The 144,179-nt window shown below is 42.4% G+C and overlaps 3 protein-coding genes across 4 annotated transcripts in view; 1 reads left to right on the plus strand and 2 right to left on the minus strand.

Moving 5' to 3' along the window:
- Nucleotides 1–17,335: 17,335 nt before the first annotated feature.
- On the minus strand, nucleotides 17,336–87,341 carry FAM124A (family with sequence similarity 124 member A). Of its 2 annotated transcripts, XM_074960391.1 has the most exons (5): nucleotides 87,265–87,341; nucleotides 77,596–77,627; nucleotides 54,073–54,111; nucleotides 33,084–33,823; nucleotides 17,336–22,139 (listed from the first exon to the last, which is right to left on the minus strand). In XM_074960391.1, exons 1-5 carry the CDS (start codon nucleotides 87,321–87,323, stop codon nucleotides 21,303–21,305), a joined length of 1,707 nt encoding a protein of 568 aa, XP_074816492.1. In that variant the 5' UTR covers nucleotides 87,324–87,341; the 3' UTR covers nucleotides 17,336–21,302. The 2 variants fall into 2 exon arrangements, with proteins under 2 accessions (XP_074816492.1, XP_074816501.1); XM_074960400.1 differs by lacking the exon at nucleotides 54,073–54,111 and having other exon boundaries at nucleotides 87,265–87,340.
- Nucleotides 87,342–91,186: 3,845 nt separating this feature from the next.
- On the minus strand, nucleotides 91,187–96,241 carry LOC141989135 (uncharacterized). Its single transcript, XM_074955906.1, has 3 exons — nucleotides 95,314–96,241; nucleotides 94,533–94,799; nucleotides 91,187–91,236 (listed from the first exon to the last, which is right to left on the minus strand). The coding sequence occupies exons 1-3, from the start codon at nucleotides 95,873–95,875 to the stop codon at nucleotides 91,187–91,189; spliced, it is 879 nt and encodes a 292-aa protein (XP_074812007.1). The 5' UTR covers nucleotides 95,876–96,241.
- A 43,814-nt stretch (nucleotides 96,242–140,055) lies between these two features.
- C1H13orf42 (chromosome 1 C13orf42 homolog) overlaps nucleotides 140,056–144,179 on the plus strand; it is a 6,390-nt gene continuing 2,266 nt past the window's right edge. The window contains exon 1 of the mRNA XM_074943655.1: nucleotides 140,056–140,641. Coding sequence (XP_074799756.1) covers nucleotides 140,219–140,641 — 423 coding nt within the window. The 5' untranslated portion in view covers nucleotides 140,056–140,218. The remainder of the gene's footprint in view (nucleotides 140,642–144,179) is intronic.

Here is a 144,179-nt window from a genome sequence, read left to right on the forward strand (position 1 = left end):
TTTGCCTCTTGTATGCCACACTTGAGGCCATAACACACTTCTGATATTTTAAAGTAGCATTCATCACTGATATTGCTGAGGTATCAGGTATCATGGTGATGGACAGAGCTGGGCATAAATACTTGATCTATTACACAGCTTAAAAAACGATGGTTGATCTGGCCCTCTGTGTTGTCTCCTGGTAGAGTATTTCCTCTCATTCTGTTTTCAGAATGCTGTCTTTTGTACACATTTCTTTAGAACTTCAGCGTCAGTTTGATTTCCACTGTTAATACTTCATTTTTCGTCTGCAATGAGTTCTGGAAACTAATGTTTATTTCTGGGTTGCTGCTGAAAGGGAATAGGACAGCCAGCCTACAATAAGCCATTTAAACATCAAAGTGTGTAGATTCTGATGCAATCTCCATCTGTCTGAATTGTGTGCTATGATAAATTGCAGGAACGAAACTCAATGGACAGTCCTATCTTTCAGTACCTCTTCTCATTTGTTAAAGACACTTATAATGCTAGTATTTAAAATCAAGGTCCCATAGAGTCACACATGGATATAATAACTGAGTGAGCCATAAAAAATGTTTTATGCTCCAACTCCCTTCTGTCCCTTCCTTCATCTCCATCTCACTCCACACTTTCCCTCTCACCCTCCTCTTTCTTCCCCTCCTGTTCTCGCCCCTTCTTCCTTTGTCTTCCTGGTTAGCTTATCCCCTCCTAACTAAATCAAAGCAAAAAACAAGGTGGGACAAACACACCATTTGCTGCCATTCGGTAGATCACTCTGCATGTATGTTATGCTCCTTTTCTCTATCTTGCTGCGATTGTCTTGTCTATTCAGAGTATAATCTCTCTGGGCTAGGGACTTTTTCACAGTTTGTTACAGTGCCTCACACAATGGGGCACAACATTGGTTGGTCCCTCAGTATTACTATAATACACATGGCAATAATAAATAATGTTAAACTGTTACTGTTGTAGATTATAGTTATGTATCTTTCCATTTGTTGTATACCCAAGTTGGCCTTGCAAATCTTATCACTTTTCATTCAGTGTAGTGTAAAGACCAGACGGTAATCTGCTTTGGGATGTGAAGTATGTCCGTTGTGAAAACCATGGTTTAATGTCATCACAACTGCATCTCTGTAGAGGCCTGATCCAAACCCACCAGAATCAATGGAATGATTCCCATTAACTTCAACAGACTTTAGAGCAGACCTTTTCCTCCATATTTGTACAATTTTGTACTAATAGTTCTTATACTGCAAGGTCTCAGTTCTGCAAACGCTCGAATACAGTCTGTAATCAGACTACCTGTGAGAGTAAGGATTACTCTTGTGAGTAAAGACATGCAGGATTAGATCCTGAAGCTGTAGTTCCATCCAGATGTTGTAGTACCATAACAAACAACAAGAAAGAGGGCTTCAATTGTTCGTGCTTATCACCAAAATTCCACGAAGGGTTACATTTAATGTATTCAGATGTGTTCAGATTTGTATTGATACATTAACAGGTAATTCGGTGAAAAATCTTCACTCCTGCACCAGTTCTTGTGCTTCCCCTTTACATCACCCCCTTAAGCATCTCAGAGCTTCCTTCTCTCATTCTCAACTTTAGCACATTCCATTGGATTTTTAAAATTATTTACACTTCCAAATGTAAGGGGACTATTGTCCCCTTACTAAAACTCAGTGGGCGTGTTTTGGTTGGCTAGCTCCCACTACCAAAAGAAAGAGGAAGGGTCGATGGGAAATCAGGACCCTGAGACAGACAGTCCCCAGGAACAATGGGGAGAGGCCAATGCTTCAGGTCAGCCTGAATGACAGGGCGGGCAGGCTAATCAGGGAGTCAGGAAGCCAGGGTGGGTCCCATCCTCCATGTGAGCTGGAATTGCCTGGGTCAGACAGAGTGGAGCCAAGCTAAGGAGAAAGCAGGGGCCCAAGCTGAGGTGGGGAGCAGAGCCGTGCCAGTTCCAGAGGGGCCAGAAAAGCAGCCCAGGAAGCAGGTCAGTGCTGGGAACAGAGTCACAGAAGCAGTCTGCAGAGCAGACCTGTCCTGGGAGCAGAGCTGTAGCAACCAGAGCCAGAGGGGCCAGAGAAGCAGCCCAGGGAGCTGGAGGCAGAGCGGCAGCAGCAGCGCTGAGGCAGAGTGGAGCTGGAGCTGAAGCTGGAGCAGTCCAGAGCCGGGTGCGGTGAGCAGCTGAGGAGCGCGAGGGGGACCCTGGGCAGTGTGCCCAGCGCAGGGAGATGCCCCCAGCTGAGAGGCCCTGCAGGCCAGACTTGGAGGGGGATCGTAACCCTGACGGGGTGGTGGTGACGCTGGGAAGAAGGGTCCTGCCACCTAAAGCCTGAGAGCGTGTGGCCACCACTAGAGCGAGTGTCCGACCTGCAGCATCCCTGCAGCACAGCCCGGGCCTGAGAAGGGGCCTGGGACTTGTGAGGAACAGACTGAATTTCCCTTACATCCCATAGATCAGGGGTCGGCAACCTTTCAGAAGTGGTGTGCCAAGTCTTCATTTATTCACTCTAATTTAAGGTTTTGCGTGCCGGTAATACATTTTAACGTTTTTAGAAGGTCTCTTTCTATAAGTCTATAATATATAACTACACTATTGTTGTATGTAAAGTAAATAAGGTTTTTAAAATGTTTAAGAAGCTTCATTTAAAATTAAATTAAAATGCAGATCTTATCAGTTTAGTGTGATCCTTGCCCTTGCTTTTCCTTGCTGAGTTTTCCAGTGCTGGCACGTATTTAGATACTTTAAGTTGCACACAGGCTTCTGAGTGATCAGTTGTTAACCGGCTCCAAGAGGGACAGAGGACAGCTTTCATGTGTGAAAATACCTGTTCACACAGGTATGTGGATCCAAATGCTGAAAGCATTGCAAACGCAATTTTCTTCAAACAGTTAAATTTCACTGGCAGGGACGTCCAGCAGGTCAGAACAGAGGTCCCATGATCTCTCTCGGTAGCTTCAAGTGCTCTCCGCAGATCTCCAAACTTTGATGCCCACAATTCTGAGCTTTTTAATTGAATGAGCTGCATTTCGAAATCTTCAACACTCATCCACTGAAATACAGACAAATCCAAGTCGCTTTCGTTGAACTTTTCAGGTTTCATTAGAAAAGAAAGCATTGGGCCAAATTGCTGGAAATCTTGAAATCTGTCGGAAAACTCTGATTCCAGTTCTTGCATGTACATTCTAATCTCAACGTCAAACGCAGTGCGCTGTTCCATGTGGCGTGATAGTGATGTAAGCAGCAAATCAGGACTTAAAAATATCCCAGTACAGTGGCGCTGGAACAATTTTTAAGGTGGGGGTGCTGACCTGTGCCCCCTCCTGCCCCTGTCTGCACCCCTCACTGCCCCAGGCTGGGGCCAGTGGGCCACAGCTGGGGGTGGCTGCAGAGTCCCGGGCCAGTGGCCGGGACCCCAGGCTGGCAGCAGAGCCCCCCAGACCGGTGCCTGGGACCCTGGGCTGGCAGCGGGGTGAGTGGGGCTGGCGGATAGAGCCCCAGCTGGCAGAGGGCTGGTGGCCGGTACCTGAGGCCAGCAGCGGAGCCCCTGTGACTGGTAGCCAGGACCCAGGCAGTGTGAGTGCCACTGAAAATCAGCTCGTGTGCTGCCTTTGGCATTCGTGCCATAGGTTGCCTACCCTTGCCATAGATGCTGGTTGTGATGTCCCCATGCCACAGAGCAGGGTAATGTGTTTTCCTTTAACCTTTCCCATTTTCCTTAAACTGATTGCTGTTTAATAAATTGTATTTGCTTTGAACTGTATGTAATGATCAGTGGGTCAGGGAAGCAGCCAGTGCAGAGAGCACCCTGCAGTGGGGACACCCTAGCCCCTGCCCTAAGTGACCATGACAAGGTTGGGGGTCGAGTCCCCAAGGAATCCTGGGCCCAGCCTTGTTGGGGTTATGAGGACTCTCACACAGGAGAGTGGAAGGGGAACTCTTGAGGTCAGGCAGGCCTCTGAGTAAAGGAAGTGGAAGGAAGGACTCAGATCCTTTCGCTAGCCCACTTCACTGGGGTAGTATATAAGCCAGGAAAGTTCCCCACAATAGCGGGACCATTCCCCCACTTACACAAAGGTACATCTGTTGGTTATTATGTCCATTTCTGATGCCATTTCCTTTTCACTTCAAATAATAAATATGGATTCACACACCCATTCCTGTGGGCCTCCTTATATAATATGATCAATTCCGTTTTTTTCACCAAACGATGCTGCTGGACTTCCTGATAAACATACCAGCGGAGATGGCCTTGGGCAACAATCTGTCACAGTTCTGCCACACTATTCAGTTTTGTCAAGCTGAAGGCTAGCAGGCATTACAGAGTATATCTATGCTTCCTGTTTGCTATCCAGCAATGAGTTTGTAGTGTTCAGTCAGGCAATTGTCCTAGAAATAACACAGGTGCACAGCAAAACAGAAGGTTTAAGTATTGTTTTCTATTTAACGGACAACAAACAGTCAAGAAAGTCAATAGAGTAGCACATGCAACGGGGAATTTTCAAAAGTGATGAGCTAGGATGTCACTGCGTGATGCTTGTTGTTAAAATGCAAAGTCTTGTGTATTGCACAGCATGTTAAATCTAAGTTATGTGGCAAGCGCCCTCATGTTTATTTTAGTGGTGCTTAGGGACTAACCAAGGATGGGGCCTCAGTGTGCTAGGTGCTCTACAAACACATAGTAAGAGACCGATCCTGCCCCAAAAGGCTTGCAATCTAAATAGACACCGGGCAGGAAAAGGGGCAGAACGTGCAAATGGAGTGATCAGTGTGATGGTGGCAAATTGTATTTTGGGGGGGTTGGGTTTGTTGAAAGAGGAACAGGTAACTGGGAAGACATGGGAAGGGAGATGGGACATTAAAGGAAGGAGTGCAGGGGGACAGGAAAGGGGAGAAGAGAGGAGGGGGGGAAGGAAGAGGGTAGGAAGGGCAGGTAGAGACTCTGAGGTGAAGAGACTCTGAGGGAGGAGGCGGAAGTAGCGAACGGCCAATCAGTACAGGCCAGCGAATGTCCAGTCAAAACTGCAGAGGATGCTTTATGGACATCATCCATGTCCAGCAACCCTTGTTACAAATCCAGCATAAGTTCCTGCTGACTTCAGTTTCTTTGCCCCCTGGGCTAGCGCCTTCTTGCTAATTTCTTCTTTCCCCGGCCCACATGGCTTGGGGATAGAGGGCCCAGCCTGGGTCCTAGTGTGTCCGGAAGGGGAAGGAGGGGTATCTCCCCTGCACAATTCTGGGTGCAGGAGTCTTGAGATTGAGGGGTGGTCCAGGCTGGACCCTGTCTCTGGACCCTGTGGAACAAAATCTGCCAAAGCTGTGCTTGTGCCTGCTCCTGCTGGCTTCAGATGATTTCAGTGTCAAAGCTGCACTGAATTATGTGTCATCTGGGGAGAAGGGGAGAGTTTAGGAGGCACCTCTTTCTGCAAGACTCCCCCATGCCCATAAGAGCTGTAGCACCTTCAGCTGTTGGCTACCCATTACAAAGCTGCAGGAGAAGAGTAGCTTGCTGCGTGCTTCACACCTTCCCTGGCCTCAGGGATGACAAACCCCATCCTGCCACCTACGTGCCATTGGAGAGAAAATCTGGCTAAGCTCCTGAGCGTACCTGTCCTTGTTGCTGCTTTTACTGTGGAAGGATCTTCCTCTTGTTGACTTCCATTTTATAAGTAGAGCAGCCTGGGAGCTAGCACATGCAATTCATCCTCATCCCCCTTGTGGAGAAGCCACAGAACAACAACAATAAAAAGATGGGAAAGAGGCAGAGAGATAAAATGGCAGATAGAGAATGATTTATGGGGCACCAGCAGGGAATTGTGGCAATTGGACAAAAACGTAACGTATGCAACCATTTGCTCAGCCACAAAATCATTAATTTAAGCTGGGTTTTGTCCTGTCTAAACAAAACAAAACCAGCCCTAGAAAAGTCACAATTATGTTATGGAGAACAATGGGGTGAGGGGGGAAAACCCACCAAACCCTCCCCCAGAATTTTAGCAGAAAACACGCCCAAGTCAGAGAGTCAGAGCAGATATTAGTTGCAAATATATTGTGCAGTTCTGATTTTATTTTTGAGACAAGTTGAAACCAAATGAAATTCATCCAATTCACCTGTAAGACACAAAATAACAAATACGTGCTTATAAAACGGATACTAGAACTTGTTTTCTTTCCTAAATTACTTGTTTTTAGATTTCCTCTCATCTCAAAACACATCTTTATATAAAGCAAGGGACACCTTGTACAAGTACTGTTTGTTGGTAGGACATAGGAAGACAGCACTCCATCAGTTACACTTGGGTCACATTTGGGAGATTATCTTTGTACAAGGAGGGCTAAAATTTCCATTAAAACTGACAGTTAAAGGTGTTCAGCAAAGGGTTACTGAGCTGCCGGGACTTTTATTTTTTAATTGCAAAAATTGTGGAATTTGTGACAACCTGCCAGCCTTATGCATTATACGCAAGGCTCTGTTCATAGCAGATGTGCAGTTAAATCCCAAGGCATAGCTTTGAAAATGGACCTCACTTAACGTAATCTTATACACATAGTAGCATAATATGGTACGTTAGCAAGATAAATCATGTTTCAAGTTCTGTTGTAAAAACTATGATGCAGACCAGCTTGGTTTGAAAACCAATCTGGTTGCCCTGTCCATGTTTTGGTAGTTAAAGGGTGACCAGTAAAACGTAACGACAGCATGTGCGCTTGTCTCCAAATCTGCCAGCAAACAATAATGAAAGGCAGAACTAATACAGCATCAGGGCAGACAGATCTGTTTTGTAAAGCAGTGAAATGCTATCCATTGCTCTTTTGAGAGAATATCACCTCACAGCACTTATTTTGAATAGGTCAGCAATTTTTTGTGACAATAGGGAGCGTGCTGGGCTTCCAAAGGAGAAAAGGATGATCATCAAATGAAGCTACTAAGGAAAGGTAGGACCTTGTCTTCATTCAGGAGCAGGTAAATCAAAAGAACCTACTAGTGGATAGTTTGGAGGGAGGTCACTATTTTTTTTTCTATTACAGCTTCACATTGTAGTGCCACTTGTTATATTCTTTACAACCGCCACGAGATGGCACTAGCAGCTTTCACAGACCCTATTCAGTTGCTTCCTGCTCAAGTTTGCTAAGGCAGAGTAGCACAGTCTGCAGAAACCCTTATATCATCACAGAACAGGACTGAAACATTCGGCAGACTTTGAGATACCTGGACTCCCAGAGCTAGTTCCTAAGCTACAATAAGACTGGGAATTTTCCTAGTTGTTACCACTGAGTGATCAGTCAGTTCTAATAGATTGTTTTCCTTTGGCAAACCTATTCCAATTCTAACTGCACTTAGTATTAATGGACAGTGATTTTCATTTATGACAACCATATTAGATTTTAAATGCCTCCATTGAGCAAGATATTTCGTATTTCATGCATCAGGAGAAATTTTATTTAAATGGACAATTAACTCTAATTTCAGTCATATATAATTCAAGAGACTCAAAAGAAGAGAAGGACGGAGCCAGTATAATTTTGGAACCGTCTAGGACTCCAGCTGTCCTCTCTGTGGCCTGATCTGCAAACGACAAGTGCATGGGCGGCATGTAATGGAGGTGAGGGAAGAGAGGGAAAAGGGGATTTGGGTCTCCCAGAAAAATCTCCCCCCGCCATGGCCCCGGGGCTGGAGGAGCTGTTGCTCCCTGCTGTGGCCTTGCGGGGGGAAGGGGTAGGAGTGAGTGGGGGGCCAGGCCTCAGGGGAAGAGGCAGAGTTGGGGAGGAATGGGGGAAGGGCCACGGGCAGGGCTGTGTGTGGAAGGAGGCGGAATGGGGGGAGGAGCTCCAGCCAAGGCAGAGAGCTCTACTGCTGACCCTGCCCAGGGCGAGAGCTCGACCTCAGCTGAGGCCAAGCTCTCAACCTCCCCACCCCTCGTGCCCCAACTGAGCTCTCTGCTTTCCCCCCTGCCCCAGCTGGGGCCTTGGGGGGTGGGGGGAAGGCTAAGCTCTCAGTCCCTGCTGCCTGGCATGGGGGGCGGCTGAGAGCAGCGAGCGGGGGCAGGGTCTCGGCCAGAAGAGGCCAGGCAGGGGGCTAGCCTCCCCAAGGGGAAGCTTCACCCACTGCCCATGGACAAGTGCATATTTCAAATCATGAGGCTGACATTGTGTAAAAGCAGTCAAATACCTCACCACCCTGTGCACATGAAGGATGCTGCTTTCTAGGTGTCTCTTGAGCCATTCTTTCCTGACAGAATGACAGAAATTTTACAAGAGCCTGAGATAATGCACTACAGCATACTATATTCATTGCAGAGGTGAATATTCATCTAGTGTTTAATTTATTATAGTAATTTCTGCCTCCAGCACATCTTGTTTTATCACAGCAGACACGCCACAATGCAGTAATTCTAATTAGGGCTGTCAAGTGATTAAAAAAAGTAATAGTGATTAATCATGCTGTTAAACAATAACAGAATACCATTTATGTAAATATTTTTGGATGTTTTCCACATTTTCAAATATATTGATTTCAATTAAAACACAAAATACAAAGTGTATGGTGCTCACTTTATATTTATTTTTATTATAAATATTTGTACTGTAAAAATAGTATTTTTCAATTCACTTAATACAAGTACTGCAATGCCATCTCTTTATCATGAAAGTGAACTTGCAAATGTAGAATTATGTACAAAAAAACCTGCATTCAAAAATAAAACAGTGTAAAACTTTAGATCCTTCAAGTCCACTCAGTCCTACTTCTTGTTCAGCCAATCACTCAGACAAACAAGTTTGTTTACATTTAGGGGAGACAGTGCTGCCCGTTTATTATTTATAATTCCACCTGAAAGTGAGAACAGGCATTCACATGGCAATGTTGTAGCCAGTGTTGCAAGATATTTACGTGCCAGATGCGCTAAAGTTTCATATGTCCCTTCATGTTTCAACCACCATTCCAGAGGACATGTGTTCATGCTGATGACATGTTCTACTCGATAACAATCCAAAGCAGTGCGGACTGACACATGTTCATTTTCATTATCTGCGTCACATGCCACCAGTAGAAAGTTGATTTTCTTTTTTGGTGGTTTGGGTTCTGTAGTTTCTGCATTGGAGTGTTGCTCTTTTAAGACTTCTGAAAGCATGCTCCACACCCCATCCTGATCAGATTTTGGAAGGCACTTCAGATTCTTAAACCTTGGGTCAAGTGCTGTAGCTATCTTTAGAACTCTCACATTGGTACCTTCTTTGAGTTTTGTCAAATCTGCAGTGAAAGTGTTTTTAAAACAAACAACATGCTGGGTTATCATACGAGACTGCTATAACATGAAATATACGGCAGAATGCAGGTAAAATAGAGCAGGAGACATACAATTCTCCCCCAAGGAGTTAAGTCACAAATTTAATTAACACATTATTTTTTTAACGAGCATCATCAGCATGGAAGCATGTCCTCTGGAATGGTAGCCAAAGCATGAAGGGGCATACGAATGTTTAGCATATCTGCCACGTAAATACTTTGCCATGCTGGCTACAAACGTACCATCTGTTCTTTCAGATGACATTGTAAATAAGAAGCGGCCAGCATTATCTCCCGTAAATGTAAACAAATTTGTTTCTCTTAGGGATTGGCTGAACAAGTAGTAGGACTGAGTGGACTTGTAGGCGCTAAAGTTTTACATTGTTTTGTTTTTGAGTGCAGTTATGTAACAAAAAAAATCTACATTTTTAAGTTGCCCTTTCACGATAAAGAGATTGCACTACAGTACTTGTAAGAGGTGAATTGAAAAATACTATATCTTTTGTTTATCATGTTTACAGTGCAAGTACTTGTAATAAAAATAATATAAAGTGAATACTGTACACTTTGTATTCTGTGTTGTAATTGAAATCAATAAATGTAGAAAAACATCCAAAATATTTAATACATTTTATTGGTATTCTATTGTTTAACAGTGCGATTAATCATGATTAATTTTTTTAATTGTGGTTAATTTTTTTTGAGTTAATCGCATGAGTTAACTGCAATTAATTCACAGCCCTAATGCTAATCTAACAAAGTTACTAACATAGTGTAAATAGTATTGTAAAAAGTGATAGTAACATACAATATTATAAAAAGAAAAGGAGTACTTGTGGCACCTTAGAGACTGACCAATTTATTTGAGCATAAGCTTTCGTGAGCTACAGCTCACTTCATCGGATGCATACCGTGGAAAATACAGAAAACATCAGAAAATACAGAGCTGATCCAGAGAATACAAGGGTGTGCTGTCTTCCAGGTGCTAAGATATGGGATGTGGACCTGAGGTTGAAGAGGATCCTAAAGGGAGAGGGAAAGAATCCTCTGATCGTCCTTCATGTGGGAACAAATGATACCGGTAGATTCTCGCTGGAACGTATCAAGGGAGACTGTGCCAGGCTGGGGAAGACACTTAAGGAAATCGAGGCTCAGGTGATCTTTAGTGGGATTCTGCCTGTTCCTAGAGAAGGGCAACAAAGGTGTGACAAGATTATGACTATCAATAGATGGCTTAGGCAGTGGTGCTATGAGGAGGGCTTTGGGATGTATGGCCACTGGGAGGCATTCATGGACAGAGGACAGTTCTCTCGGGATGGACTTCATCTGAGCAGGGAAGGATATAGACTTCTAGGATGGAGGCTGGCACAACTGATTAAGAGAGCTTTAAACTAGGAATTTGGGGGAGATGGTTGGGAGATGTCCGGGTAATCTCCAAAGCATTGAGAGGGAAGAAAACAAAGTAAGAAAGGATACAGCCGTGGGTAGGAGAATGGACATAAGGAGGAAGGGCAGGGTGGATACCAGTCTAATAGGTCATACTGGCTGTAGAATGTCCATGCCTAATTGGGTAAAGAATGTGAGTGAGGCCAAACAGCAAAAATTAAGATGTTTGTACACCAATGCGAGGAGTCTAGGTAACAAAATGGAGGAACTAGAGCTACTGGTGCAGGAAGTGAAACCAGATATTATAGGGATAACAGAAACATGGTGGAATAGTAGTCATGACTGGACTACAGGTATTGAAGGGTATGTGCTGTTTAGGAAAGACAGAAATAAAGGTAAAGGTGGTGGAGTAGCATTGTATATCAATGATGAGGTAGAATGTAAAGAAATAAGAGGCGATGGAATGGATAAGACCGAGTCCGTCTGGGCAAAAATCACATTGGGGAAGAAAACTACTAGAGCCTCCCCTGGGATAGTGCTTGGGGTGTGCTATAGACCGCCGGGATCTAATTTGGATATGGATAGAGCCCTCTTTAATGTTTTAATGAAGTAAATACTAATGGAAACTGTGTGATCATGGGAGACTTTAACTTCCCAGATATAGACAAGGAGGACAAGTGCGAGTAATAATAATAGGGCTCAGATTTTCCTAGATGCGATAGCTGATGGATTCTTTCATCAAGTAGTTGCTGAATCGACAAGAGGGGATGCCATTTTAGATTTGGTTTTGGTGAGTAGTGAGGACCTCATAGAAGAAATGGTTGTAGGGGACAACCTTGGTTCAAGTGATCATGAGCTAATTCTGTTCAAACTGAATGGAAGGATAAATACAAATAAATCTGCAACTAGGGTTTTTGATTTCAAAAGGGCTGACTTTCAAAACTTAAGGAAATTAGTTAAGGAAGTGGATTGGACTGAAGAATTTATGGATATAAAGGCGGAGGAGGCCTGGGATTACTTCAAGTCAAAGCTGCAGAAACTATCGGAAGCCTGCATCCCAAGAAAGGGGAAAAAATTCATAGGCAGGAGTTGTAGACCAAGCTGGATGAGCAAACATCTCAGAGAGGTGATTAAGAAAAAGCAGAAAGCATACAGGGAGTGGAAGATGGGAGGGATCAGCAAGGAAAGCTACCTTATTGAGGTCAGAACATGTAGGGATAAAGTGGGACAGGCTAAAAGTCAAGTAGAGTTGGACCTTACAAAGGGAATTAAAACCAATAGTAAAAGGTTCTATAGCCATATAAATAAGAAGAAAACAAAGAAAGAAGAAGTGGGCCTGCTAAACACTGAGGATGGAGTGGAGGTTAAGGATAATCTAGGCATGACCCAATATCTAAACAAATACTTTGCCTCAGTCCTTAATGAGGCTAATGAGGATCTTAGGGATAATGGTAGCATGACAAATGGGAATGAGGATATGGAGGTAGATATTACCATATCTGAGGTAGAAGCAAAACTCGAACAGCTTAATGGGACTAAATCGGGGGGCCCAGATAATCTTTATCCAAGAATATTAAAGGAATTGGCACATGAAATTGCAAGTCCATTAGCAAGAATTTTCAATGAATCTGTAAACTCAGGGGTTGTACCCTATGACTGGAGAATTGCTAACATAGTTCCTATTTTTAAGAAAGGAAAAAAAAGGTTATCCGGGTAACTACAGGCCTATTAGTTTGACATCTGTAGTACACAAGGTCTTGGAAAAAATTTTGAAGGAGAAAGTAGTTAAGGACATTGAGGTCAATGGTAAATGGGACAAAATACAACATGGTTTTACAAAAGGTAGATTGTGCCAAACCAACCTGATCTCCTTCTTTGAGAAACTAACAGATTTTTTAGACAAAGGAAACGCAGTGGATCTAATTTACCTAGATTTCAGTAAGGCGTTTGATACGGTGCCACATGGGGAATTATTAGTTAAATTGGAAAAGATGGGGATCAATATGAAAATTGAAAGGTGGATAAAGAATTGGTTAAAGGGGAGACTACAGCGGGTCATATTGAAAGGTGAACTGTCAGGCTGGAGGGAGGTTACCAGTGGAGTTCCTCAGGGATCAGTTTTGGGACCAATCTTATTTAATCTTTTTATTACTGACCTAGGCACAAAAAGTGGGAGTGTGCTAATAAAGTTTGCGGATGATACAAAGCTGGGAGGTATAGCCAATTTAGAGAAGGACCGGGATATCATACAGGAGGATCTGGATGACCTTGTAAACTGGAGTAATAGTAATAGGTGAAATTTAATAGTGAGAAGTGTAAGGTTATGCATTTAGGGATTAATAACAAGAATTTTAGTTATAAGCTGGGGATGCATCAATTAGAAGTAACGGAAGAGGAGAAGGACCTTGGAGTATTGGTTGACCACAGGATGACTATGAGCCGCCAATGTGATATGGCCGTGAAAAAAGCTAATGCGATCTTGGGATGCATCAGGCGAGGTATTTCCAGTAGAGATAAGAAGGTGTTAGTACCGTTATACAAGGCACTGGTGAGACCTCATCTGGAATACTGTGTGCAGTTCTGGTCTCCCACGTTTAAGAAGGATGAATTCATAGATTCATAGGTATTAAGGTCAGAAGGGACCATTATGATCATCTAGTCCGACCTCCTGCACAACGCAGGCCACAGGTCTCACCCACCCACTCCTGCAAAAAACCTCTCACCTATGTCTGAGCTATTGAAGTCCTCAAATCGTGGTTTAAAGACTTCAAGGAGCAGAGAATCCTCCAGCAAGTGACCTGTGCCCCATGCTACAGAGGAAGGCGAAAAACCTCCAGGCCCTCTTCCAATCTGCCCTGGAGGAAAATTCCTTCCTGATCCCAAATATGGCGATCAGCTAAACCCTGAGCATATGGGCAAGATTCACCAGCCAGATACTACAGAAAATTCTTTCCTGGGTAACTCAGATCCCACCCCATCTAACATCCCATCACAGGCCATTAGGCCTATTTACCCTGAATAGTTAAAGATCAATTAATTACCAAAATCATGTTATCCCATCATACCATCTCCTCCATAAACTTATCGAGTTTAATCTTAAAGCCAGATAGATCTTTTGCCCCCACTGCTTCCCTTGGAAGGCTATTCCAAAACTTCACTCTTCTGATAGTTAGAAACCTTTGTCTAAATTTCAAGTCTAAACTTCCTGATGGCCAGTTTATATCCATTTGTTCTTGTGTCCACATTGGTACTGAGCTTAAATAATTCCTCTCCCTCTCCTGTATTTATTCCTCTGATATATTTATAGAGAGCAATCATATCTCCCCTCAACCTTCTTTTGGTTAGGCTAAACAAGCCAAGCTCCTTGAGTCTCCTTTCATAAGACAAGTTTTCCATTCCTCGGATCATCCTAGTAGCCCTTCTCTGTACCTGTTCCAGTTTGAATTCATCCTTCTTAAACATGGGAACTCAAACTGGAACAGGTACAGAGAAGGGCTACTAGGATGTATCATCCGCAAACTTTATTAGCACACTCCCACTTTTTGTGCCGAGGTCAGTAATAAAAAGATTAAATAAGATTGGTCCCAAAACCAAAAGAAGGCTGAGGGGAGATATGATTGCTCTCTATAAATATCAGAGGGATAAATACGGGAGAGGGAGAGGAATTATTTAAGCTCAGTACCGATGTGGACACAAGAACAAATGGATATAAACTGGCCATCGGGAAGTTTAGACTTGAAATTAGATGAAGGTTTCTAACCATCAGAGAGTGAAGTTCTGGAACAGCCTTCCAAGGGAAGCAGTGGGGGCAAAAGACCTATCTGGCTTCAAGATTAAACTCGATAAGTTTATAGAGGAGATAGTATGATGGGATAACATGATTTTGGCAATTAATTGATCTTTAACTATTCATGGTAAATAGGCCCAATGGCCTGTGATGGGATGTTAGATGGGGTGGGATCTGAGTTACTACAGAGAATTGTTTCCTGGGTATCTGGCTGGTGAATCATGCTCAGGGTTCAGCTGATCACCATATTTGGGATTGGGAAGGAATTTTCCTCCAGGGCAGATTGGAAGAGGCCCTGGGGGTTTTTCGCCTTCCTCTGTAGCATGGGCACGGGTCACTTGCTGGAGGATTCTCTGCACCTTGAAGTCTTGAAACCATGACTTCAATAGCTCAGACATAGGTGAGAGGTTTATCGCAGGAGTGGGTGGGTGAGATTCTGTGGCCTGCATTGTGCAGGAGGTCAGACTAGAAGGGACCAATATGATCATCTATCTATGAGTCTATGAGCTATTGCAATTATTTACAGTGCTGCACACATCCTGTGAAACCCCCATAATTATGGCCCATCCCCAGAAACTCATGGACCTATTCAGATTACAAAATATTTGTGCAGGTAAATTTGCCCTACCAAAGGTCATGGAATAGAAAACCCAGTTAGAGTCTGATCCTGCTCCCATTGAGGTCAATGGCAAAACTCCCACTGTCTGCAATGGAGCTGGATGAAGCACTTATTCACCATATCCTCTCACTAACCACAGCCATCAGCACAGAAGCAAAGAAATCCTATCTTTTCTCCACCATAGCAGCAGCCACTAATTATACCCCAGTGAACTATTCAAAACCATGAGTGCAGGGGACTGGACTAGATGACCTCTCGAGCTTCCTTCCAGTCCTATGATTCTATGACCACAACAGCTGCATTCCGCTGGGCCAATGTCAGGTTCAAGAGCGCAGGACACTGGATCTGAAAATCACTCCCAAGAGATGACAATGAACCTCAGCACCTTCGAAGCAGAATGCAAAACGTACTTCTAAAGTGGCACAATGTTAAACTATAAAATACAATAAAACTCCCGACATATCTTTGTGTATACTGTGGAATTCTGGGATGCACTCAGATCCCATGATGATGAGTGGCTATAGACAGATAGAAAGAGAATGTCATAGTGTAAATGTGGGACAAAGACCAAAAAATGAAGGCCATATAAAAGAAAGTGTTATCACTCTGACCACCAGGGAGGAATTGGTTGCAAATCTGAAGGTTGAAGTGAATTTAGGTGAAAGTGATCATGAAACGATAGATTTCATGATTCTAAGGAAAGGAAGGAGTGAGAGCAGCTAAATAAGAACCACGGACTTAAAAAAAGATTAGCTGAAATTACTGTAAAGTGGGTGCAAAACCAGCTGAAAGACTGTACTGAAAGAGTAGTTTTATGAATGGTTCATTGTCAAACTGGAGGTACGCATCTAGTGTGGGGCCTGCAGGGCGTCTATTCTAGGGCCAGTTAGGATGACCAGATGTCCCAATTTTATAGGGACAGTCCCAATTTTTGAGTCTTTTTCTTATATAGGCTCCTATTACCCCTCCACTCCCGTCCCGATTTTTCACATTTGCTGTCTGGTCACCCTAGGTCTAATGAAAATATTGAATAGTACTAATGAGCTAGACAATGGAGTAGAGATTATGCTTATAAAATCTGCAGATAACATCAAGCTCAGAGGAGCTACAAGCACTCTTGCAGACAGAATTAGAATTTACGATGACTTTGACAAATTTGAGAATTGGTCTGAAAACAATAAGATGAAATTCAATATAGACAAGTGCAAAGTACTACACTTAGGAAGGAAAAATCGAACACGTAGCTACAAAATGTGGAATAACTGCCTAGGTAGTAGTACTGCTGGAAAGGCTCTGGGAGTTATGGTGGCGCACAAACTGAATATGAGTGAACAATGTGATGCAGCTGCAAAAAAAAGGCTAATATCACTCTGGTGTGCATTAACAGGAGTGTCATATGTAAGACATGGCAGGTAATTGTCCCGCTCTACTCAGCCATGGTGAGGCCTCAGCTAAGGTATTGTGTCCAGTTCTGGACACCACACTTTAGGACAAACTGGTGAGCATTCAGAAGAGAGCGACAAAAATGAAAAAAATATTTAGAAAACCTGACCTATGAGGAAAGGTTAAAAAACCTTTGGGTTGGACTAGATGACCTCCTGAGGTCCCTTCCAACCCTGATATTCTGTGATTCATATTCTATGAACCTGGGCATGCTCAGTCTTGAGAAAAGAAACTGGGGGGTTGGGGGGGGCGAACCACTGCAGTCTTCAAGTATGTTAATGGCTGTTATAAAGGGGACAGTGATCAATTATTCTCCAAATCCACTGAAAGCAGGACAAGAAATAATGGGGTTAATTTACAGAAAGTGTGATTTAGTTTAGATAGGAAAAAATTCTAACTGTAAGGATAGGTAACCACTGGAATAGGCTTGTAAGGGAGTTTGTGGAATCCCCATCATTGGGGGTTTTTCAGAACAGGTTAGACAAACACCTGTCAGGGATGGTCTAGGTTTACTTGGGCCTGTCTCAACATAGGGGCTGGACTAGATGACCTTTCAAGGTCCCTTCCAGCCCTACATTTCTATGATTCTAATACAGGAGACAAACTGAAGCGGGATTCACGTATGTAAAATTTTTCATAACCTCTGTTAGTCATTTAGCTTTACTAGGATAAATAATTTGCAATAAGAAAAGAGAAATAAGACCTGTTTGTAGAGGTAAATCTGAGTCTAAAATAAGAGACATCTCTTGTATTTAAGGCTGTGTTTATTTTATATTTGCTCTATTGATCAACATTGCCCAGAAGTGATGTGCTTATGTCTGATACAGTGATCTTTTGAAATCTGAGGAAGGCCTCGCTAAAGTGACCAACATGACTCCACTGTTTAATAAATGAACACACAGAAGTTTAAATACAATTAACTTTCTGACTATTTTATTTGATAAAAGCAACACATGCTGGCATGGGAGAAGAGAAGTAGTTAAGGGGAAATCTGCAATGTTCATAACATAACAACAGTGATATGATACATAAGCAAAATGCCATAGCACGAACCTTGTGCATCTCCAGTCATCTGGATAAGTTCAACTCCCTTTTAAATTATAGAAAAGGGAACTAATGACACTTATTTTAATTGAAACACTCTTCAAAAGCTGGCTTTTATTATTATAACATAAAAGGTTCCAGTACAATGTTATTATTCCGTTTCCTCTCAGTGGAGCAGTCTGTGATTCCAAAATTTTGTTACACACCCCATGAATTATTCATACAGAACTTAAAAAAATAGAACATTATTTTCTAGTTAAATATCAGTAAACAGTGTAGAAGTACTTGGAAGAACAGAACCATCTGAGACAATATAAATTCTCTCTTCTGAGTCTGTTGAAATTTATTTGGCTTCCTTCCTATATTGGTTTACGTGATACAGTCTGGAGTTTAGCTGTTCCCATTCCTGTATATTTACACCATATTAGTTGCTACTTGGTAATTTGCTATCTTGTGCTAATTTGCAGCCTTTCAACATCATCAGTATTTCTGATAAAGCCAGGCTATTGCTTTCAGCTACGCTGAAGTCCAGTCATAAGGCACACTCTTGGTTGACAGATATTTCCAAGTCTTCTCTCCAATAGCAGAACAAGCCAGCTTCCGTCAGGAGTCTGAATACTGACATGGATCCAGGAACAAATAGACATGTCAACTGAAGTCAGTTCTCTGAAGATCTTTTGATTCCATGTTCTTATGACTTTTTATAAGTATTATAAATATTGTGAATATGCTTTTTCCCCCAACAATGAATGATAAAACACATTTTTTGACAAGGTTGAGCCAATTCTTTCCTGTTTATTGTCATATCTGAAAGTGGCTAATGTTGGTAAAATGGCTTCATAATGTTATTTCATCATTTATCTTTGTGCCACCACAAATTTTAGAGAAGAATATTGTGCCATTAGTCTAAACCAGGGGTGGGAAAACTTTTTGGCCTGAGGGCCACATTGGGGAATAGAAGTCGTATGGCGGCCCATGAATGCTCACAAAATTGGGGTTGGGGTGCGGGCTCTGGTTGGCGGTGCAGGCTCTGGGGTGGGGTTGTGGATGAGGAGTTTGGGGTGTAGGAGTGTGCTCTGGGCTGGGACTGAGGGATTTGGAGGGCAGGAGGGGCATCAGGGCTGGGGCATAGGGAGAAGCTCGGGGTGCAGGCTCTGAGTGGCCCTTCTCTGGCTCCAACACGGAGGCGCGGCCAGGCGGCTCTGCATGCTGCCCCATCTGCAGGCACCACCCCTGCAGCTCCCATTGGAGCACTTAGGAGCTGGAGTGGGGCCATGCTGCAGCTTCCGGGAGCCGTGTGGAGCGGCCCCCAACCCAGCACCCCAGCTGGAGTGGGGCAAGTCCCAGTGGGAGCTCGCAGTCCAGCTTAAAACGGCTCACGAGCCGGATCCGGACTGCGGGCCTTAGTTTGACCACCCCTGGTCTAAACCTTTTGGGCCCGATTCTTCACTGCCTTGCACCTTGCATAGTCATTTGCCAAGTGAGTGCAAAATGCTACCATTCTGATCTGGTAGTGTTCTACACATATTTTGCCCAGCTGTAAATAATTACTTATAGCCCATGACAGTGGAGAATCAGGCCTACTGTGCTCTAAGAGTTCTGAGACCCTGCAAAGGAGAAAGGTCTCAGAGCCTGGGCTCCAGCTGAAGTCTGAATGTTTACACTGCAATTTTTAGCTCCACAGCCCGAGCCCCACAAGCCCAAGTCAGCAGACCCAGCCTCAGACGTGATGCTGCAGGTTTTTTAGGACATACCCTAAAGTCTCACCTAAACCCCAAGACTCCCACTGACTTTGATGGGCTTTGGAGCAGGCCGATAGTTGGTAAACATTCAAACACCATGTTAAATCCCTCATTCATGCTGTTTCTGCTTCCAAGCATCTCTAGACAGGGTTGTTTATCAAAAGTTGGAGTGAACCCAAACAGCTCTGGGTGGTAGTGGTGGGGAAAGTGCTAATATTCAGCTGGGTGTCCAGATCTGAAATACAATCCAATTTTTATAGTTAATAAGGAAGACCAAGGTTTCCACGCAGTTCATGTTGTCTCAGTAGCTGACAACAGGCAGGAAACTCATAGATGAGGCAGAAGCACCATTCTCTATCACAGTGAGGGGAAAAAAAGGCAAAAAATTCTGAACAGCATAAAGGAGGGCCAGTGAATTGACTGCCAATTCCTGCAAGCCTTTACTGTCAATTTCCTGCCTTTTGTGGATTTGGGTTACAACTTTAATGGTGTTTAAACAGAATGATTTTATATTTATTTCTTCCAGACTTCATGTTTTTTAAGGATGGTTTGTGAAATGGTATAAACTGTATATTTAGTTGGGGGTTAGAATGGAGGTTTTTGGAGCTGTTCCACTCTCTTATGTAACTATTTATTTAGGCTGTTTTAAAACGAATAGTATTGTTGTGAGTAAGGCTGCTGAGTAATACACACAAGATCATTTTTCCTCCCTTGGCTTATTTACTGACTGCTCAGAGTGGATCTTCCGCAACTGTACCTGTCTACTGATTAAATACAGATTTGTATTCACTACTTTAAACCAGGTAATGTTCTTAGTGCCTAGACCAGAGCAGCAGTCAGCGTCAGTACTGTTTGACACAGAGATATATTGTCAGAACAGTTTGAAATAGATGGTAAAAATCCTCGTAAAGGTACTTAGCCATTTCTCAGACTAATGGCTTCTCCATTTAAACATTTTTCCAAAATACCAAAAGTAATTACACCAGGACAGCTTGCCACTGTAACAACTTGCCAAAAATGTAACTTGATAAAAAGGTACAATTCTACATGTTTTTCCCTTCAGATAAATTAAAAATTCTGACGAAAGTCTGGCAAGAAATTTGTTTTACACAGAAATTGGGCTGCGACCACCAATATTAAGTTTATGTACGAGGTGAATTTTTTACAACCAAAATAACAAACCCCTAAAAATAGGGAGCCTGCAGTACATTTCTAACAGTGGGTCACCCTGCTCCCTTCCCATATGAGGTGGGGAGAAAAGCTGGTCCCCTCATCGCATTTTCCCCAAACCAGTCCCTCAGATTGGGGATGTGGTGCGGGTTCCTTCTTCCACATGAAACAAACAAGACGTTCTCTCCCCAAATCTGCAGATTCTCAAAGATCAGCTGGAGGCCTGTGCCTCTACACTGGTTCTGCGGCCCTCAGCCTCCTTGTCTGGCTCCACTGGAGCCATGCTACTAGGGTCTGCCCTTTTCATAGCTGCCTCTGGAACCTCATAAAGGAGGTGGGGAAGGGTTTGCCAGCGTGGAGAGAGCTCTTCAGAAAAGTTAGTGCAGCTTGAGGTTATATTTTCCTTTCCGTATCTTTACAGCTACTTGTCAGGGGAAGGTGGGTTACCATGTGCATCCCTAGGCACTTCCTGCTCTACATGCTAAGGGTCAGTCTCCCAAACCCCTTTCGCCAGAGCTAAAGGACACGGAGCACAAACCCCCTATCTGCACAGCTATAGACAGATCTACACATCGAGGATCCTCTCCACATGAATCCAGTGGACACAATCTCACCTGATATTATAATACACATTTATGAGGCACCCATTACAATGGTGTGGGGGAACCTTTTACAACATTTAGCACACAGTGGTGTAACACCTTCCCCTCAAGAAGGAGCAAGGAACTTGCCAGCCCAGATGGCTCAGATAGTGGAAATGCACTGCTGTAATTCACATATGCACAAATTTACATTAAAAGGTTCAGCATGGAGAAAGCTCAGATGTAGAATTCCTCCTCGTTGGTTGAAGAGCCTGGCTGAATGCTGCCAGGTGTTTTCCTAGCATTCAGAGAACAAGGGTTTGCTCTTGGTGACTGTCCGAGTTGGCAGTGAGATGCTAAGGGGGATGCTGAAGATGACAAGAAAGAACTGGAAGACCACTCCGAGAGAGACGGAAGTGAACTACTAGGGAGCTCAACAGTACTGCACATGGCTGACAACGGCCTTCTCCTGGAGTCAACCTGTTTAGATCTACTGACACTTTGCCTTTGTGAGGGAAGAGAAGCTTCCAAATCACTGCAAAATCCATTAAAGGTAGAGTAGGCTGAGACCACGGACAGATCTGAGAAGGACAGCTTCATCCCTGTGTCGACATCAGTCTCCTGTGAACCCTCCAAGTCCTCAATGTTAAGCTTGGGGCTGCATCTCCATGTTTTTAACCTGTTCACAGGTGACCCAGTACTTAAAATCTGGAATGGTTCACTAAAGTGAAAGGAGTCAGAGCCTGGAGAGGAGCTTGTTGTGGGCAAGCAGAACAGAGACTTGCTTCGCTGAAATGACCATGAAATGCTGGAGGCACTACTGGATCTTCGGGTGAAGTCTCCTCGGTCACCATTTCTCAAGTCCTGCTGGGAGACACCAACGTACTGACCAAGGCCATTTGCCCGATGCAGTTTGATTTGACCAGCTGACTTCAGATGCTCACTAATTTGATCAGGGGCAGGTCTGTGACTGTGAGGAATGTAGCTTGGTGAAGGCGTGAAACAGGAATCCCTTGAAGATGGGAAATGAAGCTCGTTCTGCTTAGCAGACTTCCTATACCAAATACGTGCCTGCTGCGGGGGGGAGGGGGAGGAGAGAAAAGAGGAAAGACCACATTAACACAGACTTGGCAATTTTACAACTGTAAGTCTTCATTGTTGAACTGTTACTGCATGTAACTATAAAGCAGACTGTCACTCAGTACACTCACAGTAAATATTTCACTTTAATAATAAAGAGAAAGCACTGTGCCAAAATCCAAATATTTATATAAGGGTCCTTGGAGGAAAACAAAAGTGAAGCCTGGAGCCTTAAAACTGTCCTGCCTCACAGGGTGAACTCCATGAAACAACAGTGAGATCCTGAGAAAGACACACATCTCCTGGAAGACAGGTGACATTTTAAGACTCTAGGACTGTAGCAAAATTTTCAGATGTGCTCTGAGAATTCTCTATGTAAGATTTTTAAGAACTATAGTATTCTATATGAGATTTCAAAACGCTGAGCTCAGAAAGACCCTTTTGAAAGGCATCTAATTCTATTCCAATTTAAAACAACCTGGCTCTTTACTTGTTTTTTATGTCTCATCTGACATTCAGTAAATCCTGCATTGATTGATTACACACTTAGATAGTATGTGAAAAAACAAAACTACAGGAAATTAACATAAAAAGTCTCTGGAGCTTGTGTGTTGAAGCTCAGGGCACAATTGGATGGGTGAGAAGAGCTAGTTACTCCAGCTCACCAGGTTTTCCTTTTTAATCACAAAATCCCCAAGTTTTTCTCATTCTGAATTTTAATATATTGATTTATTTATTTAACCTTTTATGTAAAACCCAAAGAGAAACTGTTTATTGGTATTCTACAAGTTTAACAAGCATGGACTTTTTAACTAATATAGATTATTATACAACTTCATTCATACTCTACTTCCAGCATTTCTTCTTTTAGTAAAGGAAGTTGAAGATGAATAGTTCTTTCTCCATTCATTTCTTCACTAAGGATAGTGAGAAGTTTGCTACATTCTTCCTTTTGATTTTGACCGCTGCCATAAACCCAGAAATCTCATTCTCCCTCTTTTTCTCTGAAACTCACCACCCCTTCCACTTCTCTCTGATCCAACTCATCCCCTACCTTATATTTTGTAGGAATGAAAAGGGCAGGTTACTTAGCTGTAACTGGAGGTTCTTTGAGATGCGTGATCCCTATCTGTATTCCACTGAGGAGATTCAAAATCTGTGCTTCCTGCCTACTCTTGTGAGCCTTGGAACGACTCATTCCTCCATGGCCGGAACTTGTTGACAGGGCAATGTCCTTCTTGGACTTGGAAGAAGACTTTCGGCCATGCTTACGCGCATGCTTCCATGACTCATGGCTAGGTCCCTGCATTGGGTCTGTAGGACTGGTACTGGCGGAGCCAGATGGAGGTTCCATGGTAGGGGGAGCGCTCTTAGGTTGCTCAGGCTGATGGACAGGGGGGATTCCCTGGCCAGGATCCAATTTTGGCCCCATTGCAGCCTCCATGAGGTGATTTTTGAGGCAAAGAGCTCAGCTTTCCCATGTATGGACAGGGAAGGAGAGGAAGATACTGCACCCGGACATGATGTGGGATTTCCCCAAACAGTACAAACAGCACTGGTGTTCATCACTGATGGAAAACAAGTGAGAGCAGAAAGCACAGATTTTGAATCCCCTCGGTGGAATACAATAGGGACCATCACTCGAAGAAGAACTTCAGGGCCATCAACAGCCCTTTCTCCCCAGCCTTCCAACCTCAATTCTTATGATAGAAGGCACCAATGCCACCACCGTCACCTACAGCCTTGCCCTTATATCATTACCCTGAAACACTCCAATTCTTAGTGTCAGTCAAAACCAGCATCCCCCACTCTTTGAAAAACACTCACGTCACCCTTCTTCTAACACTGCCCTATCTCCAAGATCTATTGTCTGAGCAAGGGACCCTTCCCCTCCCTCGCCCCCCGCCCAACCCCCCTACTCCTTGCAAACCTTTTTTGAGTGGTTAATGACTTCCTGGATCCTTCTCCTCATATTAGTTATTTCAGTGTGGCTTCAACAGTTTGTATTTAAATCACTTCTTTTGACAGTTTTACTGGAATTTCTCACATGATGCAAAATACCAATTTTTGCCCCCAGATATGCTTTCATGCAATTCCCACAGACTGCAGCAGGAGCTTCACACACATCCAAAGCTAGAATTAGGCCTAAATAAGCCAATACCTTATTTATTGTCCTCCACCTCATGACTTAACATGGCATGGTTCAAATACTGTACCACAGAGACAGTGTATCAGAACTGAGAAAGTATCTCACCTCTCAAGCTTCCACATCCATTACTTGAAAGCTTGCTGACTTATTCAGCAAATGACTTCATTATTTATATTTTAAATGATATTATTACTTGATAAATTTTAAGAATTTTAAGATGGTAACAACTGGAATTTAGTGCAGATAGCAACCTACTGTTACTTTAATGCCTAGACAACGTCCAAGCATTGTTGTTGCTCATTTCTCACTAGTGCACACCCCCATGGTCTTAGTGGCAAAGATGTGCTGTTTAAATCTTTCATTATCCATTACATTGATTTTAGAGGGAACAAGGTACTTTCACATCTGCAAAAAATTGTTTGCTCATTTGTAACTGTCCATGCCAAGGGTACGTTATGGGACATAAACCCTGTTGAGTTCACTTATGTATTGTGGACGAATACACTAACACATGAAGCTATGGTAATTCATAATACATCTTTTCATAATGTAACAGGCTATTCTTCTTAATGCCATACAGAACTAACTGAATCTTTGAATAAAATTAACTACAGTATTGTACCAGTTTGTTTAATGGATAAGGGATCATGATTTCAAAAGAGTCAAACAGAATGGGTCAAACTGAATGGTAGTCAATGAAGTTTTACCAGAGATGAATTTGGAGCTATGTTTCCAAGCTATATTATTTTTACTTATGCAGAAGGCAAGATAAGTTAAGTTATTTTAGAAATTTCTGCATCAATTTGTATTTGAAGAAATTTCTGGGTAGCCTACAGAATGCAGTATTTCATTTTCAAGGACACAAACAAATTATCCCATTACTTTGTGTGTTTGTGCAGGAAATTATTTTGTTATATTGTTGTCAAGTATATGAATACAGTTTACACTCACTAATGATTCAGATTTTTCTGCAGAATTGTTCTACTATGAGATAATCCATCTGTTTGCCATACAGTTTAAAGTAATTAAAAAATAAATAGTTGATAAATATTTAGACAAAATATGCACCAGTAGAAACTGAAGCTAGACTCAATGGGCTTCCCTGCAGGTGTTAAGAGCTCTTATTTGTGGATTCCTGGACTAGGGCCTTTGAAACATTAGATCACAAATACAGTTATCAAGTCAAATGACTTGTACTAGAAAATCTAAAAAATGCTTTGGGGGACAGATCTACCATTGACAAAGAGGCTGGTCTTATGGATAATGCAAAGGACTGGAAATCCAAAGGAGATATGGATTCTACTCTTGCACTGTGATGTCTTTGGCAAGTTACTATATCTCTGCACCAGTTTCTTTGTGTTAAAATATTTGTAATGAAATGACCTATAGTTTATGGGTGACATTTTCAAATACCATCTTAAATTACATGGGCAAGTGCAATATTTTCTGGAACACTTTCAGAAGCCCTTTATCCCACATCATGGGAAACTATCCTAACAGTGAAATGTATTAGACTGTATAATAATCTCCCAAGTGAAGTAGTGGAAATTCCATCTCTTGGCACATTTTATACCAGACCAGAGAAAACTCTAGCAAATACAGATTAGTGCAGAGGTGGGCAAACTATGGCCCACAGGCCACATCCAGCCCACGGGACCGTCCTGCCCGGCCCCTGAGCTCCTGGCCCAGGAGGCTCGACCCCAGCCTCTCCCCTGTTGTGCCCTCCCCCGCAGCCATGCCGCCACGCGGGCAGCACGGCTTGCGCCCGGCTACCTCCCAGGCTTTCCAATAAGCCTGTCCTGCCGCTCTGAGCCGCATGGTAAAAAGGGGGCGGGGGTGTGTAGATAAGGGGCAGGAGGTCCTGGGGGGCATTCAGGGGACAGAGGGCAGTTGGATGGGGCAGAGGTTCGGAGGGGGCGGTCAGGAGGCAGGGAGGTTGGATTGGGGGTGGGGGGTCAGGGAGCAGGGAGGGTTGGGTTGGGGGGGCAGTTAGGGATGGGGGTCCCAGGAGGGGGCAGTCAGGGTACAAGGACTGGGGGGAGGTTGGATGGGTCAGGGGTTCCAGGGGGCCTGTCAGGGGGCAGGGGTGTGGATGGGGTCAGGGCAGTCAGGGGGCAGGAGGGTTGGATAGGAAGTGGGATCCCAGGGGGGCAGTTAGGGACGGGGGTCCCGGGAGGGGGTGGTCAGGGGATGGGAAGTGGGAGGGGGCAGACAGAGGGTGGGGACTAGGCTGTTTGCGGAGGCACAGCCTTCCCTACCCAGACCTCCATACCATTTTGCAACCCCGATGTGGCCCTCGGGCCAAAAAGTTTGCCCACCCCTGGATTAGTGGATACTCCTCTATTGGTAGAGAGCTGGAGTAGATAAAATGAATAGGACTTTTCCCTCTCTAAATTCTCTGATTTGCTGGATATCACAGAGGGAAAACCATATTTTAGCCTGGATTAAAACTCAGGGGAAATTGGCTCCCAGTCCTGTGTTGAGGCCACTATGCCATGCCTTTACTTACTAGCCAACTACTGTATACATAGAGCTAGGCAGTCTGCTGTTCCTCTTTGCTTTTACCAATTAAATGTATATAACATTTAAAAAAAATAAAAGAATTGGAACCCATTTTCAAAATGTGATGGACCATAATGAGCCATGAAACATGAGCGAGAGAGACTGATCTTCCTCTGCTACTCTGACCTTGGAGAGATGAAAAGAGGAAAAACAAGTGTTTTTCTCTTTTCAAGTAAATGACATGGACATCTCAGATGTTCTTTTTAGCATAATGCCTTTATATTCCCCATGTGGGGCAAATCTTTTGTCTGACTTCAGAAGCAAAATCTCATCGACGAACTCTTTTTTTTCCCCTTCAGCCTCCTTACAGTTTGCTTTTTGCGATGCCCATTACCTCACTGCAGACTGACAAAGCACTGTCTGGTATATCTGTGCTGCTTGTGTTAGAAACAAAAGCTCCAGCTACACTGGAAAAGGATCAGCCATCTGACAGAACAGAAACGCTGTGTACAAACTGACACGCCACTTGCATAGCTTCTAGAACACCAAAAAGGTTGATTTTGATTGAAATTCCAAATAGAGAGGACAATATATCTGTCCACACCATCTAAGCCTTTGCATGAATACCCATCAGTAAACAACTGCTGATTGAACAGATTAGCTCTATAATAAAAAAAATAATATATTTTTAAAACCTAATGCTTGGTCTGTTACCCATGCTCACTGTAGTCTTCACAAATCTTCATTAAGTCTATGGGAAATTACAATCTCTCCACATCTCAACAGAAGTTTTGGAGGATAACCAGTCAAACATTCAGAAATGAAGGAAACAACTTTTGGTGAAAGCTACAGAGATCTACAGAGGCGATATTATTAGGGCCTCCTACATCTGATGAGAAGAATCCAGGACTGCTAGTTAACGTTTTGCATGGTGACCGAAGAAAGGAAATTTCTACCGTAAAAAAAAAAAAAAAAAGATTTCTCTTATTAGTCATTATTTTTATTTCAGTAGTTCCTAGAGGCCTCAACTGAGACCAGGGCCCTGTATAAACACAGAGTAAGGGACAATCCCGACTACAAAGATTTAAGGGTCAGATTTTGACACCCTTCCTTACACCAATTAGTATCTTACTCTGTTAGATGGGCTGTTGTATTAATTTCAATAGAATATATGGACCCAAAGAGTCAAAGGTGTTAAAATGACCTTGTCAGAGACCTCCGCCTGCTTAGTACCATGGCAAACACATTATTACAAATCTGTTAAATCCTTGATTAAAGATACAGAGAAGAAGGAAACAGTTCAGCATTTGACATGTAAAGTAAGTAAGGCTTTTATTTTGATAACATCCCTTGTTCTCTTTCCCTTTAGCTGGAGAGAGTCTTTAGAAGGAAAAGCCCCCATTTGGCAGTTTCTTAGATGGCATTAAAGATAGTAATAACTGTCCTTTTTGGGGGGGGGAGGAGGGAGGGAAAGAAATGAGCTGAGATGAACTGGAGCTGTGATTACTGTTGTTGTTGAAGTCTGATCCAGTTTCCCAGAAGACAAAACAAGACAAATACACACAAAAGAGGAGAGAAAAGAATAGCAAATATAGAAAATGCAGCTTCTGTCTCTGGTTGACTTTCACTTGCAACCTCACTGATGGCAAAACACAGGTATGGCACTTAGTCTTATTAGCTTCTCTGAGACCTGGCAAACTCGTATCAGCACCAAGCTACTTAGAACATTGCTTTTAGTTTCCTCTCTGGGCACAGAGAGTTTCATCAATGTTGCAAAATATCCAGTCTTGGCTGCCTAAGGCAGACTCTTATTAGACAAGAAGAAAACAAGAGAGGGATACGAAGGAGAACAAAGTGAAGGAAAAGGACACACACATGGGGCAGGGATGACAAAATCTCACATCCCAGTTGATGGTTGGGATTTAGCCAGAGCCAGTGGAGGAGGTGACATCATCAGGATCCCTCTCTTTCTCTCTCTCTGACCCAGTCTGGTCAGGACATCTCTCAGGACCAGGGCAACTAAGACTGAACAGTGTCATCATAGATCCTGGGGTTCCAGGAGATGGCATGGGTGGCAGCCAGGATGGTGAAGCTCGCTCCTTCCTTGTCTTTCAGTCAGCCAACATCCACATCCATCCGCAATCCCCCCAGCCCCCTGAAGTCCTTTCTTTTTAAGAACCCAAAAAGGAGTGTGGTGTGCATGTGTGTAATGGAATAGCCCATCCCCTCATTATTTTGTTTACTAATTAGGCCTAATTCCCAACATACCAATATTGATCCACTGATTTTTGATCCTACACTTTTCTTGTTTGCCAGGCATGATCCTTGAGTTATACTAGTAGGCCTCTTTGTTTGGACTAATTCAATCTGTCTGTCTTCCTTTTGCACCTGTCCCTATCAACATTTGTTGTTATAGCTTATTGTGACATTTTATAAACTTTCACTCACTTTTTACAACTGAGCTCACAATTACAGTAAATTTGTAGTCCCAGTCGTCACAACAGGAATCTTGTAACATTATATATCTATACTGGCTTTTTCTGACTGTATGTTATGTTTAAAATGGCATTCAGTATATTGATACGCTATTAAAGGTAATTTTTTAAATAAAAAGATATAAAAGAGGTTGTCTCTCTCTCACTCATGGTGAAGGACAGAATGGCTGAAAGATCACTTCCTGTTTTACTTAGCTTCCAAGACCTCAATTTAGGATTGTGTGTTTCTATTAAAACCATCACTGATACCAGAGAACCCACAAACATCTAAGGCAGAAAAGGTAGAGCACATCTTGCGGAAGAAACACTGAGAGGACAAGATTTTTAAAAATACGAAGCAAAAGTTAGGTTCTTATATCTGTAACTAGACACAGGTCTTATCGAGTCCACTGTTATACAAACGGTCTGCCATTTTCAGCAACATGTCCAACACATGCCTATCACAAGATGTGGCGTACCTCATCCAGTGCACTAAATTCCCCAATAAAAACTATGTGGGTGAAACCAGACAATCACTACGCTCTCAAATGAACTCACACAGAAAAATGATAAAAGATAAAAATACCACAGCACCCATGGGGGAACACTTTTCACAAAACGATCACTCCATATATGACCTCTCAGTCCTTGTCCTCAAAGGAAACCTGCACAAAAGATGAGGCTAGAAGCTTAAATTCATAACTTTACTAGATACTAAAAATCTAAAGACACTGGATTTATGGCTTAGTACAACAATCTAAAAGCCACCAATCTCCCTTTTTGTCTTATAAGTGCTGGAGTGTTAACAGGACACTTCACCTTGAATGGTCGCTTGAAATATGTGTTAACTACTTATGCTAAACAATCTGTTCCACCTTGTACTTAGCTGTGATGCTCCGAGTACTTTCCCAGACCTCAAGAAGAGCCCCGCGTAGCTTGAAAGCTTGTCTTTTTTACCAGCAGAAGTTGGTCCAATAAAAGATATGACCTCACCCACCCTGTTTCTCTAATTTTCAGCACACTAAGAAATTAAAGGAAATCTTTGTAAAGGCTATTTTTTTTTTGTCCTTCCAGTCAGAATTCCTCCTTGCCTTCCTTTCCTTTTACTGTTCATCAAATTTGTTCTATCCACTTGCACCATTAATTTAAGATGTCTCATACTTTTCTTTAAATCGCCATCCTTTCGTTTTGTTCTGCAGAAGTCGCATTTCCCCGCCTTTTTTGGGGGCTGCCCTTGACTTTGTATTTCCTTTACACCTCCTTTGATTTCTAGTTAGTTTGTTCCCCTCTTTTCCCTTTTTATTTGTTCTTTTAATTGCAATTGCTCAGACTTTGGAAATGGAAATGCATTCTGCTATTTATCTCAAAAAGTGTTTGTAGCTATACCGGTTTTAAACACAGGCAAGATAGATAAAGGCAAACCTTTCACTGGATTAACAAATAAATAAATAGTCATATACAAGCTTCTGATCCCTTTTTATATAGTACAACTTATTTGTTGATATTCATTTAGCTCAGTAACCTTAATTCTTTGTGTCTTTAAATATTTTGTACTGTACATATTTATCAGGATCACACAATATGCCTTCATTTACATAGGTGGAATACCTCTGCACTCACAGATTTACTTCTGGGAGTTACACTGAAATGCTTGACAGTTATTTACTGAACTACTACATACATTGTAAAAATTCAACATATGAAAATAATGACAGAACCAATACTGATCATAGACAATCTTGCTCACACTAAATTCAACAACATAGCTACCCTTGACTTCAGCTAGAATAAGATCAGGCTGTCTGAGTTAATTTGAGGAAGCAGACAAAGCAAAGATGCCACAACAAAACATTTTTGCGGGGTTTTATGTTTGCAAACAAAGGCTATCAAATGCCAGACTCATCCATTAATAGGTTTTTTTTCTTGCTCTTAATCTAAGGGCCCCGATAATTGCATTTGCAGAATGGGTTAAGAGGATGGAGCAATCTTACTGGTTGGCAGGAGTCCCAACCCCTGTAAGCATACCACAAGATACACACAGGTCACATTGCTGAGGTATATTAAAATCCCAGTCACATTAAGTACTTTCTTATTACTCCGAAGTATAAATTTATTATTGGTGGGTATAAGTGATACTTTTGGCATGTGTAGATAATCTGAGTTTGTAGCAATCAAAATATTCTTGTTATTAATAACACAAACCTATATGCAAGTTGAAAAATGTTAAAATGTCATTTTGATGAGAGGTGAAAATTAATACGGCTACTGTGGCAATAGCCATGGAATGTTTAGACCCCTATACAGTACCCTACACACAGACATTACAATTTTTTTCATTCAGTGTCATTGTGCTGTAAATTATTGTAGTTGGAAGATTCACTATTAAAAACTGGAAATCAGAGAGAATTGCTGTAGCTCTCGAAAGCTTATGCTCAAATAAATTGGCTAGTCTCTAAGGTGCCACTAGTACTCCTTTTCTTTTTGCGAATACAGACTAACACGGCTGCGCACACCCAACTCTGCAGAAGTGTGCAGAGGACAGAAGGAGATATGGGTGCTCAGCAAGTTCAAGTAGAACTTCCCACAATTGTCAGCATCCTGAGCTCCACGAAGCAAAAGGATCAAACCTGGGGTGCCTGTTCTGTAGATAGAGGACTTCAGTAGCAAGGGCACCTTTCACAAAGAAAATTCACTGTAAACCTCCCCCCTTTAAAATCGGAATGATTACATTCTTCTAAATGTAAGGGTCTAACTTTCCTTGACACACATACTTAGCCCTATTAGCATTAAGAGCATGTGTATTTAGGGGATGATCTGTCCTGTGGATTTTTAAAAATAAAGTGAACATTAACAGTGGGGGTGGGCTATTTTTATTAAGCAGAAATATAAATCACAAAATATTTAAGAATAAAAGGTTAAGCCTCAGGAAACCTCTTTAGCGAAGCAGTGGCTTTGAGGCACATGGTTAAGCAAAAAGCCACAATGTGTAACTGTGAAGCAACATGCCTCTGTTCAAGCTGTTGTATGTATCTTGATGAAGAGTGCAGTTTTGGAAAGCTTGCTATTTGTTATTCTATTTAACTCACTTGCATATGTTGAAGTGACTCCGAGCAGCCCTAGATACAGTATGGGTACTGTGCCTTTCACAACCTTTCCCCTCCTATTGACCAAACTCTCCATAGAATCTGTCTATGAGTACATGCAGCTTGAGATAAGATTGAGAGGGCAGATTGCAGGGAGCATGTCTCCTAAACAGCTCAGGTTGCTTCTCTCTCCTTTTTTCTGGGTCTGATAGCTATTTTGCAGAACAAGAAGATTCCCGGGCCATCTATTGAGGTGCAGTTGGTCACGCAGTGTTTTAATACATATGTAAGAAAATAATTTGTACCATCAAAAATTCTGTTTACTGCTAATAAAAAGCTAGTAACTAATAGCTATTTTATAAATATGTGTGACCTGGGTACTCATGTTTCTTATAAAAACTGCAAAAACATGCACCTTTGGCTATCAGTTCACAATCTTTCCCATTTCTACACTTGGCTCATCTCAGTCTCTTCTTTGCCGAACATGGGGCTAAGGGATATCTGAACATCATGGTATCACCTACAGCTGTATTGATTTTTATATTTTTCTATGCATACAGCATTTTATAAGCTCTCTTTTTAGCAGTATTTTCTTGGGTCTGCCTACCAGGATATTGTTATGGAAGCCCCACTCTTTATTTGCTGTTCTGGGACAAATTAGCATTCTTATACAAATTAACAAATAGGTTTCTGTTTCATCACATACAAAATTAGAGATGTTAGAGAATACCTGCAAAAGGATCTTATTCCCATCATGGTCTTCTGTTTGCCACCTGCCTTCACTGATTGGGCTACAAGGACTGGGCAAGAGAGGAACAAGCTGTCCAACATCTTCTACTCGGAATTCCAGCACCGCTGACTCTGTAGGGGTTGGAATCTGGCCCTTAGGGAGTCTTTTTAAAGAGAACTGAATGTCTATATCCATGTTAGAATAGACAGGAAAGACACAAAAATCTGCCTTTTTCTGACACACCGGTCTTTTCAGGATTAACTGGTACAGTTTCATAATGTCAACAAAGTTTTCATTCCTGCAGTATATGGCAAAGCGGATAATTTCTCTCCCATAATGCACTGGTCGGATGGCCCACAAAGGGGTCCCATGGGCCAAAGTGAAGAAGTCCTGACTGCATGGCATGTAAGGGAGGAACTTGCCATGCACTCGTTCTGTATGGTGGTAATGCCAAGGTGGTCTCTGAAAGGTTTCATGGAGCTGTAAGATTGGTTCTTCTCCATATTCCTCCTGCAAAAACAGAATGACTGCAAGGGCTGGCTGAGAAACAGCAGCCTTACCAGACTTCCTGTGCTTCCTCGAGACCCGTCTTTCTGAGACTCGGAACAACTGGAGGTCTGGATGGATCCATGCTAACAGTCTATCAATGGCTTGCTGGAGAACTTTGGATTCACCAGGGTCTGTGATTATATGTATACTAACAAGGAAAGGGTCCTGATTGTCTTCCACAGAAAGTTCACCTGATAGTATAAAAAAAACAAAATCTGTATTAGGTTTTAAAAATTATTTAGTAATTCTTCGTATTGTGACGTGATTTATGTAGGTTTTGAAGGAGAAATACATTATTCAGTCAATTACGTGATTTTTCTATATGAAGCTTGCCTACAATAGTCAGTAATATCTAGAGGTAAATATAGCCATAAATAAAAGAACCTAACAGAAAACAAACTAGTATTTATCAAGACAATATACTGCAATAATTATTATTTATACTACTCAAAATGGGCTAGGCACTGTACATTCCTGTGTAGAAACAGACAGCCCCCTGCCAAAGAGTTTACAGTCTGAAAGGCAAAAAAACAAAGAATTGGGAGAAAGCAAAACAACAAACAAAATGGTCAGGATCAAAATGGATATCTGGCTTGTTCATTCCATGTTTTCGTTTTAATTTGTGCCACCTGGCTTTGTGCATGGAATTTACACAATGGAATTCTATTCTATCACTTTGCCATTAGTATTTCCCACCAAGTTAGAGTATTCAAGGGGCCTGAAGGCAAGTATCAGAAGATTGTATATGCGTAGTGAAGATATCTGCTTAGTAACAGCAAGTAGCACAATCATGGTATTCAAAAGCTGAACATCATTCAGGCAAAAATTACTTGTTACTCCTCAAACGCATCAGGGAATCTCTATGATGTAGTCCCTGAAATCTCCCTGACTACAAAGAAGTAGGTTTGGCTAATACCAAGTGACAGCTGATTGGAGGTCAGTGGAGACATTGCCAATTTCGCTCTGTTGAAGCTGTGTGTGAAGAGAGGTGTATGTAAGCAGAGACCCCAGAGAGCTCAATAAATCACTTGGCTAATTTAGCTATTTAGTTGAACTTAGGGCTGTCAAGCAATTAAAAAAATTAATCACAATTAATCACATGATTAAAAAATTAAATGCGACTAATAGCTCTGTTAAACAATAGAATACCATCTATTTAAATTATTTTTGGATGTTTTCTACATTTTCAAATATATTGATTTCAACTGCACCACAGAATACAAAGTGTACAGTGATCACTTTATATTCATTTTTATAACAAATATTTGCAGTGTAGAAAACAAAAGAAATAGTATTTTTCAATTCACCTAATACAAGTACTGTAGTGCAATCTCTTTATCATGAAAGTCAAACCGACAAATGTAGAATTATGTACAAAAAAACTGCACTCAAAAACAAAACAATATAAAACTTTAGAGCCTACAAGTCCAATCAGTCTTACTTCTTGTTCAGCCAATCGCTCAGAAAACAAGTTCGTTTACATTTACAGGAGATAATGCTGCCCATTTCTTGTTTACAATGTCACCTGAAAGCGAGAACAGGTGTTCGCATGGCACTGTTGTAGCCGGCGTCACAAGATGTTTATGTGCCAGATGCACTAAAGATTCATATGTCCCCTCATGCTTCAACCACCCTTCCAGAGGACATGCCTCCATGCTGATGACAAGTTCTGCTCGATAACTATCTAAAGCAGTGCAGACTGAAGCATGTTTATTTTCATGATCTAAGTCAAATGCCAACAGCAGAAAGTGGTTCGGGTTCTGTAGTTTCTGCATCAGAGTGTTGCTCCTTTAAGACTTCTGAAAGCATGCTCCACACCTGGTCCCTCTCAGATTTTGGAAGGCGCTTCTTGGGTCGAGTGTGGTAGCTATCTTTAGAAATTTCACATTGGTACCTTCTTTGCATTTTGTCAAATTTGCAGTGAAAGTGTTCTTGAAAAAGAACATGTGCTGGGTCATCATCCTAGATTGGTATAAACATGAAATATATGGCAGAATGCGGGTAAAACAGAGCAGGAGACATACAATTCCCCCCCAAGGAGTTCAGTCACAAATTTAATTAAACACATTTTTTTTTTAACAAGTGTCATCAGCATGGAGGCATGTCCTCTGGAACGGTGGCCAAAGCATGAGGAGGCATATGAATCTTTAGCGCATCTGGCACGTAAATATATTGTGAATCTGGCTACAACAGTGCCATGCAAACGCCTGTTCTCACTTTCAGGTGACGCTGTAATTAAGAAGTGGGCAGCATTATCTCCTGTAAATGTAAACAAACTTGTTTTTCTTAGCCAGGGGTGGGCGAACTGCGGCCTGCGGGCTGGATCCGGCCCATCAGGACTTTGGATCCAGCCCGTGGGATTGCCCCCCGTGGTGCCGCAGGCCCCATGCCACTCTCAGAAGTGGCTGGCCCCATGTCCCTGTGGGGTAGAAGGCTCCGTGCATTGCCCTTGCCTCCAGGCACTGCCCCCCGCAGCTCCCATTGGCCGGGAACCGGGAGGTACCTGGAGGTGTGGCAAGGGCAGTGCATGGAGCCCTGTGCCCCCCTGCTCTCCCAGGGGCTGAGCAGGGAGGTGGCTCTGGCCGCTTCCCAGAGTGGCACAGCTGGGGCCAGGCCAGGCATGCAGGGAGACTGCCCAGGCTCCGGCATGCGCTGCTGCCACGCCTGAGCCACTTTAGGTAAGCAGCGTCGGGCCGGAGCCCGCACCCCGAACCCCTCCTGCACCCCACCCCCCAACTCCCTGCTCTGAGCCCTGTTGCACCCCGCACCCCTCCTGCACCCCTGCCCTGAGCCCCCTGCACTCCCCACCCCTCCTGCACCCAACCCCCTTTCCTGAGCCCCCTGATACACCCCACACCCCTCCTCTGCCCCAATTCCTTGCCCTGAGCCCATTCCTGCACACTGCACCCCCTCCCACACCCTGCACTCCCTCCCGCACACCAACCCCCTGCCCCAGCCCTGCATACAATTTCCCCACCCAGATGTGGCCCTCGGCCCAAAAAGTTTGCCCACCCCTGGTCTTAGCGATTGGCTGAACAAGAAGTAGGACTGAGTGGACTTGTAGGCTCTAAAGTTTTACATTGTTTTGTTTTTGAGTGCAGTTTTTTTGTACGTAATTCTACATTTGTAAGTTTGACTTTCATGATAAAGAGATCACACTACAGTACTTGTATGAGGTGAATTGAAAAACACTATTTCTTTTGTTTATCATTTTTACAGTGCAAATATTTGTAATAAAAACTATATAAAGTGAGCACTGTCCACTTTGTATTCTGTGTTTTAATTGAAACTGATATATTTGAAAATATAGAAAAACATCCAAAAATATTTAATACATTTCAATTGGTATTCTATTGTTTAACAGTGCAATTAAAACTGTGATTAATAATGATTAATATTTTTAATTGCAATTAATTTTTTTGAGTTTATCATATGAGCTAACTGAAATTACTTGACAACCCTAGTTGAAATGGTTCTCTTTATTTAGTGCTCTGATATTGCCTACATGCATGAGACTGAAGTGGAGACATAATGCCTAAATATGGAAGATTGACCAAGGGTTCCTAAGCTTTTAATTGTGTGGACCACATTTTAATAGCAAGATTATCTTATGGACTGTCTCCCCTTCTACTGGCAACTGTGTGAACGCCTTCTCTCCAGACTGGCAACTGGAATGTACAGCATATACCAAACATGCATTAACCTACAGAAGATTTGGGCAAATCAAACTGATGATGAGAAATATAGTGGCAGCAAAGTTCTCATGTCTCTGTCATGAAATGGGTGATGAGAAGTGACTGTGCCAAGTGGTTAATGGAAGAGAACAACAACCTGCAGCAAATCAATCACTGCACAAATCAATCACTGCTCTCCTGCAGAGAATACTGCACGTGCTATTGCTCCAAGGCATCTATTGCTGATGTCCCTCTACAGGCTAGGAACAGTGGCTTTGAAACAAGAAATGGGAATGGGGACACGGGGGAATCTAATAAAACCAAAAAGAAAACCATGTGGATTAGTTATCACACTTTTTCTAAGAGCGGAATGCAAGATGTTCAAATCTGTTCTCCCTCCATTTCCTTTGAGAGCATCTATGTAACAAAGACTGTAACAAGGGACAGGCCTGATATTTATGCAAATAGATGGCTACAGCTTTGTAAGAAGCCTGGGCAGAAGGATGTGAGGCAAAGAGCTGCCATTCCTGTGGGCTGCTTACTTTGCATTAAAAAAAAAAAAAAATTCACTGAGCATGGCCTTTCTGCCCTCTTGTCGCTCAGCATGGTAGAGGGGTGCTGAATGGTCTAAAGCATTTTTCAAAAGCCAGGCTTTGTGAGAACCAGCATTGGCATTAGTATTCCAGAGCTATCACCAAATATACCCGTCAGCACAAGACGCTAAAACAAACAGCCTCAGAGGACCACCAGAGTACAGCAGAAAGCCATCATTAGGAGCTAAAGCTACGTATACACCAGAGAAAATCATCTTTTGTTGTACTAGAAGAAACCATGAACTAAGCCAAAAGCGGGAATGAGTGTAACTAATAAAAGCTGAAAGAGCTTCCATATCAACTTTACATTAGCAGGAACACTTCTACTGCAGTACTGGTCCTACCTTTTTCCTGCAAAAGACAGCCTTTTCATTAAGGTGTGAAAAATGTAAACAGGAATATGAAGAGAGGAGTCTGATGAAAACTCTCCTAAGCTGATTACATGGTGCGAACTGCTTCTGTGCTATTAGCAAGGCTTTCTACTTCAGCTTGCACTTACCAAGAAAGGGGCAAGGAAAGCGCAACCGCTTCTCAAGTTACTGCAATTCAGTTTGCCCTCTGGCAAATTGTCATAGAAGCAAATTAAAGTCTCAAATAAATTTGTTAGTCTCTAAGGTGCCACAAGTACTCCTTTTCTTTTTGCAAATACAGACTAACACGGCTGCTACTCTGAAACCTGTATATATATTAGGCTCTCTGTGCAACTGATTAAACCCACCAACATCAAAATGCTGAAATATTTATTTGAACCTAAACCGTACAGTTCTCACAACTGTTCTATTTTTGCCCCAGCAGACGGGAATTGTTTCTTTTTAGGGTGGCAGAAACATTAAAATTGCTAAAAGGGAAATATTATCAAGATTTAAATAATATTTATATATATTTTAACTTATCTGTTAACTTGTGTTACTACCATCAGCTGGAAGACTTAAAACTGAGATATGTTAGCAAACCGAGAGCCTAATCCCACAAGGACTGAGTGCCCTCAATGCCCATTAGCTTCAACGGGAGTTCAGGGTGCTCAGCATATTGCAGAACTGGATCCGGAATTTTTCTTTTTCCACGTGTACAGCTTGATATTCTGTTGCTGTTTGCTTTGTTTAAACTACAGACGTTTATTTATTTCCTGGGCAGAGAAACCGGAGGTCTCATAATGGCAAGGCAGCAGTCCAATCTTCCCTATATTCTCTCATCAGATATTACAAGTATATCTGGTGAGGAATTTTCAGCTGGAATCATTTTCTGACAGAAAATGCAGTTTCCACAAAAATCAAAACTTTCTATAGAAAATTCTTGATTTTTCCGAAAATTCTTGATTTTTCCATCAGGAAAATTGAAATGAAATATTTCATTTGGGGTCGGTTCAACATGAATATGAATATTGTGTTGTTTGAACTGTCCAATTTTTTCATTGAGACACCAGTCAATAAAACACTAAATTGCATTTTCCGATTAGTTTAGTTCTGGGCCCCATTCTCTCCTATGGGCTGGGCTCCCCGGAGAAGTATGAGTCCCACAAGGTGAAGTGTTCATTTCACTCATGCGAGTCAGGTGATTCTGGGTGCATTATGGGAGATGCATGCCAACCTGGGGAGCCTGGTATATAGCGGGGAAATGGGGGGGGGGGAAATCATGCCCCTGAATTACAAATCCCATAAGGCAACGTGCCACCGTAAGGAAATGGAGTTTAATGTTGAAATTACTTGAAACTGCGTTTTGGGAATGTTGACATGTTTCACTTGGATCAAAAATATTTCCAAAACAAAATATTTTGGAATTTCGTTCCACAGGAAATTTTGTCTTTTCATCCCATTTTGGGACACAAATAAATCCTGACATGTTGAAATTTCCCCTCAGATGAAAATTCCAAGTTTTGCTCAACTCTAATTACAATGTTGACACTTCATTGGAGTGTTTCTTGAAAGATGTACAATGAGGCACAGGAAGAAAAAAGTTATTTTATCAACAAATTGCATCATGTCTTGGATCGCTGTGAGAGAAGTAGTTAATGATCATCTCTGGCCATGGCACTACGTTGTCCTTTGATAAATCACACACTACTAATAAAACAAGCAAGAGGGGATTCACAGCAATAGATTCACCAGCTCCTCCTTCTCCAGGTTAGTGGCATCTGCCAAATGAAGTGAGAGCAGTGAGCAGTAATCTATTCCTCAACATACCCTACTTTGCATACTGCCTCCGTTTATTCCAAAGGATGCTTGGGAGCAATGAGAAGTGCCTGGGATGCTCACTACAGCCTGTATGACATGCAGTCTCTTCTGTCAGTCCTCCTCACCACATCTCCACTAGTAGCAGCAGGTGATGATGCCAAGGTGGAATTTCATCTGTATGTGGCTGTATAGGCAATTCATAGCAATACAAGAGTTTTACATGCAGTTCAGGATGGACAGTCCACATCTGCAGAGCCTCCTATGACAGAGAATTGGTGTGCCTTCCTATGGTCATTTCAGGATAAAATAAGGATGGTGAGTCAAAATGACACTGATATCTAACAAATCATGCCACTCTGCTGCTGCTGGAGGTAAAAGATTTCTTCATGACCCATTAATGTGAGCTGGCAGATGACAGGCTGTCATAGTCCTTGGTGCAGAGGTTTCAGTTAACACAGCAAAGTCAGCATTGTTACAAATCACACCTAATACCCACCTACGTATTGCGTATGCACATGATTGTCACTCAGGTAAAACATTTTCAACCCTGTTGTACTTCTGATGTTGGCAGGGGTGGAGTAATTGCAACTCCTGGGGTAAGCCACAACCTCAGATTCTGCTCACCAGGAGGTCCCTACTGCAGCCACATCTTCATGCTTCCAAGTTCTGGCCTTTTCCCTCAGTCTACACTGCTAAAGCTCTCAACTACGCTGTGACAAACCCTGCCCTCATGGTCCCATCTCAATACATCTGCAAAGCACGCATGGCTTCGCTGAGGTGCTCAAAAGGAGAACAGACCAGCTCAGTGTGGCGGCAGAAGGGGAGCTAATTTAGGGCTTGTCTACACTGGCAAGTTTTGTCACCAAAAACTGGCTTTTGGTGACAAACCAGTGATAGCATACACACTGCAATGTGACTTTTCTCAACAACAACAACAAAAACCACCTAGTTTTGACGACAAAAAACTTTCACCCCTGCGAGACACTTTTGTCTTTTCCCTCCCTTTATTGTCGACAAATATGCAGTGTAGAGACCACAGGGTTTTTTTCCCTATTTTACTGGAGCTGAGGCAGGCGTACCATAGGGCGCGGGAGGCGAACCATCGCTCCAGTGCTGCACCTAAGACCTATAAGGAGCTGAATGCTATCCTCGGTGGTGACTCCACCTCCATTGCCGATAGCCCCGTGGATACTTCACAGGCAGGAGAAAGGGAGGGGGTAACCCAGAGGCTGAAATTCTGGATGAAGAAATCAAGCTAGAAGAGGATGTGGTGCTCCCAGCGGGTTTGCCTGATGGGGCAGGCAGCCAGGAACTTTTCTCCACTCCAGAAGTGCTCAGCGGGGAGCAGGAAGCAGATAAGATGCCGGGTAAGTTGCTGTGGCTTGTGTAGGGAATCAAAAAGTGGGAGGCAGGTAGTGTTTTCTGTGAGCTGGACATTGCCCTGTGTAGCTAATCTGCATGGCCAAGCAGGGTGTCGATGGACATTGAGACCTACAGGGAATCCTCCAGAGAGAGGCTCTGGAAAGTTTCCAAGAGGTACTTGTTAATCTGCCACAGATTCCAAGGGATTGCAGCCTTGTTAGTTCCCCCATTGTAGGAAACTGTACCATGCCATTTAGCAATCACTGGAGCTGGGACCAAAGCGGCACATAGCTGAACTGCATATAGACCAGGGTGAAAGCCGCAAGCATTCAGCAGTTGTGCACTGGTTTCTCTGGTCACCCGCAGCAGCGCGATGTCAGCCAGCAGGTTGGCCGCCTGTGAAAAAGCGTGGGATAATTTTAGAATGAGTTCCCTGCAAAGCTGTCCTGCAAGCCGTGACCTTTTTGTCCATATGCACAATGGCCTTCCCCCCACTCCCGAAACTCACCATGACTGGGGTGCTTGCGGAGCTGTGTGCCTGCCTAGAGTCTCAGAGAGAAAGTGATTTCTACTAGCAAAAGGCCCTTTTTACTAAAATGTTTCAATCACTTGCTGGAACGTAACAATCCCTCTTCTGTTCAGCACAGACCTTGAGGAACACACCATGCACCCCTGAGGACTGGCTTCGGCAGATAAGGAAGAACCCGAGGCGCAGCAAAGAAGACGTGTTCCGGGAGGCGCTGCAGCGCGATGAGAGACAGACCAGGGCACGGAAAGAGTGCTGGAAAGCTGAAAGGCAGGTCAGAAAGGAGAGTGCTGCTTTTGCTAGGCAAGCGACAGAGCGGATGATAAAAGTGATGGAGGATCAGACGGAGATGCTCAAGTCTTTGATACAGCTGCAGACTGAGCAGATCTGTGATCAATCTTCCACTGCAGGACATGCAGATGCACAATTCTTTGCCAACCCCACCCCACCCTCTATGCCCAGACCTTCCTTTTCACTTCACAGCCCTCCTGAGCCTCCCCATCGCTCCACCCCCTCTCACAGCTTGCACAGTGATCGCTGGAGCTACACACACAGTTGTGAGGTTTTATCCTTTTTAACAATAAATGAAGGCCAAGGTATTTAACGGCACAGCGTTTTTATTCTGTGTTCTACAAAAGCATATAGCAATCAATTCACTCTCGGGAACAGGCTTCTAAAGCATTGTGTTGCATGGATCTTGGGCCCCAAAACTGTACACGGATGCACCAGGAAAGCAACTCCATAGCATGTGTAACTGCCCCTCATTGTCAAAGTGGTTCCTCAAAGCCTTTCTGATGTTAATAGCAGCCCTCTGGGCTCCTCTGACAGCCCTAGCATCTGGCTGTTCAAACGTGCAGCCAAGCAGTCTGCCTCAGTGCTCCACACCTGAGCAAGTATTTCACCCTTAGATTCACACAGATTATGCAAAGTGCAGCACGTGGCTATGACCACAGGAATATTATCCTTGGTAAGGTCTAGCCTGCCATTGAAACACCTCCAGTGAGCTTTCAAATGGCCAAAGACACATTCGACTACCATGGGGTACCCGCTCAGCCTGTTGTTAAAACGCTCCTTGCTGCTGTCCAGGTGACCTGTGTAAGGTTTCATGAGCCAGGGCTGTAAGGGGTAAGCTAGGTCTCCCAGGATTACTATGGGCATTTCCACATCCCCCACTGTGAACTTGTGGTCTGGAAAGAAAGTCCCTGCCTGTAGCTTTCTGTACAGACCACTGTTCCTGAAGATGCGTGCATCATGCACCTTTCCAGACCAGCTTGCATTGATGTCCGTGAAACACCATCCACTAAAATTGGAATGTGTGTGCCATTAATCGCCCCACCACAGTTGGGGAAACCCATCTCTGCAAAGCCATCCACTATTTCATGCACATTTCCCAGAGTCACGGTCCTATGCAGCAGGATGCGATTTATTGCCCTGCACACTTGGAGTACTATGGCCCCAACAGTGGACTTTCCTACTCCAAACTAATTTGCAACTGATCGGTAGCAGTCTGGATTCGCCAGCTTCCACACAGTGATTGCAACACGCTTCTCTACCGAAAGGGCAGTTCTCAATCTGGTGTCCTTGCACCGCGGGTCGGGGGACAGCTCAGCACATAACTCCCTGAAGGTTGCTTTACGCATCCTAACGTTCTGTACCCACTGGTCGTCATCCCACAACTGCACGACAATGTAATCCCACCAATCAGTGCTTGTTTCACTAGCCCAAAAGCAACAGTCTACCATATGCAGCTGCTCTGCGAATGCACAAAGCACTGATAAGTTGCTGCAGTCCATATCACACTCAGGTCAGATTGCCTGCGATTCATCCTCTGCTAACTTTGCGAGTAACTCAGAGTAGCTGTGTTGCCATGTGCGATGTCCTCATGACAGCTAACAGTGCACAGGAGAGAACTGCGGGAATCCATCCTCTCTCACTGCAGATGCTGGCACGCATGAAAAAAGAATGACAGTTGGAAAAACGGAGCAAAAGGAAGCCAGAACCTTTGGAGGGGTGGGACACAAAGCGGCGCATGACATTTTGCACATCCCAGGATGCACCGCACTCTGTTTCCGCATTCCCACAACACCTAGTGACGGATGGTGTTGCTAGGCGCTGTGGGACAGATACCCACAGTCCATTGCTCTCGCTGTCAACAAAGGTGCCCTGAACGTGTACGTGATCTGTTGACAGAGGGAGCAAATGTAGACACACTTTGGTGACTTTGCTTTTGTCGATTTTTCCTTGTCGACATTAGTTTCATCGAAAAAACTTGCCAGTGTAGACAAGCCCTCAGATTCACAGATTCCAAGGCCAGAAGGGACCACTGTGATCATCTAGTCTGATCTCCTGCGTGACGCAGGCCATAGAACTTCCCCAAAATAATATCTAACCCTAACCTTAGAGCACTCTCAGCTCCTGGGAAAAAAGACTCACAACACTCAGAAGGTCTCAGACTTTACCTTTGATTTCAGTTTTTAATGTCTTTACTTTGTGCACTGAAAAAGAGAGAACGTGTAGGAAGTGAACCAGGCAAGCGCCAGTATAGCACTTTTGGTTGCAGTACTCTGCTGCCTGCTGCTGGGCCCTGGTTGGAACCTGATGGAGTGGGTGGGCCTGGGCTCCCCTCCAGCCCCTAGGGACTGCAGAGGTAGAAAGCCTACCCTAATAGGGCAAAGTCTGGAAGAGAGAAGGCCCTGAAGCCAGAAGAGTCAAAACCCCGAGACCTTGACCAGAGGATGCCTGAAACCCCTAACCTGACCATAGGGCTATCCTGTGCCTGACTCTTTATGTACCCTGAAAGGGGTATATATAAATATGTGACCTGACCTGGCCACAAGGCTGAGTCACAAGAAAGGGGCAGACCATTGCAGGAAAGCCTGTTAGCAGGCATGCCAGGAAAGAAGAGGTGAGCCTGCCCCACCTACGTTTCAGCCACCAAGGGCACCAGTGGTGAGTGAGTCACGCAGGCCTTTATCATTTCTGCCTTGACTGCAACATCCTGCTCTGTTTTTTCTGGCACTAACCTCAGCCCACTCAAATCCCTTCAATAGGCTACTGCTAAGATCATCTTCCTGGCTTGTCATCCTAACCACATCACCCCTTTTCCAAGTCCCTGCCCCTTCTCCATCACTTCAAATACAAGATTTACGGCCTTACCTTTAAGGCCATTCACAACTGAACTCCTCCCTACATATCCATTTTTGTATCGCATCTTGTCATGTTCTCTCCCTTCCTCTTCCGTTCTGCCAACAATCCAGCCTTGACTGCCCAATCGATTGCTTCACCAGCTAACACCATCACACTTCCTTTCATGGCATGCATTCTGTGAGGAACACCATTCCCGAGCTAAGGGCTACCCCACCTTCCTTCAAATCCCTCTAGTTCCACTTCTCCTGTCATTCCTTTGATAAATTGCTCACAATTGCAAGCCAGGGAGCCAGTAGGGATTGTCCAGATCATTATATCTATTAAAAGAAAACAAAAACAAAACAACCCAAACTCAATCTTCAAATTGTGTGCATAGGTCTCCTATTATTATCCAGGGTTCAAAAAAGAACTAGATAAATTCATAGGAGGATAGGTCCAACAATAGCTATTAGCCAGGATGGTGTCCCTAGCCTCTGTTTGCCAGAAGCTGGGAATGGGCGACAGGGGATGGATCACTTGATGATTGCCTATTCTGTTCATTCCCACTGGGACACCTGGCATTGGCCACTGTTGGAAGACAGGATACTGGGCTAGATGAACCATTGGTCTGATCCAGTATGGCCATTCTTATGTTCTTATCCTCATCTTTTTTCCCCCACCACTCCCTGTTACACCCTCTTGTTGCATCTTTTCTTTACAATCTAAGTTAACTCCACAGGGCAAGAACTACATTTTACTTGGTGTCTGGATAGCACAATGAAGCTCTGACCCTCACTGAGGCCTCTGGGGCCTACTGTAGTATGAATAAAAACTAATAATAAAAATAAGGATTGGGGGCTTGTGCTCTTGCACTGTGGCAGAAGGTGAGCTGTCAAAATATTTTGTAGCCCCCAGTACACACCTCCTTGTGAAGGTGCTTCCAGCTCCCTCTCTTCCTGATGCAGGGTCAAAGATTCTTTGTCTGCACTGTGACCTCCTCCTTCAGTTCTTACTCCTGAGACTATGAGCTCGCCCACTCCCCAGTGCCACAAATCACCATCCTCAAGCCTGCTGCTCTCCTGACACAGACAGCCACACCTCCTTGGTTATCCTCCATGACTATATGCTGCTGCTGCACTCTGTACTGCCAACCATGAGTGTTAGAAATAATAATGAGTCAAGTCCCCAAAATTATGAGATTGGCTTAAAATCATGAGATTAAAATAAATACATAAATATGGGTTATTTTTATTTGTCTCCTTGTTTTTGATCTTTTAGGGTGCAAAGGAGGTACAAGAATGAGGGCTAGAAATTTAATTTAAAAAAAAACAAACAAGAGGATCCTCACAAGGCTCCAGCAGCTGGTGCTTTAAGAAATTATTTCAAAATTCACAGTAGCAACACTACCTCTGAGGTAACACTTTGCTTCCCCATGCACCATTATGCTTATGCTACCTATTGGCTTTGGGCTGAACTTCAGGGTAATGGTTCTCAAGGTGTTTTGATAAACTTGTGGTACTCATCTTCGGCTCACCTCTTGCTCAGACTTGGAGGAGGCACAGCATGTTGCCCATGTGCATGCATACCCGTTTACTCTATATAACAAACCCAAATTTGGGACATGTTTCATTCTGACTGGTGACCCTAATTTTCCAACCTCCTATACATCCCCATCCCTCCCTCCACAGCTCGTTTCTGTCTGTGCTGGACACACACCAACAGTGAACTGCAAAATTAAAGAACTCCCAGATAGTGTCTACAATTTCACAAAGAACCCCCATCAATGGGAGGTTGATGGGATTCTGAGTTTCTGCGGGCGTTACGTGTTTACAGTTCAAAGCTTGCAAATCAGTCTGGTGCAAAAATTAATGGAAAGCTATGTAAACTGGAATCATGACACTTAGAACAGAGGATTAGTAATGGGATTTAGAGCCTTTCACCCCTAGACTGCTGGTGTGAATCCCCCCAAAGTCAGTAATGACTGAAGTTTGTTAAAATGTGAGGATGGTTTAGGAGTCTCTGTCCAATTCCCATTGCATAACTGCCCACTTCACAAAACTGAGAAATCAAAAAAAACAGAACCCCTCTCTCCTAACAGATGTCAGAGCTTCATGTCCAGGTTCCATAACCACAGGGTGGCCTCTATATCAAGACAGGCTAGATATTTTAGATTGTCCTCCAGATGTTGGGTTGGATGCTCTTTCACCACATGATTTATTGTCTGCTATGCTTCTCCACAGTCACAGAATGGGGAGGAAACCAGACCTAGCTACTGCACGCTTGTGGTAACTCTGGTTCAGCCAGCAAGTAACCTATTGAGTCTAGTCCAGGATCTACAATCAAGTGGAGGCAGGTGCAGCAATGGACTCCTGAATTTACTTAGCGTGTTAGACTCTCTTTCCTACTGATGCTTCTAAGGGCGTAATTTTTGGCTACCTTGGTGATACTGATCGTCCATGCATGGTGAAGGATCAGCAGCTCTTTTGTCCAAGAGTGCATGAGCTGCCATAACAAAGGGGACCTGAGAACGTCATATCCCAGACCACAGGAATGAGATTCATCCTCTGAATATATCTGAGATTGGGGCACTAGTCAAATGGAGACGTAATAGGCTGTTTTCATCTGTCACAGCTCTCCAAGCAGACTGAACAGTAACAACATCTCACTGACAGTCTGGCAGAGCTATATGTGCTAGCACATACAGCCCGCAGGTTTGTGTGTAGTTCGAACAGCCACTAATGACATGAGTGGCCAAACTCAGCTCTGTGTCGACAAGCTGAATGTGGAGGCTGCAGCCCCAGACTGCAAAACAGTATGCAGCTGGAGCAAACACCAGTGCCAATACAGAAGTATGAAAGACCACAGGGTCCGCTCCCCAGGAGGTTCCCAATAGTTTTCATATCAAGGTGGTATGAAAAGAGATCTTCATTTTCCGGTGTTCCAGGTGAGGCCGTTTGCCAGGCTATGGTGGAGTGACAACTGGATGGAATGGCAGTGGCCACCCTTGGACATGGATCAAGATGGGTTGATTGGCAAAATAACTGCTTAGAAGACAAGTAATTGCCACTATCACAACCTGCTCTAACTGGCAACTTTGTTAGCAGTCTTCCCACAAAAACCAAGAATTGACTGGTTTCAGAGTAACAGCCGTGTTAGTCTGTATTCGCAAAAAGAAAAGGAGAACTTGTGGCACCTTAGAGACTAACCAATTTATTTGAGCATAAGCTTTCTTGAGCTGCAGCTCACTTCATCGGATGCATACTGTGGAAAGTGTAGAAGATCTTTTATACACACAAAGCATGAAAAAATACCTCCCCCCACCCCACTCTCCTGCTGGCAATAGCTTATCTAAAGTGATCACTCTCCTTACAATGTGTATGATAATCAAGTTGGGCCATTTCCAGCACAAATCCAGGTTTTCTCACCCCCCCCCCCACACACAAACCCACTCTCCTGCTGGTAATAGTGGTCACTTTAGATAAGCTATTACCAGCAGGAGAGTGGGTTTGGGGGGGAGCGGGGGTGAGAAAACCTGGATTTGTGCTGGAAATGGCCCAACTTGATTATCATACACATTGTAAGGAGAGTGATCACTTTAGATAAGCTATTGCCAGCAGGAGAGTGGGGTGGGGGGAGGTATTTTTTCATGCTTTGTGTGTATAAAAGATCTTCTACACTTTCCACAGTATGCATCCGATGAAGTGAGCTGTAGCTCACGAAAGCTTATGCTCAAATAAATTGGTTAGTCTCTAAGGTGCCACAAGTACTCCTTTTCTTTTTTCAAGAATTGACTCTCTCTCTTTCTCTCCATCTGGATACTCAAATGAACTCATTACCTGTGGGCAGTTCCCATGTGAGAGCTGAATGTGACAGCTGAGGTAAACTGGAGAAGCTTGGGAAACTTGCCCTGCCACCCCTCATACTATACCTGTTCTGTGGAGAAATAGGGGAGCTGTCAATTCAGCATCCTTCATAAGCACTGAAGTAACACAAATGAAAAGAGAGACGGAGTACTCAAACAGATCCTGGTTCTGCAACCTTTTTCACACTGGTGAACAGTGTGTTCAACGGGACTACTTGTATGAGTAATTCCACATCAACATGAGTAACAGTAGAACAATTAGGCCTTAAAATAGCAGCTTGTCTTGCTTCTGAAGTTAAAGGTTTAGCAAAAATGTAGAGAAGTCTTAATTAAGTAGTAATTTATAATTAGTATATTTGTTTTGATTATTAGGTAACATATTTAATTTACAATTGACCAGGGTTGCATCATTTTTAGTGCGGAATAAAAAAAGCTGAAAGACAATGAAGTCTGGATTCTGACCAACTCCAGAATTCCACTTTAGAAGATTTAAGGTTTGCAAAAATGTAAGTCCCTTCCAGTCATAAAATTTTTCAAAATAAAAATATGAATTGCTATACTTGGCAGAAACCCAGGTTACTGATCTTTGTTATATTTCAGTTCTCTATTCCAAGTTCACAAGGTGTACTAATTCAGCAAAAAAATCCATTAATAATCTCTCAATAAATTCAAAACTGTACAATTTGTATGAGCTTTCAAAATGCATCCAAAGAGTTAATCAGTCTTTTCACTCTTTCCTTCAATGGTTTGATTTAATATATGTATGTACTTTACTAAAATCTGGTTCACAAGTGAAACAGAGTTTTTCAAAAGTATGATTAAAAAAAGGGTAGAAAGTACACTGCCTTTTTAAAAATAGTTTGGAGCTGTGCACACTTACACTATTGCTCAATTTGGCCCAAGAGCTAACTCTGTACACTACATAATATCATCTAATTGGCTAAGACATGGTCATATGCCATAAAATATGTTTGTGGTAATGCCTGCACAGGTAATCAATAGTTTGTGTACAAAAAACAACAAACTTCTTAGAAGGAGTAATAATGGAAAACTATTCTGGGGCACATAAACCTTTCAGGTAATAGGACTGTGCCATGAAATAGACACATACACACCTTAGCTGATGGGAAAGGAAAGCAGTAAGAGAAAGCATGCTTTGTGACTGAGGGCCTAATTCTCAGCCCTCCAGCCGAGTCTCACACACAGTCTGTATGTGAAACAAATCAGACCCTTTCCAGGGTATACAGTTCAGCTGGACCTATCCCAGTACCCTGCCATTGGTATCTCTGTAGCTCTCCCCAGGCTCAGTCTAAGCAATCCTGACCCTGGAATGAAGATGTACCCCCGGGGGCTTCCTCCCGGGAGACACTCTCTTTACCTGCTCTGGGCCCACTAACCCATCCAATCCCCTTCCTGGGGTGTTTCACAGTTCAGTAATCAGCCCCTTCTCTGGGCCTTCTCAACTCCCTTCCTCAGGACTTAAGCCACTTTCCTAGTGGCTGGTATGGGGGGGACCCAGAGCCACCCACTACTCCAGGCCGCAGCACAGGGATCTTATGAATGGCAGCTACGTGCTGCTGCATTCCCCGTAACTAGCCACCATGCTGCTACCATTGCCTGGGCCACTTCCCCGTGGCCCCAGAACCTTCACAAATGCTTTACCCTTACCATAGGGCTGAAGTCTTTTACTCCGGCCCAACAGCCAGCCAGAAGCGCTCTCTTGCTCCCCCGGTCCCTGCCAGCAACTGATCTGTCCGTGGTCCTGCCAGTCCTTCCGCCAGCCAGGAAAACAATGGTCATTCCTCCAGCTCCAGTCACCAGCTGACTGACTCCTCTGGCCTTGCTGCGCCTTGTATGTGAGCCTGCTGGGCCCTGAATGGCTGCTCTCTGCAGCCTCTCTCATTGGCTGCTTCCCCCGCAGCTAGTCTAGGCAGCCTGGAGAACTTCTCTACTGCTCCTTTCTGGGGCAGGGTGTGGTAGGATCCGGGGGGCCTCCAGCCATGGGCCTGTCGGCCTAATACTCCCTCTCTCACAGGGGAAATCTAAAAAAACATACATGTTTATCACGTACACTAATTCCATTTCAGCTAATATCCCATGTGACAATTCAAAACAGAAAGGCTCTCCTGGTTTTCAAAGTGAAGTTATTTTATGGCTTAGCTCCTAAAAGACTCTAGTTGCTGTACTGGAAACAGTTGATGAATATAAATATACACTCTATGCAATTTGCGAGCATTATTCTTTAAAAGCTAGTAATATTCAATTTTTAAAAATTAAATATTACATTAATTCAGCTATTAATTTAAATCTTTTTTCCTGTTCCCATTCAAGAATGGATAATTTATTTTAAAAATGTTTAAAATGCAAACTGGTTCTGAGACTCTAAAAAAAAGTCTTGCTCTCAGAAACAGAATGACAAAATGAGGGAAGCTGGCTAATACAGATTGAATACACAGAATATTTAAATAAAATGAAATCCTACATTGCTTAACATAAACTCTGTTTTTAATGGTGGTGGTGCTGAATACATTTACTTCATCATCTATTAGAATCAAGGCATTTTGAACCGTTATTGCATTTTTTAAATTCATTTTTAAATCAATTAAGTTAGACCAAATAACCCAGATACAACAAAGTGCAAGGAAAGAAATGGCTAAGTTAGCAGCTAAAATTTGTTTATATCTCAATTATACACTATTACTTTGCTGTGTTTCAGTCACCTCCTCCATAAAAAACCCAGAGGAACAAGGATACTTGCTATAAGGATTAGTCTTGGTTAAATTAGTTTGTAAAATGCTACATACATACCGATTATTTTTCCCAAACCCTAAAATTGTAAGTAAATTCTAGATGTCCTCAAAATGGTGTAATACAAGAGAAATCCTTAAAAGACAGTAAAAAAAATCTCTTAATAGCAATAGTTATTTTTGATAGCATGGAAAGTATTAAATTACAAGGCAGCCAAAGTTAGTTAAGAATTCTGTAAGGGTCTGAGAAATCTGATGAATATATAACCTGAAAGGGCAGAATGGCAAATAATTTACTTCAGAGATACATTTTTAAATGCAGTTCAGGATGGACATTCTATATCTGCAGAGTGGCGCACGTGATAGAGAATCTGTGTGCCTTCCAATGATCATTTCAGGATAAAATAAGTGTGGTAAATTGAAATGAGATTGTTATGTAACAAATCATGCCACTTATTTGCCTGATGGAAATAAAAGATTTCTCCACGGTCCATTAATACGAGCAGGCAAATGACAAGGTGACATTGTCCTTGGTGCACAGCAATGTTAAAAATCTTATTGACTGCCCCTCTACATGGAAAGAAGAATGCAAGTGGAAATAATAGAATTATTTATTTTTTATGGGACTAAGATTGAATTGATACATTGGTAGGTGACATAAGTGCTTTCTCTGACCTAATTAATTTATCCTTTTAAACAACAATAAAAAAACTGTACCGTCCCTTTAGAGACAAGTCAAAGCTTCTACATATACCCGTCACCTGCAAAGAAGTCTATGGCCTGATTTCACCAGTTCTGAAGATTCAGAAATCCCACTGAAGTCAACTGATGCTGCAGAAGTTTAGAAAAAAACTTAAAAAAACCTTAAAAAAAATCACTCACAAAAGTCCAACATCCTTGCCTTTAGCATGTTGGTAACCGGGCAAATATATTATAAAGCTCTTAGAAATTACACATGAAAAAAAGACTTATTCAAGTCCATTCACCTGCAAGGGCAAACTATGCTCCCAACAGAAAATGTATCAGGTATTAAACTTCTACTACATTGTGTATTCTAACTGTGTGTCATTTTATATAGCTTGTACATACCCACATGAACACAATTTATTGGCGCAAACAGGATTTGACACACGCCTACCTAGTGTTCACTTGGAAAAAAAGGTGTATTCTTAACTCAAGTTAGAAAACTTGAGGTAAAATCCTAGTGATAACAAGGCAGTTTGTAGTTTTCACACATTAGCAGGCCGAATTAAATCCTAGGCTCCCAACAGCCTTTAACTAGATTTGCTAGTTCGCATGGAAACTACAAGCTGCCTTGTCTTCACTAGGATTTTATCTTGAATTATTTAACTCAAGTTAAGAACATACTGTTTATTCCTAATGAATACACTACCATATAGGTCAACCCACAGAATAGAGCAGGAGAGAGGAAGAATGGTACTACAGTGATGAGTGCAACAGAAAAGCTTGTAAGTAATGAGATCATCAGATTAGAATAAGAATTTATACTACCTATGTAACTCAAGCCAGTCCCACACCCCTCATCCTCCTCAGCTCATATCTTCTTCTAAAGAAGAAATTACTAAAGAGAAATTAATGTAAGACCTGCAGAATACTGATTTCTGTTTGTGTATAGGTGCTCAGATCAGTGGAATACTTCAGAACATTTACTCCAATCAAGCACAGTGTAAAAGGTAATACTGATCTACTTGGAGAACATGCATTTACATGTGGGTTCTGCTCTCTTGATGCACGGAGTGCGATGCATGTACATCACATACATATGGGAAAACTAAATCTCTCCCTCTTTAATGTAGACTTCAATACTACTTTGGGAAACTAACTTCAGAAATCTGGCATTTTCAAACACTGGACTAACTTAATGGAAACTGTCTTAAGAACCTCTATTTTCAGAGATCTTCTGTCATTGGCACAGAATAGCAAGCAGCTCTGCCCACTTTATTCTAAATAGTGCATGTGGGTCAGCAGTTAGCATGGGACCAGGTTACCCTTCCTTGCTTCATTCCTTGGCTTTAACCATTTGGACAGATGTCACAAGCTTTTAAAATCATTTTCAGCATCATTTCAGCTGAGCTTGGATTTTCAAGGAAGACCTTTTTTGTAACCCTTAATTCAGTGACAAATCTTTCTACCTACTTACTCGCAGTATTTTGGAAGCTGCAGCAATGATACTGTCATATAAGAAAACATAAACCAGGAGACTTAAATATATAATTTTCTTCTGCAAGACATTTTTAGCATCTTTCTTGCTATAACATTAGAGTGCCATTTAGTACCTTTACTGTAGTTAGGGGTTTATTGAGGTTTCTTACAAGCCAAATTTTGATTGTTGGTGAGGAAGAGAAGCAATTTGCTTACTTGTTTTTGGATTTACAGCATGGGTCCTCAGTGCGGTTGCTGCAAAAAAAATACAGGGGGTGGGTCACAGTCAGCCTTCCATTCTTTATGGTTAGATGGGAGGGGAGCCTCTCCAGCATTTTGTCTGTTGTAACATGACATTAGGGTATGGAAAACCCTCATTGAGGACCACTCATTTAGAGATCAGATATACAACTTGTGATGCTCTCTCTGGGTGCTCAGGGCTCATTACTCCCCTATCTCCAGTGAGAGGAACACTTGCTGATACTTAACTGGGTGTCAGCTCCCTGACACCACTAGTCTGTTAGCCACCCAAACAATCTCCTCCAGGCTCTGCCAACCTTTATGTTGCCCTGCAGGATAACAACAGGTGTGCCACAGCTCCCAATCCCCTCTGAAAGCATCCCCCACCATGTCCAGCCCTTACCCACTGGACAGTCACAGAAATTACAAAAGAAGCTGTCCCCACAGGAACAGTGCGCACACCTTGTTTGGTTCAATTGAGGCTCATCTCATATATAACATCACAACACTGAGATACATTTAAAGTGAAAACAGTGATAAATGTATTATCAAGAGCTAAGTCTTAAGAGACAGTGAATAAGGATAATGGAAACAGAAATGAAAACATATAGAACAAAATCATAAAACACAAAGCTGGGTCTACACTAATCAATGGTTACCTCTCCTATATAATAAAGGAGTTTTCCCCCAAGCAGAGCTCGCTGCTTTTCTGGCAAACCAGGATCCAAGCATTCATGAACAACCCTGCTGCTCAGGCCTCCTTGCATTCTACTTATATTCTTCAAAGTTCACACCCGCCCCACAACCAGGGTATAGTCTCCAGTGTTTTCGCATCCCCCTGTTTACTTTGTATGCAGATTTGGCTTCCATTGTGTTGGCTCAGAACTGGGCTGTTGATTAATCATAATTAACTCATGCGATTAATTAAAAAAAATAATCACAAGTAATCGCACTGTTAAACAATAGAATACCAATTGACATTTATTAGATATTTTTGGATGTTTTTCTACATTTTCAAATATATTGATTTCTATTACAACACAATACAAAGTGTACAGTGCTCACTTTATATTATTTTTATTACAAATATTTGCACTATAAAAATGGTAAACAAATAGTATTTTTCAATTCACCTCGTACAAGCACTGTAGTGCAATCTCTTTATTGTGAAAGTGAAACATACAAATGTAGATTTTTTTTGTTACAGAACTGCACTCAAAAACAATGTAAAACTTTAGAACCTACAAGTCCACTCAGTCCTACTTCTTGTTCAGCCAATCGCTAAGACAAACAAGTTTGTTTTACATATATGGGAAATACTACTGCCTGCTTCTTTTTACATCACCTGAAAGTAAGAACAGGCCTTTGCATGACACTTTTGTAGCCACATTGCAAGGTATTTATGTGCCAGATATGCTAAAACATTCGTATGCCCCTTCATTCTTTGGCCACCATTCCAGAGGACATGCTTCCATGCTGATGATGCCCGCTTCTTATTTACAAAGTCATCTGAAAGAACAGATGGTACGTTTGTAGCCGGCATGGCAAGGTATTTACATGGCAGATATGCTAAACATTCGTATGTCCCTTCATGCTTTGGCTACCATTCCAGAGGACATGCTTCCATGCTGATGATGCTCGTTAAAAAAATAATGTGTTAATTAAATTTGTTACTGAACTCCTTGGAGGAGAATTGTATGTCTCTTGTTCTGTTTTATCTACATTCTGCCATATATTTCATGTTATAGCAGTCTTGGATGATGACCCAGCACATGTTCATTTTAAGAACACTTTCACAGCAAATTTGACAAAACACAAAGAAGGTACTAATGAGAGAGTTCTAAAGATAGCTACAGCACTTAACCCAAGGTTTAAGAATCTGAAGTGCCATCCAAAATCTGAAAGGGATGAGGTATGGAGCATGATTTCAGAAGCCTTAAAAGAGCAACACTCAGATGCGGAAACTACAGAACCCAAACCACCAAAAAAGAAAATCAACCTTCTGCTGGTGGCATCTGATGCAGATGACGAAAATGAACATGTGTGAGTTCTCTCTGCTTTGGAGCATTATCAAGCAGAACCCATCATCAGCATGGACACATGTCCTCTGGAATAGTGGTTGAAGCATTAAGGGACATATGGAGCTTTACCGCATCTGGCATGTAAATATCTTGCAACGCTGGCTACAACAGTGCCGTGCGAACACCTGTTCTCACTTTCAGGTGAGATTGTAAACAAGAAGCGGGCTGTATTATCTCCTGAAAATTTTAACCAAACTTGTTTGTCGGAGCGATTGGTTGAAGGAGGACTGAGTGGACTTGTAGGCTCTAAAGTTTTACATTGTTTCATTTTTGAATGCAGGTTTTTTTGTACATAATTCTACATTTGTAAGTTCAACTGTCAAGATAAAGAGATTGCACTAAAGTACTTGTGAATTAAAAATACTATTTCTTTTTGTTTTTTACAGTGCAAATATTTGTAATCAAAATAAATATAAATATAAACTGAGCACTGTACACTTTGTATTCTGTGTTGTAATTTAAATCAATATATTTGAAAATGTAGAAAACATCCAAAAATATTTAAATAAATGGTATTCTATTATTGTTTAACAGTGTGATGAATTGCAATTAATTTTTTTTATTGTGCAATTAATCGCGATTAATTTTTTTAATCACTTGACAGCCCTACTCACTACGCTTAATTTACATAGTCAACAGCAAGACAGGTGAATCAATTTTCTTTGTCTGGCAAAACCTGTTTGACAACCCTACCTGGGACACACTCTCTAAAACTTATTTTCAATACATACACACAACTCCTTAAATATCATTCAGACATACATCTCACAACAATTATGATCTTCGGTATGACATAAGCTTTTATTAGATACCTCACTTGACCCTCTCTGGATAAATTACTATGAAAGAAATGTATTCAGTGTAGTGAGTTTGTCATCACTGTCAAGAGTTACTGTTACAGAACAGTGATCCCTTTGCCTGTTGGCACTGAGGGGTTCTTATGGTCACACAATTATCAAGGTATGAGACATTTAAACAAAACGTTGGTGTTTTTCATAGCCACGTGTTTAACTTTAAGCAAGTGAATACAGCATGTACTTAAACTCTTTGCTCAAGCAGGGACTTTGTTCTTATCTTAGAAAGGTCATAGATAGAGCTTTGAATTGAACCTAAACTGCCTATCTCCCATGCTACAGCCTTAACTACAAAGCCATCATTCCTCTATGACCTGGGGTCAGTCACTTCATGTGTCCATGCCTCAATTCTTTCCTCTCACTCATTGTCTGTCTTGTCTAGTTAGATCATAAGTTCTTTGGGACATGACTGTCTTTAATTGTTTTTGTACGTGCAGATATTTCATCTCTAATTCCCAGGCGTCTATACTACCACACACAATGACATATCTCAGGGTCCCTAGCACAATGGCAACTCATCTTGGTTGGGGACTCTAGAGGCTTGTAATACAAATAATCAATACCACCACCATGATAGCTTAGGAGATGTTTCCAGGCATTCTATGCCCAGCAATGGTGACATATGCAGATTTCCATGCTGTATATGACAGACAGGGCTCCACTCAGATCCTCTGATGATTGGGAAGGGTCAACAGGAAGGATGCTGGAGCCAGTGGGTGAGATCTGCTGCTGCTGGGAGTAAAAGAGGTGGAGAGCTTGCAGGCTGCGCATGGTCAGAAACCATAGTCAAACCTGGAGGAAGTTGGGATGGCAAATCAAGAGATGGCAGCTGGGACGGTAAATTAAGGGCTGAGTTGAAACGAGTGACACTGACATTGCTTGGGGCAGTGGAGCCAAAACTAGACACTTTCTTCCTGTATTCAACCATCAGTTCTTCCACTTCAAGCCTGGTGGAATCTGATAAGCAGAAACATGGTTTTAGCATAGCTAAACCATGGGTAAGTAGCAATGACACTGCTGTTCGTCACACAGCCCGTGAGAGGTTACAGTGCCCTTTACCCCTAGGAGTATCTCACAGGCCAGGACAGAGGTGAAGAAGATACCCTCCTCACATTTTCCACAGAGTTGAACCTTCACTCTCAGCCTTTTACTGCAACTTTTTAAACATATTGTCTGAGTTTTTAATGTTGACAGAGGCTGCAGACTGACTTCCAGATTACTTGGTTCCAATTTCCTCTCCCCACATTTTAATTAATTAGTCTTCTTTTTATAGTAACAACTTCCGGAAATGCATCATGCTAATATAAAGCCCACCATGAAATTATTTTTACAAGAGTATTTAGCAGAGCCTCTCACTAGCAATTCTTAAAAGATCTGTGGAAAAATGAAAAACAATATGGAAAGATTTCTGCTTATTGTAGAAAAAGGAGGGTGAAATCTGCAGAGATTTCTTCGTTTGCAGCAGGAAAAGAAATCCATAACAAAGCTATTCCTTTACATGTCTGCTGAGATATCAGAGGAAGGTAAATACATATTTAATACAGAATTTAATGCATTTGACAGCTGGTTTGAACTAACTGAACTTGCAGTGGGCAGCTATCTAAGGAAGGTTATTTTTGTGACATGGGTCTTTAAAGGCTAAGTCAAAACCATGCCCCAGCTTGGTTTTCATTACTGTTAGCAGTTACGAAGCAGTTAGTGAAGGCAGCCAGGCTCTCTCTGTATGCTATCATTTCTGTTTGCCTATAAATACATGCACTACTGCAGCTCCTCGAGCCTGTCACCACACTGTAGGTTATCTCTGCAACCAGAAGGGCTAAAGCTTTGTCTTTTAGTGAAAAGATCTAATTCTGGAGAATACACAGAAATGTGCAGAAATTTTGCTGTGCTGTATATTTATACGCTTTGCCTCAATGTAATGCAAACTCGAAGAAATTAGAGGTGAAAGAACTTGTGAGGACAGTGACTCCATCCTCCAATAAGTAAAGGGCATAGTTCTCAGATATTAAACTGATCCTACACTTTCCTTTCCAAAAGGCCTCCTTTTCTCTCCACTTTTTCTTTTGGCAATGGATGCAGAAAAGAATAGAATTTCTGTCAGCTGGCAATATAAAAACCATCTGGTCTCGCCTATCAAAGTGAAGGGGAGAAAGGGGAGGCAGAGAAAGAGACAAAATTGGAGGGCAGAATAGAAAAACTGTGTTTGCATGTGAATCATTAAAAAAAAAAAAAAAGAACCTCTCTTTTCTAACTAGTGGTGTGGGCATGTCCTACCTGGAAGATTGGAGCCACAAGGAGGCCTGGTCTACACTACAAACTTAGGTCAACATAAGCCATGTTAAGTTGCTCTAATAATGTATGTGTCTACACTACCGAGTTCCTTCTGCTGACCTAAGTGGCCTGTAAAGTGGACTTCTGTACTCCACTTCTGTGCAAGGCGTAGCGCTTGATTCAACATCCAGGGGTTGACATGGGGATAGTGTAGACACTGCATTGTGTAATTTGAATGAATTGGCCTCCAGGACGGGTCCCACAGTGCTGCGTGGTGACCGCACTAGAGAGCACTTTCAACTCCACTGCACGTCAGCCAGGTACACAGGAAACAGCTGCTCCACTGTTAAAGCCCCAAGAACTTTTGAATTTTCATTTCCTGTTTGATCAGCATGGAGAGCTTGCCAGCACAGCTGATCATGGAGACTTAAGGCCGCACACGCACTTCAGCATGGAGTACACAGGAGGTGGTGAATCTTATTGCTGGGTGGGGAGAAGGGTCTGTGCAGGCAGAGCTCCGATCCAGCAAGAGAAACGCTGACATCTATGCCAAGATTGCACAGGGCATGGGGGAAAAAGACTACACCAGGGACACACAGCAGTGCCGCATGAAAATAGAGGAGCTTCAGCAAGCGTACCAGAAGACAAGGGCGGCGAACTGTCCTTCTGGTTCTGCCCCCCAGACAGGCCGTTTTTACGAGGAGCTGCGTGGGATTCTTGGCAGCGAGCCCACCACTGTCCCAAAACACTCCGTGGATACCTCCCAGCACCCCCGGACGACCTCGAGCAACGATGAGGAGAACACTGTTGATGATGATGAGGAGAATGCGTGGCAGGCAAGCGGAGGATCCATTCTCCCTGACAGCCAAGAATGTGATGTCGGGGAAGGTACCTCTGGTGAGTACACATTTCCAATCAAACTGTAGGGGTTACATGCTATTATTTTTTATGTTTAATTTGAACAAAAAAGTAGGTGTAGTGGGTATCAGTGGCCGCTGCAGCTACACAGAGGGTGCACTCCGAAAAAGACTGTTTATGTACATGGCGATGGCCCGTGAATCCTCCATGGAGATCTCTAGGAAGCTTTCATGGAAGTACTCTGCAATCCTTTGCAGATGGTTTCTGGAAAGGGCGCAGTAGGACACTTTCCCACACTACTCCAGTATCAACTCTGCAGGCATCATTGCAGCACACAGCACTGCAGCATAAGACCAGGTCTGTTCCCAGATGCTTGCAGCATCTACTCCCTTGCCGCTTCTTTTACCCTCAAGAGAGTGATATTGCATAGGGTCACCTAGGGGAAATGGGGGAAGTTTTCAGTGCTAGCCCTTGAACCACAAATAATTCATCCTTTGGTGAAATCTGGGTCATACAACCACGCTTTCCCAAACATGCCATGGTTGTGATTGGAAGGGATCACCTTTTAATGCTGCTTGCAATACACAAGGGGGGGAGGGGTGTTGGTTGCCTGTTTGTCTCCCTTCCCACATAACCCGGTGCCACTTTTGTAAAAAACAAACTATCTGGGGGTCTTTACACTGGTGCCTATCCTCAAGCACCATCCAGGTTGCTAGGGGAAAAGGGGCTTTTCTCAAGTTCCAACCTGTGATCCCAAGGATGTTTTCACAAAAGCAGCAGCACAAGACTTCTTGTCCATGCCTCGTGGCCTTACTCACCATAGCTGGAGCAGCAAACCATCTCTTGCAATAGCCAGCGCTTGTGATTACATTGTGGCTTGCAGTGAAGTGTATTGAGGGGTGTTTTTTTTTTTATAAAAAAAATTAACCTTGCACCAGAAACAATGTGTGCATTGTCAGTGCTACCCTTTTGCTTTGCATTCCTTGCAGCTGAAACCTTGTCTGTAGGTGCATCCTCCAAACCGGGACAGAGACTTTCCCAGATTAGAAGGCAGAAAAAGAAGACTCGCAAGAACATGTTCAATGAGTTAATGCACGCCTCTGAGAGTGACAAGACAGAGCTCAGAGCATGGAGGATTACACTGTCTGAGAATCTGGACAGGGACAGGGAAGACAAGAGAGCATGCAGGGAACAAGAGCATGCCACACAGGAAGAGATGCTGTGGATTATTAAGGGGCAGACATGTTGAGGCGTCTGGTTGAGGTTCAAGAAAGGAAGCTGGATGATAGAGTCCCTCTGCAGAGAACCTGCTGCCATCCCCACCCAGTTCTACAGCCTTCTCCCACAAACATCCCATGGGACGCAGGCAGGGGGGGAGGTCAGTATCCCTTGCAAACAACACCAGGGGAGGGTACAAGGACCAGAAGGTGCCCATTCCCACGCCTTTGATTGTTATTGCAGTGCATCTGTAAGCAAGCTTTCCTAGTTTCTCCCTCCTTCCCAGCGTTATCAGCCTTTTGCCCCAGGTTATCTTACTTTTCTTGCTGTCTCTGTGTGTTTGTGTGCATAATAAAACTTTACGGATTGAGGAGAATAGGCTCTGTCTTCACTCAACACATGGAGGTTGGTGGGGTTGGAGTTTACAGGGGATAAAATGCAATGGAGGGGACAGTTTGGTAAGGAACAACACAGATAAGTGTCACATTACTCTGGCTCATTGCTGAAACTGTTTGTCAAAACCTCACGGAGACACAGAGCCCTTTGATGTGCTCTTCTTATTGCCCTGGTGTCTGCCTGACAGACAATTTTGAGCAGCCAATCTGCCTCAACAGCCCACCCTGGCAGAAACTTTTCTCCCTTTGTTTCACAGATATTATGGAGCACACAGCAGGCAGCAGTAACAATGGGGACATTACTAGGTTAGACCTCAGTGAAAGCAAACAAACAATGCCAGCAACCTTTTAAATGTCCAAAGAAACATTCCACCACCATTCTGCACTTGCTCAGTCTATGACCTAATCGGTCCTTACTGCTGTCCAGGCTGCCAGTATACGGCTTCATGAGCCATGGGAGCAAGGGATAGGCTGGGTCTCACAGGATCACGATTGGCATTTCAACATCACCAATGGTTATTTTGTAGTCTGGAAAGAAAGTCCTTGCTTACACCTTTCTGAACAGACGTGTTCCAAAAGATGTGCATGTCATGCTCCTTTCCCAACCATCCCACGCTGATGTTGGTGAAATGGCCCCTGTGATCCACCAGTGCTTGGAGCACCATGGAAAAGTACCCCTTTCGGTTTATGTGCTCTTTGGCAAGGTGGTCTGGTGCCAAGATCGGGATATGTGTTCCGTTGATTGCCCCACCACAGTTGGGGAACCCCATCATGGCAAAACCATCCACTATGTTCTGCACATTGCCCATAGTTACTACCCTTCTTAGCAGAAGTCTGTTAATGGCCCTGGAAACTTGGATCACAACAGATCCCACGGTAGATTTACCCACTCCAAATTGATGCCCCGCTAACCGGTAGTAGTGTGGCGTTGCAAGCTTCCACAGAGCTATTGCCACTCACTTCTCCACTGTCAGAGCAGCTCTCATTTTAGTATTGCTGCACTTCAGGGCTGGGGAAAGCTCTTCACACAGTTCCTGGAAAGTGGTCTTACACATTCGAAAGTTCTGCAGCTACTGATTGTCATCCCATAGCTGCATAACGATGCAGTCCCACCAGTCAGTGCTTGTTTCCTGGGCCCAGAAATGGCGCTTAACTGTGTCAAGGTGATGCGTGACTGTTGCTAGCAACTACGAATTGCTCCGCTCTATGTCTTCCAGCAGGGCTGCTTGCGTGACATCACATTGTTCCAAGTGGCGGCTCTTGTATCAGTTGTGTAAAAACTTCAGGATAAGGCGCAAGGTGTTTGTAATGCTCACAACAACAGCGTACAGCTGAGTGGGGTCCATGCTTATCGTGCTATGGCATCCGTGTAGGTAACCTAGGCTTACGAAAAAGGCTTGGTTTGTTTGCCATTGATTTCAGGGAGAGAGGGAGGGAGGTAAGTGTATCATGGGAGGCTAATGCCATATTCCCATAACCATCTGTGCCAATGTTTTGATCCCATAAGGCATTGCAAATCCAACCCAAAATTCCACTTGGCTATGTGCACTGTGGGTAAATACCCACATTGCAGTGCTCTGTGCATCGATGAAAGCCCTGCTAGTGAGGATGCACTCCGCTGACACAATGAGCATAGTGTGGACACGCAAGATTGACTTGCTTAAATCAGAGGCTTGGTATCAACTTAACTTTGTTGTGTAAACATGGCCGAAGAGACAAACACCACACGATTAAGTAATCTCAATGTATTGAGACTTTTACTGTTCCTTTGAGAATGGATGTTGTAAACTACTGCAATGAAGTGCTGAAATGGTGGTATCAACTATGACTAATGAGGAACCTTTAAACAAACACAAAAGGTCCATCTACCACACATTGAGTAACCTAAAAACATTTATTTTAATTAGTTAACTGACTGCAAGGATTTATGTGGCTTGAACTTTGGGCCACAGGTCGCACTTCCACGCTATTCCTGGACAGCCTCGGCAGAGCCACTATAAACACACCATAAGTCCCGGGAGACCAGTCACTGCAGGAAGTGCCAACCACAGTAGAGCTGATTGGAAGCTCCTCCAATGACCTCTGATTGGCCCAGGCCCGGTTCTGAGTCTCAGTTCGGATTCATGCCTCTGACTCTGGTTTGACCCTCGGCTCTGGCATCCAGCTTCTGACTCTGGTTCTGACACTTGTTTCTGTTTCCCAATTCCTGACTCCCGCTCCAACCATAGGACCTGACTACCCTTACCCTGGTTCCTGACACTGACAATTTAGATCGTGTTTCATGGGTGTCAACTGTGATGCTGGCAAACTAGGTGCCAGCTCATGCCAAGGCCCTCATGTTTCAACTGCGCACTGACAAATATATAGATATTGTTAAAATAAGTTGAGTTATAAAAATGTGCTTAATGTTTAGACTTTATGAAATGCTTGTAAGATGTTTTATGCAGTAATCTTACTTATAATATCTGTATCCCATGTTATAAGGTAATATTTAAGTGTTTGCATTGTAATCCTCTGCAACTGTGTAAATCACCAGACAGGAGAGAGACATGAATTAGTGTGAAATGTTGGCTTCCAACAGAAGGCGTTTGGGCCTTTTCTGTTGGGCTCCAGCTAAGAAGATATTGGGGGTGGGTGAGCGGGTGGGGGAAAATCTCACACTTATCAGTGAGATCTAGAGGCAGATTTTCAAAGGTATCTGGGCAACTAAATATGCTGTTAGGCACCTGGTAATATTTTCAGAAGTGCCTAAGCAGGTTAGGCACTTAACTCCCATTGAAGTCAATGGGAATTAGGTGCCTAACCTGCTTACGCACTTTTATAAATCCTACTAGGCATCTATCCTCATCTTTAAGCACCTAAATACCTTTGTAAATCTGGCCCTTAGAGGACAGTGCACTATATGTGATTCGGGATACTTGTTTTCTGTTCCTGACACACACCTAGGGCAAAGCAGATCACTTATCTGTGCCTCTGTTCCTCCCCCGCCCCATTTGTTTTCTCTATTTAGATTGTAAGCTCTTTGAGTCAGGGGCTGTCCCTCACTATGTGTTTGTACAGCACCTAGCACAATAGGGACCTGATCTCTATTGAGTCCTCGAGGTGTTATTGTAATACAAAAAATAATAATTAAAACAACCCTGCTTACAGAAGGAGACAAGATTCTGCTTTCTGGTGGTGGAGAACACAAACAAGACTGAAAGAGGAAGGGAGAGGGTCACTGACAAGTAGGCAGGCAGGGGAGCCATTTGCCATGACGGAAAGATTTGAAAATTGGAGGATAATTGCACCACAAACAACTCTGTAGACAGATGGAACAGGTGGCCTTAAGCTGACTCATCATAATCTATGTGACTGACTATCAACATCTAGCTTATGGCTGTTCTTTAGAATGCAAGTATGCATGTAAAAATACTGAATTTCTGTTTCAAATTTTGAAACTGGAAGCCACAGAGCCTCAAACCAACAGCTGGGCTTGAAAGTGAAAACAGTGATTCAGTAGAAAAGCTAACCAGTTTAGGAACTAATCAGCAAAGAAATGCAACTCTGCTCCAAGAAACCACAAGCGTTTACCTCAAATTCAATCCATGCACATGTTCTGCAGTAGAATTAAAGGATATCATTACATTTTTGAAAGAATTATTTCCTATTTGAATAGTGTTACTTTGCATAAACACCATCAATTTATTCTGACTGCACTTAATGAGAACTGCCAGCTGCCAAAATAAGATTAGGCCTTAAAGATCTTAAAGAGAAAGAACACTGATTTACACACATACAGACAGTATGTTCAAAACTTTTTTTTTTATATACACCTGGTACTGTAGTGCTGGTTGTCATCTCTGGGCCATATTGTTCTTTGCAGGGGAGCAGGCCATGGAAAAGAGAGCCAGCAGAGGGAAGCCATTAGAAGAGAAGGTAGCCGGAAGGAGGAATTGCAATGGAAATTTTGCTCAATCCTTGCACCCTTGTTTATCAGTGACATTTCAGACTGATTATATAAAATAATTAGAAAAAAATAAGTCTTGTGGACCCTCCCTGACAAAGAAATCACTGGAGAAATAAAATTCACCACCCATACTAACATTAAAATAGCAGAATTCAACCCATCTTACCAGGTGGCTCCAGCTTTAACAGCTCCATGATACTATCTGGAACCAAAAACCAATAAAACCTCTACACTTACAGTTCTGAAAACAAATATTACACCTGCATAGACACAAGCCCAACAATGGCTGCAGAGCAGCATTGGGATGGTTCTCTCCAAATGAGCATACAAAAAAAAAAAAAAAAAAGAACATTCCATTTCCGGTGGCATCCTGACCAAAGCAACATATACTCTTGCCTCTACAAAAGATCTATCCCCTGTGCTATGTATATATGTACAATGGCAGCTAGCTGTATATGAATGCAGCCACAGATCACTGCATTTGGATTGCCAACTCTCCCAAGATAAAAGGTAAAAAAGGAAGGTTTATGCTTTATAAAATACAAGTTTTAGAATATGACAAATTTTAAAATTTCCTCAACTGTGTGTTTCAAGTCAGATATAGAAAACATGAGATTTTTCGGTGCACAAAGGAATTCTTGAATAGCCATTCTTTCACTAGGAATAAACACACAAAGTGCACCTTTCAATTTTATTGAGGCTAAAGTCATAATGACTTGAGTTTGGATCCTGTTCTTCCAATAAAGCTCATATAGAATGTCATTATTTTAGAGACTGTAAGACCAGAAGGGACCATTGTGATCATCTAGTCTGATCTCCTGTAGAACACAGGCCATAGGACTTCCCTGAATTAGTTCCTCTTTAACCTAGAGCACATCTTTAAGAAAAACATCTAATCTTGATTTAAAAATTTCCAGAGAATAAAATATCCACCACAACCCTTGGTGATTTAATATACGTATCGATCTCAAACTACTGTGTTTTCTGAGCACCATTTTGGTTGTAAGACAGTACTGTCCGTTTCCAGTCGCCTTTTTACCTCCATCTTGGACTGAAATTCCAAGAGAAGTTGCAAGAACTAACAATGCAAAGCAATCAAGGGTCATAAAACGAGAGGGTCTTATTCAAACACAAGCTCTCTTGAGCAGTGAGTCAGCTACCACTCAGAGAAACCCATCCTTCCATGTGAACCAGTAACCAAGCAACTGATTATCTAATGGTGACTCCAGTCACCTGAGGAAGGCATTGATGCTGATCAGGAGAGTAACCCTACAGAGGGGACTGAAAGTTTATAAAAGAAAGACTCTCTCACCAGCCATTTGAGTGGGGGAGGGATCAGAAGCACGCTAGAAGGAGCAGGAGGGTCTTGGGACCCTGAAAGGGCACTGACCAAATCCCAAGGGGTTCTTGGAGTGGTGAGGACACTGGAGGGAAGGTTGTGTGTGCAGGTTTTGTTCTTTCTGCATGGATCTGTAAGTCTCTATGCTTTGTCTAGGAATAAAGTGTATGAGAGTGTTTCCAAAGTTACTTTGCAAAGCTTCTGGGTTCCTTGCTGTAACTATTACATGTCCCTAATGGGTTAAACTGTAAACCCTAGTACCCACAAGGGTGGCGCTCTGGCAAAGGGTGTGCTTAAGTTACTGAAAAGACTTGGGGGGGGGGCTAGGGGTCAGCACTGCTCCATGGGGGGTCCAAGGCAGCTGGACTGTGGGGTCCACACAGCTGAGGGGGGAGTATCAGATGGAATCTGCACCCAGGAGTGAGCCTGAGAGGCCAGAGCGGCCAGAGCCAGTACCTGGATACTGCTCAGACTCAGTTGGTTTAGCATGCAAGATCGAGTGTTTGGGTCTAAACCTAGCAACCAGGTGATGCTCAGCAACCAGGTGACTTGGACAGTGAAGAACTTTCCAAGCAACATATGTGAATGTTAATTTTTTTAAACAAAGCATAAAACAATTTAATACATTCACACAAAAACTTCAGTCCCTTCATCCTTGACCCTCAATAGAAATAAGGCTTCCAGCGATGCCTTGCCTGATTTTTATGCAACAATGCAATGACAAAATGGAAAATTGGATAAACTGAGCACTATGAAACTTTACTGTGGTCTTTGTAGGAGAACCTCACAAAACAAGGTTCTCCTATCTGCTCTGTGCAGACCTTAAAGTTCCCATTACACTTTCCACAAGATTTGGTGTTTGCCTTGGTGTCGTCACCAAAATATCCTCTTTCCCCTTGCTCACTGACATCTGCCAAGTTGTGAATTGGTTAACTGCCCCTCTCTATCCCAGATGTGGCTGTATTTCAATGGTGTTGTATGTACAATGTACATTATTTGTGAAGCTCACTTGGATTCTCCTAGATAAAAGGATCTATATATAAATGTAAAATTATTACTCCTACTACAGTAAATTTCTACAAAAAATTGCAGTGACTTGGCTTGAAATGGAACCATATCCTTTAAGAGATTTTAAAAGAAATATTCAGTTAATCAGAGATTACTGATGACTATGATGAGCATTGTACTACTAGTATTATTGTTTTTTTTAAATAAAAAGAACATTGAGGCATTATCTAATACGTACACCTGGAGAATTACTGGAACTTTGCAAATGAATATGAAAATAGAAGGTTGGTTTCTCAGCATACTGATCTTGACAGTGGACATGTGTCCTTTTGTATCTTTTATTAGGCCTACATATCCTCAATAAAAATTATGCATGTTTTTCAAAGGGCGTTCTGAGAGTGAAAAATTAGCACCTCTGTACTAGATTCATGCCATTTGGGCACAGAGTAAGAAGCAAGCAGAGCCACAGGGAGCTAGTCTATGTTACAGAGGCAGACGGCCTCCCTGAATTCTCTTACGCCCAGGGGAAGTACACTCACTGCTACATCCCTTATGGGATGCAGACTATTCCACTCTGCGTGCCAGATTGGTGTAAGGAGGGGGAGGAACAGCCCAGCTTCCTCCCCATCCTCTTGTGGGGGAAATAGGGAGGGAGAAGTTTTTACATTCCCTGGAGCTCAGTGCATCTGTCAGCACAATTTACAGTAAGTGCCTAGGAAAAACAACTCAGTCAGTCTGCAATCTGACCAGTAGCACTGAATGTTAGCAGACTTTTGTTTATTTAGATAATCTTCTTCTGTGGGGCTCTGCAACTTCAGAGCACAGAGGGGTTGTGTGTATGTGTCTGGGAGAAGAGATCACCAGGGTATATATTTAGAGTGGTTCTTCTAAAGCAACATTTTTACTGGTTAAAAGTAAAAGTTTTAAAAGTACCTAAGTCAATTGACTTTTAATGAGATGTTAGGTGCTTATGTCACTTGGGCAGTTTTGAAAATTCTACACCAAAATTATATGCATGTTTTAAAGCAAAGTGAAATAATTAACACTGAGCACTGATGATAACAGTGAATTCCAAGCTGTAGGCTAGAACACTCAACACTTAGGCTCCTTGTCACTAATGACTCCAGCAACTTTGGATCTGACCATAAGAGGTGGTGCTTTAAATAGATTAATATTCATGTCACAACCACTCCATTTTCTTATAACTTTTTCAGAGTGCAGTTCCCCAGACATTCCTTCTGTGCCTCTGTTTAAGAAGTGGTGTCTCTGAAAGGCAGCACTAAATATAGACTATTTATCGTCTTAATTTACAATCAATGTCAACTAGTTAACTAAACAAAATGAATGTATTTACACTAACAAAGGAACAGATTATAAACAGAAAGCAATATGTACACTTTACAATAATACTAGCTAGTTACAGAAGAAATATGGGACCAGATTCTGCTCTCAGCAACTTACACTAGTATAAATCTGCCTTGGAGAAATTACATTACACTTAAAAAAAAAAAAAAAAAAAAAAGAGCATGGATGAAACTTCCAGGCTTCAATGACGTATACAACATGAGTATAATTCTTTCATCCTAACCATGAAAGTCACAGTCAAGGAATACATACAGCCTAAAAATACCCCAAAAGTATTACTTCATTTTCCAGTTACAGTAGGGTGACCAGACAGCAAGTGTGAAAAATCAGGACAGGGAGTGGCGGGTAATAGGAGCCTATATAAGACAAAACCCCAAATATTGGGACTGTCCCTATAAAATCAGGACATCTGGTCACCCTAAGTTAGAGTCAGTAAATGAAAGGTAGGTCAGTCATCAGCTATAAACTGCAAAGCAGGTGGGTGACATGCCTTTCACTTAATTGAGAACCACAGCACAAACCACAGTATGCTATTCCTCCTCTCACAGTCTTTATTTAAGCTATTTCTATCCAAGAATGACCTCTCACCCATTGAATTTTAAATTGAAGAGTATTAGTGTTATATTGGTTTCTGGTTAAAATAGATTTTTGCTTTCTGTAGCTCAAGTTCCCCACACACTGTCACAAATACACATCCTATCCAATCGGGGTAGATATGCATTTTGCTCACTGATTTAGCTGAAAGTCGAATACATACATATATCCAGACAGTTCCTATTGGTTGCATACCTGAAAAATGCCAAGAGCAAAAGTTATCCCTTAAAAAGCCATTGGTAACTGGCTCCAGATCTAAGTACTACATATTTCAAATGCTACAAGGCAAATCAAGGCTTTGCTCAAAAATGCCCAGTTTTGGAGAAAGCCATTGGGAGAATGGATATCCAGAGCTATGCAAATGACCCATTTTTCAGTTTGCTGGCAATTCTGAAAAATTTAAAGAAAGTTCAATTTAGGTCAAACCAAAACCAATTTTTTGGAGAATCAAAAAAAAAGTCAGAAAAATTTTCTTTCTGATTGAATAAAACATTTTTTCTTTGGCATTTTTAACCCTTTAAATGAAAGAAAAGGAAATAAAGGACTACATTCACAAAATGATGGGAGTGTCCTCTCTTATGCCCAATCACCAGGGCACTCACCCAGGATATGAGACACCCAGGTTCAACTATCTGCTCCACAGCAGAGACTATGAATCCACAACTCCTCCACATCAAGATACATTTCTAATCACCAGGCTCTCGAGTCAGGCTCATGCTCTCTTTGAGCCAATAACTGATCAAGTATTTTATACAAAGTGAAACAATTTCACGGGAGAGACTGAGAAAGGCCCACGCCAGATTAGCCAATAGCCTGGTGATTAGGGCACTCCCCTGAGTGGGGAAAGACCTGGGTTCAAGTCCATACGCCTGAGGAAGATTCCAGCCTGGGTCTCCTGTAGCTCAGATGAGTGCCCTAACCACTGGGCTATTGGGCACCAGAGAAGCAGCATCTCTTCCTCAATGCTGTGCTGAAATCCCCTTGTGAATCAAGACTGAAAAATCAAAATGATCTGTTTTGACATTTCTGAAATTTTTTCTTTTTTTGTTTTGATCAACAAAATTTACTTAAATGGACACAAATTCACAAAATGTTTTGGTTGACCCAAATCTACATTTTCTCAGAAAAAAAAAAATGTTGAGGTGAAAAATGTCACCCAGCTCTGTTATCACAAATGTGAAGAACATGCAGAACTGGAGATTTGGAGAAGATCCTCCAAAACTCTACTGAATCAAAAGATAGACAGAGAGGCTGCTGGCAGCCTCTCAAAATCATAACTTGACAAAAACTTCACAATGGCTAGTAGACTAAGACCACTGCCTACCATATTGACCAACATTGTCTCACTGTTTCCTAGTAATCCCCTGTCAGTGGCTATCTTTTGTCTCTGTGCGTTGTCTGAAAAAAACACTTCCTTTTGTTTTAAACCTGTTGCCCATTAATTTCATTTGGTAACCCCTAGTTCTTGTGTTATGAGGAGTAAACAAACACTTCCTTATTTACTTTCTCTACACCAGTCATGATTTTATAGACCGCTATCCTTTCCGCCCTTAGTCATCTCTTTTCCAAGCTGAAAAGTCCCAGTCTTTTTAATCTGTCCTCATGTGGAAGCTGTTCCATACCCCTAATCATTTTTTTTGCCCTTTTCTGAATCTTTTCCAATTCCAATATATCTTTTTTGAGATGGGGCGGTCACATCTGCATGCAGTATTCAAGAAGTGGGCATACCAGGGATTTATATAGAGGCAATATAATATTTTCTGTCTTATTATCTATCCCTTTCTGAATGATTCCCAACATTCTGTTCACCTTTTTGACCGTCGCTGTACACGGAGTGGATGTTTTTAGAGAACTACTCACAAAGATCTCTTTCTTGAATGGTAACAGCTAATTTAGACCCTATCATTTTATATGTATAGTTGGGATTATGTTTTCCAATGTGTATTAATTAAATTGAATGTCATCTGCCATTTTGTTGCCCAGTCACCTAGTTTTGTGAGATCCTTTTGTAGTTCTTTGCTCTCTGCATGGGACTTAACTATCTTGAGTAGTTTTGATTCATCTGCAAATTTTGCCATCTCACTGTTTGCCCCTTTTTCCAGATCATTTATGAATATGTTGAACAGGACTGATCCCCATACAGACCCCTGGGGGACTCCACTATTTACCTCTGTCCACTCTGAAAACTGACCATTTATTCTTACCCTTTGTTTCCTATCTTTTAACCAGTTACCAATCCATGAGAGGACCTTCCCTCTTATCCCATGACAGCTTGCTTTCCTTAAGAGCTTTTGGTGAGGGACCTTGTCAAAGGCTTTCTGAAAATATAAGTACACTATATCCACTGGATCCCCTTTATTCACATGCTTGTTGACCCCCTCAAAGAATTTGAATAGATTAGTGAAGCATCATTTCACAAAAAACATGTTGACTCTTCCCCATCAAATTATGTTAATCTACGTGTCTAGCAATTTTGTTCTTTACTATAGTTTTAACTAGTCTGCCCAGTACTGAAGTCAGGCTTACCGGTCTGTAATTCCGGGATCACCTCTGGAACCCGTTTTAAAAATTGGCGTCACATTAGCTATCCTCCAGTCATTTGGTAAAGAAGCTGATTTAAAGGATAGCTTACAGACTAGGCATCTGATGAAATGAGCTGTAGCTCACGAAAGCTTATGCTCAAATAAATTTGTTAGTCTCTAAGGTGCCAAAAGTACTCCTTTTCTTTTTGCGGATACGGACTAACACGGCTGCTACTCTGAAACCAGACTAGAGTTAGTAGTTCTGCAATTTCACATTTGAGTTCCTTCAGAACTCTTCCGTGAATATCATCTAGTCCTGGTGACTTATTACTGTTTAGTTTATCAATTTGTTCCCTCCTCTAATGATACCTCAATCTGGGACAGTTCCTCAGATTTGTCACCTAAAAAGAATGGCTCAGGTTTGGGAATCTCCCTCCCACCCTCAGCCGTGAAGACCGATTAAAAGAATTTATTCAGTTTCTCCACAATGGCCTTACTGTCCTTGAGTGCTCCTTTAGCATCTTGAACGTCCAGTGGCTCCACTGATTGTTGAGCAGGCTTCCTGCTTCTGATGTTCTTAATTTTTTTGCTATTATTTTTTGAGTCTTTGGCTAGCTGTTCTTCAAATTATTTCTTGGCCTTCCTAATCATATTTACTTTTCCCCTCAGGTCTATGGCTTTCTCATGCTTTTGTATTGGCAGAGTAGCCTACAAAACTTTTGCAGTCTTCTCTGCAGCAGAGTTTAATAGTCTTCACAATGAGCAACTAAACTGAGTGCAATGAAGTCACCTGACAAGTCACCTTTCCTAGTTTCTTCTTTGGCATCTCTGTAGTAAACCTTTGCCCAGCTGACTTGACTCAGAAATCTGCCAGAAAGAATGGCTTACTAGTTTAAGATTCAAATTTGAAACCCAACACTCCACAGAACCACAGATTACAATCCTGGCAGGACCAACAAAGCTCTTTAACCTTCTGAGTTAGAAAACTGCCATTCACCAGAAAGGGGTCTTTAGACATTTGCAAATCAGACAAAAATGAAAATTGCCAGAGAATCTTTAGTAAGAGTAGGGGTTTGCCCTACTATCTCTGCCCCAAATTTCTTCTCTTCCCTTCTCCAAATTGTTTTGCAGTCTACTATGTGTTGGTTAGTTGCTATCCTCAATCTTGGCAGTTCATTTTAGTGGATCTCTATAGTGCGCACATAATTTGTGAAGTCCTTTGGGATGAAAGCAGCAATATAAAAGTAAACATTACTCCATTGTTTTTACTCTTTACTGGGGACATGGAAACCATTTCTGTCAAGTGATTTAATATTGGGATGTGGAGCAATGAGTTTTCATGTGGACTTATAAAGCCAAGAGCTAACCTCTGCTCTTTTTTCTAAAGAGTTTTAAAAGAAGCTATCATAATTTATTATTTGCAAAAAGAACAGGAGTACTTGTGGCACCTTAGAGACTAACAAATTTATCTGAGCATAAGTTGTCGTGGGCTACAGCCTACTTCATCAGATGAATGCATGCATGCATCTGATGAAGTAGGCTGTAGCCCACGAAAACTTATGCTCAGATAAATTTGTTAGTGTCTAAGGTGCCACAAGTACTCCTGTTCTTTTTGCGGATACAGACTAACACAGCTGCTACTCTGAAATTTATTATTTGTAATTCAGTGGCAACTAGAGATCCGAATCAGATTTGGTGCGTGGTTATAGTAGGTGCTCTATATAGAGTAGAAAAGTAGTCCCTGCCCTGAAGAGTTCACAGTCTGATCTACTCAAATATTACTATTCCTCTTGTGCTGTCTGAACAGACTGACCATACAATGTCTATGAAATAAAAAACTAAATCCCATAATTTGCGGTGCTACACCAGCTTCATTTGTCTTGGAAGAAGAAAAGAGACACATCACATTTTTAAGTTTGTATGTAAAAAGGCTGTCCTGTCTCCTGAACTTTTCTGTCTCTGCCAGAATGATAATACTTCCCAGTACTGACAAAGGATTGGTGTTAAAATACTATTGTAATCCCCACCACATCCTGGACTGCCTTGGTCAGCACAACATCTAGGTCACCACATTTAATGTGACAAACTGCAGCTGGCATGTAACTAAATCACTTGTATGTACTAATCTATTACAAGTAAGAATTACCAAGATGAGTTTGCTCCTATTGTTTTCACTCAACACAGCAGTAATATAAATAAATAATTGATTACAAGTCAATGTCTAGACGAGAAATACTTTGCTTTAAGCCTCATCAGTGAGTTCATTTGTCAAATACTAATTATTACTGGGCCCATAATCTGCCAACCATATAGAGAATGATCCCTGACAGTAGGAAACCAGGAATACATTCAAATAATAAGAACATTCTTAGGCTAAAGGCCTGAACTGCTCACTGGAGACATACATCCAGCAGACAGACAGCTAGCCGTTTGTCAGTCACATCAGCTCAGGATTCAGACATGTAGATAACTTTATTCTTTAAGGGTCTGATACAACTCTCAGTGAATTGGAATTCAACTGAAAGCAACTAAAATATTCCCACTGAGTTCAATAAGAGATAGATAAAACCTCAAATTATTCCTTCTGGCTAGGTGATGCCTTGGGGAATTAGTCTGAGAACTGGACACCTGTGTGAACTGGCTAGAGAAACTCCATTTCACCCAAAATCATGTGCATGGAGGACATTTGACAGCTCTCTTCTGATTATAAGAGAATTAGGGCTGCAGGGTGGGAAAGTCATCTTTGTGAATTTCTGTAGTGTTCACTTTGAGTAATAGCTTGCACCTATGAGGAGAAATCAGGAGGGAATTAGGGGGAAGAGATGCCATCTTACATTGATAAGAGGGCTTTATTTGCAGTTTTGCTTGAACAACCATTTCTGGGATTCAGAGAGTAGTAGATACTGTTCTTCCAGTAAATGACAGACTATTTTGGGGAAGATAAAGTCATTATTGTAGAAGACTGAAAAGCACCATGTGAAATTCCTTTTGGTGAAAGCAGAAAAATTTGCCATATCACATCACTGGAAAAAAGAAACCAGATACTGTGTTTCATATTTTATCACTTAGTTAACCTGAAATCTAATCTGGTCATAAGAAATATTTGGGAGGACTGGAAAACTTTCAGTTCACTTTCTCCCTTCTTTAAGCTCAAGCGAAGAAATACCTTACAGAATTCTCTCCCCTTATGTTTTCTTGGCATCAGTTTATAATAGGCACTCACTCATTTCTAATTCCTGTGGCCTTTGCTGAAACGACATTAATCATTACGAACTCTGAGGCCCTATTCACATTGACTAGCCAAACCATGTTTCAGAATTGTGCTCTCACTCTACCCCAGGCACGGGCAAACTTTTTGGCCTGAGGGCCACACTGGGTTTTGGAAATTGTATGGCGGGCCGGTTAGGGGAGGCTGTGCCCCCGCCCCCATCCAACCCCCTTGCTTCTCACCCCCTGACAGCCCCCCCAGGACCTCTGCCCCATCCAACCCCCCCTGTTCCCTGACAGCCCCCCCAGGACCTCTGCCCCATCCACCACCACCACCACCACCACCCCCGCTCCCTGTCCCCCGACCGCCCCCAGAACCCCTGCCCCTGACTACTCCCTACCGCCCCATCCAATCTGACTTCCCTCACGGGACCCCTGCCCCCATTCAACCCCCCCCCCATTCTCCGCCCTCTGACCGCCCTGACCCCCATCCACACCCAGGCCCCCTGACCACCACCCCAAACTCCCCTGCCCTCTATCCAACCCCCCCACTCCCTGCCCCCTTACCGTGCAGCACAGAGCACCAGTGGCTGGCGGCGCTACAGCCGCGCCACTCAGAGCGTTGTGCCGGTGTAGTGTAGTAAATTGCTTTCCATAACTGCTACCAGTAGCACATTCTTACGCGAAGCAGTTTAATACACTACACCAGCAGCATGGCGCACTGAGGCTGCGGGGGAGGGGGAACAGCGGGAGGGGCTGGGGGCAAGCCTCCCGTGCCAGAAGCTCAGGGGCCGGGCAGGAGGGTCCCATGGGCTGGATGTGGCGAGCGGGCCGTAGTTTGCCCACCTCTGCTCTACCCTATCTTCTTATGATTTTAATGTTTATATCTTTGAGCATGGTTGTAACTCAGTTTGGCCCTATCCACACTGGCCAACCAATCCATCTATTGAACCACTGTTTCCAAACTGAGTTCCAAGCAGAGCATGGATGGGGTCCTTACCATGTAGGTGGCACATGTAATTCCCTGGGAACTCAGCTATCTCCCTGATAACAGCTTTGAAATAGAGCTGTCACTTGGCAGTGGAATACAGGACCAATCTAGGACACCACCCACATAGTGATCAGGGCCACTCCCTCCTGTGATCTTTGATGACTACTTTTTCCTCTTCTGACTGTATTTTGGGGACTCATCTCAGTCCCCCTTTTTCACTTGCAACAGCTCTGCATGGGTTACTGAAGCCCCAGAGCCTACTGCAGTGAACTTCATAGGCCCGTGAGAGGCTAGGGATGAAGATCTGCTTGGTGGTAGAAAGAGATAGTGAGAGGAAATATTTAAATGATCATTTGCATGAGCCCTCTCTACACCCGGCCGGGCCATACAAGGTCAGTGCAAACTGGGCATATAAGTGGTAAGTGTGTTCAGTGCTGCTGTGTAAAGCAGGACCAAGATTTAGGGAGTTTTACTACTGATCTTAATGGGAGCAGAGTTAATCTAGTCCCAAGTGTTTTTGCAAATCCCGCCCATACACTGAAGAACTGATTTCAGTAAACATAATAGCCAAGAGGCTTTTTAAATTGCATACAGGGTTTTTGTAAAAGGTCTGTCAATCAACACTTTTATTTGTCTTTTTATTTCTCCTTTTATTATTATTACTTTGATCTTTAAACACATTGCTGCTAGTGATGGAGAAGAGTTTAGATAGATCCAAGACATATTACTGTAATATAATTTGAAAACCTGGAGATTTCTTTATTGCATTAAGCAGACATTAACAGACAGCAAATGAAAAAGAAAAGGGTGAGATTTTATTTTTAAAAGGTCTTAAAATTATACTCACTGCTTGTAGAGGACATGCGGCTGTACTCAGATCTGCAAGACAAAAATCTTAGTTCAGCAGGGCTGTACTATACTTAAATCTTTAAAAGATCACACAAAATTTGGCAAAGGAAACTATTGACTATTTAATTTGCTTTAAACTGTCAAATTGCTTAAAACCTACATACAGTTATTTTTATAGTAAAATAACTCACTATGGAAAATATTTTGAATGTGCCCTCAAGATAGCGGACATTCTGCAGGAATGTTAAAAATATCTATAGAGACTACACAACTAGAGAAGAAACTCTTTGAGGCTGTAACTAGTTTTCCAATACTGCTGGATTTTGACCCTCCTCCCCTTCCAAATATCTCCAAAAATGCTTTGCACCTGAAATTTCTAATGTGCATTCTGTAGACAGAAGAGAAATTGAATTGTCCTTTGCACAACGTTTGAAGGAAACCATAAAATTAATCTTAGAGATATGATTAATTGAAGAACGAGGCTTTTACCCTTTGGAGAAGTCTTTTCTGTCTCTTTTTTTCTTCTTTATAATGTCATATCTCAACAGAGCCTCAGTCTAGAAGTTCCACATTAGTTTTATTCAATTTATTGTCCACAACAAGAACTAGTGCTGTTCAGTATTTTGAAGAAGGCTAGGTAGTTAATTTTGCAGCTGTTCACTATATAACTCTGAATCTTTGAAATTTTTATTCATTCCTGAAGGAGCTAATAAACTTTTATGGTCACCAATTAATCTGTGATTTCATTTTCCAGATCAAAATATAAGCCCTTTTTATTGTGAGCTGGGGCTGAAAGTTTGTCAAAGAGATTTTTAATAGAAATCACAGGTTATTCACAATGTGTTGACAACTCTAAATGTTGTGATATTTTATGCTTTTCTTAAAGCTCCAGATCTTGGAAGCAAGTATGAGACTCTCAGCTTTTTATTTTTCAAAAAAAGTAAATTCCTAGCCCTCATGTTTGCACAGAAAAACTTAAAAAGTTACTCAAAAGACTCAGAAATGAGAAAACATCTGATAACTTGCTCACGGAACAAACAAACAAAACCCAAAACCGTATGTTGCTCTCTTTTTCTAATAATGATAGCTAGCTGGAGTACTTGAGTTCTGGAGCTCTTGCAAATATTTTAAGCATTCTAGGTACTATACAAAATGAACTTTGACAGGTCATAAATTTAAACAAGTTAAATATAGAAGTAAAAATCTCCTAAATAATTTAGCCCCAGCTTCCCGGAATGTCGTTTTATTCCTGCTAGTTCATGTACTGATGTTGTTCTCATCCCCATTTTAAATGTTCCAAGTGACGGGGCTTCTACCAGTTCCCTCGGGAAAGCGTTCTGTGGTCTGAACATAGACTGGGGAAGGGATGCAAGAAGCGACTAGTGGAGCAATAGCAGCTGTTATAGGGCTTGATCCTATGTTCATTGAAGTCAATGGCAAAGCTATCATTGACCTTAATGGTGAAGTATCAGGGCCACAGTCTTGGGCAGTACTGGGGACAGAGGCCAGACTTTGTAGCAGCCATTACTTCTGCATGTTTTAAATGAAGGATGTTACCCTTTAAAGGTGAAATGGAAGGTGAAATTCAGGCAAGAATGGGTAAGGAGGATGCATCTCCTATACAGGATCATTTTCAGACCTTCCAGGTATCTTAGGGGGAGGTAGTGGAGTAACAAAGGCTCTGAAGCAAGGTGTGTATTATGTGTGTGAAGGGTTGTTTTACTCACTGTCCAGTCATTGTTTCTATTTCTAGGTTTAACAGCCTCTCCTCCCTCCCATGTCTAAAAGTCTCCTTCTCCAAGGCTTCTTTATACCAGGAAAAAGAAATTATGTAAGAGCTGACAGCCCTCCTGCTGCCTGCTCCCTTTTCTTGCCCAGCACTGGCATGATGACACCTATTGTACTGAGATTTTTCCCTATCGCCTTTTACCTAGGAACTATTCTTTCACATCACAGTTATGCCTAAGAGGCTTCTTTTCATCCTTAAATAAACTATTATTAAATAGGCACATGGGGAAGAGCACGGTATAGTGATTTAACTACAGGCTTATGAGTCAGGAGAACTAGATTCTACTGTTGACTCTGACACCAGCTTGCTGTGTGACCTTGAGCAAGTCACTCAGTTCCTATGGATCAGATTATGATTTCACTTACATTGGTATAAATCCAAAGCAACTCTACTAACTTCACTGGATTTCCACCAGAGTAACTGAGATCACTGCATTAGTGTAAGTGATAACAGTGTATTTTAATGAAGTTGCTTTGGATTTCTACCAGACAGAGAAAGTTCACAATATGACCATCTGTGTCTCAATTTAACTACTACAAAGGGATGTTTACTAACATTTTAATGGTTTTGGAGAGCCTCTGGTAGCAGTATTCTTCCTGTGCTTTAAACTGCTATTTATAATATTTTAAATACAGTGGAATAGAAATAACCACACCAGTATGTGCCACGCAGCTTCTGGTGTATTTCTCAGGTGGCTGAAAGCATGATGCTTACCTGCCTATGATTTTGTACCTTGTTCTTTAAATAGTAGTACACAGTACACCAAAGGAATGAACCACTAACCAATAATGCATACACTGTTCTGGCTCAATTATAGTAGACGTCAGTACAGATCTCCCTGCTAGAAAAATTCAGTTATTAAAGTCTACGTAAAAGTTGCTTTCAAGGACCATATCTATAATAATATATTAGCAAGTTTCTCTATTGAGATATGAAAAAGCACACTGGAACTTTTGCATTACATTGGTGATGTCTGGTGGCAGAAATCATTTCAATACCAATCTGTGACAAAAGCTCCATTTAATGTTTGAATACTCAAATCACAGGTGAATTCTGTACAGTGCCATGACAAGAGTGATATGTGAAAGTTACAAAAAAACCAAAAGGTAAAAACAGTCCTTAAAAATAGGTTACAGCAGCAACGGTTTCTTCTCCTGAGAGGTTTCAGAGTAGCAGCCGTGTTAGTCTGTATCCGCAAAAAGAAAAGGAGGACTTGTGGCACCTTAGAGACTAACAAATTTATTTGAGCATAAGCTTTCATGAGGAGCTGTAGCTCACGAAAGCTTATGCTCAAATAAATTTGTTAGTCTCTAAGGTGCCACAAGTCCTCCTTTTCTTCTCCTGAGAGTTATACATAAATGGACGTATATGATGTGAGACTGACATCTGAGGGATGAACCAAATCAGCTAGAAGGAAGGATTTAATCAGAAAAATGTGAATGATAATTGGGAATCGTTTATGAACACCATACAGATGCCAAAAACGCCACAATCAAGAAAGAAGGCCATACTGGTTTAAAAAATGACCTGGTTAAGAGGGGAGGTGAAGGCAGCTATAAATATATAACAAATGGAAGAAGGTGGAAGTTGATAATATGAATATAAATCAAGACGGCATTGTAGAAAATTGATAAATGAAGCAAAGGGACACAAGGAGAAATCTATGGCAGCACAGTTAAGGACAATAAGAAAGAGTTTTAAAATATATTAGGAACAAAAAGAATCCTGACAATGGTATTGGTCCATGATTAGATGAAAAGGTAGACTAAATAATAATGCAGAAAAGGAAGACATGTGAATTGAATATTTCTGTTCTGTATTTGGGGAAAACAGATGATATACTCTCATCATATGGTGATAAGAATACTCTTTCCATTCCACTAGTATTTATGGAGAATGTTAAATAGGAGCTACTAAAGTTAGACATTTTTAAATCAGCAAATCCAGAACACTTGCATTCAAGAGCTTTAAAAGAGCTGCCTGAGGAGCTCGCTGGACCATTAATGTTGATATACTATACTTAGATTCCTGTAATGTGTTTAACAAAGTATCACATGACATTGTGATTAAAAAACTAGAATATACAATTAACATGGCACTCATTAAATGGATTAAAAACTAGCTAACTGGTAGGTCTCAAAATGTAATTGTAAACGGGGAACCATCATTGAACGGGTGAGCTGGGTTTCAGAGCCTGGGCTCCAGCCCAAATGTTTACAATGCTATTTTTAGCCCTGTAACACGAACTTAGCGAGCTCAACTCAGTTGAACCAGGCTCTGACTCTCTCTGCTGTGGGTTTTATTTTCCCCCCTGTGTAGATGTATCTTAACACACAAATGTACAAATTCATAAGTGAGTGTCTGTAAGCTGAGCTGTGTGGCACCAAAAAATAAATAAAATCAACTCATGAAACTATTTATTTTATTTTAAGCATTGTGGCCTGTTTGAAGATTAACATTAAATAGATTATTTTAATTCTGTTCCGACATGTAAGTATTTTACACCCATTTTACAGCTAGGTAAACCATGGTAGAGGGATTAAAGGACTTATCCATGGTTAAGTAGTGAGCCAGTGACAGAGCCCCGAGTAGCACCACTACATAACAGTAGCATGGTCAAGAAGCTCACATATGCCATGTAGTGATCAACTGTGAGAACACAATGATGAAAAGGGATGTTTAAGGAAACATTTAATGCACAAAAAACTAACAAGTAACAATGCAGCCAGGTGCAAAAAGTGTTCATAATTTGTCAAATATACTTTTAAAAATATCTGATATATGATGCATGTTCAAATAAGATTAAAAAAAAAGACACCAGCTTGGGTTTCTCCATGTTGACACAAGCATTGCACAAACACCACTGTTTTCCTGCCTCCCAAAATTAGGCAAGAGCTTTACAATTTAATAAGCAGTGGATTCAATTTGAAATGTAACCATGAGGACATATATAAGTGGAACATTTATATTTTGTCCATACAGTAAGTTATAACTGCCTTTCTTCTTATGTTCTATATGGGTGTTTTTTCCTGACTTTCACTAAAAGGATTAATTATTTGAAATGTAAGTGGAAAAGATTCTTAAAGTCGCAGTTTCAAATAACTTCTAATTAAAGAAGGGGAAAATTAGAGCTTTGAATATGTTAGTAAATTAATATTGCAAGTTGTTAACTCTTTAAAGCTTTTCACATGCATTAAAAACCTTACTACAGACCTCAATCCTGCACTCACTGAATTCAATTGAAGTTTTATCATTGACTTCAAAAGACAGCAAGAATAGGTCCTGAGCATTAAAAAGTATATGCACAACAAATTCTAAAATTATTTTAAAAGATAACTTTGTTTTGGTATTTTTAACGAAAAATATAGCACTGCACAGAAAACTGTGCCTTATGGTTCATATAAAAGGTCATGAATCATAAAAGCCACATGGATTAATTTTAGTAGAACTAAGACAAAGAAAACATATTAATGCAAGTCACTCTTTCAGACAGTTTAGTATTAATTTTTCATTTGCATACATATATGTCACCATCCTCCTTATTTGTTGCTTCCCCCACCCTTCCTTCCAATTAAAGGAGAGGCTATATATAAGAAAAAAATAAGGCCATGTATATTTCTCTCTCTCTAAACATGCAGCTTTCCTCAATATCAATGGGTGTTCTGCCACAGATTGCAGCTGTATATGGTGGCACTTGGTTTTGGGGGCAGAGAAGAGTGTTCAGTAACAACTGAAAAAAGGCAGTGATTTTGAAAATCAAGAATTACATTGTTCTGAGAAACAGATACATTTAGTTTAGCCAAAGGTGATGCTGGAACTCTTTCAAATCTCATTAATAAACAGCCAATACAAACTAATTGGTTTATATGTTCTATTCTCTTTATTTAAGTACTTGGCAACTCAGCCCAATCCAGTCTTACTGGATTCAGTAACTTAAAATATACTGGTTTTGATCTGCTTTCCAACTTGATCAACTGAAGAACATACAATAGCACAAAGATACATTCAAGTGGATTTGTAAAACGATGGTTTAAAACTGGAATCAAACTCTGCTGTAGAATAGGGGTTTGCCTACTACTGTGGCTAACAGCAGCATCAGCTCAAGAAGAAAAACACATTTTATGGAACTATTTCATGAATTATAGTGGTAGTTAGTTGCTATATAACAGTTTTAGCAATACATATATATAAAGCTCATGTTTGAATAGAGATGAAAACGGTTCACAAAGCCTGGATTTGCTAGAGTGTCAACACTATTATTCACAGAATGATAGAAAGAGACCACTTGATGTATAATAATAAAACTGCTACTGAATGATTTTGACAGTTGTTCTAAGAATACTTTCATAGTATGATTGTTGAACTTAAAAATAGGTGTCAATTGATTCTTTCTCATCACTGAAATAGCTACATAACAAGGAAACCAGCTGAGTTTTTGCAATACTATGATGAAGATACAGAAAACCCTATTTCTGCTTTAAGAGTAATAAGCAAACAATATGAGTAGCCTTGATAGAATTCAATTTTTATATAATTTTGACACATAATATTGATATTATTTTTAAACACTTTTTATCCATTTAAATTTTCACAGTTGACGGAAATCACGGGTGAGTCAGCCAAAATTATTTAATGACAGCCGTTGTGATTAAAAAAGTTAAACTTTATAACCATTAAAACACAAATTGTCAACAACATGTCAAAATATACAAAGTAAATAGACTTCCACCAAACTCTAATTGGCTAAGCAGGAACTGCTTGAGAACTTATCTGTAAATTTCTACTATTGGTGGAAATATATTTTCATCCGTTTGTGTATGTACGGTGAAATCAACGTTTATCAACATTTACCAAAAAAAAAAAAAAAAATCTCATCCTTCCAAGCCTAAATATGAGCAGTTGATTTGGTGAGTAAACAAAAATAAAAATATAGTTGCATGTACCTCTTTCACATGTTTATCACAGACTAACATCTGCTAAACATAGTAAAATAATGAAAATGCAATGGCCTATTTCTTTTGAAGACATATTTCAGTGTAAAGCATTCTAGTTGATAATTACCATATGTCATGGTTAAAACTCTGCAAAACAGTGCGTTCTTCTAAAGCTACATGTTCCAGTGTCAAAAGTGTGACAGGGATGTGACACAAAATAATCCATATTAACAGCTCATCAACACCAGACATAAGCAGCTGCCACGCTGATCACTAAGGTCTAAAGGCTAATGTCACCATCTGGGGCAAATCCTTTCAAGTGCCCCTTCCAACAAAAGACAGGTTTTTCTGTTTTGGAAGAGCATGGTAAATTAAAAGTGACTTGACATGTCAAGGATTTTCTGAACTTTGACCCAGCTATGAATTAGCTGATTATGTTGTTTTCCCTTTATTCGCATTCCAGATTCCCAGAGGGTGAAATGAAAAGCCTGTTGCCCAACAAATAGAAAAAAAAGTGTGGATTTTTTCCTTTATGCTGAAGCCAGATAAAAAACATTAACTTGCAGGGACTAGTCATGTCCACAATATTGTAGCTATTTAAGGTGAAAGGAAAAATAGCCCACAATCTCTCAGGATTACAGAAATGTGCAGAAAAATGTGTAATTTATAACGAAGGTATTTAAATTTTGCTCATTTGATTACAATGAATATAAAAGGAAATCATAAACCAAATCCCATATACAGCTGAATCCCTTTTTTTTAAAACCAGTAATAATATTATTTTGAAATTGTACACCCAGCATCTGACAGCAGGTGGCAGAATCTGTTTCACTGTTTTGTCACACTTCTGGTCTTATACACTAGCATAGTGACATGGATCTCATACATTGCAGAGGGTATAATTCACCAGCACCAGTTGAGCTCAAGGTGCCTCCTCTTTTCCTGAATCTCATCATGGGACTCAGAAGCAATTTGAACCCATGACTGGTGTGGGAGAGGGAAAGAGAGAAAGCCCCCTTCTTTACTCCCCAGACTCCTGTATGCGGCCAGGGACCAAGGTGAGAAACAGGAATGCTCTTGACTTCTCTGACTCCTTCATAGCTGGAAAGGAAGCATCTGTTGTACACATGCACAACCCTATGCCTCTCTGCATGACCCAAGCTAGAAGAAAAAGTCCAGGCAAGAATTGAGGAGGTACTGACCTGGGAGGGAAGGATGGCAGGAGAAGACCTTCAAGCCCCTTTGTAGGACCCAGAAAAGATCTAGAGCAGCTGGGACAAGATGGAGAGGTGGCAGCCTCCTCTAAGCAGAGCCAAGAGGCAGCCAAGGGCTAAAGGCACCCCTCCATGCTCTCCCTCCCTCCCCCTAAAGACAGGAGGAGGGAGGGAGATGAGACTAAGAGGTATGGAGGGCTGCAAATCCCTTGTCCATGGTCCCCTCCACAGAAGTCCTACTTGAGGACTCAGCCTCCCTTCCCACAGGAAGCCAGGTGACAGGAGAAGGCAGCAGCATCTGAGATAGGTCTGCAGTGGAAATACCCTGTCTCTGCCATAGAGAGGGGCAGAAGGTTGCAACAACAATAGATGGGAGTGAGAATAGAAGGGGATTTGGAAAAAAGTATTGTCTTGTGGTCAAAACACTGGACTGATCCTCAGGAGATTTGGGATCTGTTCCTGGCTCTGCCACAGTCTTCGTGTGTGACCTTCGCCAAGTCATTTACTATGCCTTGGTCCCCCATCTGTAAAATGAGGATGACGATAAAACTTTCCTGCCTCAGCTGGCTGTTGAGAGAGTCAATTCATTAAGATTGTGAGGTGCTCTGATACTATGAGATAGAATATTTCCTGCTTCCCCAGGGCACTAAACAGGAGGATCAACAGGTGGGAGCTGGCTAAGAGACACCCCCCACCCCAATCCTTTGTGGAGCTGGGCAGGAGGAGACAGGAGCTGGAAGGAGACAGCCTCTTGGCTGCAGCTGTCCCAGTCTTGTGCACAGCAGTACATTTCAGCTCCTGTGCATGTCCCCTGAGAGCCCCTGCTGTGGGCTTGCACACTCCCTTGTTTGTATGGGCCTTTCTGGAATACAGTATAACAAACAGCCAGGAAAACTGAGTCGAAATCAAAGGGGCACTCTGGGGCAGGCCAGCTGCACCAACATGTAATGATTATTTGTGACTGTCATTATAGATACATCTTTTGTGTGCCCTGATCTAAAGCCAAACCTAGGGAGCAACTACCCTGAGTATTTATGATCCAGCCCAGACTCAGCTCAGCGTTTTCCCAATCCGCAACGTAACGCTGATAGTGCAAAGCTTGAACTTAACTCACCAGGCAAGACACAGAACAGGGGAGCGAGCTGCGGACCCGCTGCTGCCTCTCGGAGCAGGACCAAAAGAAAAGAGGAAGCGGAGAAAAGCAACAAGTGCAGCAGCATCTCTGTCCGTCTCGCTGCGAGATGGGGGGGGGGGGGAATCAAACCAGCAAGACGCAGAAGCTGAGCCAGCCAACCCCCCCCTCCCCCCGACTCGTGCGGCCGCCAGCCGGGCAAGCGAACTGGGGGTGGACGGGGGAAGCCGTCCCGGGCTGGACAAGCTGCCTTCACTTCTGTGTAGCTGCGGCAGTCACCGCGCTCTCCCGGGAGAGACGAGCTGCCCAGGCACTTCCAGGTGTCCCTAGAGCGGCTGGGGGCGCCTGGCTCCCCAGGGGATGGGGGGGGGGGAGTACCGCACCCCCCGCCCCCATGCGAGCCAAGCGGGCTCATTTCTGGGGACCGCTCCCGGCCAGGCTATCCGGGGCTCAGCGAGCCTGCCCCGCTCCCCTGGACCCCATGCCCTCGCTGCAGAGCCGGGGGCCCCTCCACCCGCATCCGGGCCCCAGCGCCCCCTTTTTGCCTCCTCTCCCGCCCCCCGCCCCTGCGCTGCCTGCGCCCCTGCCCGGGACTCACCCTCCTGTCTCGGCTCCCGAGTCCACGCAGTCATCCTCGCCGCCCGGCTTCCTCTCCATGGCAGGCGTCAGGGCTCCATCTCCGCGGCCGCCGCCTCCTCCCCTCCCCCGGCTGGCTGCGGCCGCCTCCCGCCGCGCGCCCCCCCAGCGCTGGGGGCGAGGAGCCCGCGCAGGCCGCCGGGCTCCCCTCTCCCTTGGCAGCGAGAGCGTGTGCGGCAGCCTCCCCGCCCCCAGCCGGCTCCGCCGCCGGGCTCCGGGTGTCAGCGCCGCTCCTCTGGCCCGGCCCCCTCCCCGCCTTCGCGCGCGGCTCCTGCATCTCCCCCGCCCGCCCCGTGGCCTGCCCGCGCCACAGCAGCGACTCTCCCGCTGAGAAGGGGGCGCAGCCCTCCCCCCGCTGTGGGGGGTCTGTCCCACAGGTGACATCTTCGCTGAGAAAAGCTCCCCAGCCGGGCCCTATTAGTTATTACAAACACATCTGGGAGTCACACTCACACACACGTGCTTGGGAGCACATGACACAAACTCCAAGGAACCCACCCTGCTAGGCTCCAGTGGCTCTGGCTGAAGTCTGCCTTCTCCCCCCTCCCTTTGCTGGTTACAAGGGACTACCTTTCAGGGGCCTGGGTCGAATATAGTCTGAGACGTACTTTGAGATCTGCTGGGATGAAATGGGAAGGATGATTGCCTGGGCTTTTCAAAGGGACTTGTCGACACTAGGAAGTGTTGCCACTTTAACCATACTTGTAGTTAAAGTGGTAACCCACTCCCCTGTCGTGGGCGCAGTAAGGTAGCTATAAAGGTACTTTCTTTGACTGGTTGAGCTGATTCTGGTTCAGGAAATGAAATAAATTATGTGGGCATAAGGCCCTTTATGCCCCTTTATAACTGCATACAGACTACAGTTTCAGGTGCATAGCAGTATAATGATTTTGGTTTTAAAAAAACCCAACCTTTAACCAACATATAACTTTTCTAGTAGACCAAGCTGAAGAGAGTTGCGTGCCCAACGCCCATTGAAAGTCACACTCTGATTTCCTTCCCCAGACCTGAAGAGATCTGTGTAGCTCAAAAACTTGAACCTTCTACCAACAGAAGTAGGTCTAATAAAAGATATTACCTCACTCTCTCATTGAAGATATATGGAGCTTTCTCCCTTCTCACCTGGTTTCAACTTGTGCTTGATACTCCAACAAAGTTAAATACAATTACTTTTTAAATTATATCATCCCATTCTGCAGTCAATCAGCACACAATTCCTACTGACTCAAAAGAACCATACAAATAATTCTCATTTCCTACAATCTGTATTATTACTCACTATGACCAAAGAAAGTGGTGAAAGTCTCAGCATTTGTGACATTTAAAACTACATTGGACAAGACATTAAATAATATACTGTGGGAAACAAGCCTATATTGGCAAAAGGTGGACTAGATGCTTTAGTACTATATGTGTTTTCCATCTCTAATTTCCATAGCTCTGTCTACTTTGCCATAGATTTTGGGAAATTTCCCTTTATTGCACCATAACCAGTTCACTTTCATAAGTGGGAGCAGTGTTGGCAGCACTACCGTAGAGTAAGTACAGGCAAGGCATAGGTTAACGTCCTGTTGTCTAGACCTGTTCTAAGCAAGTCTGTTGTAGACATAGGTAGGTGACACCATATTAAAAAATGCCTTGTGGTCTGTTTGTACCATCTCTGTTCCTGGAAGTGGAACTTGTTTAGAAGTAGTGCAATAGTGGATGATTCCTAAAACACCCTAAAGACCCTAAACCAAAGGTCCCCAAACTCTGGGGTGTTGTTTAAAAAATGCCCAGAGAGTGTGTGGATAACAAGGGAGGCATGGAGGAATGTCTGTGGGGGCATGGCGGGGCCCAGGCCAGCCTCCACAAGGGGTGGGGAGGGAGTGCAACCCAGCCCCTCCATGTCCCCAGCTCTGCTCTGGTCCCGTCCCCAACCTTGGTGTGGCTCCGCTCCCGGCCCCAGACCCACCCCAACTGTGGCCCCAGCCTCGGCTCCCTTACCCCGTCTTTGTTCTCCCGTCCTGAGCCTCATCCCCACTCCCATCCCCTGTTCCAGAGAACAGGGGGGCATTGACAAGGGTTAGGGGGATGCAACCCTCAAAAGTTTGGGGACCATTGCCCTAAAAACAATAAGACTACTTCAGTTTCACTGTATGAAGTACATCAGTGTGCAGAGGGGCCATGGGAGTGGCAGAGACTCCTCAGCCCCTGGGCACTATTCCCCTATGGTTCTGTAAGGTACTGCAGAGATGGTCTAGGCATGTGGCCAATGTGTCCATAAATCATACAGATCCATTACCCCCAAATACAATTGGTATATAAGGATTGTAGGCTGTGGCAGTTTTGAATATTTTAATGAATTTTAATATATTGGTTCAAAATAGCCGCCCCCCCCCCCCGGTATACAGGATCTCTCCTACTATTCAAATAAAAAAAAAGGCTTATATATTGTATAAACTCTGTTCAATGAAGTCCCATCCCCCCCGACCCCATTGAGTTAGTAAAAACTAGTTTGGATAAAATGCTAGAAAATGTCCTATAAGGAACAATCCTGCACTATCAGGGGGATGTCACATATATAGCCCTTTATACATTAAAATATTAAGGGACAGATTCTTCCCCGCTCCCCCTGACTCCTGTAGAATAACACAATTGAAATCAATAGGGTTAGTTACATGTGCAAAGTTACATCTGAAGGACTGGAGACAGAGTACTGTACTAGGCAGCATAAACAATGGTGGCAGAATCTGGTCCTAAACTAGTTAATCCTCAAAACACCCTGTGAGGTAAGAGGTATTTGTGACGTTTCGCCCTGCTGTTATTTGGACCTGTGATTTGCTAGGTCACTCCAATCCTTGACTCTGGGAGCCAGCCTTACCCTGCTCTGCTGTGAGAACCCCCACTCCTGGGCTGTTCACGCACAGCCCCTGGCATGTAAGCTGCTCCTTGGATTGTGCAACCAAATGACACTAGCCAATATCTCTGGTCCCAGACACAACCCTAGGAACCTCTGTCTTGCAGTGTCCAGTTATGGATGCTGCAAACTTATATGAGTTTGTCAATTTAACAAAGAAATTGATATGTACCAGGCTTTTTATCCCAAGGGGAGTCTCTGACACACTTCAGACCAAATGCACTGCTTCAGGTAGAATAAACAAACAGATGTATTAACTATAAAGATAGATTTTAAGTGATTATAAGTCAAAGCATAACAAGTCAGATTTGGTCAAATGAAATAAAAGCAAAACGCATTCTAAGCTGATCTTAACACTTTCAATGCCCTTACAAACTTGGATGCTTCTCACCACAAGCTGGCTGGTTGCTCTTCAGCCAGGCTCTCCCCTTTGATCAGCACTTCATTTGCTTGGTGTGGTGTCTGTAGATGTAGGTGGAAGAGAGAGGAAGAGCATGGCAAATGTCTCTCCCTTTTACCATGTCCTTTCTTCCCTCTTGGCTTTGCCCACCCCCTTCAGAGTCAGGTAAACATTACCTCATCACAGTCCCAAACTGACCAAAGGAAGGAGGTGACTCACTTGAGAGTCCAACAGATCCTTTGTAGTTGCCTAGGTCAGTGTCCTTTGTTCCTGTGAGGCTGGGCTAGGTTTGTCCCATACATGCCCTGATGAGATGTGAACTGCCCCTCTGCTTTTGGAGAGTTTTTGTCTGGGCTTGCTTTAAGCCATGAGGATACATTTTCAGCCTCATAACTATATACATGACATTATAACCTATAACATTACTGTAACAACAATTACTATAACATCACTATAACCACAATGCTCAGTGCATCATGAGCCTTCCAAAGACACCAGACATAACAAACTTTGCATTGGATACCACACAATCATTTTACAAGGATGAACATGGGGATGCTGGACGTTCCCCCAAGGGACAGAGGGTCACAGTATTATCCCGTTACAGTTGATGTGATTAAGTGATTTGCCCAAGGCTACAAAATGAGTTAGTGGCAAAATCAGGATTAGAATTCAGTTCTTGGCTCTTAACCTTGGCCCCAATACGGTGAGGCACTGAATGTATAACTCCCGGTGATATCAGTTGAGGTCATTGAGCATCTCTCAATAAGTATTCAGCACTTTGTGGGACAAGGACTCTGGTGTTCAAGTCACTCGTCCTCACTGCCTCTCTTGGATCCAGTCTACACACAGAAATCATACCTAGTTAACTAAATCGATTTATAAATAAATTTAGGTTTCAGAGTAACAGCCGTGTTAGTCTGTATTCGCAAAAAGAAAAGGAGTACTTGTGGCACCTTAGCGACTAACCAATTTATTTGAGCATGAGCTTTCGTGAGCTACAGCTCACGCTCCTGCTCAAATAAATTGGTTAGTCTCTAAGGTGCCACAAGTACTCCTTTTCTTTTTTTAAATAAATTTGGTTACATCAGTGCAACTGCATTTACATCAGTTCACTTTAAATTGGTTATAAGTTTGATTTCAAACCAAATTGAACTAAATCAGTTTAAGAGTGGCTAAAACTCATTTAAGAGTGTCTGCACAAAGGAGTTGTACTGCTTTTACTAAACCAATTTAAAAACAGATGTAGTTAAATTGGTGCAATTTCTTTAAGTAGACTTTTAGATAAGCAACTAATAGATCATTTGCATCTCTGACTTTTACTATTCTAATTAGTAATGTATATGCATTGGCATTTGAGAGGATCTGGAATAGATTTTATGCCGCATTTATGATTAGTTTGCTCCATCTATCCCAGGGGAAAACCCCCACAAGCTTAAATGACATATATAATTAAGGTAGTAAGTAAAGCTACCACAAACTAGAAGTTCTCTTTATTTATATATTTGCCTCATTTAACCGTGTTTAATTCTGGTCTTTCAGGTAATTACGATGAAAAGAACTCTAATAAATTCCAAGCATGTCAGAGATTCTAGTGAATGAGGTGCTAAACCACCTTTTTCACTTAGCTGTTTCTTATTTACTAGTACCTCACATAAACTCTTTTGTGGTATGTTGAAAAGGAAAGTTAATATAAATTTATTTCCTATATTTGGAAGGTCATGCTGGTACTTATAAAGATTAGACTAATGTTAATGCAACTATTCCTGCGTAAGGGTACGTTTACAGTATGAAATTATTTTGAAAGTATTCTATTCGAATTTTCGGAAGCGATTTTATACATTCGGTCTTGTGTGTCCCCACTAAAGCGTGTGCATTCGGCAGACGGTGCAGTATGGTGCACCGCTTCTCTCCTGGTACTATGAATCCACCTCGCATTTCCTCTCATCTTGCTATGTAATCTCTATAAGTATCTACTCTTTCTCTTCCTCATCGACCGCTTCCGCTGCCAACTCTGCTCAGCTATCGTGAACCGAGCAGCACAGCTTCCGTCGCCAGCTCTGCTCTCCCGCTCTTGCCGCGCTACCGAGCTTCTCCATGTTGTCTGTCCTGGGCTCCCGCTATCGTGAAAGCTACAGAAGACAACCATTTCCCGCCTTTTTTCAGCTATCGTGAACCAAACAGCACCTCTTCCGCTGCCACTCTGCTCTCCTACATTTCGTGCCCTTTTTCCAGGATTACCCATGCAGGCGCCATAGCGCGGCAAGCACGGAGCCCGCTCAGATCTCCGCTGCAGTTTTGACCATTATAAATACCTCGCACATTATCCAGCAGCATGTGCAGTACCTGCAAAACCAGGCGAGGAAGTGATGACAGCGCGATTACGATAGTGATGAGGACATGGACACAAACGTTCCTAGAAGCACAGCATGTGGCGACTGGGAGATCATGGTGGCATTGGGCCAGGATCATGCCGTGGAATCCTGATTCAAGCACAGACTGGTGGGACCGCATAGTGTTGCAGGTTTGGGATGATTCCCAGTGGGTGCAAAACTTTCATATGCGTAGGGCCTCTTTCATGGAACTTTGTGACTTGCTGTGCCCTGCCCTGAAGCGCAAAGACACCAAAATGAGAGCAGCCCTCACAGTTGAGAAGAGAGTGGCCATAGCCCTGTGGAAGCTTGCAATGCCCGACAGCTCCCAGTCAGTCGGGAATCAGTTTGGAGTGGGCAGATCTACTGTGGGGGCTGCTGTGCTGCAAGTAGCCAACGCAATCATTGACCAGCTGCTATCAAAGGTAGTGACTTTGGGAAATGTGCAGACCATTGTGGATGGCTTTAATGCACTGAAGTTCCCTAACTGCAGCGAGGCGATAGACGGAACGCATATCCCTATCTTGGCCCCGGAACACCGGGTGCGGCCAGTACATAAACCGCAAGGGGTACTTTTCCATGGTGCTCCAAGCACTGGTGGATCACAAGGGACGTTTCACCAACATCAATGTGGGATGGCCGGGAAAGGTGCATGATGTTCGCATCTTCAGGAACTCTGGTCTGTTTGCACAGCTGCAGGAAGGGACTTACTTCCCAGACCAGAAAATTACTGTTGGGGATGTTGAAATGCCTATAGTCATCCTTGGGGACCCAGCCTACCCCTTAATGCCATGGCTCTTGAAGCCATACACAGGCACCCTGGACAGTAGCAAGGAGCAGTTCAACTATAGGCTGAGCAAGTGCAGAATGGTGGTAGAATGTGCTTTTGGACATTTGAATGCGCACTGGCGCAGTTTACTGACTCGGTTAGATCTCAGCACAAGCAATATTCCAATTGTAATTGCTGCTTGTTGTGTGCTCCACAACATCTGTGAGAGTAAGGGGGAGACATTTATGGCGGGGTGGGAGGTTGAGGCAACTTGCCTGGCAGCCAATTTCACACAGCCAGACAACAGGGCGATTAGAAGAGCGCAGCAGGGCGTGCTGCGCATCAGAGAAGCTTTGAAAGCCAGTTTCATGACTGGCCAGGGTACGGTGTGACAGTTGTGTTTGTTTCTCTTGAAGTTACCCACCCCCTATATATATGAAAGGAAATAAAGTCACAGTTGTTTAAAAAACGTTCTTTATTATTTGTTGCCCAACACATTGAGAGAAATCAGAAGGTAGATCGGGGGGAGGAGGGATACTGGGGGAGGGAGGTGGAGGAGGAGGGAAGGACAAGTCCAGAAACCAAATCAAAATTTCGGATATGCCAGCTTTCTGCTAGCTTGTGCAATGCTCTGGGGTTGAGTGTGTGGGTCCCCGTAGCTTCCCCCTCCGTGTTCTTGCGTGTCTGGGTGAGGAGGCTATGGAACTTGGGGAGGAGGGAGGGCAGTTATACAGGGGCTGCAGCAGCAGTCTGTGGTCTTGCTGCCTTTCCCGCATTAGATCCACCATACAGCGGAGCATGTCAGTTTGCTCCCCCATGAGCTTGACCATAGCATCCTGCCTGCTCTCATCACGTGGGTCCCTCCTCTCTTCGTGTTCATTTAGCGCTTTATGGGACTCCGCAATTGTTTGCCTCCACGCATTCAGCTGGTCCCTAGCAGTGTGGGAGGACTGCATGAACTCAGTGAATATGTCATCCAGAGTTCGTTTTTTCTGTCTTCTAATCTGGAGCAGCCTCTGGGGTGGAGTAGATAGGGGCCGCGTTGAAACATTTGCACCTGCGGGAGGAGAAAAAGGGAGGGTAGTATTTTAAAAGATACATTTTAGAGAACAAAAGGGACACTTTCTCAGTGAAACAGGCAATTCATAATACACAGCACATGTTCTTTCTGTACAAGGTCGCATTTTGCCTCTTATACTGAAGTGCCTGCCACTTTGGTGAGTAAGCCCTCACACGCGGCCGGGCAACAGAATTCAGCTTGCAGGCAGCCATGGTAAGCCCTAGGGGCACACGGTGTTCTGCTTCTTCTGCATTCATTTCAATGCTTTCAAACTGCCAGGCCCCCTTTCCCATAGCAAGCAATGCCTGGTGGGTTTGCTATATAAAAGGAGGGCCTGTGGGCTCTCTGGGACGATTGCTTCACACAACACCCCCCAACCCCCGGCACCCACCGTGTGGCTCTGATGAGGCTCTGAGCAGGGATGAGCCCTTTAAACTAAACGCGAACAGCCCAGCGCAGCTGGGTTTTCCCCCACCCGCCACCGCGTGGCTCCAATCAGTCTCTCACTCACCAGAAGTGTCTTCTCCAGGGTCATGGTCCGGGAGCCCACATTGGAAGTGGGAGGAGGCTATTGGGTCCAGCATTAAGAATAGTTCCTGGCTAGGGGGGAAAATGGATTCCCCACTTGCCACCTGTGCACTGTTCTCCTCCTCCTCGTCCTCCGATAACTCACCCTCCTCACTCCGTGCAACTCCCCCCTTGCAGGTGTCCACGGACAGTGGTGGGGTAGTGGTGGCGTCACCCCCCATAATTGCATGCAGCTCACGGTAGAAGCGGCATGTATGGGGCTGTGACTCAGAGCACCCGTTCGGCTCCCTGGCTTTTTGGTACATTTGCCTGAGCTCCTTGATTTTTATACGACACTGCTCTGTGTCTCTGGAGTAGCTTCTTTCCGTCATGGCCCTGGAGACTTTAGCGTACGTATCTGCGTTTCTTTTTTTGGAACGAAGTTCTGCCATAACAGATTCATCTCCCCAACATGCAATGAGATCCAGTACCTCCCATTCGGACCATGCTGGAGCTTGTCTGAGAATCTGGGACTGCGTGGTCTCTTGTGATGGTGGATTCTGCATGGTCACCTGTGATGGTGGGCTGTGCTGATGGTCGCCTGTGCTGATGGTGATCGCTCAAATAAATTTGTTAGTCTCTAAGGTGCCACAAGTCCTCCTTTTCTTTTTGCGAATACAGACTAACATGGCTGCTACTCTGAAACCAAACAGGAAATGAAATTCAAAAGTTCCCGGGGCTTTTACTGTCTACCTGGCTAGTGCATCGGAATTGAGAGTGCTGTCCAGAGCGGTCACAAGGGAGCATTCTGGGATAGCTCCCAGAGGCCAATAACGTTGAATTTCGTCCACAGTACCTGTAACCTGGAACTGCAATCTCGATTTTAGCGCTACTCCACTTGCCGAGGTGAAGTACGGAAATCGGATTAAAGAGCCCTTTAAATAAAAAAAAAAAACGGTTTGGTCGTGTGGACAGAATCAGTTTTATTTCAAATTAACTCAGCTAATTCCGAAATAACCGTGTACTGTAGACCAGGCCTAAATTTCCCCACTTTCTAACCCTTCAGTTGTGTAACAACAATGCTTATAAAAACCATCAGAGACAAAGCACCAATATGAGAGGCAATCTTGCAAGAACCCTGAAAAATAAACTATTCTTATTGAGTGGTTTTTGTACAAAATAAGTCCAGCTAGCACTTAATACAGGAAATTAACATCAGCTCTTCATGCAAATGTTTTGCTAGTTGCTTTGTTCTCAGGATGCTGGCTTTCTCAATGGGTGTTGATGAAGTCATCAGGATAAGCCCTGTTAAAGTGCAGTACCAAACTCAGGACATGCATGTTGGATTTTGGATACAGAATCCAGAACAGTTACATTTTTGGAAGGCAGAGGAGGGTTACAGTTTGACATACCATTCAATCTTCATGCTAGATCAGCTCTAAAATGATGGCTTTCGTACAGGTGAATATTGTCAAAATAGTTGTGGTGGTTTCTCACAAAGAGTGGGCTTTTTTAAAGAGTTAAGATGAGGTCACATTTCATTGGTGGGGAGTCTCAAGCCATGCACCCAACCTCCTATAATATTTGTTAACAAACATGTATGCAATAAAAAGTTGTTCATTCAGAGTATTAAGGCCAGAATTTACTATGGAGTTCAAGGGAGTTTGGTTCCCAACTTCCATTGTCCTTAGGCTTCTTTGAAAATCCCAGCATACACACATCTACATACAGCGAATGGTGTACTGCATTAGATATATATCTTTATAAGCAAATGACTTGTAGTACTTAAATTATAGTATATTAATATGTTATTGAGAAAATCTAGTAGTCAATAACAGCTGTTATAAAATCTTGAGTATTTAGATTCTGATCGGTTTCAGAGTAACAGCCGTGTTAGTCTGTATTCACAAAAAGAAAAGGAGTACTTGTGGCACCTTAGAGACTAACCAATTTATTTGAGCATAAGCTTTCGTGAGCTACAGCTCACTTCATCGGATGCATACTGTGGAAAGTACAGAAGATCTTTTTATACACACAAAGCATGAAAAAATGGGTGTTTACCACTACAAAAGGTTTTCTCTCCCCCCACCCCACTCTCCTGCTGGTAATAGCTTATTTAAAGTGAATACCCTCCTTACAATGTGTATGATAATCAAGTTGGGCCATTTCCAGCACAAATCCAGGTTTTCTCCCCACCCCCCCTACAAACCCACTCTCCTGTTGGTAATAGCTTATCTAAAGTGATCACTCTCCTTGCAGTGTGTAGGATAATCAAGGTGGGCCATTTCCAGCACAAATCCAGGTTTTCTCCCCCCCCCCCACTTCTTTTTTTTTTTTCCACACACACAAACCCACCCTCCTGTTGGTAATAGCTTATCTAAAGTGATCACTCTCCTTACAATGTGTATGATAATGAAGGTGGGCCACTTCCAGCACAAATCCAGGGTTTAACAAGAACGTCTGGGGGGGGGGGTAAGAAAAAACAAGGGGAAATAGGTTACCTTGCATAATGACTTAGCCACTCCCAGTCTCTATTCAAGCCTAAGTTAATTGTATCCAATTTGCAAATGAATTCCAATTCAACAGTCTCTCACTGGAGTCTGGTTTTGAAGTTTTTCTGTTGTAATATCGCAACTTTCATGTCTGTAATCGCGTGACCAGAGAGATTGAAGTGTTCTCCGACTGGTTTATGAATGTTATAATTCTTGACATCTGATTTGTGTCCATTTATTCTTTTACGTAGAGACTGTCCAGTTTAACCAATGTACATGGCAGAGGGGCATTGCTGGCACATGATGGCATATATCACATTGGTGGATGTGCAGGTGAACGAGCCTCTGATAGTGTGGCTGATGTTATTCTGATCCTGTACCACTGAAGTCAATGAGAGTTTTGTCATTGATTTAAAGGGGAAGAGGATTGAACCCCTATCTTTCAATGTGTAAAGTTAGAGTCTTACTAGGTTAGGCAATGAAATATGCTATTCATGGTTGGAAATCTGAGATAACTCAGCACTGTGTACTTTAAAAAAATCCAGTGTGCATTTAGGCCCCAATCCTGTAAAATGAGCCAGCTGGACAGGGTTTTACATCCACACAGAACCCTATGCAGGAGCAAGAATCCAGCTTGCAGGACTACAGCCTTTGGGTGAAATTCACACCAGTGAAGAGACTGTGCAAGGCCCTCTGCACCATTTAAGCAGTTAGGGCCAGATCCTCCGCTGGTGTAAACTGGGCAAACTCCATTTGACTTCAATAGAGCTAGGCTGATTTATACCAGATGAAGATCTGGCACTTAGGTCCAAATCCTGACTCAGTCTTAAGATAGAGTGAGGGCTGCACAAGGTCCTTACTCCCATGTAGGGGAGCTCAGTACTGGCTTCAGAGACCCTGAAGATGGTCAGGCTGATGTAGAATGGCCAAGTCCGGCAAAAATTTGGAAGGGGGTCTGTAGATCATGCAAATGAGCTCCACACCTCTTCTACCACTAGCTGCTGGGAGAGGGGTAAAGGAGGGGAACTGGAGCTAAGGCAACAAAGCGTTCCACTGTATTTGTGTGGACTTGGGGCGTTGTCAGAAGGGTACGTACAATCAGACTGTCCTCTGATATACCTGAAGGAGAGAAGTCTTCTGTCCATCTGAAAGGGTCCATTTTGGAACTGTCAGCTTGAACTGTTTGGGCTATACTTCCCTTTTAGAGGCCTCCACATATGACAGGAGACCCCTGGAGACACAGGCCTACACTGAGTTAAGGATGCCTTGTGTATCAAGTCATAGATTCTGCCCCTTGGGCAGAGGGTGGACTAAAGCTGCTGTAAAATCGCTATGTGCTGGCCCATAAAGGGGGCATTGCTTCTCAGGAATCCAATTACATTCCATGGGCCTGCAGAGCTCAGCGAAGCAGGATTTGACCCACAACTGGGACCTTTAATGATGCACAGGGCCTTGTTGGTTCTCCAGTACTGGGGTGAATTTCACTCTTGCATATCAGGCTTCTGGGAGCTCAGATGGCATGGAGAAATCTGCACTCCCCTCGACAGGCAGAAACAGTGTTCATATTATTTTATGGGGGGTGTCACCACATGCTTGGGAGCGTTAGAGGTTATTAATATGTATTGGGTGTCCACAAGAATTTAAGGAGAACTAGGGGGTTGTTAACAAGTATTATGGGGTTGTTTGCCCCACAACTCCTATTGGGAGGCTGTTCCAGATCCTCACCCCTCTGATGGTTAAAAACCTTCTTCTAATTGCCAGCCTGAAGCTGTTCATGGTCAGTTTATATCCATTTGTTCTTGTGCTGACACTGTCCTTTAGATTAAATAGTTCTTAACCCCTCCCCCCATGTATTTATAGAGAGCAATCTATCCCCCCTCAGACTTCTTTTTGCTAGACTAAACAAGCAACCTCCTCCTGTTGCCTCTCCTGCTGCCCATTACTGTGGTATCTGAATGCATTCCATGGCAATAGTGAAGTCTCTAGAGGATTCCCTGGAATCTCTGGCTCTTCACTCTTTGGAGGTTATAACAGACTCTTCTGGGGTAGTTATTTTATGGGACAGGTGAGGCATGTTATAGAAGTGGTAGCTAATGTTCCTGTGCATGCCGTTTAGGTTATGGTAGGAAAAGTTTTATCAAAAAAGCAAGTTTTCCTGAAAGTGGTCAGGCTGTGGATTGATCCCCTCTGGAAATTTATTCCACAGCCAGATCCCTTCAACTGAGAGTGCTTTGGGCTCAGCTGTCATGTATTTCATTCTGGACTTTACAATCTGTCCTAGGTCTTTCAGGGTATGACTACAAGCAATTAGATACCTGCGGCTGGCCCATGCCAGCTGACTCGGGCTTGTGGGGCTTAGGCTAAGAGGCTGTTTAATTGCGGTGTAGGCATTTGAGCCCGGGCTCTTGGACCCTGTGAAGTGGGAGGGTCCCATAACTCGGGCTGCAGCCCATGCCCAAATGTCTACACCACAATAGGTTTTTAATTGCAATGTAGGTTTTTAAATGCAATACTCTCAGTAAGTCTGCATAGAGATCCATGCTAACAGCAGGCAAGGCTAGTGTGATTAAATTGTATCTTCTCTGTAATAATGTATGAATACTGGATGTTGACCTCGTTATTGGGATGTTTACTGTATGAATCTATAAAAACAAGCAGGAAGGGACACTGCAGCTCAAGATAAGATTTAAAGGGACTCTCTCTCAAGAGAGGAAGGAGTTCAGGGGAGTTTGGGGGAACCAGATTGAAATACAGGCACATGCTGGGGATGGTATGCCTTTAGATAATATAGGCATGTGTGTAGACTGTTGTTTTAAAATCTTTTTCCTCTATATGCTTTGCTCCTACTGATAAAATAAACAATACTTTGGCCTAACAAGGCTGTCTAATCACTTTGTTCACAATGGTCACTGACTCTCGGAGTGAGGAATCGCAGTTGCCTAACCCAGTTGGATCTGCTGGGTAAACACAGTTGATACACGAGTAACCCGAGGGCCAGTCTAAGGGTAGGAGAATTATGGAATTCCACCCCAGGAGAGGTAAAGGCCCAAGGCCTAACAACTGCGGGGATGCATTTGGAGATCAGGAAGGGGGCAGCGGTGCAGTTAGCCCTGTAACCGTGACAGCGACTATCACAGATCCACTGGGAGAATAGTCACTTCCACAAAATAATGGGTAAGGGATGTCTGCATGATATTCTAGCAATTGCAATTCAAATAAAAGCATTAATTCAAGTCTATTTTATCAGCCATTCACAATTTTCATGAGATAAATTGAAACAACAATGGAACTAATTTATGAAAAATCAACTGTCTGCACTTACTTTCTTTCTCTGTTGACTGTTGGATCTTTCCCCAGGCCTTGGCCCATCTAGCCCACAAGTAATATATCCCTGACAGACTTTCAAGAGCACAGAGACAGGCAGTGAAAGGATGTCTTGAGAAAAAGGATTGCAAAAGCTACACTCAAAGCATCTAATACGTAGCAGCTAAAAAGAAAGACAACAACACGTACAGGATGCTCTTAATCCAAACCCCAGTAATCGAATTACATGATAGGCTACAGCTTCTTGTCTCTTAATTTATAAAGGGATCAAGCAGTATTAGAATAGGGCTGCTACACACCATGAAGTGCTCATCCTAGCATGACAGCACATACAAAAACACCACATATCATGAAGGAGCAAGAGAAATGGATTCAGCAGCCATTCTGTAGCTAGAAATTCAAGAAATGGGATCTTCATGTCCTTGTTTTTCTCTTCAGTAACTGAAAGATGCTATTTGTGTTCAATGCAAGTGTATGACTTTCATGAAATGGGAGTTACACACATGTATCCAGGGCAGAACAGAAATACAAGCATGCAGACAATTAAATAATAGGGCTCATTGACAATTTATGGCTAATCTGAAGATATAATATTTATTATTGTGTACCGAGGCTTTTAAAATGTACATTTTATTTCAGATGTATTTATTTATTGTAATGGAGGACCAGATCCTTAGTCAATTATGTGGTCCCATTGACATTACTGGGACTGCTTGCATTGGTATGTAAGGACTGCTCACGCACATAAGGGTTTGGAGGACTGGCCAATAAGTTGTTACATTTCAACTTTTTTTCCTGTTACTAGTACAGCTATAAAAGCTACACAGAAAGAAGAGCAAAACTGAAAAGAAAAACAAAATACACACTGTGTAAAAACTCGCCAAACTTATAACACAAAGTTACTAAAAGAAGATGCAAGTATTACCAGCCCTCAGGATGAAGTACTTAGTGTCAACTAAAGGGACTCGAACATAATCAGAATTTGGCCCCCATTCTGTTTCAGCTTGTTCTGTATATGAGGAGATTAGGTCAGATTCAAAGTTATTCAGCTAAGATTTATCAAATATACCTTGCTGTACGTTTAGACCAAAATTTTCAAAATTTAGACTCCCAAATAAAAGTGGCTTGATTTTCAGAGGTGCTGAGCACACACAAATCCCACTGCCTGGAATGGGCATTGTCTTTTACTGCCTAACTATGACTTTAGAAGCGTAACTGTCAGCACCAGTTTTGAAAAATATTGTCTGTAAGAATAATAAAATCTTCAAAAATAAAACCAAGAAAGAGGTGGAGTGATTGATATATAGATATGTAGGATACTCACTGCAATTTATCAGCTCCACAAATTAGTGTCAAATTGCATCTCTGGTTTTGGCATCTGTTTTGCTTTCATTTTCACAAAGTCAGTTTGCCTCTTCTTTCTCCCTCAACTCCCACGGATGACTTTTCAGAGCTAACGGTTTTAAGACTATCATGGTCTGACCTCCCTGAGCTCTTCTGCCAGACCCCTACCCTGTATACATTTATGTCGCACTCAGTACTTAATTTGTAATGAAAGAGGTGCCAGGACTCAAGCAATTGGGTGCCGGGGCTCAAGCAATTTTTTTACATTCATAACTGATGCAGCTAGCCCTGAGATGCCGGGGCTACGAACTGCCAAGCCGAGAGGTGCCGGGGCTCAGCACTGGCAAGCCCTGGCACAAATTAAGCATGGGTTCCACTTAAAGACTCATTTCTGCCATGCTGCTCGCAGTGAATCAAAGCGACCTGTGCTTGTTGTTGTTCTTTCTCCTTGACTTCTTTCTACCTCCCTTACATTCAGTTGTGAGCTAACATTTGGAGAGCACTCAGCACATCACGGGCACCGCAGCTTATAAATAAATAATATTAATAGTAATCTTCTACATGTAAAACAGGACTCTGTAATCTATTTAATCAGAGCTGCTTCTATGTATTGTTTGAGTGACTGTGGTTGATGCTGAAAAGCCACAGTTCCTGCCCCAGGGAGCTTACAGTTTAAATGTAGATATAGGCAGAACAATTCAGCCGTGTCATATGCCAGGTTGCAATACAAGCCTGCGGTAGTGGAGAACTCTTGAAGTGCTCACTGAAAAGTTTCAAGGAAGAGAAGTGTTTTAAAGGGTAATTTGAAGGCTAAAAGGAAGATTGTTGATGCATGAAAGTGGGGTGAGTTCAATGGAAAAAGGGGTGCACACAACTTTATTTTACACTCCAAAGGAGCTACAGCTACCCCAAACACATACAGCTCCTAAATTGAACTACTCCCCGCTCCAGGCAGGCTCCCTCCAATTCCTAGCCCTGGAAGAATCTTCTGAATACCTACTAACCTATTGTAGTTAATATGACTACTTTAACTTATCAATCCTAGATGAATATTTCTTGTGGGATAAAACATTTCTCCATGGTGAAATAGTTATTTTAAGTGACTATTTTACTTACTGCGGTTGCTGTATTGTGAGATCACTCCCATGAAGACTGCTAAGAAAATGTTTATTGTTGGAGTGATTGCTTCCACTCTTCCTTTTTGGCAAAGATTTGGTCACTGAGAGAAGTACATGGAACAAGGATCCCTCACTCACGTTCCCCACCCACAATGTATCTAAAAAAAAGTGCAGCCATAATATAACACCATATGTTCAAACATTTGCTATGTATACAAAAATGCTGAAGTGTGGTAATGTTGGAGGTTTACAGGATAGTTTTGCAACAGTAATAGCTGCAAGAAGAGTATTAGATGGCTCAGAGGACTGGAAAAGGGCTGGGGACCCTTTCACCTCTATGGGGCTGGTTCAATCCAGCCTCCAAAGGTCAGCTATGATTTAAAGTCCAGAATCTAGACAGTGGCTCGTGGGCAATGAATTGGAATTTTCATTGTGGTAAACAGATGATCACATCCCCAAAACACCACCACATTTAGTAGCCTGAATTGAGAGGCAAAGGTATGTAAAGTAACCTATGCTATAACCCCGAGAATCCGTCTCTTTAGGATAAGGAGGAGTCATACACAAAGAGCTTTGCTGTTCTGTAGAGCAAGGACTCTGATATTAACTAACTAAAATTTACACAGTGCTTTGAAGATACCAAGTGCTCTTTAACTGCTAAGTTTATTATTATAGTTATATATTCTTAGTACATTTGAAGAACTATTAATCCTGCCGCTAATCTGGTAAATAAAGAGATCAGGAATACTCTCTACTCTCAATTGTCAGTAACAGTGCATTTAATTAGTCAGAGATACTGATATTTAGCCTTTTCATTCTCACGCAATTCTGGCTTTATGATTTGCATTATTTCTGAGCTAATTTTTGGACAGAACAGTTTGGTAGTTTCTGTTTTGTTGCATCTGAGAAATTTACTAGGGGCCCTAATCCTCTCCTCCTCACAAAGTTCTAGTAAATAGACTTTGTGCAGGGGCTCCCATAGCAGGCATATGCCCTCCCCCTCTCTCAATCTGCCCCAAAGTACTTTTCTGTACTGCTGCAGATGGAGATCCTAGGGAGCTGAGCTCTGCAGTATCTACCCCTCTGCAAGGGCTATCTGAGGTCTCCTGTGTAACAGGAACACGCTCACCCTACAGCCACTCATGCGTAGGGCATATGTGCTGCTTGCAGAGGATGAGGCAGGTTATGCCCCTTGTTTTCTCACAAGGATATATAAAATAATCAACAATGATGAGAGAAACAAGTGTCCACTGGAAAGCTGATGTGGGAAGGTCTGCAATATTACTGTGCATTATTCTACTGAGGTCATCAACCAGATCTGTCATCGTAGATACAGGAGCCGCCGCAAGCTAAGGCAGAATTTGAGCTCACACTCACATATCTCTTATTTCACAGGCTTTGTACCACCTCCCACTTAGCCTCCTTGTAACATCTGTTTTTTCAATGATTATCAGTGGAAACAAATACTGTGTTGTCTGAGATGTGTGAAAAAGCAGATTGAGAGGTAAAGCTATAGGCAATCACCCACATGACGAGATGCCGTTGCTGTTTATCTTTGTCTTATTGTCTGAACTCCCATTTAATAACAAAAACCATTCTAGGAGATGTGTACCTCAGAATTGTTAGGACTCAAGACGCAGTCCAGTCCCTGGTAGCTTGGATTAAAAATTACTGGTAATTTAAGATTTCTTTTGTAAGAAGGCATCTCCTCAAATGCTAAAAATTACAGTTCCAATTCTGCATGACTCTCAAGCTGCTCAGACATAGAGGAGGGAGGCGGCTGAATGAAGAGCAGGAGCAGGCCCACGCTAACTTCTGTCACTGATTTAAGTTCAGACTTTGTGCCAAATGAGGATCAGGAGCTCAGCTCCACTCCACCTCAGCCATGACCCTTTGTGCTGGGACTGGTGTAGGAGGTGACAAGTTTCCTATCATGAGGCAAATTCTCCACCAGCATGTCTGGCTGTTTTAAGGCCACTTTGTGCTGCAGACATGTTAATGGGCTAATGCAGCACCATGCAGCTTTAGCTCACGGGAGAATTTAGCCCAAAATGGGAGGTAGGGAAAGAGCAGAATCTGCAACTTTCAGCACAGGGAAGAGCCAACTTATTAATTGGAGTGTCCTACCTTATCTATGCTGTGTCCAAGCCCTCCCAATCTCACACCTTTCCTTGTTAAGGAGGAACTAGGTCAGATCTGCAGGTCCTTTTGTGTGTGTGTGTGGAAAGAAAAAAAGCCAGGAACACTCTATCAGTAGCTTCAATTCAACTACCCAAATAAAATGAAGCCTCTTGCTTCCTGATTAGCAGCACTCCCCAAATCCACAAGCAAACCCACCTCACACCTGGCACTCCTGGGAGTCCCACGTGCCTCACCTCATAGATTGCCAAAAGAAGACATTTGTGGGAGTAGACAAATGGGGTGTCACAGCTGGTATCATTGGCAGAGTGGAGGTAATCAGTAGAGTCCTGCGTGGAGACATAATCTGTATCCGCATCCGAGCCGCAAACATGGTCTGTGGATATCTGCAGATATAAAGCAGATATCTGCAGAATTGCAGGGCTCTAATAATGGGGAGCAGAGGGAGAGAACTTTATTAGAGACAAGAACGGATAAGTAGAGAAGAGCAGAGTTATAAAGGACTCTAAAATTGAGAGCAAGAAACTCATTGAGTCAAAGAGGGAGGCTGTGATATAGCCATTGAGTCAAAGTGCCTTTCATTCCAAAGGATCCCAAAGCACAGTACAACTGAAATGCAGCCACCTCTGGGGTCAGAGGGTGGTAACCAGCCAGTGGATGATAATCTGCACAAAAGTGGAGGCAGGGGAAACTTTTGGCCAAGGACAGTGGAGAAAACGCCCACAATTAGGGAAGAGCCATGAGCTCTTTAATGTAGAAAGGACCTTTCCAAAGAAGTAAGGGCAATTTGAGCTATTGCAACCAACAGAAGTGAGGTCTGATTCTGATCTCCCATATTTTCACATAACTCTGTTGACTTCTTTGAAATTCCTCCTGGAAAGTCACCAGCATGAGTGAGAAGAGCATCAGGCCTGTGGACCACAGCATTGCACCTTTTGCGTTAGGACTGCTAGTTCCCTTGCTGTGAAAACTTCTCTGTCAGCACTCAGAAAAGTCCACAGAAATACTGAGAAACTAGGAGCAATTTGAAGGACAACTGCCCGAGGGCATGAGACTGCCATGAAAGACTGACAGTATTTATTTCCGGAAAGACCCTTGTAGCCATTGTTGTCATTGGCAATTTTGTTCTCTTTGACAACAAGGGCGAACGTTATTACAGTTGTGACTCCTGGCGAAAGGAAGTCTGCCTGCCTCTGTACACCCCATTGGCTTCATTCTGTTAACCTAATTGTGTAGGACACTGTAACCAGTACAAAGCTATCAGACCCACCGTGAATAACACAGGCTGGTAAGACTATATTAAAAATGAGACTTGCATGTCTGCTGTAGAAACAAGATGAGTGACGTAATATCTTTTATTGGACCAATTTCTGTTGGTGAAAGAGACAAGTTTTCGAGCCTATGCACTAACAGAAGTTGGCCAGTAAAAGATATTACCTCATCCACCTTGTATGGGTACAACACTGCATGTCTACTGTAGGCACTTTGTATCCATTTGTAATATCTGTTTGCGGGCAGATTGTGAATCTCTTACTCCCACATTGGTGAGCTGTTAGGGCTTCTGTTTCTCAAGATTTATTTTCATTTTGGGGGGGTTATTTATAGCAATTTTTGAGGTTTATGTCCATGTCTTTCTCTCTGTATATACTATAATGAGTAATGTATTTTGTATAAATTACTCATTCCAATAGTATTTACTTTAACGAGTAATCTCTTTGTAATGTTCCCTAGTGTGCTTTAACCTAGTACTTCCCCCTGCTGAATGACAACAAAAAAACCCCACCTGAAACAAACAACCTAAACAAACAAAAGTAAAACAAAATAAAATCTAAAATACCAATATAGAAATTAAAAAATGGAGTTTTTGTCCCAAAAAGGGAGAAATGCCACAGACTTCATGATGTCCACAAAAAAACTTCATTATTGTTCTCAATTTTACATGCAAGGCACTCAAATACTACAGTGATGGGTGGCAGTATAAACCCCTAAGATAAAGATAAGGTAAGGTAAGAACAGATACATGGAACAAATTCTTCTTTTACTAATTTATATTGTTCTGTACTATATTGGACCAAATTCTCATCCTCAGTGTAAAATGGCAGAGATCCATTGATTTAATGGATTGACACCAGCTGAGGACCTGTCCCATTGTTCTGTACTTTGTGCACTCTGAGATTTTATCCTTTGTTTGGCGCACACATTGTCTATTGTACAACATTCTGCAGATTAGTGGCACTACATAGATAATAGCTTTAGTGTTGGATGTGAGAAAAATAACAGGAATAAAGAGTGGGATTATATTAACTGAGCTTCTAATCCATATATTAGCGCTCAAACAGGCAACAAACATCCTCTTTCTTTTAGCCTTATATGTGAAAGGACTAGGGACAGATGAACATTGCAAAATATTTTCAGTGAATAGTTCTTTGAATTTTGAAAGTAATTTGTTTTGACTGTGTTCCCTGCAGTTCTGGGTTCACTTTTTGTGAAAATTCTAGCAAATGAATATACAGCTTGCCAAAACCATGAGATTTGAAGGGTCTGATCCATCACCCATGGAAAGACAAAGCTGCCACTGACTTGAATGGTACAGGATCCAAACCAAAGCTGATATTCACAGAAAGCAAATTCCGAGTTCATAATCACAAGTGTTCAGAGCAGAAACCCAAGTCTAAGAGTTACTCACCCAGTCAGGGGGTATACCCTATGTGACCTATGTTTTGAATCTAAACAGCTTGCATTTTGAATATTTAACACATGCAGTTAATTGCTCACAAACAAGCTATGGAAAATTATTGACAGGAAGTGATGGGTGAATAATTTCTAATAATGAATAAATATGAGAAAAACACTATCAGTTTGTGATCAGAAAAATGTTAGGAGATCCAGACAGCACAGCTATTGTGCCACATAGGATAGGTCATGGGGTGAGCTCCCCGCTGCCCCCTTTGGAGAGTCTAATGCTGCTGAGGGCAGCAGTCTGGTATAGTCTTTGTGATCCCTGAGTGTAAAGTATGATCACTTGTGCTTGACCCCTTTGCTGGGACACAGGGATGGGGACGTTCCTATTCCTTGCATCCTCTCCTCTCCATCTATGCAGGACCACACCCAGTCTAGCTCTATATTTATAGTAGGGCTGTAGATTAATCGCAGTTAACTCACACAATTAACTCAAAAAATTGTGATTAAAAAAATTAATCCCGATTAATAGCAGTTTCAATCACACTGATAAACAATAGAATACCAATTGAAATGTATTAAATATTTTGGATGTTTTTCTACATTTTCATATATATTGTATTCTGTGTTGTAATTGAAATCAAAGCATATATTATTTTGATTATGAATATTTGCACTGTAAAACGATAAAAGAAACAGTATTTTTCAATTCACCTCATACAAGTACTGTAGTGCAATCTCTTTGTCGTGAAAGTGCAACTTAAAAATGTAGATTTTTTTGGTTATATAACTGCACTCAAAAACAAAATAAAGTAAAACTTCAGAGCCTACAAGTCCACTCAGTCTTACTTCTTGTTCAGCCAATCGCTAAGACAAACAAGTTTATTTACATCTACAGGAGATAATGCGGCCCTCTTCTTATTTACAATGTCACCAGAAAGTGAGAACAGGCATTTGCATTGCACTTTGGTAGCCAGCATTGCAAGGTATTATGTGCCAGATATGCTAAACATTCATATGCCCCTTCATGCTTCAGCTACCATTCCAGAGGACATGCTTCCATGCTGATGACGTTTGTTAAAAAAATAATGTGTTAATGAAATTTGTGACTGAAATACTTGGGGGAGAATCGTATGTTCCCTGATCTGTTTTACCCGCATTCTGCCATATATTTTATGTTATAGCTGTCTTGGATGATGATCTAGCACATAATGTTCATTTTAAGAACACTTTCACTGCAGATCTGACAAAATGCAAAGAAGGTACTAATGCGAGATTTCTAAAGATAGCTACAGCGCTCGACCCAAGGTTTAAGAATCTGAAGTGCCTTCCAAAATCTGAGAGGGATGAGGTGTGGAGCATGCTTTCAAAAGTCTTAAAAGAGCAACACTCAGGTGTGGAAACTATAGAACCTGAATCACCAAAAAAGAAAATCAACCTTCTGATGGTGGTATCACACTCGGATAATGAAAATGAATGTGCATCGGTCCGCACTGCTTTGAATTGTTATCGAGCAGAACCCGTCATCAGCATGAACATTTGTCTTCTGGAATGGTGGTTGAAGCATGAAGGGACATAAGAATCTTTAATGCATCTGGCACGTAAATATCTAATGACACCAGCTACAACAGTGCCATGTTAACACCTGTTCTCACTTTCAGGTGACATTGTAAACAAGAAGTGGGCAGCATTATCTCCTGCAAATGTAAATAAACTTGGTTGTCTGAGCAATTGGCTGAACAAAAAGTACGACTGAGTGGACTTGCAGGCGCTAAAATTTTACATTGTTTTATTTTTGAGTGCAGTTATATAACAAAAAAAATCTATATAAGTTGCACTTTCACGACAAAGAGATTGCACTACAGTACTTGTGTGAGGTGAACTGAAAAATACTATTTCTTTTATCATTTTATAGTGCAAATATTCATAATCAAAAATAATATATGCTTGAATTTCAGTTACAACACAGAATACAATATATATGAAAATGTAGAAAAACATCCAAAATATTTAATACATTTCAATTGGTATTCTATTGTTTACTAGTGTAATTGAAACTGCCATTAATTGGGATTAATTTTTTTATCATTTTTGAATGCAGGGTTTTTTTGTACATAATTTGTAATTTCAACTTTCATGATAAAGAGATTGCACTACAGTACTTGTGTTAGATGAATTGAAAAATACTATTTCTTTTGTTTTTTTTACAGTGCAAATACTTGTAATTAAAAATAAATATAAAGTGAGCACTGTACACTTTGTATTCAGTGTTGTAATTGAAATCAATATATTTGAAAATGTAGAAAACATCCAAAATATTTAAATAAATGGTATCCTATTATTGTTTAACAGTGCGATTAATTACGATTAATTTTTTAATCACACGATTAATTGTGATTAATTTTTTAATCGATTGACAGTCCTAATTTATATTACATATTTGTAACTTTACTATAATTAATTTGGGAATGTAAGTGTATCTTGGAGGTTGGAAAGTGCAATGCTTTGTAAGAATTGGTGGGCAACAATGAATGTCCTAGTACAGCCAATGCCTATATTAATGTCTGATTAGATACAGTCCACCCGTTCTCCAAGAAACATCTGTGTAATCTTAAATTATTAGAAGTCTCATGCAGTAACTCTGGAGGTCAAGGCTCCCATCTAGTGGTGAAATGTAAAGGTGCAAAGGTAGCTACTAGCTGGAATTCGAATGGCTGAAACTCTTGTAAATAGTCACATATAGTACATCATCTTCCAAGGGCAAGGTAGAGAGAGTCTTAGATGAGTATGTTCTCAGGGCAGCTAACCCCTTGCGCTGCCACTGTAGCTACAGTCTCTTTTTAGTGCACTTGTTTGATCAGAGCTAGCTGGGGTATGTCTCCCTGAGCTGGGAATTATACCCCAGCTCAATGTGTAGACATATGCTTTGAGCCCTTCAGGGCTGTGCTGTCTGTGCTGCTGCTGATAGGCACCCAATTGGGAAAGGACTTAAGCGTGGGTTAAGGTCAGTGGACCTTCACCTCATGCTTTCAAGTTAAACATGCTTAAGGGCTATCCTGAATAGGGATGCTTTGCTTTTCTGAATCAGGATGCCAGTGAAGGTTTGGTGCAGAAGAAACAGAGTGACAGTTTTTTGTTACTAGCATAGATATCTATCCAGGTACTGGTATGCCTCCCCCCACTCCCCATAATATCAGAGAGAGTGACTTGCTGACCTCAGAGAGTAGGGAAGGAGAGTGATCTGGAAGGCTTCCTACGAGTTAGGTTGCTGTTACATAATTCAGTGGGTTGGGGAGGAGAGAGGGAGAGTAGGAGGAGGAGAGACTACAAAAACTAACCAACCTAAAAAGAATTCCAAGGTTGGGAAAAGGAAGGAGACGAGACCACAGAGGTCAAGGGAAAGGGGAACACTGTCTATGGCAGGGCATTATTTTTTCTATTTATTAAGATCAGGCATGAAACTTTAATCAGGTGGTGGTAATCAACTGTACTAAATAAGCTATAAAATGTGACACACTATGTAAGACATGGTTGGGTATAAAAAAGAAAAGGATCTAAATTAATTGATCTATGTTTTTAAACTTAATCACTGAAAGCTGCCCACGTTACTGATGGTGATGAGTACAATGATTTTCCCGGTCAAGATCATTCTGTCAAAAGCCCTTGAGCATCTCTTATCTCTCACGTGGTTTAGAAATGTAATCTAGTTAATCTCTTCTTGAAGGAAGTGCAGAAGTGATGCACCAAATGGAAACAGTGATGTTTGTTACATGCTAATTATAGGCTGTGTTAGATGCAGTGAACTCCATAAACAAAGAGGGTTTATTACCTTGCAGAAACAGTTTTTACTTCTTAGTATGAAAAAAGTACTTTAAGCACGTGGATTCAGAGCCAGGCAATTTCATGATCTTTATAGAAAAGAATGTTGTAAGGACACATTGTACTGGAAGTCTTATTATTTGCTTTACTGAAAGACCATGTTCACTATGCAAAAAAATGGAGAACAGCAATGCTTTCTTTAAATGAAAGACGCCAGAGCTGTCATGCGGAATATCAAAGTCAATAAAGTGGACTGAACTGGATTAAAGAGAAAGTATAAAGTTAGTCAACACGTGATAAACTTGGTGCTTTCAGGTAATCGGAATTCTTTGTATAGAAGAAAGATTATGAATGACAGGCCATATTCAACTTTCAGGTACTGTGAGGCAGCTCCATTGGCTTACTAGAATAAATATTTGTGGACATTTTTGCAGTACCCACTTAGCTACAGTGGGGTAAGTGGTAGAGGCTCCTTGATGTAGGCTTTGCCTACTCCATTTTGAATCAGATCTTTTGCGATCTTTACATGCTGCTGGTTTTGACTGTAATTTTGTCTGCCGCCTTTGCCTACCCACTTTCAGATATCATCATGCTATCCTGGAGATGGTTTTATTAGTAACGGTTCTAGAAAAGGTCACAAAGGGAGCACTGATTCCCTCAAGCGTTTCCATTTTTTCTGGGCTCTGTGGGTTTGTGCTGGTGCCCAGAGTATCAGTTCTGTGAGAGTCAGCTGTTTCGGTTCACTGGAGTCATGAAAACATTTGCTTCTGTTTCAGTTAAGCTAGTTTCACACTCCCTGTGTTTTGCTGAAAACTTTCAAAGCAAAACATATTTGAAACTCTGTTTCACGCAATTTCGAGTTGAAACGACAAGTTCAGTGTGGTTTCAATGTGAAAGTATAAAGCTTTGTGTGCCCTTAAACCCAACCCAGGTTCACGTGAAAGATTTGCAGATTTTAGTAACATGGTAACTAAACCAGGGAAGTATCACGTGGCTTTGTGATTCATTGCAAACATTTTGCCCAGTCTGTCTGCTCGCACCTAAATCGGTTTCCTGCTTTTTCAGCTGCCCACAATCTCATCCATGTAACTCTGTGACTTATGTAGGTTCTTGACAATCAAAAAGGCTTGAATCTGGCTGACTTGAGGCTGTCTCTGAGAGGCGTAGCGGCTCGTGAATGCTCAGCCACTCTACAATTAAAAAATATATATATAAAAGCATCATTCAGTGCTTCCCCTCCACCACCTCAGTAAGACCTGATTCAGTGTCTTCAGATATATAGATGCAGAATCTTGAACAGTTTCTTTGAGTCTAGATGCTCCCCCATTTCCTCTGGTAGGCTAGCACAGCCCAATCTTGTACCCATGAGGCTATTTGCTGGTCAGGAAAAAAAACTGACTGCAGTTCCATGTAGCTACTGCAGCAGACTTTAGAATGAAATATATTTTCCTGAAGTTGCTTAATAATGAGATCCTACATAGTGGGCCTCCTGGAAGCTGTCAACAGTTGTGTGAGATGTCACAGGAGGATGCTGGACATGTTGTAAGTGAAAATTGCTCAGGCTCTGGTTGTAAAGGGTGCTGTTGCTTTAGAGTCACTCATAGAAGAGGAGAATTTTTCCAGTAACAGTGGTGTAGATTTTTTTTACCCCTTTCTGTCTTTCCTTGTCCTTTTTTAAAAAAATGTAGGGGGAATTATTTTGCATCATTAGGACTGCAACTTAAAAACTCCCAGATATTTTGGCTGACTGTGTTAAATAGTCGCTCTCTTTCCTCATAGAAATGCTTTCCATGCAAACAATGCACTGAGTGCTGGCAACATTCATTCAGTTAGGCACACTGAAGATTTTCACCATATTGATTCCTTTCAGTTGTGTGCACCCCAGTCAACAATGCTATTGCAAAACTCAATCCCAGTCAAGATTGTGAACCTGGGTTTGGAGTAGCTAAAGTTCTGTTATGGAGAAGGGCATGCAAAGGTGAATGGGAAGCACTGGGTAGCGCCTGGCACAATCAAGTTCTTACTTTGATACAGTAAATAGCCCCAGCTGGTAACCACCTCTGTAGATTCTTAATGGGACACACTAGATGGCCTGCTCAAGGAATTTATATGAAGGAAAATTATTTTTATTTGTTATTTGTATCGTGGTAGCATCCACGTTCCCCAGTTAGGACCAAGACCCGTTGTGCTAGGCATTATACATACTCACAGGAAGATAGAGTCCCTTCCCCAAAGTTCTTACAATCTAAATAGATAAGATAAACAAACATGATCAAAGTGCTCAAGGTTAGGGTGACCATATTTCCCACAGGAAAACAGGACACAGCATGGGGCTGGCCTGAGCCCTGCCCCCGCTGCCCTCCTGTGCATGGGGCTGGCCCATTCTCTGCCCCTTCTTCCCTCCCCTCCCCTGCACATGGGGCTGGCCCATGCCCTGTCCCCCTCCTGCCCCTGCACAGAGCTGACCCAAGTCACTGGCCCAAGATCTGCCTCACTCACATGCAGGGCTCTCGTCCAAGCTCAGCCTGCTCCCTGCGTGGGACTGCCGTTGCACCAAGCCCAAGCTCTGCTGCTCCTCTCCCCAAGTGAGACTGGCATTGCTGCTGGCCCAAACCCTGTTTGCCCCTGCAGGGCTGGCATCGCTGCTTGCCCTGCGCACATTCCTCTGCGCCCTGCTAGGAGTGCGCACCCCACTTTTTTTTGCAAAAAAAGCATCAGTTGGCAAGAGCAAGTGGCACAAATGCCCACTTTTGCCAAAAAAGTCAGGACGGCCGGGACAGGGCTCAAAAAAGGGACTCTCCTTAAATACTCTTAAATACTCTCCTTAAATACCCTATTTAAGGTATATGTTTGGTTTCTTTTTCCACCCAACCCTCCCCAGCATCCACAAAACATTTCAGTTCTGCTCAATCCCTATTGTTCACGTGCCTAAGCCAACCTGCTCCTCCTTTGCTTCCCAGTGTGCCTTGCTTCCTCCCTGACCATTTCACAACATAGATTTTTTGGCGGGAGGGAATAGGGGGAAAGCCAATCAGAGGGTACCTGTGTTAGTGAAAAGTGTTTATGTAAGGGGACTGTTGCCCCCCTTACTAACATTCAGTGGGGGTGTTTTAGTTGCTAGCTCCCAGTACTCAGAGGGGAAGGGTTGATGGGGAACCAGGACCCTGAGACTGACAGTCCCCAGGAACAATGGGGAGAGGCCAATGCTCCAGGTCAGCCTGAATGACGCTCATGCTAATCAGGGCAGGCTAATCAGGGAGTCAGGAGGCCAGGGAGGTCCCGTCCTCCGTGTGAGCTGGAATTGCCTGGGTCGGGCAGAGTGGGGGCCGAGCTAAGGAGAAAACAGGGGCCCAAGCTGAGCTGGGGACCAGTCTGGCCCAGGTTCCAAGAAGCCCTCATGGCTGATCCCTGCCCCAAGTGTTGATGTGGCTTCTGCCAAACTCTCTCTCCATGGAGGACAGGGGCTGCTCTGGCAGTTGCTACAGCAGGCATCCTTCACAGGAGGAAAAAAAGAATGTATCAGAGTTTAGTTGGAACTAGAAGTAGATCATCTGGGTAAAGATCAGGACAGATAGGTCAGTGACATATCTGCCTCTTATGCATTAATTTGAAGAACTGCTGCTAGCGAAATCCATTCTTTATTTAGTTATCACGAAGGAATCTCAAATATTTATTGCCTCTGCCACTGGAGACTTTATCAGTGGGTTGATGGATGAGGCAGGCTGCTAGCCAGACCTCACAGTAATTCCCCAGACATCTCTGGAACAAAAGACCCAAGAGGCAAAAGAGTAATCCCAGAGAGCCCAATAAAGCCTTAAAAGGTTTTAAGAATGTTTCTACCAAGAGGACACAAATTCCTCCAATGAAGAAAGTAAGGTTTGTCCCTTAACCCTTTTTGATTTACTGAGGGCAAGACAAAGTTTGCTTGTCAGACTTGTCACACAGACGGAGCTGACAAGGGCAGTGGAGTTATTTTAGGAAACAATGGGGAGGAAAGGCGAGGTACTGCGTGGATAAATATGACAACCCTTCGCCCCCTGCTACCCTCTGAGAAATGCTGCTAGCAATAGTCACAAAGACATTCGTAAAAGAGGGAATGTTTTTTGAGCATCACTATAGCTGTTGTTATTGATTCGTCGTGTAATGTCTGTTAAACCCAGAGACTAGGAGCATTTAACTAAATTATGTTGAATAATAACATTTATATAGCTCCTTCCAAAGCATTTTCCTGCAGATAAACTGTACATGGTTTGTATTTATCCCATCCTCCACTGAAATGAAATCATCTCTGAGATGGGACACAGCTGTCGTTTCACAATGAGCACCAACACTATACCACAAATAAAGATGAAAATGTCACCTCCTGTGAAACTGTAGGGAAAATGTACAGGACGTAAGCCAAATGTATCTACTCCTATTGGAATTTGGCCAAGACAGAAGGGCTAACACCCATTTTTATGAAAAGTTCTGTTGGCTCTTTAACGGGCAGAAGTGGTCAGGACCTCAATTTTAAGTCTGGCCTGGGCAGGAAGCCATCAACTCTCAGGATACTTCGACTAGTACAGAATCCTGCAGTGCATCTCCTCTGCAACATGGGCTAGTGCAAGCACAGCAAACCTGTCCTCTGCTCCTCACGCTGGCTTCCCATAAAATATTGAGCCAAGTTCACGGTCTCTGTCTTTATCTTCAAGGTGCTCAATGGACTTATCTAAGAAACTACCTAAAGCTCCAGAATGAAGACCATGGTTAACAATTCCTTTTCTCTGGCACAAGGGAACTTTCTACAATAAAGGTGAAGCTTGGCTGAGCAGCAGATGGAGTTTTCTTGGGGGCTGGTCCAAGATTATGGAACAAACTCCCCCAGGAACTAAGAACCATCACAAACCTCACCATCTTCTGGTCCAACTGCAAGGCACATTTCTTAGCCCTGCCTTCTCTAACACAAACACATAGTAAGCATGTACATTTAAAAAAAAGAAAGCTGAAATAAATTCCTTTCAAAGCAAAGCACCCTGCCACACAAACACAATTCTCCCCCGTGGGAGCGGCTGAGAGAGAAAACTAATAACAAGTGACAGTTGTTAATCATGTCACGTAACGCGTGAACCTGAATGGAATAAAAAGTAGAAGGGCACTTCCAACAATCACAGTGCCCTATAGCAGCAGAACTATATGGTGTAGTGTATAGACTCAGATGGAAGAATTCAGACAGATCAGTACCATTCCCGGCAACACTGAGCTTTCATTGCAAGTTTCCCATCCCAGACTAGACCAGTTCTGATCATATTTAGTTTGCAAGGTCTGACAAGACCACCACCAAAAGTGCAGGCAAGAGAATGGGCCTTATAGTTCAACAAGGCAGCTCTCCCAAAGTCTGCCACCTAGAGCCTGAGAGTGTGTGGCCATCACCAGAGCAAGTGTCCAACCCACAGCATCCCTACAGCACAGCCAGGGCCTGAGACGGGACCTGGGACTGTTGAGGAACAGACTGAACTTCCCTTGCATCCCAGAGACACTGGTTGTAATGTCCCTATGCCACAGAGCGGGGTTTTATGTTTTCCTTTAACTTTTCCCATTTTTTTCCTTATTTTTTTTAATAGATTGCTGTTTAATAAATTGTATTTGTTTTGAACTGTATGTAATGAACAGTGGGTCAAGGAAGCATCCTGGAGTGGGGACACCCTAGCCTCTGCCCTAAGTGACCACAACAAGGTTGGGGGTTGAGCCCCCCCAGGAATCCTGGGCCCAGCGTTGTTGGGGTTATGAGGACTCTGCCACACAGGAGAGTGGAAGGGGAGCCCTTGAGGTCAGGCAGGCTTCTAGGTAAAGGAAGTGGGAATGAGGACTCAGATCCTTTCGCTAGCCCATTTTACCAGGGTCGTGTATAAGCCAGGAAAGTTCCCCACAATAGCGGGACCATGCCCCCACTTACACTATGATCTCACTTCCAGGCTTGTACTAGCTTCTTATTTTTTGTTAATTATTTTTGGAATTTTTAAATTGTTTCCTGCAAGTTGGCAGCCTTCAAGGCCAGGAGAAACTGATGGCAACTACTCACACCTTCTTGTCAACTGTTTGAAATGGGCCATCCTGATTATCACTACAAAAGTTTTTTTTCTCCTGCTGATAATAGCCCACCTTAATTGGTTAGTCTCGTTAGAGTTGGTATGGCAATGCCCATTTTTTCATGTTCTCTGTACATATCATGTCTCTCTATATATCATAGAATATCAGGGTTGGAAGGGACCTCAGGGGGTCATCTAGTCCAACCCCCTGCTCAAAGCAGGACCACTATATATATATATATTCCTACTGTGTTTTCCACTGCATGCATCTGATGAAGTAGGTTTTAGCCCACGAAAGCTTATGCCCAAATAAATGTGTTAGTCTCTAAGGTGCCACAAGTACTCCTCGTTCTTTTTGCTGATACAGACTAACACGGCTACCACTTTGAAACTTATTCCAAATGTGTGGTCTCAGGATGACTGCATCTCAAACAACGTTGGGGGTTTTGCAGGCTGGAAAGGCACGGATCTGTGCCTAAAACATTACCAAATGCACCTCTCTGATGCCAACGGGGAATGCCCCATTGTGACTCGCCAAGGAAATTAGTTAGGGAAGTGGATTGGACTGAAGAACTTATGGATCTAAAGGTAGAGGAGGCCTGGGATTATTTTAAATCAAAGCTGCAGAAGCTATCGGAAGCCTGCATCCCAAGAAAAGGGAAAAAATTCATAGGCAGGAGTTGTAGACCAAGCTGGATGAGCAAGCATCTCAGAGAGGTGATTAAGAAAAAGCAGAAAGCATACAGGGAGTGGAAGATGGGAGGGATCAGCAAGGAAAGCTACCTTATTGAGGTCAGAACATGTAGGGATAAAGTGGGACAGGCTAAAAGTCAAGTAGAGGTGGACCTTGCAAAGGGAATTAAAACCAATAGTAAAAGGTTCTATAGCCATATAAATAAGAAGAAAACAAAGAAAGAAGAAGTGGGACCGCTAAACACTGAGGATGGAGTGGAGGTCAAGGATAATCTAGGCATGGCCCAATATCTAAACAAATACTTTGCCTCAGTCTTTAATAAGGCTAAAGAGGATCTTAGGGATAATGGTAGCATGACAAATGGGAATGAGGATATGGAGGTAGATATTACCATATCTGAGGTAGAAGCGAAACTTGAACAGCTTAATGGGACTAAATCGGGGGGCCCAGATAATCTTCATCCAAGAATATTAAAAGAATTGGCACATGAAATTGCAAGTCCATTAGCAAGAATTTTTAATGAATCTGTAAACTCAGGGGTTGTACCGTATGATTGGAGAATTGCTAACATAGTTCCTATTTTTAAGAAAAGGAAAAAAAGTGATCCGGGTAACTATAGGCCTGTTATTTTGACATCTGTAGTATGCAAAGTCTTGGAAAAAAATTTGAAGGAGAAGGTAGTTAAGGACATTGAAGTCAATGGTAAATGGGACAAAATACAACATGGTTTTACAAAAGGTAGATCGTGCCAAACCAACCTGATCTCCTTCTTTGAGAAAGTAACAGATTTTTTAGACAAAGAAAACACAGTGGATCTAATTTACCTAGATTTCAGTAAGGCATTTGATACCGTGCCACATGGGGAATTATTAGTTAAATTGGAAAAGATGGGGATCAATATGAAAATTGAAAGGTGGATAAGGAATTGGTTAAAGGGGAGACTACAACGGGTCCTGCTGAAAGGTGAACTGTCAGGCTGGAGGGAGGTTACCAGTGGAGTTCCTCAAGGATTGGTTTTGGGACCAATCTTATTTAATCTTTTTATTACTGACCTAGGCACAAAAAGTGGGAGTGTGCTAATAAAGTTTGCGGATGATACAAAGCTGGGAGGTATAGCCAATTTAGAGAAGGACCGGGATATCATATAGGAGGATCTGGATGACCTTGTAAACTGGAGTAATAGTAATAGGATAAAATTTAATAGTGAGAAGTGTAAGGTTATGCATTTAGGGATTAATAACAAGAATTTTAGTTATAAGCTGGGACGCATCAATTAGAAGTAATGAAGGAGGAGAAGGACCTTGGAGTATTGGTTGATCATAGGATGACTATGAGTCGCCAATGTGATATGGCTGTGAAAAAAGCTAATGCGGTCTTGGGATACATCAGGAGAGGTATTTCCAGTAGGGATAAGGAGGTTTTAGTACCGTTATACAAGGCAGTGGTGAGACCTCACCTGGAATACTGTGTGCAGTTCTGGTCTCCCGTGTTTAAGAAGGATGAATTCAAACTGGAACAGGTACAGAGAAGGGCTACTAGGATGATCTGAGGAAAGGAAAACTTGTCTTATGAAAGGAGACTCAAGGAGCTTGGCTTGTTTAGCCTAACCAAAAGAAGGTTGAGGGGAGATATGATTGCTCTCTATAAATATATCAGAGGGATAAATACTGGAGAGGGAGAGGAATTATTTAAGCTCAATACCAATGTGGACACAAGAACAAATGGATATAAACTGGCCACCAGGAAGTTTAGACTTGAAATTAGACGAAGGTTTCTAACCATCAGAGGAGTGAAGTTTTGGAATAGCCTTCCAAGGGAAGCAGTGGGGGCAAAAGATCTATCTGGCTTTAAGATTAAACTCGATAAGTTTATGGAGGAGATAGTATGATGGGATAACATGGTTTTGGTAATTAAATATTCATGGTAAATAGGCCCAATGGCCTGTGATGGGATATTAGATGGGGTGGGCTCTGAGTTACCCGGAAAGAATTTTCTGTAGTATCTGGCTGGTGAATCTTGCCCATATGCTCAGGTTTAGCTGATCGCCATATTTGGGGTTGGGAAGGAATTTTCCTCCAGGGCAGATTGGAAGAGGCCCTGGAGGTTTTTCGCCTTCCTCTGTAGCATAGGGCACGGGTCACTTGCTGGAGGATTCTCTGCTCCTTGAAGTCTTTAAACCACGATTTGAGGACTTCAATAGCACAGACATAAGTGAGAGGTTTTTTGCAGGAGTGGGTGGGTGAACTTCTGTGGCCTGCGTTGTGCAGGAGGTCAGACTAGATGATCATAATGGTCCCTTCTGACCTTGGTATCTATGAATTCTTCAAGCAGTTCTGAAGGGGAGGAACCAGCCAGGCTATGACCATCATACCCTTAAAGAAAAGAAAAAACCTGATTGGTCTACCTTCTTTCCTCTGATCATGTGATGACACCATGTTTGACAAGAAGGCCTATGCTTCCTCCATGCTCCCAGCTGGTCACTGAAGGGTTGGAATCCAGCAAGACCCAACATCTAATATTTGACATCCATCGCTCTCATGCAAATCTGACACTGTTAAACAGCTGAACTGAGAAAACCACTGGCTGATCTTTTCATCCACATACCTTCCTGAAACTGAATAAAGGGGAGACATTTCAGATTTCAATGGAGCAGGCAACTTTCAGTGGGGGTGCAGGGGCAGCTCAGGCCCCTGGAAGCTCTTAGACTGATTTTTACATTTTATCCTTCAAAAAAATCCCCTTTGGGAGCCTTTGTTTCGATTACTTCCTATATTTTGAACAATTTGTATTGGTTTACTACAACAAAATTACCAACACAAGACAGACTGGCAAGCACTTGACACCTGTGGCATGCAGACCCAGTACAAAATGAAACCTAAATTTTAGGGCTGTCAAGCGATTAAAAAAATTAATCTTGATTACCATTTATTTAAATATTTTGGATGTTTTTTACATTTTCAAATATATTGATTTCAATTACAACACAGAATACTAAGTGTATAGTGCTCAATTCATATTTATTTTTGATTACAAATATTTGCACTGTAAAAAAACAAAATAGTATTTTTCAATTCACCTCATACAAATACTGTAGTGCAATCTCTTTATCATGAAAGTTGAACTTAAAAATGTAGAATTATGTACAAAAAATAATTGCACTGAAAAATAAAACAATGTAAAACTTTAGAGCCTACAAGTCCACGCAGTCCTACTTCAGCCAATCGCTCAGACAATCAAATTTGGTTACAGTTTACAAGAGATAATGCTGCCCGCTTCTTGCTTCACCTGAAAGTGAGAACAGGCGTTTGCATGGCACTGTTGTAGCCAGCATCGCAAGATATTTACATGCCAGATGCGCTACAGATTCATATGTCCCTTCATGCTTCAACCACCATTCCATGGGACATGCGTCCATGCTGATATTCTGCTCGATAATGGTTCTGCTCAATAATGATCCAAAGCAGAGCGGACTGATGCATGTTCATTTTCATCATCTGAGCCAGATGCTACCACCAGAAGGTTGATTTTCTTTTTGGTGGTTCGGGTTCCATAATTTCAGCATCTGAGTGTTGCTCTTTTAAGACTTCTGAAAGCATGCTCCACACCTCATCCCGCTCAGATTTTGGAAGGCACTCTGATTCTTAAACCTGGGGTTGAGTGCTGTAACTATTTTTAGAAATCTCTCATTGGTATCTTCTTTGCGTTTTGTCAAATCTGCTGTGAAAGTGTTCTTAAAATGAACGTGTGCTGGATCATCATCTGAGACTGCTATAACATGAAATATATGGCAGAATGCGGGTAAAACAGAGCCGAAGACAAACAGTTCTCCCCCAAAGGAGTTCAGTCACAAATTTAATTAAAGTGTTTTTTTTTAACGAGCATCATCACCATGGAAGTATGTCCTCTGGAATGGTGGCCGAAGCCTGAAGGGGAATACGAATGTTTAGCATATCTGGCATGTAAATAACTTGCAGCGCTGGCTACAAGAGTGCCATGCGAATGCCTGTTCTCACTTTCAGGTGAGCTTGTAAATAAGAAGCATGCATAAGCATCTCCTATAAATGTAAACAAACTTGTTTGTCTTAGCGATTGGCTGAAAAAGAAGTAGGACTGAGTGGACTTGTAGGCTCTAAAGTTTTACATTGTTTTGTTTTTGAGAAAAGTTAAGTAACAAAAAAAAATCTGCATTTGTAAGTTACACTTTCAGGATAAAGAGATTGCACTACTGAACTTGTATGAGGTTAATTGAAAAATACTATTTCTTTTGTTTATCAGTTTTACAGTGCAAGTATTTGTAATAAAAAATAATATAAAGTGAGCACCATACACTTTGTATTCTGTGTTGTAATTGAAATCAATATATTTGAAAATGTGGAAAAACATCCAAAAATATTTAATAAATTTCAATTGGTATTCTATTGTTTAACAGTGCGATTAATCGCAATTAATATTTTTGAGTTAATCGCATGAGTTAACTGCGATTAATTGACAGCCCTATTAAATTTTTAAGCTTATAAAAACAGAGTACAGAACACACAGGAGACAAATCCAATAAAATATTATTGACCCTACAGCCCTGATGTATCAATTTTTTAGCCTTTACACAGGTAGCAGTGCTGTCACACCACATGATACATTGCTACTATTTTTTGTAGAGAGCAAAATCAAATAATTTAATTTTACAAAATCTACCTCCCACCCTCCCCTGTGACACTCTGTACCTCAAAGTAGCACCCTGGAACCCCATATCCACCACTGTCATATAAGTATGATATGTTTTGCACAAAGTATGCCTTGTGAGGTATCATTTTAAAAGTCTTGATCTGTTGAGCATTAATATTTGTTGGATTGTATGTGCTGTTATTATGTGTGCAGTTATGAAGAATTGCTGTTTGTGTTACTGAAATACGTTCTGAGACGCCCACAGCCAACTTTTCAATTGCAACAAAGGACCAGCCAGACATGTGCTGATGGTCCATTAAAGGGTATCCATTCTCCCCATGGCCATCCCAGAGACTTCTCAGAGACAGCACATATGCAATGGAGACTGCTTGACCAATGGGGCCTGCCTGATCACCACATCACAGCAACGATCTTTCCAGCAAGCTGGAAGAAAATATAAAAGAGGGGAAGTGACATCATCACTTGGCTCCACTCTCTCCTCCCCCAACTCAACACCTGGAAGAATGTCTGGAGGACAAAGATTTTGAAGTGGGGAGGGTGGTCCCAGGCTGGAGGGCAGTCCCAGCCTGTGTTTTGATCCTGCTTGTACCATCTGCCTGGGTGAGAAAAGCTGTTTGGTTCAACGCTTGCTTAGACTAAAAGTTTAGGATTTAGAAAGTATGTTTAGTTTTTATTTTCTTAAGGTAACTATCTCTGACCTTTATGCCTACCACTTACAATCACTTAAAATCTATCTTTCTGTAGTTAATAAACTTGTTTGATATTTTACCTAAAACAGTGTGTTTTGGTTGAAGTGCTCAGGAAATCTCAGCTCAGTTTACAAGGCTAGCATGTGTCCATTCCACATTGGGGGAGTGCACTACTTAATGACCTTGCACTGCCCAAGGGGGACTTGAGCAGTACAGTCCTGGGGTGCAAGGCTGGGGTGTTGGGTGGGAATTGGCTGGAGCCTCCCTATTGATGGTTCATGAGTGGCTCTGAGATCATTCAGGTAACACAGCTGTGGATGTCTGTGTAAGTGCAGTACTTGTTTGTAGCTTGACATCAGCACCACAGTGTGAGAGACAACCCAGGTTGGTGGAAGGGAGGGCTTAGTGGTCCCATAGTCCAGGTTGCACCTCGGGGACCCTATCTCACCCACTATACATAATCCCCCGTTATGAGGCATAAACAATCTTTACTGCAGGCTGCGGTGTGATCCCTGGTTGCTTCAAGTCCAAAAATAATACCAGGTGGTTTCGTGACTTTCCTCATTCTAATTTCAAATGTTAACTGTGTTGGAGCTGGAATATTTTTCTACAGGAAACATCTACGTGCAGCGCTGCTTGAAGGAGAAAAATGTAAAAGTACATGGAAGCAAGAAACTTCTGATATCAGCTATAGTAGGGGATAATATCTTGGCCAAGTAATCAATGGCCTTGTTGACATCCAGTTATGCAGCTTCATGCTCAGAGGCCAAGAGCACCAAATTGTTTAAGTGCCTCTCTGCCCTTGTGGATCTTAAGCAGTTTTTAACCCTCTGTAGCACAGAAAAGTACCTCTCATCTGATGCTGGAGTAACTGGGAGACTCAAGACAATGTCGACAATTGGCAACACAGACTGATAACCCCTTGATAATTTGTTCCAGACAGTCTAGAATTTGATGTCATTTTTGTGGTGCAAAGTGCATTTTAGCAGCTTCAGTTTCTACATCAAGATTGTAAAAATGCGTGCCTGTTGATGCATAGTGATCTGCAATTATCTTTAATTTGTTATAATCAAGGAAACTGTCACTGTTTGGATTACAGGCATTTAGTGCAGAAAGCAAACTAGACATGGAGGTGAATTGTCTGTCAAGCTCAGCAAGAATTCTATGCATCAAGGATAGTAAAAAATCAGTTTTGGGATTCTTGGCTGCTTTTGGGAACAGGATGTGCCTGTGACTGATTCAGTGAGCCAGAAACAAAGAACTGTGCTAGCTTGGAGGATATTTTGTTTGTTCTTTGTGATCTTGCTGTGTTTGCATTGCTTAGGTCAACCTTTGCTACTGCCTGACTGGGAATGGCAATTTCAAGTTCCTTGGTCTTATTTTCAGCTTCATTACATAGCTGCTTCCATCTTGGAGAGCAGCAATGTTGCTTGCTACTAGTTCTAGGGCACAAGATAAAGTCAGATTTTCATTTTTGCAGAACTTCTGAAGCACAATTCAAAGTCTTGCATACTCTTCCAAAATGAAGAGCCTCAGCAAACAGGAACAGCTCTGCATTCTCCCCAAGAGGCCATTTCCAGTGCTAGCTGATGCTCTATCAGCTGTCTGAATTGAATTAGCTTCCAGTGTTTGCACTACAGTGCCATATCTTGCATGCAATTTTCCAAGGGAATCATACTGGCAAGACCAGACCAACGAGTTTCACATAACCCACCAAGCTCAAGTACCTTCTGGTCAAGCTCTTGCTAAGCTTTAACAGCTCATGGCACTTGTAACTACTTCTGAGGAAGATGTAGACCTCCTGAGCAAAGGTAAAGACTTCCTGACACTGGGTGGTGCTAGAACTTGGGTCTGCAGTAAAGGGATTAAACCTGTAAGCATGATGTGCACATAAATGAAATGTGTAATTTTTCTCAAGTTTGATCTTGGACTCCTTGTAAATGGCCATGCAGCACAAAAGCTGCCTCATAGCACAGGGAAACCATGTAACTGATATCAAGCTTCAAACACTGTAGTTCTTGAATAATCAGGCTAGAAACAGATTCAGCAGTTAAGTTTTTCATGTGGAAGCACCTGAGAGCTCTTTCCTAAATGATTCCTTTTCGATGGTAGCGCACTAGGGGATACAACTGTTTTTTTTTTTTAAATGCATCTTTAGTTTAGTCAACAAGGACAGAAAAATACTTGGCTTGTTTGACCTCGTCAGCAATGCTTTACCTCAGGACTTCTGCAGCAGAATGTATTACCTCAATCTGGTACTCATGAGATGTGTAACGTCCAAAGCTACTCACTTCTCAGTTGATTGAAAAGGCGGGCTTGAGTAGAAACAACCAGCTCCAGAATGTCAATGTACCTATAGTTACAACATTTAGTACTTGGGTCTTACTGAATTAGCTAAAGAGACTCTCTAACTGACAAGCTGTGCGGTAAGGGTGAGCTTTCAAAATGCTGTCTGGGATTTTACCTTGCAATTTTCACCATCTTTAACAGGAGCAACATGGCTAGACCAGTATGCACGTCTCTGAAAATGCCCCCATTAACTTATTAGGAACCTGATGCTAATGCTGGTAAACTTTGAGAACAGCTAAACAAATGCAGTTCCGAGACACTGGGTAAAACCTTTTCACTAATACAGCTCAAGAAAATATGAAAATTAAGCAGAGGTATGTTCATTTTCATGAGTAATTTCATAGAATCATTAAAATGCAGGGCTGGAGGTTCAGCAAATTATCAAGCCCAGCCCCCTGTGCTGAGGCAGAACCAAGTTAATCTAGACCATCTCTGACAGGTGTTTGTCCAACCTGTTCTTAAAAACCTCCAATGACAGGGATTTCACAACCTCTCTTGGAAACTGATTCCAGAGCTTTAACGACCCTTATAGTGAGAAGGTTTTTCCTAATATCTAATCTAAATCTCCTTTGCTGCAGATTAACTCTATTGCTTCCTGTCCTACTCTCAGTGGACATGGAACCCCTCTGTAAAGACAGTCATCAGGAAGAGGTATCCAGATGTGAAAGGGCCTCATTCTGCAGGGTGCAGATTACCTCCTTTGAGGTATTGACTGCCATCAAGTTGTTGTAGAAGCTAATAGGAGCTGAAGGCCCTCAGCACTTTTTGCCAGGTGCTGAGCAGTCCCTGAAATCAGGCCATAAAGGAGTGGAGTAATGGCATGTAAAGATGTAGACAGATACCAGTTTATTAATATAATTAAGTCTTTGCATGTGTGGTGTTGAAAACTAAATATTTTTAGACTGTTAAATACAATTGAACTGTTTTGCATGCATCCTCATCAGAAACTTAACTCTGCACTCTTGGGACAGTTGGTTAGCAAAGCTACAGATTAGTTTTGGCTATTCTAGAGGTGATAGAAGCAAGAGTGTCACCAAAGTCTCTTGGAAATGATGGCCCTGGAATACTGGCTGCTCGAGACATATGTGATGCACCCAAGCCAGGTCTTCATGTTTAAAGCCTGCCTCATGCTGGGTATTGGAAAACAATAGTTCAATTAAATGTTTCTGACAGGTGACTCCATCTGTTGATTCCTTGGGCTGGTGGTCTGTACTTCTAATTTTTTTTTTTTTAAAAAGTACAGTGATTTTTAGGATGACTGAGGCCTTGATACTGCTAACACCTGCAAACTGGTCAATGGAATTACACATACTTAAAATATACGTATGAATGTTTGCAGGATCAGGGCCTCACTGGCCAAATCTCTGTCACTAAAACAGTAGATAATATGGGGAAGATGGAGTTTTTTAAGTTGCTGTTTAAAAGACGATCAACTTAATTATGTCAGAAATTGAACAGGTCTTACAATTGGTGCATTCTTCTAGGAACTGTGGTCCTTATTTTTAAATCACTCCTTCCGGTGCTAAAATACTTAAAAATATATATATAAAGTAATGCTTACATCAAGTTTGCAGTGTAAAAAAAGCTACACACTCAACACTACAGTGCTGTGTCTTCTGTGCAGCACCTAGACAGATGGGTTTTATGGGCTCTTTAGGAAACACAGGATTTGCCATACTGGACTGTGGTCCATCTAGTACACTATCCTGTCTCTGACTGGGGTAGTACCAGATTTTTCAGAGTACCAGAAACCTCAGTCGGCACATGTAGGATAATCTGCCCTCCACCTTAGGTCTCCCTCTAATCCCTAACAGAGTTTGGTTTAAACCCTGAAGATTTAATATCTCTTCCAAAAATGTATACCAGCATTAACTGTTATAACTGGAGGTTCTTACTATCCATATACACGTCCAATCCCTTTTTGAATCTTGCAAAGATTTTGTCCTTTTTAAATTTCAGTTCAGAGCAAAGTGCAATTAATGCAACAAGCTCCTTCTCCCACTAATTTGGATCAAGGACCATGTTCCCTACAAGTATGTACAGCTTCAAAATTTGTTACATTTCTGATCTAGATATCTCGACAGTCCATTTCTTAAAATGTTAAAAAGCTGCATTTTTCTCCCCATATCAGTGGCCCAGAGCTGAATAAATACAAACTTTTTGAAGAACTGAAGCGGTACCAGTTACCTTCCTAATGAAGGGGTTTTTCTTTTTCTTTCTTTTGGCCTTGTTGCTTTGAGGATAAATCCAGGGTCCTGCAGCTTTCCCAGGACAGCTCCTCTCTCTGCCTTGCATCCTCCCACCTGGACTACTCTGCTGGCCCTGAAGGGAAGCTCTCCCAGTCCCCAGCGGAGAGACCCTGATTTAGCATGTGAGGGAAGACCCTTCATGATAGATCATTTTTGCACATTCTCAACCTCATAGAGGACTAGTGCTGTACGTCCCAGGTTTCTTGATGAAAACACTGCCACCAACTCTCCTGACCTGGCTTAGGACAGCCATGTAAGGTGCCGCTACTGCTTCAGTTTATTGAAAGCCTAATCCAATAGACATCGAAGACAATAGGAATTTTTCCATTGACTTCAGTGCTCATTGTATCAGACCCTAATCACACTAGCCCTTCATTTCGGAATAGCCATTTTATTGAACAAGGTTGGTTGTTAGTTGATGTATTTGTGTATGTTTGGGGCACTCTTGAAATCTTATGCTGCGCAAATAGCGAAGATCTTTTTCGATAAAGAGAATAAAATATTGATTCAATTTTTTTTAAAGTTACCATTCAAAAACATGACTATTTTTAATATGTTAACCTGCAACACTGAGGAAAAGAGATCGCTGCTGAAATATATATATCTAATATAGTTATCAACCTAAAAAAGTTCAGGGTTGATAAGGGTACTTGGTTATTATCTAATCAAGTTAGAAGACACTTAATATAAATATTTTCTTAAGTTTTTAACCACATTCAGTGTTCAGTGGGTCATGACGAGCCATGAATCTCTCTCCAATGGCTATAAAGCTGTTTATTTTTAGCAGTCAGTTTCTTGGAACCTTTTTGTTTAGAAATGAAGATTGTAAACAGGTTGATCCATATACTGTACTTGAAATGCTCATTGATTTGCTTGGTCACCCCACTACTGTTACAGAAATACTTTGCGGCTTTTGTTTAGGCTGAAGCTACAACAGAGGTGACACACAGCTATAGTGAAAGTGTAAGGGGGAAAATCATTGAGAAAAGTGAACATACTGTAATTTCCTTTATTGCTGGAGTTCTGTGTTTCATCATGCTCCCCAACAGCAATGTCTTGCACACAGTATGGATACCATTAAAAGTATTTCGACATGCTGTTGATTTTCACCCATGGCAGTACAATGACTGGAAATGAGCATGTGTACAACACATGCCAAACAATTGGTTTCAAGTTTTCTTGTACTCTTGCCATGCAAGGGATGCTGCTTTATGCCTGGAACTGAGTGTATGCTGTTTTAACAAACTTTGACAATCTTCCCATTTCTTAAAACCATGCTCAATGAATGTTCAGTTGCCAATCTGTTCTCTTGGTCTAACTGTGCTTTGAGTAGCAAAGTGACGACATGGAAAACAAACAAACAAAACCCCAACAGAGTCCATTACGGCTGAGTAGCCAATGAACGGGTACAATGAAAACCAACTCTAGCTGAAACATAGACCATTTGTAAGAGGATATAAATTCAATTTAGTCTGTATCGGTTGATCACCTTTTCACAATGAAATATCTATAGCTGCCAAGATGCTGTCATTATTCCCATCATGAGCAGGTAACATTCTGTGCCTACCACAACCTTCTGGTGATATCAGGGCACACAAGGGCTTCTTGAGGCATGCATGTGGTGGCCGTTGATGATGTATTGCCACTAAGATCATCATCCACTATGTTTTCAGTGTTGATGGCAGGACACTGTTACTTGCAGAAGCTTTTCCACAATTCCTTTTCAAGGATGGCTCTTCAGCTTTCACAGTTTTCATTTGCAGGGGCCTTTTGTTTAAAAAACGATAAAATATTATTTTTCAATGGTGGTACAAGCTTCACTGTATGCTGCAAAGAATAAAATAAATATGAGCATAATATGTACCCCAAACCCTACAAATCATACAATGTACGTTATTATTATAGAACATGTTTGTTGCCTGGTTTAAAAATTTCTCCTAAGACAGGACCTGATACAGTATTTATTTTTGTTTTACATAGGATTGCAAATACCATTAAAATTAGATGTACAAAGAATTTTCTCAAGTGGAAGTTTTGCACCACTTATTTCTAAACCAAACAATATCACTCTCAATTGACCAATACCATTCTCCACCCAATGTCCCACTTTCAATCAGCCTCGCGATCCACAAATCCTCATCACACCAGAGCTTGTAGGCAATCTGCAGCTTGCCTAAGCTTAAGCAAAAGGGGCACCTTTCAGATTTTGGTAGAGGGGGGCCAACTTTAACCGTGATTCCAAGGGCTAATTAGGCACCTGAAAACCCTAGGGTTTTTTGCAGATAACTTAGAAATTAGCTGATAGGAGTACTCTATCTAATTCCTATATAAAAAAAGAGGATTTAATAAATATTAGACCCACTCAGCTCTAATACTAACATATTCTCATGTCTTGTGTCAAGTCACTTAATTAACACTAGTTGCATTTTACTGTATATTCTTTGTTACTAACTCTTGAATACAACAATTGAAACAATTGTAGAAAAATCTAGATTGCTTTCTATCACTTTTTTGCAGTTCACTAAGCTTGGAATAGATCATTTAGCTTTGGAAACACACTATGAGGGAAAGGCCCCATGAATTTATACTGCACCTGCCTAGGGCTCTAGAGGTGTCATCTTACTACAAATAATATTAGACAAGAAACTAACCTTAAACAGGAGTGGAACTGACACTTTCAAGTCACTTTCACAGTATTGCCAATGCCAAATGTTCAAAAAACTTCAATCAGGCTCACCAAAAATCATGAGATTGGCTTTAATATCATGGGATTACGTAAAAACAACAGATTTGGAGTTCTTTTTATTTGCCTTCTGCTTTTTGATCCCTTAGGGTGCACTGGGTTCACATTTTGAAGCTTTCTCCACAGCCACAAGGACTAGAAACTCATTTTTCTTTAAGAATGAAGGCTAAAATCATCACATATCCACTTGACTCCAGGAGCGGGGGCTTTAAGAAAAACAATTATCTTGAGACTCATGACAAAATCATGGGAGTTGGCAACACTGCTTTTACTTCTGTTTAAAGGCTAGTTATTTTCCAGAAGGCTCTTAAACACAACACTACAGCAACTGAGTTGCAGTTCTCACAGGATAATATTTAAAACCAAACACCAAGAAAATTCTATATTTTAAAGTTGAGAAAAAAAAAGAGACTTCTGAGGTATCTCAGGGCCACTGCAGGCACGACATGAAAGGAAAATGAACAGGCACAGGAGCTCTGGGTAGCTCTTCCTTTAGAAAGAAAGTTAGAGGGTCAAATCTTCAAGTCCTTAATCAACTAAAGCTTCAATTGCCATCAATGCCTCCACTCATAGACATAAACATCACAGTGAACATGTGATAACACGTGTGGTCAATAACTATACACTTCATACTTAAATATCTGAACCATCTTATCCAGAGTTACATATTTTATATGCATTGGCTCAGGGACTGGATTTTCTGGCATATTTTGAACAGTGCTGAGCACACAGATGGTGCCCAGTGAATTATGCAAATCATGACAGTAATCACCAACTTTATGGACTCTGTGGATGCAGTTTCTGTTCTTTGTTCTGGAATTGGCTTGAATACAGTGGAAACCCTAAGACTTTGATGTATAATCACATCTGATACTTCAGTGACGCTTTCTCATTCCTTCCTTTTCTCAAACTCAGAACAAAAAATGACTGAACAAAATGGTTTTCAGTTAAAATTGCACAGCAGCCATTGCTGTACAACCCAGTATGGGGCAGAACCTGCTACCCCATGGGAGTTAAGTGATCTCCTCTCATCTGACTAAAAGAAAAGGAGGACTTGTGGCACCTTAGAGACTAACAAATTTATTTGAGCATAAGCTTTTGTGAGCTACAGCTCACGTCATTTTCCAGCCTTCCTATCCTCTGTGCTGCTTTCCATGCTGTCAACTATGACGTCCATCCTGGGACCATTTGCTGGAGTCTCAGAAAACTGGCCACCTTGTTTTTTCTCCCATCTATCAGAGTCCTCTTTTTTTCTAGCAAGCAGCAGAGAGAAAAGGGCTTGTCTGTTGGATGGGGAGCTAGCCTTGAAAGACCTGGGTTCTACTCCCCCTAGGGACTTCCTGTCTGACCACAACCCAAAGCTTTAAGGACAGAAGGATTTGTGCTGGAAATGGCCCACCTTGATTATCATACACATTGTAAGGAGAGTGATCACTTTAGATAAGCTATTACCAGCAGGAGAGTAGGGTGGGGGGAGAGAAAACCTTTTGTAGTGATAAACATCCATTTTTTCATGGTTTGTGTGTATAAAAACAGCTTCTGTATTTTCCACAGTATGCATCCGATGAAGTGAGCTGTAGCTCACGAAAGCTTATGCTCAAATAAACTGGTTAATCTCTAAGGTGCCACAAGTCCTCCTTTTCTTTTTGCAAAGGTTTTTAGGCACTCAAAGATGCAGCTAGATATCTAGTGGGGTTTACAAAGCACCAAACCTTCCAAGTTCATTTGAAAATCTCACTAGGTGCCTAAATACTTTTGAAAATCTGGCCTTTAATCTGTGTGTACCTCAGTGCCCCATCTGTACAATGGGGATAACAGCATTGCTCTACTTCACCAAGGGGCTGGGAGGAGAAATAGGTTAGACGTTGTGAGGCACAGCCTCAGATACCATGGTGATGGGGCCAGATAAGTACCACAGGTAGAGTGGGAACTTCTCGATACACTGCTAGCCCTTCCCTGGGTTTGACCCTTTCTTTTCACCGACGCCCCCAAATCTCCCCCTTTTCTGAATGTAACCCAAGCTCAGTGCTTTGCTGGATTTTTTCTGAGTCCCCTTCCCCACGGCTGTGTTCTCCCTAAAACAACCCCTCCTCCCTGGCCCCCACAGTGGGATTCCTCTTTTACAGGCTAAACTTCCACATTCTTAATTTAATCACCAGCGCTTTCTCATCTTAATCACCCTGCCTCTGTTTGTAAACAAAATACTGACTCCCTGGGGCACCTCTCCTCTGCAGAACTTACATTTCACACTAATGCTGTGCTGTAGTTAAGAGCTTTACCTGGGAGCTTGCACACTTGCTGTATGAAAATTGGCGGGGAGGGGGGCTTCTGCCCCTCCCCCCCCAGTTGGCACCCTTGTTAAGCAAGATATCTTTACCATGGTGATGTGTCCTTCTGGCATACATGATGCTTTTATTTGAATACACTAAGTGCTTCCTTATGCAGAAATATTAATTGGTGATTTAAACTTCAGAAACAATTAAATTAGTGCTTTATTACACTCAGAGCACATTACGAATAAAACACAATGAAAAACACAGTTGGTCAAAGCGTTTTAATTAGGGAAGTCTGTGACATGAACATTCTCAGTGAATGAAGAGAGAGCCTCACTTACTTCACATGCTGAGCTGCCTGTAATATAATCAATAAAAAGTGTTCTTTTATTTTTTGCCAAGCAGCTTAAGTCAGTTGCAGATGGAAATTAAGTTGACTGAAAACCGAAGATGAACTTCTTTACTGAGTGTGATACATTAGGAATCATAACCAGCCACAAAGACTGATAAACTTTGACAAACTGTGAACCATTTATTAATATATTGGCTAAACCTCTGTGACCGATTTAGTCAGCAAAGCTCCACCAGAATAAAATAATTTGCCAATGACACAGTTTTAAAAAGTTACATTTCTGACTTGCCAGGATGAGGGTGATGGAAAAACAATTGCCAGCAACTGTGAGTTGTTTGTCATTAATGCTGTCCTGAGGGAATGCTTTGTAGACTAGAGCATGCAAGCCTGTTTCCTGCCACTAATAGCCAGAAGCTTGAGCTGGTAGATTGTAGAATTCGTAGGCACAGGCTGGGAAAATCGTAAAATACAAGAGCAGGAACACAAACTATACATTTTTAGATACATGTATCATTCTTACTATTAACACATGGTCTGAAGCATGGGGGGGAGGCAACCCCCCGCATACACTCACACTCTACCCAAATGGCGCCCTGGCTGATTGAAACAGTAAAAGTCATGACAACTATCTTGCCTAAATAACAAATGTTCGGGAGTTGTTTTACCAATTTTTATTAATAAGTGATGCCTGTACCTCAGCATTCTTGCGCTTGTAGAGGTTGTTCTCTTTTGTTTAATTCCAGGGGGTGACTGACAGGTTGTGTGTGTGTGCGCACGTGTAGAACCCATAGAATCTGACTGAGAATGGAACCTACAGGATAGTCTCTCAGTCATCTAAAACAACACCAGGCTAAATGACCTTGCTGTCTATGCATGCAATTCATGGGTTGGTGTTAGCCGATGGCCAGGGATGTTTGGTGAGGTGCCAGCTATTCCCGTTTATACCATCCGTGACTTTAACTGCTAGAGCTCAGAGCTCCTTCGCAGCGGGCAGTCAACACTGACTGACAGGTGCCCCAATGGCAGCACTAAGAGCCTCTCCACACCCGTGACTTTAACTGCTAGAGCTCCTTCGCAGCGGGCAGTCAGGATTGACTGACAGGTGCCCCAAGAGTTTGCCCCGTGGAGGCGGCACAACTCAACGCTAGGCTCTTAGTACTCTCACCTAATGGCCAGGCTTTATAGCCAAAACGGCTGAGGTTCTTTTAATTGTGTTGGCTGCTTTACAGTAAACCAGAGAAACAAGTCAGGCTTATGCTTAAATGGTCACCAAAATTTATTAAACTAGATTCTAATCATGTGGTTACAAAATTGCTAGTGCCTACTTATTTAAATGTAGAGATGTTACACACACAAACAAGTTACAAAACTGAAGCTACAATCCCAAAGAAAGAAAACAAAGTATAGAGCTCTATTTCAAAATATGTGTACACTAAAGATAGGAGATCAGGTGTGGGTGCTTCTTACCCTCCTTGCATCTCTCGATTCCAGCGGTGCCAAGCCAGGATCGGTCACTCAATTCCGCGGAAAGACGAATAAGGGACAAGGCTTAGGGACCCTCTTAGCTGCAGAAGCCTTGGGAGGCTGTCACTTATCTGACCAGCAGATAGATAGTGAAAAGCACTCAAAAATCATGGTGCTGTAGGTCCCCTACTTATACCTCTGTACTCCTTTATTCTCTTTCTCCTTTCTATGCTAAATTGGGGCTGGTCTGTCGGGGTGACGCCAGCTCTCGCAAGAGTAGTTCACACTTGCAAGGGAGAAACAATAAGTTTCGACTACTGGACACTTCTTTTATCAGGGTAAATATTTTCCCACCTAGGATGTTGGTGTGTGTGCATCATGCTGTTTTAGTAGGGGCTAAGAGCCATGTCTGTCACAGCGCCTCTGCCTGCTGTGAGCCCAATTGTTGTATACGTTCCCAGAGGCACATTGTCGCAGCACACCTGTGCTTCTCACAGCTTCAAAGGCTGTGCTGGAGTGCCCTGGTGTTTTGGCTCCCGTGTGTTTCCTGCAATGCTGGTCTGAGGGGGGGGGGCTGGCTGTCTGGCTACAGTTGGGAGACGTGTGTTTAAATCCTGAGAGATTGTTATTTTCACCTCCATTTTTGTTTGTTGGAAAAACGTAATAAGCTGTGCTGTTCTCAGCTGTGTTGGAATGTCTCATGTAACTATGTTGGGGGAGAAAAAGATTGGTTATTATCATGTGTCTATAATTTGGGCAGTCTTCCTTAATTAGCATCAGAGCTGTAGTTCAATCCAAGAGTGATTAGATGCTCCTTTGTATCCGCCATTTGGCTGTAATATAAATATCAGGTGGCATTGGGATTGATAATGCCCTGTCATTTTGAGGCTGATAGCTAAACAAGGTTTGACTCCTCCTACATTATTAGATATAGCTAATATGGAATTGTTGTTTCATTTGATATGTTTTAACCAACCCGATAATTAGACTGCTTTGACATTAACCCACTCTGTCTTCATTTGATTTATGTCTTTGATTTTATGTTTTTTGTTTAGTTATAAATTATATACAATTGGAAGCCCATGTGGATTGATATTTCTTAACCAAACATCAGGCTCTACAACTGCAAGAACCCTAGGACAGATAACAGAGATAACTTTTAAGCCACCTCCTGGTGGTCCATAGAATCTGCCTCCTTCAGTCCTCCCAACAAACCAGGGACAGTGAAGAAAACCATACAGCAAAAAAGCATTTTAAAAGTAAAAGCCTTGACTCAGCCAAGTGAAAGTCAAACGGCCAAATGAACGAAGACGAAAGGAGAGCAGCATTGTCAAAGCTAGTAATCCTAGATGCCATTAAATATTTAGAATGATCTATTTCTCTCTAGCTCCTGCTTGGGAAGTTTAATAGCTTCCTGCAAATTTGGCACTCTCAATTAAGGGGCTAAATATCCTTCTTCAAACAAGTTTGAAGCAAAGAAACCATTCTGGAATAAGAGTTTGGGTTTTTAATTATCAACAGGATTAGATATGGCAAGTATAGTCAGTGCTTATCAGCAAGGCTGGGGAAGAGGAGTATGCTCTCTGAGTGGAATTGCCATTACCTTGATCATGGGAGCAGTCCTATTTACTTCAAATGGGACAGCTTCCATACGGAAGGGGAATGTAATTTGGCTTTGAATAAATAGAGGCCTACTTAGAAAACCACCTGCAGGTGTGAATGCCTGATTCCATGCCCTTGTGGTGGGAGACAGGGGCTCAGGACCTTGTCTTTTAATCTTAGAAGCATAAGGGTTATTTCAAATACAGATGTGACTCTAGAGAAAACAAATAAATATTCATGTTCCCTACATAGCGTAGCTACAGTATTGAGTCATGCATGACTTTTTATTAGTCTCTGCTTGTTAAAATTCATTCTTGAAGCAATAGGAACCTGGTTTCTGGGGGCACAAAATGAACCTGGCCCAGTATTTTTTAAAATGGGGGGACAGGGGGATTTTGGGGTCAGCAAAGCACTAAAGCAGGTGATTAAAATTAAGTATATTCTTAAGATCCACTGCAGGGACTGAAGTCAATAGGACTTAAGCACATGCTTAAAGCGCTTTACTGAAGAAGAATAGTTTTCCTCATGTGCTTAAAGTTAAGCAGATGCTTAAGTGCTTTGCTAATCAGGGCATATAACATCTAATGTACTCATCATTAACGCAGTCCTGGTTTTTGTTTAAAGTTTGATCTACCTTGCAGTGGAACTACTGGTAAATCCAAACGAGATCAATCTGCGATGAAAAGGCAGTGCTTGATCCCAAGGCTCGTCTCTGGGGAACTCCCGTTGCCATCAGCAAATCACTGGACTCCAATCCTTCCTGGAGTTCCCATAGATGTTCGAGTCACTGAAGTCAATGGAAGTCCCATGGGCAAGATGGCTACAGGAGCAGACAGAGAGTGCAAACACAGGTGCTCATTACATTCACTGCAACTAAAACCTGAAGATACAGCAAATCAAATCCACTTTAAAGGGATATTATGGACTGATCTCACTTCTTTCAGTCTGGGACAGTAGCTGCACTTTGCAACACTAGTGAGACAGATACAAAGCTCCAAACTAAGGATTATACTTTGTAAGAGAAAATATGTACTAGAAAAGAACCCCACAATGCTTTTTTACTATACTACTTTTATGGTCCAGAAGGACTCTCTGCCTTAGACCTGGAGGCACTGGGACATATTCTCACATAGGTGACAATCTCTTTGCACAGCTCTTGGGCTCAAAGGGACCATAAAGTTGGCTTTACAACTACCTGGAGGGGGGGAACACATGCAGAGCACCTCTGGAGGTATTAGGTAATATAAACTTATCTCCATGGTCCAGCTCTCCCCAGCCACTAGATCATAGTCTGCTGGGTGCAGTTTAGAGCAATCCCAAGGCTATTCTTGCTTATAATGGGAGCCAAACCAGCCCCAGAATTAGCTTTATGCCATTTTTGTAGCTCCCTATCTTGAGTCTGCCTTAAATCCTATGCCAAACACAGCTCAACCCTGTCCAGAAGTCAGGGCCTATATGTAAATATTCTCCAAAATTATAGTATGAAATCTTCTCCCAGTGAATCTGAGTTTGTGGAGGAATGCATGAAATTAAACACATACATTTATATTATCCAATATCTCCATAGCCAATTGCACAACTGTTATGGTGCCTAAATCCATACGCAAGGCTTCCAGTGAGTTCAATGGGAGTTTTGCCTGAGTGGAAACTTTAAGATCATAGTTATTTTATTTTCAGAAATCATGGGTTTCTCAAACACAAAGTCCTGAGCAGAATAAGTTACAAACTCAGTTGTGAAAATGTAAGCCCTGAACATTCCTGTAGACTTTAGATAAAAGCTAGATCATTCTGACAGTGAAAACTGGCTGCTGTCCAATTATTTCCCTTAAAGCACATTCACAATGTGGATACTATGCAAATCATAGAATAGTATGAATATGCTAATATTTACAGTATTTTTCAGACTAAATCCTGCAGCCATAAACACAGTATTCAAATGTTTGCACGTAGTTTTTTTTTTCTTGAACATTCAAAAACCACAGATGTAATGGTTTCTCTGTGCACTAAAATCTCTGCTATTATTCTGAGATACAGGAGTATTTTAGCACAGTTTTACTTCACAGCATTTCTCACACGGTGAAGCTTTTGAATGGGGTGTAATGGATCTGGATACCTGAGTCCACTTTATTCCTAACAATGATGTGCTATCAAATAGCTGTAACCATTCCTCTGTTGCCATAGCACAGAACACAACATCCCTTCTCATAGCAGCTGAACTCCTGCCTGGAGGTGCAATGATCAAGACAATACAGGTGCTCCCTTCCTGATCAGTCAGTCCCTGTTGGTCTAAGCTTATTTGAATGATTTCTTCAGCAAACACCCATTAATGGTCTGCTAAGCCATGTCTCATTATTTCTTAACCAAGAGGATATTTTTTGGACCTTAGAAGTAGTTCAGTACCATGGTCAGCACAAAGACATCTCGAATCTATGTAACTATAAGGTGAAGTAGACAGCTAACGGATCAAGGATGTGACACTGATGGAAACAAAAGAAAGCAACAACGGAGAGGAAAATGTCTTGTCTGATGCTGATGATTTGCACGGGGAGAGCAGAGGAAGGCATTTGACCTACTGTACCACGCTTTAATCATAGAGAAAAGCAAAGCTGTTTAAGTGATGCAGATGTAACCGAAAACATTTTGTTGTGATCTTTAACAAAAAATTATATTGCAAGCAGCTGAAGGAGCAATAAACTTTTAGCCTGGTTCAAGTGAGCATCTGGCAAATCTGCCTTCCAGCTGACAAGAGACTTGGTTACTGACTAGCTAATTTTGCCTTAAAATCAAGAGGCTGAAGGAGACAAGGTACAGGGTGAAGAAAGTGGCACATTATGTTCAGAAAGATCCATTCAATCTTTCACCCCAGCTCCCATAGGAGGAATCTGGCTGATGATATCCCTTGCTATGATGGCACAGGCTCTGCTGTAAGGCTGATCCGCAGCACCTCTATGTACACTCTTGGAGGGGAGCAGCAGAGACTCAATGAATCCTTGAAAAAATGCAAAAGTACCACCAGTATAGATTCATGTGCATACTTCCCACAGAAAGAGGAAGACAGGGCCTGGATGTACTCCAAGACTCAACATTGCTTACAGTACTTACAGGATCTATTAGCTTTGAGAAAAAAATACCTTGACAGCATCAATGACTTAAAATCCATGAACATGACATCAGAAATTTCTCCGGTGTCAACGAAATCCTCCAAAACAGGGGAAAGGCCACTACACCCACTTCCTACCAGGCACTCCGCTAAGGTAAGGCCTATTGTATCTAAGCACAAGAAAATATTCTTGCCATGTGGTTACCTCCATTTGCCTTGACTGTGTAACATGTAGTTGCATAACCTCTTTTGGTTTTCTGTGTCAATGGTCTTTATTCAAGATCAAGTCCTCTTTTAAGTCCACTCTTATTGTGCCACCATTTGAAATAAAGAATAATTTAATGTGTACAAGCAGTCATACAATAGTGAATAAAGAGCGAATAAAGGTTGGGTAGTACCTGCTGAATTAAATTTGATTTTCTGTGTATCCTGGATGCAAACCGAAGAATTAAGGTATCAACCATAATCTGATGATTGTGCATGTTCCTTTAGGATCTAGATTTGACCTGATAACAGAACATTCTAAAGGAGCAGCTGACTGCTGCCGCCTCTGGGATCCTGGTGGTTTATGAGACCACAGTCAATCATGTGGGGTTTTTGTTAGTTTGAGGTTATCATTTGTGTTATTATTAAGTGCCACCAATTATAGCCCTCTACCAAGGAGGGGGGGACCTGGTTATATTTCATCACTTTTAGAGGTAGGGTCCGATAACAGCCTTTTTTGGAGAACAGCTGGAGTGCTTTAATAGATTAAAATGGTGACAGGTGCCATTTTCTATCTTCCCAGCTCTGCCACAGACCTTCTGTGTGATCTTGGGCAAGTGACTTCATTGTGCCTCCATTCCCCATGTGTAAAAAGTGGATAATAGTACTTCCCTTCTGCACAGGAGTGTTGTGAGGACAATAAACCATAAATACTTAGAAGGCACTCAGACAGTACAGTGATAGGGTCATGGAAGTACCTCAATAGCTAGAGAATCCTGGAGTGGGGGGGAGATGAGAACACATAGGGCCTGTAAACACATATTTGGAGTGATGTGGAGTGTGCATGAGTCAAGATTTATCTGAATGTTTTGGGGAAAATGTGCGTGAGAGCGAGAAAGAGTTGGGTGTGTATGATGTCTGGATAATGCATCCATAAAATAATTGTGTTCAAGGCTATCATGTCAGATGGCACTTCATGGTTATCCACCTTGGTTGTTTATAGCTGTTACTGATTGGAGAGCTCAGTAATCCATTGAGATAAGTAGAAGGCTTTCTATTGACTTTGCATCAGGCCCCGTGTGAACTGCTTTGAAATTTTCTACTCAGAGTACATTCTTTTATTGAACCACCATGATTTTCACTGGGCAGCCAGGTACAATGTCATCAGCAGTACTAGTGTTGTCATCGCTGTTTCACTGTCTGCCACGGGGACATGGCCAGTATTCGTTCTCAATGCTCCATTCACCAGAAAGCTGCTGCTAACGAATACACTGGCAGATGCTTTAGAAACAGAAAACAAGATTTTCCACTTCACTGTCATTACGCTCAGAACTTTGAAGTAGTCTGTATGAAAAGTGCTATCTCCAACCATTTTACAGAGTAAAGAATCACACAGTTGAAAAATCGAATGCAGCCTTTCCTTTCAGTTGCAGTTTTGGATCTCATGTATCTGAACTGTTTTGTTTGCATCTGCTCAGAAATGAGGCTGATTCAGCCTGGCTTGATTCAGTTAGATACAGAGCTCCCAGCAGTGGAAAGGCTGCCTGCCAGAGTATTGTGTTCATGCAAAGTGGCTACAATCCCTCCTTTGACAGCAGAGCCACAGCTGGCCTGTGCAGGGCCCACAGTGGGTGCAAGCGGGGCAGTGTGGGGAGGGGACATAGGGCTGACTCGCTGCATCCGTTGGGACTCTCTGTCAGCAAGGCATTGACCACACTTTGAAGTCAACCTCCCATGGCAGAAGCCCTGAAGGAGAACACTGGTTCAAACGCTGCCTACCCTCCCACAAGGACAAATTCACCTTTGGATATAGTAGCTTCTGCTACTGCATGGGGGTGCAAATTGTGCCGGGGGGGCTGAATGAAGCCTAAAAATTTCTGGTACCAGAGACCATATTTTCTAATACTTTATGGGCTTGATCCAATGCCCACTCTGATCAATGGCAGTTTTCACATGACTTCAATGGGCTTTGGATCAGGACCTACATAGGTGTCATATTCGGTACGCTGATGCTCAGTAAATAATGGAGGGGAAGAAGAATTAAGATGCATTGGCAAGGGGAGATGGAGACATTTGTAAAGAGATGAAGAATCAAGGAGAGGGACAGATCCACAATAGACACACTGAGATCTAGGAGGAGTATGGCTTGCACTATGCGGATGGGTGCCAGTATAAGAACCTTTTCATATGGATATGTAGTCTAGGAATTTATGACACCCCCCCCTATAGTTAGTTGGGGTTGGTTCCCTTTTGATTCATGGGAGATTGACAGGCACTGGGGTCACTAACTCCATTGCCATCAGCGGTAGAATTCTGGATCTACCCTTGTGTAACAGAGCAGAATTTGGCCGAGTCGACACAGTGGCAAAGGATGCAAAACACTGACAACTACAGTAGGTACCGTAGAATAGATCTTACAGACAGAGGGTCCTTACATTTCCTGAGTGGGTTGTTATAGTGCTATGTACAATAGAAAATTCCTCTTTTAAAAAAAAAAGGAACTCTGGTTTAACAAACAAATGCATCTCTCATTTTCAAAGGTCTGGAGTATTATATCATCAGATTATAACTGACTCATTCTTATGTATGACCAGCCTTGATTCCTGCTGGAGTGTTAACTCTACCAGCCTCCTGCTCATAAATGGATAATGTATGACATCAGCAGGATACTCTATACAGTGAGTCATTCTCACCAACACAAGAGGGTCGGTCACTGCACCGTAACACTGGCTTTGAAGAAAGGGGTTGTGAAGGACTCCGGAAGTAATCCAGAATACCATGGGTTATTTGGCTGCTTTCTAAATGGTACTTTTATTTAGTGATCACGTTTCTTTTTAAACACAGGGATATATTGTTTTGTACGTCACTATCTGCTTGCATTAACATTACCTTCAGTGAAAATTCATTTCTCTTTCTCTACATGATGAAGAATTAGTAGAAATGCACTCACCAAACACTAAGGAGGTTTGGATTTGGATCTGAATGGCTGTCTCTATAACAGGCTGAACCAAAGCCTAGTTACTGAATGGTATCTGACCTTTGGGTCTGGATTCAGGCTCAAACTTTGACCCTGGGGCTCGTCCTGAGGGAAAAATAATGTGTGTCTTGGATAATATTGACAAGACGTTTTCTTTAAACTGTCTTCTAACCATTAAGAACCAGATGTAATAGCAGTCACTAGTCAGTAGGTGTGAAGTGGCTGCTTCCTTTTAGCACTCCTATTGATGCAAGTCACCCCAAAGGGGTTAGGGAGCAAAGAAGCTAGGTCAAACTTTATTCATCCCCTCACCAGCCTATAGAGCAGAGAGCTGCATCCTTCAAAGATATCTCGGAGAGTCAGGGAGGTAGTGTGGTAGGGACACACTGCTCTCAATGGCACAGTCTGGCCTTAAACCGAGTGAGAACATAAGCAGTCCTTACTTGGGCAGAACTCCCAGGACAGTCAATGGGAGTTTTGTCTATACAGACACTGCAGTACACAGAAACTC

The sequence above is a fragment of the Natator depressus genome, chromosome 1 (genome assembly GCF_965152275.1).
Source record: "Natator depressus isolate rNatDep1 chromosome 1, rNatDep2.hap1, whole genome shotgun sequence".
Lineage (NCBI taxonomy): Eukaryota > Metazoa > Chordata > Testudines > Cheloniidae > Natator > Natator depressus.

Excerpts from the sequence above, each read along its gene's own strand:
- FAM124A (XM_074960391.1), bottom strand. The coding sequence starts at position 87,323 with ATGGAGAGGAAGCCGGGCGGCGAGGATGACTGCGTGGACTCGGGAGCC. Across the intron at positions 33,824-54,072 it reads TGCTGTAAATCCAAAAACAA|GTGAACTTTCTGTGGAAGAC; the intron begins GTAAGCAAATTG and ends TTATACTATCAG. Across the intron at positions 22,140-33,083 it reads GGAATAAGATCCTTTTGCAG|CAGGCACGTATTTGGTATAG; the intron begins GTATTCTCTAAC and ends TCCCCCCCGCAG.
- LOC141989135 (XM_074955906.1), bottom strand. The coding sequence starts at position 95,875 with ATGCAGAATCCACCATCACAAGAGACCACGCAGTCCCAGATTCTCAGA. Across the intron at positions 94,800-95,313 it reads CCCTGGAGAAGACACTTCTG|GTGCAAATGTTTCAACGCGG; the intron begins GTGAGTGAGAGA and ends CTCCTCCCGCAG. Across the intron at positions 91,237-94,532 it reads GCAAACTGACATGCTCCGCT|CCTTGGGCAAATCACTTAAT; the intron begins GTATGGTGGATC and ends CTCATTTTGTAG.